At 32.2% G+C, this 144,179-nt stretch overlaps 9 protein-coding genes, 1 long non-coding RNA gene and 1 other non-coding gene across 12 annotated transcripts; 6 read left to right on the plus strand and 5 right to left on the minus strand.

Moving 5' to 3' along the window:
* The first annotated feature begins 26,311 nt into the window (after positions 1 to 26,311).
* LOC124824265 (plasma membrane ATPase 4-like) lies at positions 26,312 to 34,908 on the plus strand. The gene is made up of 16 exons (XM_047296678.2): positions 26,312 to 26,566; positions 29,489 to 29,608; positions 29,702 to 29,938; positions 30,436 to 31,197; positions 31,272 to 31,394; positions 31,471 to 31,575; positions 31,669 to 31,813; positions 31,904 to 32,068; positions 32,290 to 32,528; positions 32,614 to 32,646; positions 32,749 to 32,830; positions 32,919 to 33,079; positions 33,174 to 33,347; positions 33,842 to 34,024; positions 34,142 to 34,323; positions 34,442 to 34,908. Exons 1-16 carry the CDS (start codon positions 26,519 to 26,521, stop codon positions 34,536 to 34,538), a joined length of 2,856 nt encoding a protein of 951 aa, XP_047152634.1. The 5' UTR covers positions 26,312 to 26,518; the 3' UTR covers positions 34,539 to 34,908.
* Positions 34,909 to 45,918: 11,010 nt separating this feature from the next.
* LOC124824266 (protein DELETION OF SUV3 SUPPRESSOR 1(I)-like) lies at positions 45,919 to 49,978 on the plus strand. Its single transcript, XM_047296679.2, has 3 exons — positions 45,919 to 46,031; positions 46,174 to 46,278; positions 49,649 to 49,978. Exons 2-3 carry the CDS (start codon positions 46,188 to 46,190, stop codon positions 49,777 to 49,779), a joined length of 222 nt encoding a protein of 73 aa, XP_047152635.1. The 5' UTR covers positions 45,919 to 46,031; positions 46,174 to 46,187; the 3' UTR covers positions 49,780 to 49,978.
* Positions 49,979 to 50,490: 512 nt separating this feature from the next.
* Positions 50,491 to 52,331, minus strand: LOC124824268 (peroxidase 45-like). The gene is made up of 4 exons (XM_047296680.2): positions 52,081 to 52,331; positions 51,774 to 51,971; positions 51,225 to 51,390; positions 50,491 to 50,954 (listed from the first exon to the last, which is right to left on the minus strand). The coding sequence occupies exons 1-4, from the start codon at positions 52,288 to 52,290 to the stop codon at positions 50,548 to 50,550; spliced, it is 981 nt and encodes a 326-aa protein (XP_047152636.1). The 5' UTR covers positions 52,291 to 52,331; the 3' UTR covers positions 50,491 to 50,547.
* Positions 52,332 to 53,283: 952 nt separating this feature from the next.
* TRNAA-UGC (transfer RNA alanine (anticodon UGC)) lies at positions 53,284 to 53,356 on the minus strand. Its single transcript has one exon. It is a non-coding gene; the product is annotated as a tRNA-Ala (tRNA).
* A 7,704-nt stretch (positions 53,357 to 61,060) lies between these two features.
* LOC124824269 (uncharacterized) lies at positions 61,061 to 63,775 on the plus strand. Its single transcript, XM_047296681.2, has 2 exons — positions 61,061 to 61,274; positions 61,466 to 63,775. The coding sequence occupies exon 2, from the start codon at positions 61,985 to 61,987 to the stop codon at positions 63,236 to 63,238; it is 1,254 nt and encodes a 417-aa protein (XP_047152637.1). The 5' UTR covers positions 61,061 to 61,274; positions 61,466 to 61,984; the 3' UTR covers positions 63,239 to 63,775.
* A 799-nt stretch (positions 63,776 to 64,574) lies between these two features.
* On the plus strand, positions 64,575 to 65,945 carry LOC148204950 (uncharacterized). The gene is made up of 2 exons (XR_015782700.1): positions 64,575 to 64,966; positions 65,630 to 65,945. It is a non-coding gene; the product is annotated as an uncharacterized LOC148204950 (long non-coding RNA).
* Positions 65,946 to 66,897: 952 nt separating this feature from the next.
* LOC124824270 (uncharacterized) lies at positions 66,898 to 72,218 on the minus strand. 2 transcript variants are annotated; one of them, XM_047296683.2, is made up of 8 exons: positions 72,146 to 72,218; positions 71,985 to 72,056; positions 68,950 to 69,881; positions 68,744 to 68,850; positions 68,602 to 68,652; positions 68,426 to 68,524; positions 67,956 to 68,120; positions 66,898 to 67,213 (listed from the first exon to the last, which is right to left on the minus strand). In XM_047296683.2, the coding sequence occupies exons 1-8, from the start codon at positions 72,211 to 72,213 to the stop codon at positions 67,061 to 67,063; spliced, it is 1,647 nt and encodes a 548-aa protein (XP_047152639.1). In that variant the 5' UTR covers positions 72,214 to 72,218; the 3' UTR covers positions 66,898 to 67,060. The 2 variants fall into 2 exon arrangements, with proteins under 2 accessions (XP_047152639.1, XP_047152638.1); XM_047296682.2 differs by having other exon boundaries at positions 68,744 to 69,881.
* A 24,794-nt stretch (positions 72,219 to 97,012) lies between these two features.
* LOC124824256 (calmodulin-binding protein-like protein) lies at positions 97,013 to 99,893 on the plus strand. Its single transcript, XM_047296667.2, has 2 exons — positions 97,013 to 97,122; positions 98,459 to 99,893. The coding sequence occupies exon 2, from the start codon at positions 98,506 to 98,508 to the stop codon at positions 99,673 to 99,675; it is 1,170 nt and encodes a 389-aa protein (XP_047152623.1). The 5' UTR covers positions 97,013 to 97,122; positions 98,459 to 98,505; the 3' UTR covers positions 99,676 to 99,893.
* A 4,263-nt stretch (positions 99,894 to 104,156) lies between these two features.
* On the minus strand, positions 104,157 to 116,854 carry LOC124824271 (pentatricopeptide (PPR) repeat-containing protein / CBS domain-containing protein). The gene is made up of 12 exons (XM_047296685.2): positions 116,543 to 116,854; positions 116,265 to 116,447; positions 114,913 to 115,045; positions 114,545 to 114,642; positions 114,257 to 114,418; positions 114,098 to 114,166; positions 113,651 to 113,786; positions 110,491 to 110,723; positions 108,578 to 108,655; positions 107,803 to 107,871; positions 107,453 to 107,629; positions 104,157 to 104,488 (listed from the first exon to the last, which is right to left on the minus strand). Exons 1-12 carry the CDS (start codon positions 116,738 to 116,740, stop codon positions 104,240 to 104,242), a joined length of 1,785 nt encoding a protein of 594 aa, XP_047152641.1. The 5' UTR covers positions 116,741 to 116,854; the 3' UTR covers positions 104,157 to 104,239.
* A 3,044-nt stretch (positions 116,855 to 119,898) lies between these two features.
* LOC124824272 (uncharacterized) lies at positions 119,899 to 120,285 on the minus strand. Its single transcript, XM_047296686.2, has one exon. It carries the CDS (start codon positions 120,244 to 120,246, stop codon positions 120,046 to 120,048), a length of 201 nt encoding a protein of 66 aa, XP_047152642.1. The 5' UTR covers positions 120,247 to 120,285; the 3' UTR covers positions 119,899 to 120,045.
* A 15,599-nt stretch (positions 120,286 to 135,884) lies between these two features.
* Positions 135,885 to 137,161, plus strand: LOC124824274 (uncharacterized). The gene is made up of 2 exons (XM_047296687.2): positions 135,885 to 136,398; positions 136,593 to 137,161. Exons 1-2 carry the CDS (start codon positions 136,106 to 136,108, stop codon positions 137,029 to 137,031), a joined length of 732 nt encoding a protein of 243 aa, XP_047152643.1. The 5' UTR covers positions 135,885 to 136,105; the 3' UTR covers positions 137,032 to 137,161.
* Positions 137,162 to 144,179: the final 7,018 nt, after the last annotated feature.

A 144,179-nucleotide genomic window follows, 5' to 3' on the forward strand; every position in this document is an offset into this window, starting at 1 on the left:
TTCTAATTAACAAAGCATCTAAAGAGTTGAGAAAGAATTCTATTTACCACTTTGATTTGTCCATTTGTTTGAAGATGACAAGTTATAGAGAATAGAAGTTTTGAAGCTTTGTAGCTAACTTACCCCACAATACTTTCCAAAAGTGGCTAATAATTTCATATCTCTATCTAACACAATGTTCATTGGAATGACATGTAGTCTCACCACTTCCTTGTAAAATAGGTTGGCCACATGGTTGGCATCATCACTCTTGTGGCAAGGAATGAAGTGAGCCATCTTTGAGAACTTGTCAAGCACAACAAAAACAAAAAATTTTCCTCCTTTGAACCTTGGAAGTCCCAAAACAAAATCCATTGAAATTTCAATCCAAGGAGAGTTAGGTGCAGGTAAAGGCATAAACATTCGATGATGCATAGATTCAAATTTATCACACTTACAAGTAATTCATCTATCACAAAAGGAATGCATATCATGTTTCATGTAAGCCAAAAGAAATTACCGTACAATATATCTATGTCTTTTAAAACCCAAAATGCCTCATTAATCCCCCTTTATGAGCTCATTTGACAAATAATTCTCTCGTTGTACTTTTAGGCACACACAATCTAGTTCTCTTAAAAAGAAATTCATCATGGTTATAAAAGTCATTAAAAGATCCCTTTTCACAATCTTTATAAAGTTTTCCAAAATTATGGTCATCATCACACAATTCCTTAAATATTTCAAAACCAAGCATTTTAGTTTCAACCATGGACAATAATTTATGTCTTCTAGATAAGGCATCAACTACAACATCTATCTTGTCTTGTTTATGCTTAACAACATAAGAAAATTGTTCTATAATTTAGCATGTCTCTTATTAAGCTTGTCTAGGATCTTAATGTTTTAAAGAATTCATGACCATCATGAATCACAAATTCCTTGAGAAGCAAATATTGTTGTCAAGTATGCAAAGCTCTTACTAGGCATATAGCTCTTTATCATAAGTGGAATAGTTTCCTACCACCCCTTTCAACTTTTCATTAAAATAGGTTATAGGATGTCCTTCTTGCAAGAGAACATCTCATATGCCCACATACTATCTTTGATGAATTCAAATTCATATAATGACCATAAAAAATGTTTACACTGTCTTTTTATTGAAGTATATATAGACCATAAGTGTTTATTCAACCTAATAAACCCGAAAGAAAACTCAAAGATAATGGGCCGCAAATATAATTCAAAAATGTAGTATGTAGACGTGAACACTCCCTAACAAGGTAGCTCGCCCAACAAGAGTCCTCGACCAACGCCAAGCAACTCAAAACCAAAATCTTGATCAGTGAACCAAGTCGCTCAACGAGCTTAAAAAAATAATTAGAAATTAAGTATCAAATTATCCTTCAAGTGTGCTCCAAGTCATGATTTTCATTTCCTTTGAGTTTGATGCTTCATAAAGCATCACGAGCTTCAAGGAAATGTGTTGTTTTGACCTTATTATACACTAGTGCAATGAAAAGAAATGACACCGGTTATTTTTGCTTATAGACATCGGTTCTGCAACCGAAGCATATACATGTGAGGTAAAAAGGATAAGCTTAATGCCTCGGTTCTGAACCGAGTCAAAACGGGATCGGTTTTCGCCTCGATTCTCTTTTGAACCGAGGCAGTATCTTAGAAAATTCAATAAAAAAGAATTCAGAAAACTGCTGAACCGTTTTCTATATTGCTGGGTCCTTTTCCTGAAACCTTTAATACAGCAACCATGTCCAAGTACTCCAGATAGAATCCCAACTCAAGCATTTTCATGACATTCTTGTAGTTATAATTCCAAAACACAAACCAACTCCAAAAATATGGTTTTTAGGCAGAATTGAGGTGCAATTTTCACTCAGGTAACAAGATAATCAGTATTGGGTTTGGGTATGCAAGTCAGGAACAAGCTATCTAAATATACCTCCATCAAATGTATATCCAAGCAGATTTTCAACATATATTCAAAATTACGTTCAGACAAAAGTTTTCTCAGAGAACATATTGAAGTATGTGTTTAATCTGTCGTTCAGAAGCAACTCCAGTCCACTAGGATGAAAGAATCAAAAGGTTCAGTTCTTCCGCATCAGAAAATCAGAAAATAATTAGGAGTTGAAGGCACAAGGGATTCATAATAGTTTAGAGTAACAGATACATGATAGAGCAAATAAAACCATCATAACAAATGAAAAAAAAATGAAAGAAACCAGGATTCATACTTATGCTAAAACCAATCTGATTTGCATGATAAATCTTTATCTTCTATAGTGTTCTTTCACTCTCGCAATTTCAAGATAGCTCCTTCCTTCTCCCCCATTTCCCAGTACAAAGAAATCACCTTTTCAATTGCTGAAACCCAGCCCTCATCCTCGTCGACGCTGTCATCCTCGGCCTCCGAAGCAGAGCTGGACGGTCCCGCAACAGCTTCATCCATGGGGGTTGAGGGCTCATGAGGGGGCTGGACCGGGTGCTAGGCCAGCGGCTCCACCACTGGCACGGGCCACACCAGGCGGTCCACAAACAGCACCAGATGATCTGAGATTGCATCCGGTAGTGGAGTGAGATCGCGTCCTGTGGCGGTTCCGACTGGTTCTGAGTTTGATGGATCGGATGGGGTGGCGATTGGTGATGGGGTTGGGGTTGTGGGGTGGGAGGCGTGAGGGGTTTGGGGGTAGGACGGGTCAAGATGAGGATGCGGCCATGGACTTTGGGGGTGGAGACGGAGGAATAGGCTTCCGCGGGAGCAGGTTGGATGCAGCCATGGCTTTGGGCGGCGATAATGAAGCGGCAGCGTTGAAGGAGAGGTTGGATGCAGAACCTTCCCTTCGTCTATGTTTTAGGTTGCGTCGACGAAGGCGGAGGCGCGGCGACAGAGGCAGAGGCGCTGCGAGGGAGCGCGGCAACAATGGCGTCGAGGCATCACGCCTGCGACGATGAGGAGGGAGCTTGACGACGAGGCAGCGAAGCGGGGGACGATACAACGGGAGGCAATGTGAGGTTGAATATTGCGCGAGAACAGCGACAGAGTGGTCGCGACGGAGCGGCAGAGTGGTGGCAACGGAGAGGTGGAGCGGCAGAGTGGTGACTATGAGATTTGAGCGAGAGAGAAAAAGAGGAACAATGAGAAGGAGATTTGAGCGAGAGAGAAGAAGAGGAACAATGAGAAGGGTACCGTGAAAGCAAAGAGATCTATGAGTATACTACCTCGGTTACAGATTTATCTGAGGTAATAGAGCCATACTGACTCCGTTTCAAGCATACCCGATGCCTAAAGTTTCAGAAAATAATTAAAATTTGAAAACATATAAGCGTTATATGCCTCAGTTGGCGTGTAACAGATGCTGGAAAGCTTTTCTGCTTCGGTTCTACTAATACCCGAAGTAGCAAACCTTATTCAAAAATTTTGTTAGCTTCTAACACGTGATTCGCGCTGGTGTGAATTTAGACTTCGGTTTCTGACTTAACCGAGGCAGTAGACGTTTTTGCGCTTCAGTTTCCTATAAACCGAGGTATATAAGTTCTCTAAAACTATAAAAATGCCACCGCGCTTTTATACGCTTCGGTTTCAGTAAAATCGAGGCATATATGACGCGTTAAAATGCTTCTTTTTTACTAGTGAACCAAGTAACTCAAAAAGGTAGCTCGCCCAACAAGAATGCTCGACCAACGTCAAGCAAATCAAAACCAAAATCTTGCTCAGTGAACCAAGTCGCTCAACGAGCTTAAAAAAATAATTAGAAATTAAGTGTCAAATTATCCTTCAAGTGCGCTCCAAGTTATAATTTTCATTTCCTTTAAGTTTCAAGCTTCATAAAGCATCACGAGCTTGAAGGAAATGTGTTCTTCCAAGTTTTTGGTCTTTGACCTTATTATAAATCCTTTGAATGGTAATAATTTCTCATCAAGTTTTTCTTATAATGAATTAAGGGATAGTTCTTTGTCCATACTTCTATATACTAGAAAAATATTTGTTATTTAATAAGATACGAGGAATACGTATGTTTTTGTTTGTGAAGATTTTATTATGGACAATATTAATTTTTACATAACTTCAAATAACTATGTATGTCAACATTTTACATCTTTACAATTACTCAAATTTCATAACAAATGCTATGTTATTTTGCTTGATAATAAGAGTTTTATATTATAATAAAATTATAAAAATAAGTAAGTAAAATAATATATGTCTCTAAAATAAATAAAATAAAATCATCAAAAATTTATTTATGAAGATAAATACGTCGGCAAGAAAACAACACGCATACATGATCTTTTTTCATATATAAGGTTATTCAACCTCTTAACAACTATCAATTCAATAATCAATATAACTCATAAATTTTGTACAAAATATATTAATTCCAATATGTTAAAATTAAATTATATATATATATATATATATATATATATATATATATATATATATATATATATATATTTTGTAATATTCTTGTATCCAAAAATTCATTCTTAAGAAAAAAAACTCATCTAGAGACATACTTATTTAAAACAACTACACCGCTGATTGCATTGTTTTTAGTGTATCTTTTCTCTTAGTTGATGAATATTCAACATTGGACTTATGAGCGTTGGATTGCATTTCAACCATTCTTCAAAGTTCATAATGGCGTTTAACAAACTTTAATGGTTTAAGCCTCTTGATTTGGTGGTTTAAAGAATCAACCTATGTTTAAAGTTATCATTAACATTAACTTTAAGGTGAAGACTCGATGCTAAAGTTGACCACTACACAAACCCTATAAATGATGTGTTTCACGTAATTTTTTTCTTTCACATATGTTTATATATGATTAGAAAGTTGTCAGATATAAAATTTTCACTTTTTTATTTTCATGAAATCATTTTCACAAGTTATAGGTTATTATAATAAATTCCCATGATTAAGATATGAAAGTGGTATTCGTAAGAGAATATATAAACTATACAATTTTATTTAAATTACTTTGAATTTAAAAACTATTTCTAGAAATAGAAAATATAACCGAAAACTTTTTTAAATATAATGAAAAAATTAATGATAATCATTTTAGAAATATGGTTCTTAAAAATATAATATGATTTTGTGAAACAAACACTTCGTTACAAGTGAGTTTTCGTGGCTTGATACATGAGTTTCTTACAAGATTTAATTATATGAAAGTGAGAAGAGGTTGTAATAAATTAAATGACAAATCAACAAGTCAAATTAATCTTATTTTTAAGATATAAATATTAATTGAACTGATCGTCAAGTCATAATCAGGTAAAACAGTTTTTGAAACAAGTATTACTTTTGTTAAATTGATCGTATTTTCAAAAGTTAAATATTGAATGAACTGAAATATTAATCCAAGTCATAGTCAATTAATCAATATGTATTTGAAACAGTAAAGCGTATTTTTTTTTAATAAATTAAAATAAACTTGTGTTGTAAGAACCCTTAAATTCACTAGAGAGTGGAAGTCAGGTGTAGGTGTAAGGATTCAGAAATTCAGAAAGTGGAAGCCAGGTGTGCGTAACTGAGTGACCGATCAGTTTTGACGGTATTATATAAGGAAACTTTTCAAAATTTCGTACCACTCTACTCTGCTTGCACTTCTTCTCTCTAAGTTTCTGAGTTCATATTCTCCTCCTTCTCTCTACAATTCTCTTCCTTCTTTCTACAAAGTTTCACTTTCTTCTTCTTCTGATCATCAATCAGGCAACATCTGAGTCTTACTAGTGTCAAGGGCTTCACTTTGCACCGGTCAAGTTGTGATTTTGAGCTGGTAAGTTTATCCTCTTAGAACGTCTTTTTCTGGTACATACAAGCCAAGTTTCTGGTTGCATGAGTTTATTATCTCCTTCTAGTAAATTATGATCACATTTATGGTCTTTGTTTGGTCTAGTTTCATCAATCCGTGAACCTTAGATTTATAAGACTTTTGGTGGTGAGCAAGTGTCTGCACTAAAAGTTCTCTGTCTAAGGGAAGCTAGTAATTTAATTATGTTTTTCTGTGGTTGTGGTTGGAATCTCTGTTTGAATGTGTGCATGTATGAATAATTATATGTTTGATTGAATTGTATGCAATATTATGTGTTTGGACGAAACTTGTGAGGTGGTGGAGAGGTTTTGTAAGTTTTGTAGAAAATCGAGTGATCGGTATAGAACGATCGATCTGATCTTGTAATCGGGTTTAAGCGGTATTCAGTTTCGTAGTGATAATTTGGTTAAGTGTCGCTTGGTTTAATATTGACGTTTAGTTTTAAAGGTATTCGTTTCGACCTCAACAGTCTTAGGGTGAGAATTATCGTTTGTTATTAGTCGTAATAGGTTTAGCGTTCGTTATTAATAATACTATGTGTTAGCACTCGTTTTTGGTAGTATTCGGTTGGTATTGGTGCTCGGTCTTAACTGAGCTCTACTTTTGTAGATCCTTAGTTAATGACCGATCGGTCTTGTATTGGTATTCAGGTGAATATAGCCATCGGTCTAAACATAACAATTGATTTTAAACAGTGTTCGGTCTATCATAGGTTTTAACTGTTATTGACCGCTCGGTCATGTACTATCTTGGAAGTGCTCGGTCTTGGACCAGCGCCCGTTCGATATAGTGCTCAGTTTGGTACTAGCATTTATGATAGTGTTGCGATCGATATTATTGGGTTGTGTGGTCTCTTATGAGCGCTCGTTCTTATACTAGTGTTCAATATCGTATTTGTACTAAGTTAATAGTGTTCGGCCTAAGTCAATAGTGTTCGGTCTAAGCCAATATTGTTCGACTCATGTTTGGGTCGTACTCTTTAAATGACCATTCGGTCATGTTCTCATATGGGGATTGTTTTACCGTCCGGTCTTGTTCATAGGTTACGTTGATCTTTTCCATTCGGTCGTACTCGGAGTTTGTTGTGTTAAAGTTCGATTTCTTCTATGAATGAATATTTGATCTTTAAATGCTATTATTGTTGTTGACTTGGATGGATTGAGATAGTTGTATTGATATAATGAGTATGGGAAATTATATTGATATTTCAAATAAGGCATATGTTTCAAGTAATGTGGAAGAGAATTCCAAGGAGGAATGTCTCAGTTAAAAGTGTATTGAAGTGGTAAATGTCTCAAGTGAAAAGTGTATCAAAGTGGTGTTATAGTATGAATATGGATAGTGAAATTCACGAAGTTCATCTTGATATTATGATGATTACCAATTCTCAAGTAGAGATGGGTAAGGCATTGTGTGAGAATGGCAGGAGGTCCTAGCCCATAGGTTATTGGGTGAGTTATAACGGACTAACCTCGGGTGGCAGCTGATGGTTTTTCAGTTACTACACCACCTGAGTGCATGAACGGCCTCAAGCTACATATTCATACAATCCGGATGGTCAAGTCAGGTGTACAGTTTATGCATGAAGTATAATGTTCATTTGTATATGCATATATGTATTTTTGTTTTGGTATGTTGGAGTATTCGATTATGCATTGGTTGTACTTGTACGAATTTTATGTATGTTTTCATAACTAAATTACATTAGCTTACCCTTATTTTATGTTTTGTCCATGTTCCTGTTCGGTTTTCTCTCTTGCGATGATCACCTTTTGGGTGTGAGCAGAGGATGTGGAGTGTACGCTAGAGCATGAGTTGGAGAGCGAGAATCCTGCAGTTTAAAATATGACCGATCGGTCATATTACTGGTTTTAGTTTTTAGGTTGAATCGTTCGGTTAAGTTTTGTAATCCTGAATTACTGATCGGTAAAGCTTTAAATTTTATGGTTATTTTAGGATAATTGTAATCTTATTATAACATCTTTAACTATCTTACAATATTATTATATGATAACTCCTTTATATGATTTATGCTATATATTTTGGGATGTTACATGTGTAAAACTCAATTTTGTTTAATTAATTAAACCATAAAAGCATTAGTTGTCTTGTTTTGGAGACACACTAAGTATTTGAATGAAAAAAATATTTGATTCGATTTATAAAAAAATCAATTAAATAAATGAGTCGATGTTTAACAAATGAACATATCGAGTGGCAGAGCTTAGATAGGAAACTTTAAACCCTCCATATTATTTTACATAAACAAAATTTAGTATGTAATTAAAATTTTTCTTTTTAATTTTATTAAATTTTATATCTTTGGCCCTTCAAATTTGAATATATTTATGAAAATAAATCTTTACACCCCCAATATATTTGCATTCCTCACTAAACATATCCATCTTGAATATGATTGTTCTTGTTGTAAGTTTGATTGTGTCCAATGTGTTCCTAACATTAAGTGAGTTTGTGTTAGATATTTTTGTATGTAATTCTATAAAACTAGTTGCTACAAAAAAGGTTAGATCTTGGCATACATGCTTTCATGATATTATGCGTAGAAGATTATACATTGCATTATTTGACATGTAACATTTTTTCTTTTTTTTTATATCAAACTCCAAAATAGGTTTATTAACATGATCCATAATATAGATCGTCTTTTGTATGTTTCAAATTTTTAGTAGAATTATATTATCTTATAAGCTTCTGCGTGAGAGAAAAATGAATGTCAAACTTGTTATTATCTACACAGAAATGTTATTAAATGTTCAATATAATATATCATACTATATTGAGAGAATCATAAACAAAAATCTCTTTATGTATAATGAAGATGTTATCTATACACACCATCTTTGTAATCACTTGTTATGTATGTATGACATTTGGAGGAACAAAACATACACCTTATATATGTAAAAATTTTATAACTTTGAGATAAAAGGATACTTATTATACTTGTCATTTACATAACTATTAATTTTATAACTTCAAGTCAAAAGATAACTATCACATAATGATTATTGTACCAGAGGTGCCGGATGCCGTACGGAAGGACGCCCACATAGACGACGCCATATGTACTGATAGAGGACGTCTACCCAAAGTAGAACGTCCGCCCAAGAGCTGGGCGTCCGCCCAAAGAGTGGACGACCGCCCAAGAAGTGGACGTCCGCCTTAGTTGGCCTGTCCGCCCAATAAACCGGACGTCCGCCAAACAGTCTGGACCGAGCGTCCTTAGGAACCGGACGTCCGTCCAAGGACGTCCGTCATCCGCTAGTCCGCCCAATAATCTGATATGCGTTCACGAGCTGGGCGTCCGCCCAAGGAGTGGACGACCGCCCAAGAGCTGGACGTCCGCCCAAAGAGTGAACGTCCGCCCAAGAGTGGACAACCGCCCAAGAGCTGGACGACCGCCCAAGAGTTGGACGTCCGCCCAAGGATTGGACGTCCGCCCGAGAGCAGGACGCCCACCTAGGGTAACATCCCTGACCGACCATCATTCCCAACCGACGCACGTTGCTGATTACACGGTTAAATGCTAATGACACATTAAAGTCCTTAACGAAGATTAAGGTATTATTGGGCCGTCCCAAGGCCCCCAAAAGGTAAAAGCCCATTACAATTCGCTATAAATAAAGGTCTCAGGTATGAACTCTAGACTAACTTGAATAACGATGCGTACACGCATTACAATCGCTCTGTCATAATACTGACTTGAGCGTCGGAGTGCCTTTAGCAGGTACCCGGCCCCTCCCAACTCGGAGTGTGGAGTAGCACTTGGAGTAGGAGGACGTCCGCCCAACTTGGAGTGAGATGCAGCGCCAGAGGACGTCCGCCCAACATGGAGGAGGAGCGGCACCAGAAAGCGTCCGTCCGCCTTTGTGCCGTCCGTCCAATCCACTGGAAGAGCCGCAAGCGTTCGCCTGCCCGTCATCAATCAACCGTCCGCACGCCATCGACCTCCTGCAACGATCGTTCCCGATTCAAGTGTGTTTTTGCGGGGTCCGCCCGGATCCAGTCGAAACATTTGGCGCCCACCGTGGGGCCGTGTGACTTCGGTTACCCAAAGGTGACCACAAGAAATGAGCACGGACAATCCCATCACCAGTACTTCATAGCCGCACGACATATGCCCTCGGCCCGTTCGACCTCCTCATATGTAAGGACGCTCGGTCTCAGCATTGTCTCGACCGTTCAGCCTCAGCATAATCACGGACGTTCGGCCTCAACCTATTCTCGGCCATTTGGACACATATTTTCGACCTTACAAGGTACGAACACACCCTTTAAGCTGGAAATACGATCATGTTTCCCTTATACTGCAGATGACCAAACAAGCCGGACTTAAGCGTTCGTCCAATCTGGACCTAAGCGCTCGTCCGCCCGGATTCAAAGAGCGCCCGTCCACTTGGCTGTAGCCAACGACCGGCCGAAAAGCTTATAGTAGCACTCATCCATCACGCCTCATGAGGCGCTCGGCCATTGAGCATCAACTCTCGACCGTTCGGCCTCAACATCTATTGGCCGCTCGGCCTCAACATATTATCGGCCCGCTCGGCCCCAGCGTATTATTGACCGTTCGGCCTCAACATATCCTTGGCCGGTCGGTCTCAGCGTGATCGCGGTCGTTCGGCCTCCACATTTAAGAACGTTCGGTCTCAGCATAGTCTCGGCCGTTCGTCCTCAACATTTAAGACCGTACGGCCTCAGCATAGTCTCGGCCGTTCGGCCTCAACCTAGTCTCGGACATTTGGCCATAGCATATTTTCGGCCTTACAAGGTACGGACACATCTTTCTTTAAACTTGAAATTCGTTATGTTCCCTTCATGGTGCAGGTAACCGGCAACAATGGCGACGAAGGGAAAGACCGTCCGCCCTACCAAACTCCAAGCTGGTGAAAAAGAGTGTTCCAACGAGAACAACTCTCAGCTTGGTTGGGCGACGAAGCGAAGGACCGTCCGCCCTACCAAACTCCAAGCTGGTAAAAGAGTGTTCCAACGAGAACAACTCTCAGCTTGGTTGGGCGACGAAGCGAAGGACCGTCCGCCCTACCAAACTCCAAGCTGGTGAAAGAGTGTTCCAACGAGAACAACTCTCAGCTTGGTTGGGCGACGAAGCGAAGGACCGTCCGCCCTACCAAACTCCAAGCTGGTGAAAGAGTGTTCCAACGAGAACAACTCTCAGCTTGGTTGGGCGACGAAGCAAAGGACCGGCCGCACGTAACTTAGCCAAATCTGGCATTCAGAAAGAGCCGGCCGTCCATAACTTAGCCAAATCTGGCATTCAGAAAGAGCCGGTCGTCCATAACTTAGCCAAATCTGGCATTCAGAAAGAGCCGGCCGTCCATAACTTAGCCAAATCTGGCATTCAGAAAGAGCCGGCCGTCCATAACTTAGCCAAATCTGGCATTCAGAAAGAGCCGGCCGTCCATAACTTAGCCAAATCTGGCATTCAGAAAGACCCGGCCGTCCATAACTTAGCCACATCTGGCATTCAGAAAGAGCCGGCCGTCCATAACTTAGCCAAATCTGGCATTCAAAAAGACCCGGCCGTCCATAACTTAGCCACATCTGGCATTCAGAAAGAGCCGGCCGTCCATAACTTAGCCAAATCTGGCATTCAGAAAGAGCCGGCCGTCCATAACTTAGCCACATCTGGCATTCAACAAGAGCCGGCCGTCCATAACTTAGCCAAATCTGGCGTTCAGAAAGAGCCGGCCGTCCATAACTTAGCCAAATCTGGCATTCAGAAAGACCCGGCCGTCCATAACTTAGCCAAATCTGGCATTCAGAAAGACCCGGCCGTCCATAACTTAGCCACATCTGGCATTCAGAAAGAGCCGACCGTCCATAACTTAGCCAAATCTGGCATTCAGAAAGAGCCGGCCGTCCATAACTTAGCCACATCTGGCATTCAACAAGAGCCGGCCGTCCATAACTTAGCCAAATCTGGTATTCAGCAGTCAACCGTCCGGCCATTTGTCCTCCAGGGTACGCCGAGTCGACCTCCACGAGGACCCCGCAATTCGGAGGCCATCTAGAAAATCCCTTCGCACAATAAAATTATGCTCGGACTTGGGGGGCTTATGTAATAACAGGACCTCCCGACATAGGACGAGCATCCAGCCATGTGGACGACCGCCCAAGATGGAACGCCCGTCCAATGTGGCGAGCGTCCAAGGACGTCCGCCCAAGGTGGAACGCCCGTCCAATGTGGCGAGTGTCCAAGGACGTCTGCCCAAGGTGGAACACCCGTCCAATGTGGCGAGCGTCCAAGGACGTCCGCCCAAGATGGCATGCCCGTCCAAAATGACGAGCGTCCGCCCAAGATGGCGAGCTTCCAGCCAACCAAGACAGAACGTCATCCCAAAGAGGGGCCGTCCGCCCAAAGATGGAATTCAGGACGAGCCTCCAGCCATTTGGACGTCCGCCCAAGATGGAACGCCCGTCCAATGTGGCGAGTGTCCAAGGACGTCCGCCCAAGGTGGAACGCCCGTCCAATGTGGCGAGCGTCCAAGGACGTCCGCCCAAGATGGCATGCCCGTCCAAAATGACGAGCGTCCGCCCAAGATGGCGAGCTTCCAGCCAACCAAGACAGAACGTCATCCCAAAGAGGGGCCGTCCGCCCAAAGATGGAATTCAGGACGAGCCTCCAGCCATTTGGACGTCCGCCCAAGATGGAACGCCCGTCCAATGTGGCGAGCGTCCAGCCAACCAAGGCAGAACGTATGTACCAGGGAGTGCAGAGCGTCACCTAAATGGCCAAATGCCCATCCGCCAACCGGGTAGAACCCCTGTTTGTAAGAGAAAATTTGAAGAACTCACATGGAATTTTATCACCACAAGATAGCACCGCATTCTCTACACTCACAAAAAGTGTTCTTCAGGAAAATGCCGAAGGACGAAACGTCTGGGAAATATGTATAACCATGGCGTCAAATCTTTTCTTATTTTAGATACTTATTCATAATCCTACGCACACTACGTGCACTAGGACTTGGGGGGCTTATGTACCAGAGGTGCCGGATGTCGTACGGAAGGACGCCCACATAGACGACGCCATATGTACTGATAGAGGACGTCTACCCAAAGTAGAACGTCCGCCCAAGAGCTGGGCGTCCGCCCAAAGAGTGGACGACCGCCCAAGAAGTGGACGTCCGCCTTAGTTGGCCTGTCCGCCCAATAAACCGGACGTCCGCCAAACAGTCTGGACCGAGCGTCCTTAGGAACCGGACGTCCGTCCAAGGACGTCCGTCATCCGCCAGTCCGCCCAATAATCTGATATGCGTTCACGAGCTGGGCGTCCGCCCAAGGAGTGGACGACCGCCCAAGAGCTGGACGTCCGCCCAAAGAGTGAACGTCCGCCCAAGAGTGGACAACCGCCCAAGAGCTGGACGACTGCCCAAGAGCTGGACGTCCGCCCAAGGATTGGACGTCCGCCCGAGAGCAGGACGCCCACCTAGGGTAACATCCCTGACCGACCATCATTCCCAACCGACGCACGTTGCTGATTACACGGTTAAATGCTAATGACACATTAAAGTCCTTAACGAAGATTAAGGTATTATTGGGCCGTCCCAAGGCCCCCAAAAGGTAAAAGCCCATTACAATTCGCTATAAATAAAGGTCTCAGGTATGAACTCTAGACTAACTTGAATAACGATGCGTACACGCATTACAATCGCTCTGTCATAATACTGACTTGAGCGTCGGAGTGCCTTTAGCAGGTACCCGGCCCCTCCCCAACTCGGAGTGTGGAGTAGCACTTGGAGTAGGAGGACGTCCGCCCAACTTGGAGTGAGATGCAGCGCCAGAGGACGTCCGCCCAACATGGAGGAGGAGCGGCACCAGAAAGCGTCCGTCCGCCTTTGTGCCGTCCGTCCAATCCACTGGAAGAGCCGCAAGCGTTCGCCTGCCCGTCATCAATCAACCGTCCGCACGCCATCGACCTCCTGCAACGATCGTTCCCGATTCAAGTGTGTTTTTGCGGGGTCCGCCCGGATCCAGTCGAAACAATTATCATGATAAACACTTATTTCACTCGCATAAGTCTTCTTATAATAGATGAGTTATTGCAAATATTAGTCCTATTAGTAACTTTAATATATTAATTTTATTTATTCTTTATTGAAAGCAAGCCTTAGATGAAAATAGAGTCTCTTAAAATGAGTAAAACAAATACCTTAATTATAGAAATGGAGCAAGTTTTGCCAAGAAACTTCTTCTTGAACTGCTAGTGAACAATTGTTCATCAATTTTGATAATAACACGTTTAACGTTTACTTATCAATCATGCATAAACTTATAAGATAAGATAATTCTACTAGAAATTTGAAACATATGCAAGGTTGTCTATATTATGGCCCATGTTAATAAACCTATTTTGGAGGTAGATACACATAAAAGAAATATGTTATATGTTAAAGAATGCAATGTCCAATCTTCTACACATAGTAGCATGAAAGCATGTACACCAAGGTCTAACCCTTTTATTAAGCAAATAGTTTCTTGATAGAGCTTCTGTAAAGAAACTTTCTCTTGAATTGTAGAAGACTTTTCAACCTTTTTTCTTGTAGGTGGGTTATAAGCAAAGTAAGTAAAGTGTTCATTGGCTTGTAAAAACCTTTGACGGGAAGATTGGAGGGAGCATGATCTTAGATATGTTGTGGATTACATTATCTTGATCACATATAAAGAAAACATTTATGTCATATAAGTTAATCATGCTTAATTTGTCCTTGATGTACAAACCATGTATATAAACTATTAAGGGTTTAGATGTAGAGTTTGAAAGCCTTGCACTAGTATTGGGTAAAGGTTGCGCATGTGTATCTATGGTAGGGGTAATATATTTTACATGGATAGTCAATGGTATAAGAGAGCTCCAACTTTGATTAGGGGTTTCATGAAGCATTTGTCTTGAAATTGTTGCATAAGACATCAATTGTTTCATGGCTAATGCCACATGAATCGAAACATGGTGCTTGGATGAATATTCTCTTAAGTAGAAAGAGTTGCACGTTGACGGTCAATTATAACTTTTGACCTATTGATAAGTGTTATAATAATTGATATTAGAGTTGAGGTCATGAGTTTGATTCCTAGGGAGACCATTATTGATAGAAAGATTCTTATAGATGACAATTGTCCTATGGTGGAAGCTGGGTAAAGCAAATCACAACTGAATCATGGCATCTTGGCTTTCATCCTCTTAACTAAAAAGAGTTGCAATAATTTAACATTACACTAGTATCTCATTGAAAAACAACTAATGAAATGAGATAACCTCCTTCTAAAAACATGGTAAACATTCTTTCAAAATTTCTTGGCAATATTCGTCTTCTAAACCCTTCAATACACATAACTCAACATCTTCAACAAACTCCAAATTTGAAGAAAAGATAAATGGGATAAAAAAACTAAATGTTTAGATTCTAAAGACATTATTTTCACTTGTCCAAACAAAAAGGTTATTTTAATGATTTTGCAACATTCTTCTTTATCTCCATCCCCTTTAGTGAGGTGTATGTTTGAACTAATATTTGATGAAACTAAAAAAGAAAAAATATTTTATATAAATACTAATTATTTATCATATACAATTTTATTAATTATTTTATCATTTTATTAATGTTTGAGAATAATTTAACCATTGTTACAATTTAAACATTAAACAAATGATTGAGTGAACTATGGTTAAATTATCTCTTAAATTTAACAAATTAACAACTATTTTGGCTTTTAAAATTTTGCTGATAGGTTATGGCATTTAAATTTATATTTTGTGGGACAACTTAGAACAACATGTTTGAGTAATAATGTCAATAATTTGACTGTGACTGGAACATGCCGAGGCCAATGTTACTAAATTATTGAATATTCATTGGATAAGAGTTAAAACAATGAAATAACTTATATTTTAAAAAATCTAAACATTCAAATTTTATTTATAACTGTCTTGATAGGTGTCCTGAATCATTAATTCTCTATCCTATTTTTTTAAGAAAAAAAGAAACTGGTAATGTATGAGTATGACATTGGATGGACTTAACAAAACGATTCAGTGAATAATTTCTTTCCATACACTCTTAGAATAATTTTAAATTTTAAAACAATATTTTTTTTATTAATTATTCTATATATTATGAAATAAGTGTGATAGTATTATTTATTTTCAAGATACTAAATGCATCTATGTTTAATTCAATATTTTCTTTATAAAATAGTTGAATTTTTTTTTTAAATGTAACATTATTAATCTATTTAATTGTGCATTTGGGGCATCATAAAGAAAACGGAAAATGGACAAAAATTAAATTTTGAACACGAAGAAAATAGGAAATGTAAACAGTTTAATTTTAGAAGTCAGAGTTTCAGTATTTTTTTTTTCATTTTATAGAATAATGTAAAATAAAATATATAGTTATTTATGTTTTCTTGCTTATTTTATTATCTCTTGACTTACAAAAGTATTGAGTTTACGACTTTAGTCAAAGAAAAAAAACACTAAAATGTCTGAGAAAATTTTCTTATATATGTTTTATCCGAAAATTTGTTTAAAATTTAATGAAATAAAATTAAAATATAATTTCATTATAATTAAGATGTAGAAAATTGTTAAAGTAAAAGTGACATAATTGAGATAAAACATGAATATTTTATTATTTAAGTATAAAACTTATAAATAAATAAAAAATTTAATTATTCAAATCCTATTTAAAAAAGTTATCATCTTTCAAAAAAAACAATTGCTTTTTATCTTTATTGACTTCTGTCTAAATTTATGAAGAATTTATTCATGTTTCTTAAATCAGAACCCGTTCTTGCTAAAGAACAAAACAAGTTTACCTTATCAAAATTTCTTTCGAATTAAGTTTTTGATTTTTTTTTAATTGACTTTTGATTTTTGGCTGTATGCATAGTAGTAGTGCTTGCATGTGGAATTTTGTGAGCAAAGATGAATATTCGATAGTTTAGGATCATAATATAATTGATCATAGTTATTTATATACATGTTTCACTTCCTAAGATAACAGTGAAGTAAAAACTTGTCTTCATAAAAGTAAGGAAAACTCTTATGATTTTTGGTAATATCTTAGGGTTAAAAATCTAAATTTTCTATATGTGACTTGGTCATAATAGTAAATATTTTTATGCAAACATGATAATAGTCAAACTTAAATATATATTTTTAAAAGATATGAGATTTTTATAGTTTGACATCTTAATTAATTTATATATTGTAAAAGTTGTTGAAAAATGTTATGTTATAGATTGTTTGAAGCTTAAATAACTGTGAAGGTTGTTTGAGTTTGAATTTGAGTTTGAAAATTAGAGATGATGTTCACTTATGAATTTAATAAAAATGTAGATTATTTTTTAGTAATTTAGAGTGATGTTTTGAGTTGTTTAAAGTTGAAAAACTTTGACACATTGAGTTGGGTAAAAACTCCAAAGTTGGTTGGGTCTTATAAGTGAGACTGATTTATGATATTTTTGATTAAGAGAAAATAAAAGTCAGAGACCTCTTTGACTTGTGGGTGCTCTGATTTCATGGTGCAGAGCAATGGAATTGGACGCTGAGTATCACTTTTCCCCTACAGATTTGAATCTCTTTTTTCTTTTAATTTATTGGACGAGAGACTCTCTCGTTGGACGCGAAACCTTGATAATTGGGCGCCCGAATTTGGCACTAGGCGCTGATATTCTTTTAGTTTTGTTAATTCATTTGAAAGTTTTCTTATGTATGTATTGTTTGAATTGGTTTAAAGTGCATATATTTTGATATCTATTAATGCTTTTGGAATGGTATACTTACCTTTATGAGAATGAAAGATATGTTTTGCAAGAAGAATCTAAAGGAGAGATTCTATAATTGAGTAAGTTAATGCTTGATAGTGAGATTTCTGAAAAGAGGTATCCTTATATTCTACCAACCATTCAAGTCATGTAGAGATGAATGGGATGGCGGAGAGAATGACAAGAAGTCTTTACCCTAGACTTTTGAGTCTTAGGAGTGGAAGATTAATCTGATGTGTAGTAGTATAAATATTATCATGAGTGCACACATTCATTGATTCTATGTCAAAACATCGTATCCGGATAACTGAGTCTAGAGTCAAATGATTGTATGTTTTTATGAGTAATAAAATGTTTCAATGTTAAATTAATATGTGATTATTAAATTGTTTATGAAACTTTCTTTTAAACACTAGCTCACCTTGTTGTCTCTTTTGTTGTTCTTAGTGTGCTATTTATTCTTTTATGATCATCACCTTATTGGTGAGAATATATAAATGATAGGTGTTGAAGTACCCTTGATGGAGGAGGATGATGTTGTAAAGCTTCTTCCTTAACTATCTAGTGGTTAAATTTAGTTCTTATAAATATAACTATTAGTATTATAATTATTTTATTTTAGATAATTGTATTAATACTATATATGTAGGTGATGACAACTTTGTTTTATTTTATCAATTTTATAATGTTTTATTTTATTTGGTAAGTTACTAAAATTGGATATATATATATATATATATATATATATATATATATATATATATATATATATATATATAATATTATCTAACTCTTATCTAACTTTTTATTTACTTATCTTTTTCGATAATAATGTAATTGTTGGTTTGATGTTACAACTTCGAATATGATTTATTAGTATTAATTCAATTGTATGTTCTAATTTTTATTATTTTTAAATTTAAAAGAAATAAAATCTGACTAGTGACACTAAAATTTGTAATTATGCTAAAGTTATTTTTAAAACCACAGATTTTCTAATTTTTGAAAAAGCAACCTAGACCCTAATTTAGAAAATGAATTAATCCATAAAAAAAAACTATTAGTGACAATATGTCACGTCACCATAAAAGCACTGCTGAGTCACCTGTCAGCTTTCATAAATGCACCCACGCCACACGCTCAGTGCAATTAAAACGCACTCACATTCTCTGAATCACGTCTGCCATGTGTCAAATTGGAATGTTCTAAATTTGATAGTGGAGGCCAGGTGTCAGCATGCGAGAGAGTGTCCGTTTGACTTGGGAAAGGAGTTGATTTTTCTGAAGCACCTCTTCCCACTCTCTCTGCATTGCACCATCTTCTTCCTCAGAAATTCAAAACCTCCATTTTCTCCTCCTTCTCTCTAGAACCCTCTTCTTCTCTCTTCGGTAACTTACCACCCTTTTCTCCGTTCACGTTTCAGCACCGTAGGAACGTTCCCTGCATCGTGAGCGTCATTTTAAACCGAACAACTTCTGATTCTGTAACCGGTAAGTTTTCCAACCTAGACTCTCGTTTCTAGATTTCCTACAAAACCCAAATTCAGCTGCATGCAAGGGTATCAGCTAAATTCTTTTACATTTCTTTTGGTTAGATTTAGTGAAGAACTTAAGAAAATCGTTGAGGGTAGGAAACCGTTGTGGACGAGTCCAATTATTAGACGTTTCAGTCACGAATCCAGGTAAGGGAAGCTTATTAGATTTAATTCATGTGATTGTGTTGTACTGCATGTGCGTTTAAGTGTTGCTTGAATGTATGATTCATGATATTGTATTTTGGTATGCGAATATGATTCTGAAATGATGCGTGTAAATGATGAAATGTGCTATGGTTGGATTAAATTGAAAAATGAGTTGTATGATGAGATGATGTATGAAGAAGTATGAATTTGTGCCATGATATGAGTGATTAAATGCATGAAAGTTTATACTGAAAAATATGGTTACTGTATGTTGAAATTGAATATGAAAATCATATGAAAATGAACGTTCGTTATCGAAACGGTCTTTGACCGTTCGGTAGTCTTGGTAAATTCTTTGAAATAGTCGAACCCTTTCATTTGGAAAGGATTTCCCTTTGAGGACGAACGCCCTCTTATATTAGCCTTACGTTTGCGTGTTCGGCCAAACGTAAATACCCTGAGTGTTTGTGAGAAATTTGAGAAGCCTGAGAATATATTTAAACACTTAGTCATATTGTTCCAAATGTAACTTCAACATTATAACTTATGAAAAATCTTATTTCAAATGTATTGAATTAGCTATGGGTCTCGACCCAAAGCGTACGTCCTAAGTAGCGCTCGGTCTTATACCGAACGCTCGTCCAAATTCGTATGTGGTAAAGAACGCTCGGTCCTATACCGAACGTTCGTTCCTTCCGTAATTATCAACGAGCGGTAATAGCGTTCGTCCTGAATTGAAATAGCGTTCGTCCTAAAATTCAGTAAATTGCGTATCGCGTTCGGTCATTTACTGGCAGGCGGTTATTCCAATCAAATTGTTCTTATTACATTTAGTACTCGTATTTTACCCTCATTCAGTTAAATTGAATCTGAAATCTTATCAAGTGAATTATTCTAAGTTTAATTGTTCTAGAATCAGTTCATTTAACTGATTCAAATTTTAATAATGTTCGTCATGAAAGATGAGTCAGCTTGATTCCTTTGTAAATGAAGTCCCTTTGGTCTTGTTCTTGACGTTCGTCCTCGTTATGAAGAGGATTGAATGTTCGTCTTTTTATACAAGTGGAACAAAGAATGAAAGTGTTAATAAGAGGTTGAATTAAGATGTGCGAATACTATAAGAGTTGAAATTGTGATTGTGGAATTTGAACGAGCGTTCCAAGGAGGAACGACTCTTGGATGGAAATTGAGATTGGTAAAGTATGAATGTGGACAAAGCTTAGCTGGCGATTCATCCTGATGTTCCGTGAGTGCTCGTCCTCACGTAGAGGGGAGTATGTCATGTGTGGGAACGATAGGAGGTCCTAGTCCTTGGGGGTACCTTGGATGGAAGGGACTAACCTCGGGTGGCAGCTGATGATAAATGCCAGTTACTACACCACCTGGGTGCACGAACGTCGTAGCTACACAGAATTCATACAGTCCGGACAGTCAGTCTAGTATCAGGAATTGATTGAGTGAATGAATTGATTGAAGCATATGTTATGACTTATTTAATTTGTTTGATGTATATGTATGTTTTACTTGAATTAAATTCAATAAGCTTACCCTTCGTTTTCCATTGTGTTGTCTGTATCTGTACGTCCATCTTGTACTTGCAATGATCATCCGTGTGGATGTGAGCAGAGGGAGATGCATCTCTGGAAGAAACGCTTGAAGAAGGAATTCTGGCGGAAGAGAATTTAGTGGAGATTGAAGTGAAGGCCGAATCATAGAACGTTCGGTTATATGTTAGTTTATTTATGTTAGTGGGCTGTTTTAGAACGAACGCCCTTTTGTTTATGTTAGTTTTGTAAACCGTTCGTTCTTATTGCTTAGTGAACTCTCGTAAAATTTTATGTATCTATGTAAGGCCGTTCGGCCAAGAGCGTACGTTATTTCCTTACTGTAAGACTGATTTGATATATTAATATATGTGAATATTCTATTATATAGTTGCTGACTGTATAATTTTGGGATGTTACACAATAAATGAAAATAACATTTTAAAATCAATTTTAGAAATTAAAAAAGTAAATCATAATAATAAAAAAATCAATTTCTTAAATAAAAAATAAATTAATAATTTAACCTCTACATTATACTATAATTTAAAAAGTTAATAATCAAGAGTTTTTAAAATGAGTTAGGTCTAATCCACCATGAGTTGATAACTTAATAGATGAATGGATTTGAGGGAGAGGGAGTAGATGGAATTGAGGAGATTTGGGAGTAAATTGAGTGTTATATTTTTGAAGAGATTTGGAGATAAATAAGAGTGAATTTGAAGGTAAAGTTTGTGATAATTAGTATATAATTTAACTAATGTGACAGATAAAGTAAAATGTTTTAATTAATAGAATAAAATTACTGAAATGCCCTTAGTGGTAAAAGTTACATAAAATATATTTATTAGTAAAAAAATATTATTAGGAGAATTTTTTTTAAATATAATAATTAAAATTATTTTTTAAACTAAAATATTGTATTTAAATAAAGTGATTTACGAAATAATTATGATTTAGATAATAATTAAATCATTTACTCCAAAAGCAATTCATAATTATAAATAAAATCTAAAACATAACAAGTCAATCTAACATAATCATCATAAAATCCAATATTTCAATACAATTCATAAGCATGTGCTCTCTCCTCCAAAAAAAAATTTAAAAATGAAAATTTTCTAATATTTTGGACTGAGGAGTAAAATAATTTTTTTATTAATTCCGAGTTAATTGATCACTACAAATTTTATCCTAATAAACCAAGTTCTTAATACACCGAATCCATTTTTATAAAAAAAATTTACTCAATTTAATTTAAACCCGAACATATTAACTAACGAATTTTAACTCTATTCATAATTGACGAACTCCAAATGCACTTTCAAAATAATCCAACAAATAGACAAATTGAGATGCCGTTGTTTCAGAAACACGGAAAGTTAGGGCGCGTGTAGCAGGTCAAAGGTTCTAAAAGTATATATGTAAATATTTTTATAATATATTTATTATTAGTAAAGTATTTTTATATGATTAAAATAATTTTACATAATGCAAACTGCCTATTTTAGTTCCTGTACAAAATAAAAACATTTGTGTTTTTATAGCAAAATGGATTTTCAACCAGACTATAATTTTTTTTCATAGATACCATGGAAGTTAATGATTAAAAAATATTGATATAATGTAATAAATATTTTTATAGTTTCAATGTGATAAAGCATTTGCTACTTCCATCTTCATTTATATCTCTGAAAATTCAGTTGACTCAATTTATTTCTTTTAGATTTTTTATTCATAATTTATTTTCAACATCAAATTGACTTCATATATTACTCAAATTTAATTTTGAGAAAATAAAATAGAAGCTGACTGCCGTTTTATTTACTTGTTTTCATTTTAATTAAATATTTTTAATGCTAAAACCGAAATAGGAAAAAAAAACTAAAATCTTAAATTTATTTGAAATTAATTAACCTACTAAAAATCAATACATTCATAAAATTAAACTAGTATGTAAAATTAATTTAATCGACACAAATAATTTAATGATTGTAAAATATTATATGTTTAAAATTTATTCATTTTGTCAAGTTTTATTTTGTAAAAAAAGATGTTACTTATTTTCGTTATTAAATGACAAATTCTCATGATAGGTTTAATATTTTTTTACAATTCAACTTCATAAATTTTTAAGGTAAAGTTTTTAATTCATTAAAATTAAAATAGGAAAACAATTAAACTTATGAGATTTGAATTCTCAAGAACTTGTATAACGTTAACAAATATTTTTATTTTCATTAAAATTTTAATAGAAATAGCTTTAAGATAAAGAAAAAAATAACAGTGATAAAGTGGAAGGAAAGAGAAAAAAAAATTACATAAACTAAAATTTATAAAGTAAATATTTTTTGTATATTTTTCTTTTTATCTATTTCTATTTATAAAACTTAAAAAAAAAAGAAAAAAAAACAAGATGATTCACCACCATTTATTTATACTGGGAATCGATTTTACAACTTTATAGATTAAATTCTTATTCTAATCCGTATCACAACATTCTCATAAAACATTTTTTTTCGCACTCCCTTTTCAAGCATCTCATATTAAGTATTGATAGAACAATTACTACAAAAATAACATTTCGTTACTCAGAACATATGAATGTAAAAATTATCCGAATGATATATTATGCTAAATATTTATTTAAACAGTACTTTTTTTTCCTAAACTTAAAATTCAATTTTGAATGATTAAATTCTGTGATAAAATTAAACTGATTAAAAAAAATTAGAATTTAACTTCTAGAAAACGAAATTTTGAACTAGAATTAAAAATAACACGATTTAAAATTCGATCTAAAAATTAAAATTTAACCTAAATAAAGTTGTATGTTGTCTATAGAATAAATATTTAGCAAAAAGAAAAAAACGTGTTATATAAACAAATTCTAAATCCAAAATATATCGTTTGATGAGAAAATCAATAACAAAAAAGAAAATTAGGTGACTTAGTATAAAGTTAAAAGGAAAAGTGAAAAAATTGTTAAAAATTAAATAAATATTATATTTTAACATACATAATGTAAGACCCATGAAATTAATTTTATTACTAGTAGAAATAAATTTATTTGTGAATGGAAAATATAATAAGTTTATAAAATGTGGAAAGTTAAATAAGAAATTTTGGTAGCCTAATTGGTAGAAAATTTTGGTGATGGGTTAAAACTCTTTTCTATCTTTTTGTAAAAAAAAATGGAAAAAAAATTTAAAATATTGATAATAGATAAAGCACTGAGATTTGAAGGCATTATTGAGGAATCCATTATGTAAGTGGTAATTAAAATATTAATATAATAAAATAATATTAAAATAATAAATAATATTAAAAAATTGATGAATAGTAAAATTTTTGGACTATAAATAGCCATGAGAGGGGAGACTATTTTACACAAAGAGAGGAAGAGTCAAGTGAGAAACCTTGAGAAATAGAGAAGAAAGAGTTACAAAGAAATTTTTAGTTGCAAGAAGAGTAGAGGTTCTGGAGGATTTTCGGAAAACAAATTCTGAGCAAGAGAAGTCTAGAATAGAGGTAGGGGAGCTAACATTTCTAAGCTTTTATATTATGATTTAGTATTGTTTTATTACTATTCATGTCGTGAAATTCTGTGTCAATACTGTTAATGCTTATATTGAATTTCTGTATTAATATTATATGATGTTGTTTTGAAATTTGTTAAAACTAGTTGAGGAACACTTTGGCTAAGGAAAGACTTGGTACTTAAGTTGTCCATTGTGACGCACCTCTCTTTCTTGGAAGTCTACTCGACAAGTTTTTAACTTAAATCTTGTTGAACAGATTATGTACTGTTAAATTATTTTGCAATATATCTTGTAGGAATGAAAATTTCTGATGAATTCATGTTATTGTGGTAGATGTGGAATTATGAATTATAATTGTGATGGTAGGATAGAGGAAACTTAAAAACCAGAGTTGCTACATCCTTGATCATAGAGCAACCCTGGTCAAATCCAATAAGTTGTGACTAGTCATATGTATTGACGTTTATGGTGAGTTTGATTCGTCAAACATTTGATTCTTCTCCGGTGACCATTTATGGTGATATTTTAGTATTGTTAATTTATTTTGTGATATATTCATTTTGTATAATTTCTGTGATGATTGTAATTTATTATATTGGATTTGAATCTATTCATCTGAACATGATATGAGTATTATGGGGAGATTTCGTAATGGTATAATATGAGTTGAGGAATGTGAGAATGGTATGAGTCTCGCGGAGAGATTCTGTAATGCCATGGCATGTGTGTATATGTTGATGTTGAGGGTCATGAAGTTGGAGGTTATCCTGATACTCTAATAATCATCCAGTCTTTGGTAGAGAAGGATAAATTATGTGGTGAGAGGGGCAGGTGGTCCTGATCTATGTGCCGGTTTTGGACATAGTGTTGAGGACTAAGAAGGCATCACAAGTGCGTAACCTCCCGTTGACCGCTCATCAACATATCGTCGGGATAAGTGTATATTAGGTATTGTGAAATGAGTGTCTATTGGGTATTGTGGAAGGAGTGTCTATTGAGTGTATCAAAGTAATGGATGAGTATCTATGATGCGATTGTTGTATGATGATATGAGTGTGTCTGACATAATTATTATATATGAGGTTTGTTGAGTGCATCAAAGTAAATATGAATGTTTTATAAATGATTGATTGTATGTTAGCTCACCCTACTTGTTTGTGTTTGTGTTTGTGTATGTGTGATGATCGTATAATTTGTTATACGGGAGCAGATGAAGGAATGTCGTCTCACTCACTGCCAATGAATAAATAGAAGAATAAAGTAGAAGAACTCAAGTTATAATTATGATTTTGTAGTTAAAATCTGAGTTTAAAACATGTATATATAAACTATGAATTTTCAAGTGTGAGATTTTGGGATGTTACAATAAACCTTTCCCGTCATTTGATATTATTTTTTTCTCTTAAAAATATAATTCTTTTTACTATCATTCTTTTTTCATAATATATATCATCTTATAATTATTCAAAAGTAAACTATAATTAAAATTAATTTCTTAACGTAATATCATTAATTAATGAGTGTTATTTCATCAGTATGGATTATCTGATTATGATTAATATTTGATCTGACTCACAAAATAAAGAAGAGAGCAATTTACACTATAATCAATCTAGTTGTTATATTTAAGAATTAAGCCTAATATTTATTTTGTTAGAAGATTCCTCAAAAGAAAGAAAGGAAAAATGGTGGAAGGTGGATCCCACCATGAGAAACAGTAGCCACCCATGCCTAACCATTTTTCTAGCTCTGTTTGAGTTTGTTGTTGAATTGCATAATAATAAAAATAATAATAATAATAATAATAATAACAGTGACAGAAAACTTTTGTACTGTGGCTGTAGCCACACATGGTGGTGCTGGTGTTGATGCAGATGATGTATATATAAATGAGAGTTGAGAAAGGGAGCAGGCAGAGAAGTTCACGGCTTCATTTTCACCTTCTTCACCTTCTTCACCTTCAATCTCTTTCTTTCTGCTTCCTTTTTCCCCTCTCTGCATTTATTTTCTTTTGGACTTTTCCACTCAACATCTCTATTTAACCCTCTCTTTCTCCTTCTTCCTTCATCTCTCTCACACCATTTCTTCTTCTTTTTCTTCACTTTCCTTCATCCATCCATCATGGGTGGCATCAGCCTCGAAGAGATCAAGAACGAGAACGTCGATCTGGTACTTCTTCTTCTTCTGTTACATCTTCCTTTTCTTCTTTTTATCAGATTTTTATATACCCTTTTGTTTTTTCTGCCAAATTCTCTCTGCCCTTTTCTTTTCTCTTTCGTCTCCATCTCTATACTCTTTTCTTTCTCATCATTAAAATCGCCATTTTCTTCTTGTTTTGTAAAACTCCAAACAAAAAACAAAACATCCACTTACCAATTCATTTTCATAAAATAATAATATCAATTGAATTTTGATAATAAATATAATTAAAGAATTAGATTGTTGGTTGTGAAATAAATCTTTTTTTTTTCTTTCTGGAAAAATGTTTCTGTCTTTTGATTTTCTCCCTTTTCATTTATCAAGAAAATGGTACGATGTTCAGAAAAGTGCTCTTTATTTTACAAACAATTATTCTTTTATCAATTCATCATGAGTGGAAATCAAATATTTTCATAATTTTAAATGAAACATGATTAAATTTTTAATTTTTTTTTTACTTCAGAGTATTAATTTTTCTAGCTGTGTTAACTATTTTGTATGTTTTTTAAAAATCATTTTTCTTGAAAATTCACGAGTTCCGAATGAAAATTTAATTTGCAGTGTTCCCCTCCAAACTCGATAAAAAAATACATAAATTTATGACAGTTATTTTTGTGAGGTGGGTATATTCTGCCAGTGTACTTGTAGAAGCTATAAATTCTCAAAACAAATAATTATTAATCATTTTTTGCTAGGCAAGAATATCATTATTAACCTATGATATCTAACACCTAGATAATTCATTAGATATGTTTGCATATTATTATTAATCTTTCTTCTCTTCAATGATTCAGAAGATTCATATGTAGTTTGTTGTTTACATATTTAGAATATACGTATTTGGTACGTATTTGAAAGAATACATAAAAGATGTATGATGAAATTTCTTAGGATATACGTAATTGGGTCGCTACCTACTTTTTGGAAATTGCTAATCTCTGACTACCCAAAACGCAATTTAGTAATTAAATGTGTGACCTTTTATGCGAAGTCAATAAAATTCTCCTTTTTTTCCAGGTTCTTATCATATCATTCAATAGCTTTCGTTGTTGTTTGAAATTTCCACAACTTATTAACTATGTAACCACCATTTGCTTAATTTTAATCCTAATTATTCATTACTTATAATATAAATTCATTTTTTACTTTTCGTATATTGGGTCTTTAAAATATATTAAAAAATTAATATATTTTAATACATCAAAACTCACATATATATATATATATATATATATATATATATATATATATATATCAGTGTAATTCCAAAGTATAATAGAAATAAAATACAAAAAAGAGAATTCAGATTTATTTTTTAAGGTGGAATCCATAAATGTTTGATAGAGACGAAAAAACCGATAACCTTTAGTTATATTTTTCGAATTTTATTTCTTTTTCTTAACTTTTGGTATAATATTTTAAAATTTTAGTCTATCAAAATTAATGTATTTTAAAAATACAACAAAAGTATATTAAAAAAATTCAACCATATTTCTTATTTTTAAAATTTTTAATTTAAAAAGGATTAAAAGTGTACGGAATGGAAAATTGAATTAAATGAAATGACAGGGAATAAGGTTGTTGTGATTATGTTTTCGCTGAGGAAAGAAAAGAAAAAACATTTCGCATTTTGTAAATTCCGATAAATCTACACCGTACGATGATGATCATCAGCGGCGGCATATAAGAACTAAAAATAGTTGTTGTTTCTTCTGCCACGGCACCCTTCACTGTTTTCCTTTACACTCTTTCGCATAAGAATTCTGAGATTTTTTTATTTTTTTTTAACTTTTTCAAGTATGTGAAATGCTTTTTTTTCACAAAATTAAGTGTGAATTTCAATTTTATATTAAATAAAAATAAAAAAGCTAACTATTTTATCGAAAAAAACGTATATAAGTTTTACTTAAATTGTATTGTTGTTGATTTTTTTTTTCTGTAAATTTTTGTAGAAAGATAACAAGAAGAATCCGTGACATATTTCATTTTATTTCAAAGTGGATAAAATTAGACGATTTAATTGAAATTAAGGTTAGAAATTGGTTATTCGAATAATTTGATGTTTATTTTTATCGTGTTTTTTTGTCATTATTCACTTTAAGAAATTGGTTATTCTTCATTTTATTATTATTCTCTCAGTTTATTTGAGTTTTAATTTTTATAGCCTTTATTATCGGTTTTTAATAGTTTCCAATTATTAAGGTTTTGGTTGAAAATGAACAAAAACCTTAATAAGCAAAATTATAAAAAGGCAATATTAAAATTGATACATATGTTTTTGTTCTTATTGTTTCATCCATCTATAGAATTTCCATATTGTTTTATTTTACTTTTCAAGATTTCAACACAAAAAGGAAATCGAATATTCTTTGAGTGTGAAACTCTAAAATCTGCATCCTTTTCAATAGATTTTTAAATCTAACTCAATTACAGTTCAATTCGTCGATTGGATTCCATTAAAATGTCTTAACTATTTTTTTCTTTTCAGTTGAATAATTTTGCGATTAAAATTAACCAAGTCATTTTCCCACGAATTTCAATCAATGCATATTAAAAAAATAATTCTAAAAAAATCAGGTTAAATTTTATATCAACTTATATTAATTTTAATTTTCTTTGGTATTATTTTACTCTATTTTTAATTATTTGTTTGTGGGGGTGGACACTACTATTGCTAACAGATTGAAGAACTTTGATGTGAAGTTTTGCGGAATTTTGAGAAACTAAACTTCTGAAGGAATGATCATCTTAACCATTATTTCACTACTATTATTAGTAGCAGTATTTCTGAAAGAGCAAAATTAATGAGCTACATAGAATTTGAACACATTTTTGTGCATGTTGTTGAGTATTTTGAGGAATAACAATGATTGAACATAACCTTGTTCCCAGGAACGGATTCCAATAGAAGAAGTGTTTGAGCAGCTGAAATGTTCAAGAGCAGGTCTAACCTCAGACGAAGGAGCCAACAGGCTCCAAGTCTTTGGACCAAACAAATTGGAAGAGAAGAAGGTATGTTTTTTCCACAAAAAACTCATTGCAGTTTATGTTTTTTCCTTCATTAGATGAATGTGGGTGATGATGTCTTGTTGGGTCATGTAACAGGAGAGCAAGGTTTTGAAGTTCTTGGGCTTTATGTGGAACCCTTTGTCTTGGGTCATGGAAGCTGCTGCTATCATGGCCATTGCTTTGGCAAACGGAGGAGGAAGGCCACCAGATTGGCAAGATTTTGTGGGAATCATTGCTCTGCTAGTGATAAACTCCACAATCAGTTTTATTGAGGAAAACAATGCTGGAAATGCTGCTGCTGCTCTTATGGCTGGTTTAGCTCCCAAGACAAAGGTTTTCATTTTAACTCACTTTTTAACAGAGCTAATGCACAATTGGGTCCTTGAAAGTTGCAACTGGTACTGTTTTTGTCTCCGAAAGTTTTGGCTTGATAATGAGTTTAAGACAAAACTTAAGATACAGTCTCTTAGGTGTTTTTGGTGACTAAAAACTAGTTTCACCTCAGAGATTTGTGTAAGCAAGGCTAGCATTAAATGTCTACATAGAAACTCCAATTCTGATTAAAGAACAGCATCAAAAAGACTTAAATAATTGTAAGAAAGTTTAGTACTTAAGTTTGTCTGACTAAGCTGTGAACTTGTAACGATTTCATTGTTCAAAGGACTAATTTTGTATAGATGAAAACAATCATAATAGAAGAGCAACAGAAGTTGTCAGTTTTAGAGATCAAATTGTATATTAACTCCTTGTTGATTCAAGTGCTTGCACCATTTATGCAACCATTTTTATTTTATCAATGTTTGTTGAAATTTCTGTCGCATTAATTTTAGGTACTGAGGGATGGCCGATGGAGTGAACAAGATGCTGCAATTTTAGTACCAGGAGACATAATCAGCATCAAGTTAGGAGATATCATTCCAGCTGATGCTCGTCTTCTTGAGGGTGATCCTTTGAGTGTTGATCAGTCTGCTTTGACTGGAGAATCTCTTCCAGTGACAAAGAGTTCCTCAGATGAAGTGTTTTCAGGATCAACTGTGAAGAAGGGAGAGATAGAAGCAGTTGTGATAGCCACTGGAGTGCACACCTTTTTTGGCAAAGCAGCACATCTTGTGGACAGCACCAACCAAGTTGGACATTTTCAGAAAGTACTCACAGCAATCGGTAACTTCTGCATTTGCTCAATTGCTGTTGGAATCGCCATCGAGCTCATAGTCATGTACCCAATTCAACGCCGAAAGTACAGGGATGGAATTGACAATCTGTTAGTGCTCTTGATTGGAGGAATCCCCATTGCCATGCCAACTGTGTTGTCTGTCACCATGGCCATTGGTTCTCACAGGCTTTCTCAGCAGGGTGCCATCACAAAAAGAATGACAGCAATTGAGGAAATGGCAGGGATGGATGTCCTGTGCAGTGACAAAACTGGGACTCTCACTTTGAATAAGTTGAGTGTTGATAGAAACTTGATTGAGGTGTTTGCTAAGGGTGTTGAGAAAGAGTATGTTATCCTTCTAGCAGCCAGAGCTTCCAGGACTGAAAATCAGGATGCCATTGATGCTGCAATTGTTGGCATGCTTGCTGACCCAAAGGAGGTAATGTACCAAAATCTAAATCTTTGGAACGTGAATTTTGGATATAAGCATAATTTGATGTTTTGATTGATCAGGCACGTAGTGGTATCAGGGAGGTACATTTCCTTCCATTCAATCCTGTAGACAAGAGGACTGCACTTACCTACATTGATTCTGATGGAAATTGGCATAGAGCTAGCAAAGGGGCTCCTGAGCAGGTAAATATGAGTGTCATTGGTACAATCTTGTGATTTGTTTTTGAAGATGAAAAACAATGTTTTTCTCCCGCTTCAGATAATCACCCTTTGCAACTGCAAAGAGGATGTCAGAAAAAAGGTTCATGCAGTGATTGATAAGTTTGCTGAGCGTGGACTTCGGTCTTTAGGTGTTGCAAGACAGGTAGGCAAAGCTATTAACCCCGTGTCTAATTTTATGTTTGATTAGAAACGAAAACCCTTCCTTTATTGAAGTCTCGTATGATCTGTGCAACAGGAAGTACCTGAAAAATCAAAAGATGCTGCTGGTGGACCATGGCAATTTGTTGGTCTGCTACCATTGTTTGATCCTCCCAGGCATGACAGTGCTGAAACCATTAGAAGAGCTCTTAACCTTGGTGTGAATGTTAAGATGATTACCGGTACGATTTGAAGTCATGATTTGTTGTAGCTTGAACTGTATAATGAAAGCCTATAGCTCTGAACTTGCTTTTGGATCTGCCATACTATAGGGGATCAGCTTGCCATTGGAAAGGAAACGGGTCGAAGGCTCGGAATGGGAACAAACATGTATCCTTCATCTGCATTGCTTGGTCAAGACAAGGATGCCTCTATTTCAGCTCTTCCAGTAGATGAGTTGATTGAGAAGGCTGATGGATTTGCAGGAGTCTTTCCTGGTATGTACTTTAGATTTATATATGTAACGAGTTTACCATATTTTACTCAAAGTGTTATATAATTTACTTCATTGTTCAGACCATATTTCAATTATTTTTCCATGGCTTCAAGTTCTATGCAAGTATGGAAACTGCTAAATATTTATCAGGAATGTAATTATGTTTCAAATTGAGAAACACCTCAAATGTTTTAATCCTTTGCTCTTTGTATGATACCGTAGAGCACAAATATGAAATTGTTAAGCGGCTGCAAGAGAGGAAGCATATATGTGGAATGACTGGAGATGGTGTAAACGATGCCCCTGCATTAAAGAAAGCAGATATTGGAATTGCTGTTGCTGATGCCACAGATGCTGCTAGAAGTGCTTCTGATATTGTCCTTACCGAACCTGGTCTAAGTGTCATTATTAGTGCAGTGCTGACCAGCAGGGCAATTTTCCAGAGGATGAAGAACTATACTGTTAGTTTCCCTGCTTCCCTTAACTATTTGGCTTTATTTTAGCGTTTATGTCTGTCTAATATCTAAAAATTCAATTGTGAAACAGATCTATGCTGTGTCAATCACCATCCGTATTGTGGTAAGTGTTGGAATTGGGTTGATACAAAAATTTGTCAGTTTTTTTCTACATTTTTATGAAGTTGAATCATAAACTAATGCGGTTCATTTTTTATTTTGGTAGTTTGGTTTCTTGTTTATTGCGTTGATCTGGAAATTTGACTTTGCACCCTTCATGGTTTTGATTATTGCCATACTAAATGATGGTAATAACATTTTCTTGATTTCCATGTTTGAGTTTTTCATTTCTGCTAAAATCTTTAAACTGATGTCATTATACTACCTTACTTTTAGGTACCATTATGACTATATCAAAGGATAGAGTTAAACCATCTCCACTTCCTGATAGCTGGAAACTGAGGGAGATATTTGCTACCGGCGTTGTGCTAGGCAGCTACATGGCTCTAATGACAGTGATATTTTTCTGGGCAATGAAAGATACCAACTTCTTCTCGGTACATAATTTGTACTCTTGTTTCTCTTTTACCTCAATATGATCTCCAACTTTTTGAAAACCAAGGTCTATGAGCATAACTTTCACTCTTGCAGAACAAGTTTGGTGTGAGGCCACTGAAAGAGAGCCCTGAAGAAATGATGGCAGCCTTATACCTACAAGTCAGTATAATAAGTCAGGCTCTAATCTTTGTCACAAGGTCCCGCAGTTGGTCTTTTGTTGAAAGACCAGGTCTTCTCCTACTAGGAGCTTTTCTGATTGCTCAGTTGGTAAGATTCAACCTCCTATTCTCCCATCAGAAGTGTTACATGAAATTGTTTCTTAGTTATCTGAGTTCAGTATTTTTGTATTATCTGAGCCAACCTAAGACTTTGTTTTTGTTGTCATTGTTTTCATTGTTGTCTAATCTTATAGATTGTAGAAGCATCACGAGTCACTGAGTTTTTTGAGTTGTTCTTCTACTGAACTTTTAAAATACACTGATGGTGGTATATTAAAAAGATTTTTAATATAATTCAAAACATCAAAATTAGTGTCTATCAATGTATTTTAAAGGTTTGGTTCATCATAAAAAACTCAGCCGAGAATCCAAATTCAACCAGCATTAGTCATGTTTAGACATGTCTTGATCATTAAGTTATGCATTTATTCCTCTCCAAAACAACCAAAAGGAAAAGAAAAAGATCTGCTACTAAATGGAAACGATTGTTTAGTTTTCTTGGCTTCCGTTGGTGGTAACAAAAACTTGTGCTGTAATTGACAGGTAGCAACTTTTATAGCAGTATATGCTAACTGGGGCTTTGCAAGAATACAGGGAATGGGATGGGGATGGGCTGGTGTAATCTGGCTTTACAGTTTGGTAACCTATATCCCTCTTGATTTTCTCAAATTTGCAATCCGCTATATACTAAGTGGGAAGGCCTGGGACAATCTTTTGGAGAACAAGGTATGTTCTTTCCATTTTCTCCTATTTAACACTTGTTGCATTCTTGATCTACTCCAAAGGTACAGAGGTTCATATGATGTTCATGTTCATGTTCATGTTCATGTTCCCTGATCACAGACTGCTTTCACCACAAAGAAAGACTATGGAAAAGAAGAGAGGGAGGCTCAATGGGCCGCTGCACAGAGGACACTTCATGGTCTTCAGCCACCAGAAACTTCCAACCTTTTCAATGACAAGAATAGCTACAGGGAGCTTTCAGAGATTGCAGAACAAGCCAAGAGAAGAGCTGAAGTTGCAAGGTAACTCATGAACTTATACCATTATACTTCCTCTTGAAGATTTTTCAATGTGTGATACTGAGGAACAACGAATGATATGTATGATGTTTTTGTAACAATAGTTGAAATTGTGTAACAGGCTTAGGGAGCTTCATACTCTAAAGGGACACGTTGAGTCAGTGGTGAAGCTGAAGGGGCTTGACATTGACACAATTCAGCAGCATTACACAGTTTAAGGAGCTTGGACAAGCTTCAAGAAGAATTGATTCAGTGCTTTTTTTGAAACAAAAATCACATATAATGACGAAGAAAGACTCAAAGGCCATGCTCAATCCATCTTTTAAGTTACATAAGAAAATGAGTCCTGTGAAAATTTGAATGGTCTCTCTTTCTCACTGTCTCCATCTTTTCTAGGAGATACTATGTTCTTTACGTATCAAATAACATAATTGGTAGGGTTTACTATCATCCTTTTACTTGGTGGTATGCTAGTGTTACTGTTTACTAATATCATACTAAAAGCTCAATACATTGGTGGTCATACCTTTGCTCAATAAGTCAATATTAAACTCAATCTAAATTTATGTTTCCTCTTGTTAACATACATTTATGACACCTTTGTTACCCCTTTTTAGGATGTTATTTTTTAGTAGTCCTTACCTCCTAAAAGTGTTTTAAATTGCATTTGCAACTATCGAGTCAAATGTGGTTTACTTTTTACTTATATATATACTACAATTTAGTTATATCTTTGGTCAATGTGAGATCTTCAAGGATAGTATCTCTCATGAGAATAGATATCTACAGATAATCTATGGTAGCATCTCAATTGCAATTGACAAGATAGATCTAGCAAATATTTATAATTGGTTTGGTAATACTCTAATTGCATATGGGATGATCAATCGAACAAACCTTTGTTAGAATAGACTTTAATATCATCTTAAAAAATTAATTTTAAATCTAACTTAACCTTAAAATATTGACTTGCAAAATAATATTTGTATTCACTCATAATATGAAATTTCAGCACATCTTTAGTTAGTTGATATAAGATTTTCAACAACCTAAAAGTGTTACGAATTGAGAAAATGTTAGATTTTATCATAGGTCTACCCATTTTGGTTTCAAGCCATCCAACATCTTTTATTTCATTTAGAAAACATGTTTCATGGTTGTGATGTTCAATTTATAATTTATAATGTCGTTGACATATGCTAAAAATTGTTTGGTGTTTGAATTTCAAATTTGAGATTTATTGCACAGAGATGAAATATTGATTTATAAGGTGAGTCTTGCTAATTCTAGAACCAAATATGTATTTTCAAGAAATTTTCAAAGAAATGTTGTGGACAATTGCTAGAATTTTCAAGAAATTTAATTAGCTCAAAGAACACCAAATGTAGGAAACTCTAAAAAATATATATTTATTAGAATCTTGATTGATAAAGTATTAGGAATTTAAGGTGAGTTACACCATTTAAAAATCATTAACAAAAGAATACATAAATTAAAGGAGTCGTAAACCTATTTTAGGGAGGTTTTAAATTAGAAGAAATGCTGTGTTAAGTGACTTCAACTAACTTCTTCTACTAATTATGTTACAACTAATTAAATAAATCTAAGAATAACTACTTTAACAAATTTAGTTGGTGCCTAATTGAATTTAACAAATGTTTGGTGTGAGAATGAATGAGTATCTTTGTTAGCTCTGGTGGCTATTTAACAATAGTTGCAATAATCAGTTGTATTTTTCTCTTATTGGTAAGTGCTAACTAACAATCCTAAGAAAATTTTATAGTGTTGGAAAACTAAAGAGAAGAATTCTAAAAGTCTAAAATCCAGTAGTTATTCTTTTACTGCCTGCACCCCATCAATTTTAGAAAAAGACTATTTTACTCCAATAATACTTATAATATTACTGATTTAAAATTAAGAAATAAAGATAAATAAATAGTAGTAAGAATTAGTCAAAATAAAGCTTCTTCTTCAGAAAATAATAAAGATAAAAAATTACAAATTACATGATAAAAAAACTTTTTACATAATTGGTTAATACCAATCTTAAAAAAATGTGAATTGTATAAACAACATAAATTTTAGTCAAGATGAAATTCATATTATCAAATATAGTTATCCAGAAACTAAAAATAATAAAATTATTAACATCTTATAAGAATAACTTTTAGATAAGCACAAAATTTTATTCACTTAGAATTAATTCAAATAGATAGATGCAAAGCCAAACTTTTTAAGATATTAAAAGACATAAGACTTAAAAAGTTTAATAATTCAATAATTTTAATATTAGGAAGTAATTTACATTATGCAATATAATTATATCTACAAATTCTAGATGAAATTATTGATGAATTATCACGTTCAATACAAATAATTTATAACACTTATTATAAAGTTACAAAGATATATTATAGTTATAAAGCTATAAGATCTTCATCAAATAATGAAGTTAGTTATAGTTGTTAGGGTTATTAGATGTTATAGATTTCTTAAGATTACTACTTAGGAAGTAGTAATATGATAGAAATTTAGCATCTTTTACAATTTTTCCCTTTTTCCTTTACCTATTTAAGGTTAGGTGTTTTTCCCTTTGTAGAGAACTTCCAGAATCATTATATACATAGAAATACAAGTTTCGATTCAGTGTTCTCTTACCTCCGATGAAGCTTTCCCTCTTTATCTTCTCTTCTTTCTTCTTCCAGCAGCCATGAGAATATGCTTGGAGTGAGCTTCAAGCTCTCCCTTTCTCTCACGCACAAGCTCTCTCTTTCTTTCTTTTATTTCAACTCAGATTCGAGTCCTCTCTCTTCTATTTCTATTCTAATATGGTATCAGAAGACTAACCCTTTTCTCGACCTGCTCTTGCCATGATGGATAACCCAAATCCAACAACTCGTCCCTCTAGCCCCTTTTACCTATATCCTAGAGAAAATCCAGTCCTTACTCTCATCTCCCAAGTTCTAAATGAGACCAATTATTCCTCTTGGAGCAGGAATATGAAAAGAGTTCCTCTCTCCGAAAACAAAATCAAATTCATTGATGGCAGTATCAAGAAACCTCAAAGAACTGATCTTTTGTTTGATGCTTGGGAGAGATGTGATATGATGGTTTTGTCCTGGATCATCAAGACCCTTTCTCCTCAAATTGTCGAAAGTGTGATATATGTTGACAATGCCAAAGATCTGTGGGAAGAACTCAAAGAAAGATTCTCTATAGGTGATTACTTTAAGATTTCTTATTTACTCCAAGATATTCATTCTATCAAACAAGGAGAGAGGAATGTGAGTCAATATTTCACTAACTTGAAGATTCTTTTGGAAGAATTAGAGTCTCTTAGACCTATACCCTGTTGCACTTGTCAAGTCGCATAATTGTGATTTGTCTAGAGTCTCTCTCAAATACAGAGAGGTGGAACACGTTATTTGCTTCCTAAAGGGTTTAAATGACACCTATCATACTGTGAGAACACATATTCTCTTGATGGAGCCCCTTCCCAACATTAATAGGGTCTTCTCCCTTCTTATGCAGCAAAAAAGACAACATCCTGGAACCATCAATCAGAATGATGCTTCCAAGATTTTGGCCAGCACCACTGACAAACCAAACTAGAAACCTCAAGGGCATGGCACTAACTCACGTGGACAAGGAAGAGGAAGAGGGAGAAATCCCAACTATGGGAAATAATGTTCGCATTGCCACAAGATGAATCATACAATGGTTGTTATCTTAATTGTTTTGCTAAACTGATTCTTAATCTTTAAAATAAAATTCTACAGTAGTTCCATAGTTTGACCTTTATCATATTTCCTATTTCAAATGTTTTGTCATGTGATTCTTTATCGGAAAAACATCTAAAGTACACATTGGCCATATATGCCAATAGTTAGCCTAAGTCCTATAATAAGGCCAAGGAAAATCATGAATGGATAACAACCATGCAGAAGGAGCTCAAAGCTTTACAGGATAATGGCACTTGGTACTTGACTCAACTCCCTCTTGGAAAAAACTTCATTGGCTATAGGTGGGTGTATAAAATTAAGCATAAAGTCAATGACACCATAGAAAGGTACAAGGCTTGCTTGGATATATATCTACTACACATGGTTGCTCTCAAATCTTGTGGATCAGAAATCAGCTAGAAGACTACAACCATGATCAAGTTATGATTCCTATCTACTGTGATAATAATACAACTATGAGTTTATCTAAAAATCCTACATTGCATTCACGCGCTAAGCATATTGAGGTCAAACATCACTTCATGCGTGATCATGTTGACAAGGGTACTGTGAACTTATAATATGTAAGCACAGAAGATCAACTTGTTGACATCTTCACTAAGCCATTAGTCGAAGATAGACTTAATCTTCTAATAACACTTATTGGTATGAAAAACGTTCATTGAATTTGGTTCAACATGTTCAATGAGTTCATATAGTGTTTAGAGAGTCAATCGTCTAGGACACATAGTCCACAGGACGTCATACTATTGCATCGTCTAAGACAAATCGTCTAATAGACAATTGCATCTATACATTAGGTTGTGTCTAAGTACTGAGCTCATCTTTAGAAGTTGTCTAGGATATCCAAAACCTCAACCACTCTTTCTCTTCAATCTGCACAAATCTTACGTGTGTCAATCAAGCCATTATCCCTTTCTATCTTTCCTCGCTCTCTCTCTCTTCTTTGAAATCTTAAATCTCTAACTTTGTCGCCCTTCCCATTCTTATCCGAACTGACTACACTTTTTTTTAAAATCTTCTCGGTATTCAAGAGATGCAAAATCAATCCTTCCATACAAACCACATTAAATTGACAAGACTGGTCAATCACCCATGACTAACTATTTTCTCTATTTAATGTGCTTCCCTTCTCACTTTGCAACAAATTCTCTCAAAACCCGAAATCTCCTCTCATAGTCATGCCCACTCAACTCTATGATTTTCCAACCTTTCAACATTTCAAACTAATGAAGTCATCTTCCAAACCTCCTGACCATCATTGTCATCTCATCCGATCAACGGAACAAGATGCACATGATAATCCAACATCCTTTCCTACTCCTATACTCAGAACTTACCTTTCTTACGCACATAATTCTTTCGTCTTACTAGCACACCTTTTTATCCCACCCAACTATACACATCCTTCCTTCATCCTCCCATCGTTTTCTTTTAAATCCTCTTCCTTTTTCTTTGTTCCACAGACATATCTATTTCTTCTTCCTTCTGTCTGATGGAATGCTTTCTTTCCTCCCATTTCCGCCCATCTTTACTCTTCTTTGTCTTCTACCATTTTCATGTCGAGTTGTGATGTCATTTCTCTTCTTCCCTTTTAATGTTTATCAAATAAGAAGGGGAATAAAGAAAGAGTAAATGTGTCAGTATCTAGGAGCATGTACTCAAGGGGAGTACACTAGAAGTTAGGATAATATAGAATCAAGAGGAGTTTCTCCAAATTCTTAGAGTTCATCTTAGGAGCCTATATTTACATTCATGTAATTTGTTGTGTTAATAAAATCTTGTTGGTTGTTGTTTGTTTTTTTAATTTTGTTAATTGTTGTTTATCTATTCTTACGCTTACATGTTATATATTGTTTAATATATTATTACTTTTTTTATATGCCATATTGTCTTTAATTGTGTTCACTAACCGCATGCAAAAGATAAAAACAATAAAAGATGTAAAACACACAAAACTTAAAGCTAAATGTTAAACTAAGTAAGATCATACATCGTTTAAATATGTATTTGTTAAACATAAAAAAGGGGGAGATTGTTAAGACAAAATCATATATGCGCCTAAACGCTCTCATATTTTGAAGTTTAATCAAATAACATTGAAATAGGAAAATAACTGAAAAACATCTTAGAGTAAAAACACAAGACTTAGAACCTGAATACCCAACAAAGAAAACCTACGCAAAACTTAGAACCTGAATCCTTAACATAAAATTAGGAAAACACTTAGGTTCTTAGGAATTAGGAAAACACTTAAGTTCTTGGTATTTAGGAAAACACCTATGTCAAAACACCCAGACGCATGACTAAACACTATTATGCCTAAAGCATCTAAGAGAGTTCAAGTTATATGCTTGATGCTTATTATACTTGAAGAAGGTATTCAACTTAACTCTCTAAATCAAAACAAGTCAAGACGATGTCTCTGACAAAATAGACTAAAAGACTTAAAAACATAAAAACATAAAAAGCTTGAAACAAGTTAAACGCCATTTGTCTAAAAAGAGACAAAAACAAAGAAGTGTTTACTTGACTAAACGATACCATGGGCTTAAACCATACTTTGTCCAATAATGAAGTTTGTATAGAACAACACTTGATATCTTTAGAAAAGAGCTTAATTGCAAAAAGCTACCTAACGGTAGAAAATCAAAAAGCACTTTGTTGTTATGAGCAAACATTAAATACTCAACGCTTAAAAACACCAAAAATTATAAGAAAAGACGTATCTGCTGCATGCACAATTTACTCTACTCTTTGCAGATAAGTTATTCTACACGCATCCACAGAGCTACAAATCAAATATTAAAAGTAGACGTTATAGACAACGGAGATACTCACAAAATGTTCTTCACTTGAAGCCAAACCTAAAAAGAACGTATAACCTACTTCAAGCAAAGTATTGAAAAAACATGTCTGCTTTGACAAGTTGACTTACCCAACGGTTGTTCTATGAAGAAAGAGAAAGCACGAGTATCAAGGCTAAAAGCTCAAGTCTTACAGACATATATCCATGAATTCTTTAAAGAGAAGAGCTTTCAAAAGAAAGATCAAGAGGATAGCTCAATATGATAGTCAAGTGAAAAAGCTTACAAAAAAACATCCATCCTACAAGGATTCAAGAGAGAAGGAAAGAAAGAGCTCAAGAAAAAGAATACATCTGATCTGAAAAAGAGAAAAAGAGAAGAGCAAAAAGGAAAAGAAATACTTTCGAACTTCATTGTTATATTGCTTACTATTGTAAGAGAGAAGAGATAAATGTTTGCGAGTGTTTAGACTATTTTGTATTGTTTGTATCCTCTCTGTAAGAGTTATAGTCTGAACGACTTGTAAGCAATCGTTGATTGCAATTCTGAAGAGAATCAAAACACTTACAACTAAATTCAGTTTGAATTGAGAAATCTAGGTGCATTAGTCTAGTACCAAGAGTGGTGCGAATACTCAAATTAAGAGTGGTGAGAATACTTAGTTGTAATCTTGTAAAGATTATAGTGGAACCCTCTACAAAGGAGACTCGACGTAGCTCAGTTGGAGTGAACCAGTATAAAAATATTTGTGCAATTATCTCTTCTTTATCTAAACGATCCTCTTGCAAAAGCCTGCAATTGTGTTTTATTTACAAATACAAGAATCTTCCAAGCTAAACAATTACCTTTCATAAGTGAAGTTCTTACAAAACGCTGCAGTATATATATTCTGAATAACATGATAAAAACAACTATCATTTTCCAACATTCATTAAGTCGAGCATATAAGCATTTAAAAGAAGAATTTCAAGCTCGATAACGTGCTATATTAGAAGGGTTGCGAAATTTTTTCCATTAACACTATTCAACCCCCCTTCTAGTGTTTTTCGGGTACTTCACATCTCCCAAGTAGGGATGGCAAAAAAATCCACGAGCACGGGTATCTGCGGGTAAAATCCACGGCGGGTAGTTACTATCGCGGATATTTACTACCCGCGGGTAATGGGTAGTGGATGTTTTAATACCCGCTTCTAAGCGAGTCTAGTACGAGTAGTATACTACCTGACGCGCGGGTACCTGTTACCCACAAAAAGTAATAAAAAAATTAATTTATATATATATTTTTAATTAAATTTAATTAAAAATAAAATAGAATTATATCTAATTAGGTTAAATTTAATTAAAATTAAATTTTAATTTATATTATATTTTATATTTAGTTTTTGTAATTTTATTTAAATTTTATTTTAAAAATGTATAAATATTTTTTATTTTTTGCGGGTATTCGTGGGTACCCACGGGTATTTTAATACCCACAAATATTTTCTAAACGGGTATCCGAGCGGATAGCGGGTATAGTTTTATTCAGTGGGTCGGGTTACGGGTAGGCACTATTCGTGCTCGACCCGGCCCGTTGTCATCCCTACTCCCAAGTAATGACTTTTCCACTCTCTTGCAACAACATCTTAACATTGTTGCACCAATGACTAGCTTCTCTCGTAAGCAAGTACGCAAAAAAGCCATTCGGTTATCTGCAAGACATCTCTTCGCATCCAAAATTCTCTTCATGTCCCTCATCCATTGATCCGCTTCATCTAGCCTTGTCTTCCCATTAAACTTAGCCGAATGGATTTGTAGAAAGCTCTCTAAACTCCACTCTTGAGCTTGAGTAGGTGGAGTATGAGATGGTCCAACTGTAGTCCTTGCTTCTCCCATCTGACCCATGGCTGCAACATGCTACCTTTGCGATGTATCGGCTAACACTCTAGCAGCTTCAACTATTGTAAAGCTATTGTATTATGCTAAACTAATAATGAAGCATTCTGCTACTACATTGCCACCACGAAGGATTACATCATCTGGATTTGTGGGTAGAGGTGGAGGAGACCTAGGTGCCATAATATGCTCACATAAATAAAAGCCATCAGTTTAACCCAAAGAATCTGAAATACTAACTAAACACAACTAATTGTACACAATATAAACTTGGTACACTCATAACCTACAGGTTTTTAAGATAGACATGTTTTGATACAAAAAATGTAACATCACTTTTAAATAGTATAAACACTATTTAAGAACTATCAATGGATAAATAAAGTAAAATAGTTAAAAACTCAAAGAATATATATATATATATATATATATATATATATATATATATAAAATATCCATGCAGTCATCCAAAATAATTATAAGTTTATTTTTTGTATATAATGCCAAAGGAAATAAAAGAAATATTTACATAAGGTCTTTCAAAATAAAACTAGAATACCTAACTACTTACTCAATTACACATCTGCTCCATCATCTCCCAAAGTTTGCTCCATTGAGACGTCGTCACTCTCTACTCACACCAACTAGGTGATTATTGCAAAAAGAAATCAAACATACACAAACAACCAAACAAAGAAACACACAAAGGTAATCTAATATTAAAAGAAACAAACACAGGATATCAAGATTTATCAGACATCACATTTCATACAAAGTTAAATAAATATCCTAAGCATACCATTAACCTAGACCTGACCATCCGGATAAAAGTATGAATGTCGAGCTATGACGGGTCATGCACTTGTGTTGGCCTCACTTCTCTGTAGAGTCATCATCAATGGGTTTCACCCTACCCACACACAAGGTTAGTCAATTCCATGTCTTAGGCCATAATGGAACACTTAGACTAAGATCTCCTACTACTCTCAAATTGAGAATGAATGACAATTAGAGTGTCAAGATAACACCTAAAACTGGACTTCCAACTTAGAAAATCTTTTCAAACCATACTTAGAAACATACGTAACTTCATGCATAAAACCTCAAAAAAATTCCATTGATATTACTAAACAAGCCTTACGTTTTCATCCATAAGAAACATAAAAGAATAAAACAACAAAAACCAACCTGCATAGAAGACGCCCCAAACAAAAATTAAATTTTAAGCTTTTTAAGAGATAATCGATTACTCCAGAGAAAATTCATGCAAAGATGACCTTTAGACTGAAATAAACGATTATCAGGTAAGATAATCGATTATTCTAGAGAGTTTTGAAGAAATGATGCAATTCTGACTGGAATAATCGATTATCAAGTGAAATAATTGATTATTCTTGTCAATTTTTTACAACAACCAAATTTCTTTTTATTTTGGTGCATCTTGGACCTATCCAAATGACCAATTTGAGATCTTTAACACTAAGATTGATATGAAAAACATGTTTATAGATGAAAATAGAGAACCACATTGCTCATTTAGTTAGAAATTAGATGCACCAAAACCAAGTCAAAACCTCAAAAGCACCTAAAATCAATTCTACACATTCTAAACCAAAAATTTGCAAATTAAGGGTCTAAATAAGTAATAATTGACTCAAAAACAGACCCAAAGTCTTCTACTTTAAAATTCACTAGTCAAAACCCCCAAAAATGAATCAAAAACCATACAAAACTCAACCTATCAACTACCAACTAGTTCTACATTAGATTTCAGTTAACTTGAAGGTAAACAAGTTTCAAATGACTATAAAACAGATCCAAAAACACAATTTTCCTTATTTGACCATTACCTCAACTTCTCGCCTATAAAAACCTCTTTTATAGATCAAATTCAACCTATAATTCAGTATACTCTCTTCTTCCCATTACAACTTCAATTTTATACTATTTATACTTCATAACAACAACATTCACAAGCTCATTCAAGTCCAAATCAAAATCATCAATGTTATCATGCATCAAATAACCAAGCACACTTATCAAAACACAATTAACACTAAAACAATCATTTCAATAATAACCCATTCAACATAACATTACATAATAGTAACCACCAAATCACACTTCATAATTCAAAATTGAAGACATTCATTAGCTTCCTTTACCTGATTAGAAAGACATAATGACTCTATTGAGCCCACTATCCCTGCATCAGTTCAGAGAACTTTATGAATGCCTACAAACCACATAATCATGATCAGGATATGTCCTTAGGACCACTGATCAATAAGGAACTAGATAAAGAGATCAAGTCACACATATGAGGAATCCTCTGTGCATGTGTCTTAAACTAAAACTACAGAAAATGAGCAGAAATTGACTTACTCTATCAGAATGATCGATTGATAGAGAATGAAGAATTCATTGTCGTGATCTCCTAGGTATTTCCTAATCACCGAACAAATGTCTCAAAAGTTAGAATTCTTAAAGAGAAGATAGAGAGAACTCAAAGAATGAGTTTTTAAAAAGATAAAGAATGTTTTAGATAATGAGACATATTTAAGAAATTCTATTTATATTATTGAATTATTTTAAAACATCTATAAACTCTAATACTCTATTTTTTAATTCTTAAAGTATATATTTAAGACATTTAATATTTTAACTTTAAATTTTTTTTATCTAATTATATTAATATTTTTTTCTAATCATAAACTCTATATAATATTTTTTTTAAATAATTTACAGAAGTCATATTTAAAAGATAATTCTTTTTATGGAAATCATAATTATACTTAGTCGAACTATGGATTTTAAGCTCAAAATTTTTAAATTTTTAAATTTTCTTTCCTTTTAATATGTGAAAACATATGTTTTGATGGTATATGTTTATACTTTTTTTAGCTAAATAAAAAATAATAAAGATATTATTATCATAAATAAATAAAAATAATTATTTTAATTTTATTATAAATAATTATTTTAATTTTAAAAAATTAGTCAAATAAAAAATAATTAAATTTAAAATACGGTCATTTAAAAATTAAAATGGATAAAAATTATTTTAGTTCAAAAAATTTATTTAAAGAGCCAAAATAAAAAAAAAAATTGTGTACCTAAAATACTCTTATATATAATAGTATAGATTTTAAAAATGCATTTTTTGTTTTAAATTCCCACCCAATTTTCATTACTATATAACAGAGAAACCTTTCCTCAGAACGCACGTTATTGATTCCAGAGCAGAAGGTTTCTTGTTCATAGGGTTTACACTCCAACCTTGTTCGTGAGTATTATGTTTTTCACTGTACCATTGTGTGTTCAAATTCTTGTCTGATTGCTCACGTTGTTACCACTTTTTTTTTTTTTACCAAAATTAGTTTATTTTTCTTATGAATTCATCAAATGGATCTTGGAAATAACTGCAGATTCAGGTATATCCATGGCGACTGAACCAAAAGCAGCCACCGAGGACGTCAAGATCGACCTCTTCGAAGACGATGATGAGTTTGAAGAGTTTGAAATCAACGACGGTAAATTTTCCACGCAAATCTCGTTTACCCTGTTTAGGTTTTTGATTTTTGTTTCTGGAATGTTTTACATTTGGAATTTGTAATGACCTACCTGACGTCGTTTTGATCCATAAGGAATCATCAAAGTTAATGCTTCACAAGCTTATTTGTTAGTTAGTTTACTTCATCGAAAGACAGGCGCTGCAATGGAATGGTACATAGACAGATAATTCTCTGAATTTGGGGCTACTTATTTAATTAATTAATTAATTTTAGGAGATTTTCATTTGAAAGAAAAATCAATAATAAAAAAAAATATCTTTTAGGGATTTCAAATCTTTCTCACAAATTTTATGTTAGCATTGAAGGTACATTTTGTTATTTGTTATATGATTTGTTATTTGTGTAGTCTACTATAGTGTATGATTTTTTATTTGTTTAGTCTACTATTGTGAGCAAAGAATCTATAGCTTGCTTCCGCCACTGTGGTTCATCTCTATAGCTTGCGCTCAACCTTGCTTGTCTTTTCCTTTATTGCAGTTCTCCTTGCTTCTCTGTTCTGTTATTGTGGTGCCTCGTCTACTCTATGCAATATGAAACTCCTCTTTTTTTTCCCTCTACTTTGGATTTGTTGCGATTATGAGTCAGACTCTTTGACTTTGATTTGTTTATTTCTTTTAAAACCTACATTTATTATTTTCTGTCTTTGTTTATTTGGCTGAATAGTCTTTCTAGTCCTTGAAAGTATTTGTCATCTTCTTGTTGATCCTTAAAAGCCTCTAAATTAAAAATTAGTACTCTAAAGTAAGATTTGTCTTTCCCGTTAGTCCTTGGTAACGAAGTTAGTTTGCTATTGTAACATTTTAAGTGAAACATCAGCTCTACTTGTCATGCCAAGTTGAGAACAAGTTGGCAGCTGACATATCACTTAATGTGTCTTGTTAGCAAACCAACTCTAGTATGAAGAATCTTACTCTGACATACTAAGTTTTAATATTTCTGCTTTTAGGGACTGACTAGAGGATAGCATACACTTTTAAGGATCCAAAAATCTATACAGCCTTGTTCATCTCCTATTTTGCAGAATGTTTGATTTAGATTTTTTTTATTTCTTTTCTGAGGAGCTAGGTCAGCTTGTGAGTTAATTATGTTCTGTATGTTGTCTGACTGATTCCTTGTTGTCTTAGATCTATTAGTTATGACGTATAGATATATGAATTTGAACCTTTGGTTTAAACTTGTTCATTGTTATCATTAACAAGATACTTTTCTTACCCTGTCATTTTAATCACATGTATATCTTTGTGTATAATTTTGTGTCTTTTGGGAGGATCTTACAATCCGTATTACGATCTTGATTTCCACATCATTGATGTGTACCATGTGTGTGCTGATACAGTGGTCTCAGTAGAGAGATTATATTTAAAAAAGTTGGCTCGATATCATCAAAACCTAAAACGCATGCAGTTTTCCTCTTACAAGATAACTATGATATATTTTTAAAAAGTTGGCACTATGTCATCAAAATTCTCTAAATTGGGCAGCTTTCCTCTTCTATACAAAAACTATGGGGCTTTTTTGGTTGGTTACTTAAAGAATCATCTGCAATACTTGGTTATTTTACACAGAAAAATTATTTTACGAAAGATCGGTTGATGTTCATTTTATTTTATGTATGATTATGTGGACGTTATGGTGTACATTTTGGGCTCAAGAAAATTTCTTTTGATTGAGATGTATTTATGGACCACTTAAGGCATGCTATTGAACCTTGTGGTATTCTTAAGGGGCTAAAATTTCCTTTCCCTATTAGATGTAATGGTGGTGAGCTTTGTAGTTACAAGCAATGTGGGATACATGGACAGGGTGAAAGGACTTTGTGCAATTTAACAATTACAATTTATTGTAACGTTGCAACCTGTAACTCCCATGCCCTACAATAACACTTAAAATTTCCAGATGTACATGTACAGCACGCACCACATTGAAGCAAAACACACTATCTTCCCCTTTTTTTTTAATAAATTGTGCTTGATATGAACTAGAACTCATGTTGTGCATATTCCATTTGGCTTTTAACATTTTCATATCAAAAATATAACAAATATATATTATGGTAGTCCACAATTCTGATATAGGAGAACAGTTAGGAGTCAAACTTGTAGCTAAAGTCTTAATAATTACAGTCATCCCAAAAATGGATATAATTTAAAACTTTAAACACCCATAAGAGTATTTCAAGATAACACCAACCTAAATTTAGAAATAAAAAAAAAATTATTATACTGCATCATCAACATCCTCCAACTCTTGCTCCAAGGGAACTTCTTCGACTTCTGCTTACATCCAAGTGGATGATCATTGCAACAGAAACACGACACAAACAACAGACAAACACAAAAAGAAGGGTGAGCTAGATATACAAAAATCATGTTATACAGTCACATACAATAAGCAATTAGAGACAGATATACTAGACTACACAAACATAACTTGTTGCACTTGACACTTGACTCGTCCGGACTTAGAATGATTATCGAGGTATGGCGGGTTATGCACTCGTGGTGGCTTATGAAACTTGGGTTCCCCACCCTACCACACTCACGAGGGTAGCCTGTTCCGGGCCTTGAGGCATACTGGAAGCTCCCAAGACTAAGACCTCCTGCTACTCCTCACCACATGGTTCAATCCTCTCTACTTGACAATGAAAGACCATTGGAGCGTTAGGATAACCCCCAAGACTGAGCTTCCCTGTAGATCCTTCTAAACACTAGGGCACCACTATGAATCTTCTCCTTGAAGATCATGGAATTACGTCCAATGACATAGGGCACCACCATGTAACCTCCCTTTGAGGTCCATGGAATTACGTCCATAACATAGGGCACCACCATGTGACCTCCCTTTGAGATCCATGGAATTACGTCCATCAACCATACTGTTACACTTACGCCAATCACAACTTTGTTTCATACATACTTCCAAACTATAATTCACATACAATACAACATACTTTCAATCATGTAGCAAAATCAAGCCACTCAAATCAGTTATATAGACATACATACATCTTGGCAGTCAAACAATATCAAACAGATGAGGAAAAATGTGAAACTCCCTGCACCAGGTCGCACAGCGCACCAAGAGTTTGAGATGAGGCTTTGGTCTATGATGAGTTAGCTGGTCATGCTGCTGAATCTGTTTCTCGTTAGCAATGAACACTTAGTGTGCAGATATTAGGATTCATGTAATTGCTTGAATTATTTTGTTTTCTTTCATTTCTGGTGATGGTATTTGGATTAGAAACTACATATTCAACTTGGTTTGTTGAGGGTGTCATTCTAATGTTTCTTCTTATTTCTGTTGCAATTTATTGTTTTACAATTTTCAGAGTGGTATGACAAGGAGGAAGGAAAGGAAGTGACTCAACAGTGGGAGGATGATTGGGATGATGATGATGTCAGTGATGATTTCTCTCTCCAATTGAGAAGGGAATTGGAGAGCAACACTGAGAAGAACTAAACACTGATATAACTGAAAACTGCATTGTTAGGAAGGAAATGTAAGGCAGCAAGAACACAATATCTGTGTAGAAGTTATTGAGTATTTGTACTTAAATTGAACTCTGCATAATTTGGTGACGATTCGCTTATTTTCATTTTGGGGTTGGGTGTGTTATGAACAATTCTCGCCAAAAGTGCAGTTGACTGCACATTCTTCATTTTCTTGCCTTTCCACTTCTTCCAAACTGGGTTTTCGTACACGAGAATAAATGTTAACAGAAAAGCCTGAAAAAAATTTAACTAAGGCAGCATTTGGTAAATGACTTCATATACGTTATGGTAATTTTTTTTTTGGGTATACTAATTCTTTCAGTAAGCTTAAGTTATTTTCAAACGCTCCCAAGTTTGACACTTCTTTAGGAATAAAAGTTTATCTATTTGATTCAGTTTTAGTTTTCAGTCGTGGACAAAGGAAGAGGAGTGAAAGTAAAATTGAGTTTAAAAAGAAAGTGTTTGATAAAAGTGTACAGGACTGAATCAAACCAGACTGATGTCGATAGAAAATGCAGTTGTAGCAGTAACATGAAAAATAAATCTTTGATTGTTTGAATTAAATTGAATTGAAAGCATCCGAAAACCACTAGTCTCTTCTGAAACTATTGCAGAATCAGAATTCTACCAAGCTGTATTTGACTGTAATTTTAGTATTCATTAACCCAAAACAAACAAATAGAAGAAATTAATAAGATTATTTCAGAATGATCTGAACATGGTCACAATTTGTAGCTCAGTTAACCATCGAGCAATCACGCCGGATTTCACCCTGGTTTCCTGTTTTAATCCCTATTCGTCCTAACTTTGTTATGGCACTTACAAAAGACGTTTCAAAGACTGTGTTGTTGGATGCAAATAAGTTCACTAGCTCTCTTGTTCTTTTATGAGTAAACAAAGCTTGATCAGAAGCAAGAAGCCCTTTTCCTTGCTGAAGATTCTTGTAGTATTGATTATCAAATATCTTTGGTGTTATTGGGTCCATTTGAACGGCTGTTTCGGGGTCTGCATTTTTTGGACAGTCTTGTTGGAGCTGTATTGCATACGCAGGATTAAGTGTATGATCAATGCTTTTATTGCCTTTGAAGTTGTAAATACGTTTGGAGAACTGGTCACAATGAGAGAATCCAACGGTATGTGCTCCTGCAACCCCTCATTTTAATCCACATTATGAAACTGTTATGTTAAAAGTAAGATTGCAATAAAGCTTGGTATAGATTTTCGACCTGATGCAAAAAACACAGTACTTGCTCTGCTCATACTTGATTTTGGGGTTAAAATGCAGTTTGAAAATTGATTAAAACCAAAAAGTTGAACATTGATTAAATTTACCATCTTACTGAAAAACAAATGTTTGAGTCATCCTAATGTATATAAAAAAAACATGTATTTTGTTCATTATGAATGAAATACCTGATAGAGCAACTAGATCAGTTTGGGTTAGTCCATGTGAAGCAAACATTTGGTTCAGTTGTTCTAGCTTTAAATCAGGATCGGGTATATGGTCTGTAACACTTCCTTTTGTTGAGACTCTCCCATCTAGCCTTCCCAGCTCTACTGCATAAGATGGTCCTCCTGCCTGAAACCAAGTGAATGTTCATTTTCTATTCAGCTAATTGTACAAGGAATAAAATCATTTTCCACATATCCAAAAAAAAACTATTAAGACAAATCAAAGGAAATATGATACTCTATGGATTATGCAGGGATCCTAATCTCCCCAAAATACTTGTCTAATTCAATCCCAACAGGAACAATAAATGCCCTCTTGAATCTCCCTCTCTTCCTTTATATAATGTAATAAACTCTTCTTCCTATGCCTCTAGTGACCTTTATATAGTACTGTTAACCATTGTATAGACAAGTGCTATACTAGGATTGAACTTACTTTACAAATGATACAATTTATGAATTTTGATTACAAGTTGTATTGCAAAAGCTATAGCTTATTATAATAATTACCAGAGCTATGACATCCCTAGTTGCCATTGCCAAAATGTCAGAACATGAAACCTTATTCTGGCAGCCAGGTACACTGTCAACTGCTGCCTTGGCTTTGATCACAGTGTCAAATCCATCACCAGCTAGTGAAAGATCTATAGGATTATCCTTCTCAGATGTGTGGTTTGTTGAAGCTAGCATCACAGAAGCATCACACCCCTGTCCAACATGCACAAAAATAGAATCATGTTCTAGTATCAACTGTTATTGCCAAAGTGGTGCATGCAAAGGAAAAAAGAGGAAGATCATGAGTTATAACAGTGCTGACCCTAACAAAACAATCATGGAAGAACAGCCTAAGTGTAGCAGGAACTGTCACATCTGTCTGCTGAAGTTTCATCTCAACTGCTCTCCGAACAATCGATTCAACATTTGGACATGTGTTTCTGTAGTAGTCAACTCGAAGTTGAGCATGACAACCAGGTATAAGCAGAAGAAGAAACACATTAGCATGCAAAATGAGGCTTTGAGAACTCATTTTCACTTTGTTGCAGTTCCAGTGTCTGGAATATTACATTTGGTTTAGTGCTTGCATCCTTAAATAGGCAAAGGAGAAACATCTCTCTCTCTTCTTTGAAGAATCCAATGTGTTAAATTTGAAAGAAACAGAACAAGAGGTAAACACCAAGAAGAAGTACTTTTGGAAAAGTGTTGAGTGATTTTAGAATATATCTGACTGTATTGCTGAGATTATAATGTGTTGAAGAGGTTGCATGTAGGAGTGGTGAAACAAGTTGTTTATTAAAAGTGCACATAGTATATAACAAAAAGTTAAGCGGTCCCTCACATAATGTTTTTGATGCTTTTCTATATTTTAGTTATGAAATTGGATTCCTGGAAGAAGTGAGATGGTGTCTGTATGCACAAAAATCTCAAATGTTGCCATTTGGCCAATGATTTACGTAAGTTCCTTTGTATTGTTCTTTTCTCGTGTATATAGCATATGATATCCACGTCGATTCTTTACTTTATTTGGGTATTTACTGCACCAACTCAGTTCAAAATTAATGGAAGAATATCACGCTCTACTTAGCCATGTGTTCCCCACCATCTTCTGCTTCCTTTTGTTTTTCTACTCTACATACTCACACAGAACAACTCAGGTTTTTCTCCTTGCATCTTTCAATTTTGGATTATCATCTAACTAAATATTTTGTTTCTGTTCCTATCTTACTGATATGTTTTTTTTAAGTAATTAAGGAAGAGATTTAATAATAATGAGTGGAGTCCAACCCCAAAACCAAAGAATATATTTTATTTATATTTAGTATCAATTTTTTTCATTTTTTTAAATGAAGACTTAGACTAAATTATTGATAAAAGATATTTATAACGTTTAAATATTGTTCTTAATGTATTATTTTTTAGAGATAATCAACAATTATTTCATAATTGGATTTTTAAAGATTATTTTCAATAAAAATTAGATCAAACCTGTTTAATCTATTTTTAATAGAATTTCAAAGAAAAATGGAGATGCGGGGGATCGAACCCCGTACCTCTCGCATGCAAAGCGAGCGCTCTACCATTTGAGCTACATCCCCTATTGAAAATGTGACTCAATTTCCTTTTTAAGTTTTTAATAATTTAATTTGAAAATAGATTTAATATACTTGTTATGATGATTTCGGGTTCATGTTTCTTACCGTCCAACCTGTTTTGTTTTTAATATTTTCTAAAAATAATAAGTTTGTTGAACTATTTTGTATTAATAAAAATATTTTATACATCATGGTATTTTATTTTTAATCATTTTTTTTATTTTAAAATATATGTTTGTAAAATATAACTTTATTTAAGTTTGATAATTATTTTTCCTAAGGTTTAATTATATATACAATAGTAAAAGTAATATATTGAATTACGAAGTTAGGTTAATTCGGTTTCATTCAAATTATTTTGAATCTTAATTAGATTCAAACGAAAAATTCAATTATCTAATCAAACTTTGGATGAGATGAAAACAATAACTATTTCAATCCTCGTTTATGTGTAAAAAAAAAGTTAGATTAGTAAAATTAGTAAAATGACAACAGAGATTTTTGTCTCCCAAATTTACAGAAAATCTTATGACAATCATATATATTATAGATACAATCTTTAATACTAACCAACAAAGAAATAGAAAATTATACAATGTATGATTGTGAAAACAGAATACTATTGTAGTGAAAACTGAAGAGACTTGTTGTAGATAACCAAGTGATGAATAAGATTTTTTATCACAATTAAAGTTTTGATGGGTGAGAGGATATATGTTTTATCAACACTTGTTGAAAACATACAATGAAACAAGTGATCAAAATCATTAATAACAAAGATAGAAAAAATTTACAAATCACAAATAGAAGTACACAAGAACTTAAAATTTTAACACAACCTTTAAAGTGTCAAGTTTTGAAAATACTCCAAAAAAATTATGTTAGTACCTCATAAAATCTCAAGTTAAAAATAGTACATGGTGTTTGGTTTGAAAATAGAAATCAAATTGTAGTTGAGTATTGATACTTCATTTTAGTGTGGTTGAAGGTCACATTAGTTGTATATGTACATTGTTCGGTGTCGTTTTTTTGTTTGGGAGCCTGCAAAGTCATAGTTATTTTGATGCTTAAGTCATCAATACAATAATGATTGGATCAAATTACAGACCTTGTAAATAATGTCTATTTATAGTACATGTATGGACTTTTGTCTCGCATGGACCTAATTTTTGTATATGTGTTCTAATAGGTGATTAGTTGCCTTTATCCTCTCATAATGTCATAGATTGGTTTTAATAAAGCACTATTATGTACGTGGAAGCACAAATTAATTTAAGGTTTCCTAATCGGTGATTTGTGTGTTGAGGTCACCTTGCCTTGATGATGTCATGTTACAAGTGACACCATAAACATCTATTTATAACAATCTTTGGTGAACTAAATTCTTAAAAACACAATCTTTGGACTTTGGTTCATTCAATCCAAAATAACTAATTCTCTTATAGATATTATAGGGCGATAAATGATTCAAAATATTATCAATCTATAAATAAAATTTAAAAGTATGAGAAAAGATATACATATAGAAAAAATAAAAACCAAGACCGAACCAAAAAACCATTAAAGAATAAATAAAACAAAATTAGAACGATATAAAAGGGAATGACCAAATTTGACATTTCAGAACCTTAACTAAAAAATAAAATAATTTAGATGATTTTTATGATAAATCCTAAATCTATACTAAATTTGACCACAATTTTAAATAACAATGTAAACATTAATTAAAGTAGTTTGAAATAAATTTAAACTAATATAATAGGTTAGAAACCAAATTTTGTCCTAATAGATTAGAACTAATAACGATGTTATATGTAAAGATCTAGAAATTAACGTTTTAGAAATGATAATGATTTAAAAATAGATAGACTTGATTATTTGAATATTAGAAGGTTTTAATATAAATAGTTTCGTTATGAATGAGTTTCATCATTCAAAACACACACAATCTCTCTAGAAAACCATTTTTTTTAGAGTTTTCTAACTTTCTCTTTAGGAGTTCTTCATCTCTGTTCATTTGGTTAAAAATCGATATATATACACACACACAAACACACACACACACACACAAGAATTGGATAAGGCCGTTGAGACAATCTCTTACTTCAAAGATATGAAGATATAATGTGTTGTAGCTTGATGGGTTAGAAATTTCGAGTTTTGGATTGAGGGAGCTTCAAGAACATGTTATTAGGATCATATATCATAAGTTAGAACAAGGGGACTATCGGTGCACACTGGTGTAGTAAGGTTTGAGAAATCAACTTGGTTTTACATCTCGACAATGTTTGAGGCTCGAAGGTGGGAAATTGTGGAAGGTTTGAGGTTAAATCTAAAAAGGGTAGAGGCCATGGAGTGTAGAAGAAAATAAAATTTCTAATGGGACGCTAAGATAAGGCAGCCCTTTGAAGATCAGTTAGGCAGGGTGGTGTTTTCTAAGTAAGGGGGAAAACAACCTTTGATGGGAGGGATGTATATTAAGAGTTTTATACCTAGATCAATATCAGTAGGAGGTAGTTAGATCTTCTCAACAATAACAATAGTCAAATTCAGGAGTAGAAAGGATGTTATAAGTAAACTGGCTTACACAAGAGAAAGGTTTGATCTTTAACATGAGGTAGAGGGTTTCAAGTGCCTTAGAGAGAAACACATCATTAAGATTATTCTTATAAGCAAGTGCAACTAGTAATGCAAAAACACAATCAACAAAAAAAAGAAGAGGAAAGGTTTGAAGTAGTTGGAAAGGTATTTGTAATATGTAATGTGAAGTTGTTAGTACAAATGATCGTGTTCAACATGTAAGTTACATAAATGGTGGTTATGTTAAGCATTTTGGGTTTGGGTTAAACAACACACTCCTTTGTGTCTCATGCACGTGTAAACAAGGTGGTTTGTCTATAAGGGAGTTAGAGTTTGAAAGGGTGGTTTTGGGACAACTTCGACTAGTGGAAGTATGCTTTGGAGTGTGGTGAGCCTCATGGTGGTTAAAGGATCCATATTCAAAGTCAATTTGATTTGTTTCCTTTCCAAGGTTGGGACATAATCACGTGGATGAATCAATTTCCTTCTAATATCATTCTAGAGGATTGTGGTACCAAAGAAGTGTTGTTCCATGATTTAAAAGGGTGGGTCATTGGATGTGCATTGAGTGTGAATCAAGCTGAAAAGAAAGGGTAGAGCGTTATGTGGGCGAGTGTTGTCTGACAAAGGTTAATGAAAAACAAACACAATGGATTGTAGAAGGTGGAAGAGTTTGATTTAGATGTGTTTCAAATCAGATACTAGGACTGCCACCTATGAGTGGTGAGATTCACTATTGCATTTGTGTTTAGAGTAATAAATAGTGTTAATAGTTCCTTATTGGATGGCTTTTTTATAGCGTGGAGTAAAAGAAGTAGGTAAAAGAGATGTTAGAAAAGTAGTGGTGTAGTCCTTATGTGTCATCATGATAATCTACGAAGTTTGGTAGATCTTGAAGGAGAAGGAAGTCTATGTCAATCCGTTCAAATGTGAATTTTGGATAAGGAAGAATTAATTCTAATGAATGGATACAATATTGAGGAAATGGGATGCTAATGCTATCTATGAGAAAGGGAGTTTTATGGGGTTTGCAAGCTTATATAAGTTTTGAAGGAGATTTCTTAAGGATGGTCGTTCCTTGCCACAACTGACATAAAAGGATAATCCTTTTGAAGTAGACAAAGAAGCGTGAAAAAAGGTTTTCAGGATATTGAAGAAGAGTTTAATTGACACTTTAGTTCGAATAATTCTTGGCACATGAGAGCCTTTAAGATCTTTTGTGACTTAATACACTAGAAGTAGGAATGTATGTGGATTAGAGTGGCGCAATGAAATGATGGTAAGTTATGTTTTTAGATAAGTACAAGGTTCATGAGAAGAGCTATCTTACTAAGGACTCGGTAGTTGGTGTGTTCGTGAGTTCTTTAAAACAATAAAGATGTCGTCTTTGTGAGGATTAGATAAAGATGTCTAGTGATCATCAAGAGCTAGAAATGTGGAGTTGCATAAGGAAAGTTGAACATGATATAAAAGAGATTAAGTGAGCCATAGTTTTGTATTGTGATGTCAACTTTGAAGTGAGGAAGTAATAGTAGAAGGTTAAATAGAAAATGGATTCAAGTCGTTGGTTTGATGATGAAGATGTTAGAGTTGGTGAAAAGTTCAAGGATTTAAAGATTGGCTGTGAAAAGGTAAATAAAAAAATCCTAGGTTGTGAAGTACATTAGAGCAACTAGGTATTGATCAAGCTAGTGATTTCAAGTCCAAATGATATGTTGTTAAGGGGTGGTTACAAGATAACGATTTGGAAAAATGATGTTTAGAGAATGTATGGAAGGAGAGTTTAGTATAGTAGATACACTTGTTTGTTAGACATAAAGGATCATTCAATCTTAGATTGAGGTTGAGAATTACGTTTGGGATGAAGGCGATGTTTTCAGTTAGTTAAGGTGTTAGAGACATAACTTGATCAAGTCTAGGTGGTTATTATAAGAGAAATGAGGGGAGTATACTTTTCTTTCTACTCGATGAGTGAATTTTCGAGGACGATTTTTTTTTTGTTTGGGAGAATGTAAAAACCTAGAAATTGACATTTTAGAAGTGATAATGATTTAAAAATAGTGAGACTCAATTATTTTAATATTAAAAAGTTTTAATATAAATATATGAATGAGTTTCATTATTTTAAAATACATAATCTCTTTAGAAACCATTTTTCTAGAGTTCTCTGACTTCTCTTTAAGAGTTCTTCCTCTCTACTTGTTTGATTGAAGAACTAAGATCGTAGGATTGAATCTTGTGATGAGCTGTTCAATTTGAACAAATCAGTTTCTTCATTTGTGTAAGTTAAGTTTCAATCATTTTCTTGGTTTTTTTGTTCTTTCTCTACATTGAACCTTTTTGGCTCGCATGTAATGTTTGAGTTTTCTATATGAGTCTCTATTGATTAGTAGTTCTAATGGTGTGCCCTAATCGTGTTTGTGTTGTTATTAGGTATAGACATATTGTAAGCTGGAAGGGATTTTGGATTCCTTAGAGAAGGTTTATCAGTGTCTTGGGTAAAGGAAGTTAATTGCACAATTTTCATGTGATTGATACATTGTAATTGCTAATTGTATGTTTGTATGGTGTTTTACCTATATGATTAGGTTGTGTGAATAAGAATTAGTGAATGGAATTGAAATTAGGGTTACAAATTGGTATACTTGAATTGCATGAGTGATGTTGTTTGAATAATTAAATGTGGTGAAATTTGAATTGGACATTTGTGTTGGCTCTTGGACTGAATTTGTAGGGTTGGACTGACATAAATCTACAGAATTATGCAGACTCATTGGGCGAGAATATACTCACTGGGTGAAACCAAAGTTAGAGAGCTTATTGACTTGATAATGGTTAAGTGACTTTTGTGAGAATTTAAGCCTATGAGTTTCAATGATAATCTTGTTGGGAGCTATTTGGTTGTTGGGCAAGTGTGCATTTAGACACTACTCATTGAGCGAATAAATATTCTCGTTGAGTGAGATTAACAAATTATAACTCTATTTTTCTTTTGGTATGTTTCAGTATGTGATTTTGTAAATGTTAATATGATAGTTGGTTTATGATATTTATCTAAGAGTGGTTGAAACCAATATAAGGAGGAATGATTGTGGTTTTATTAGTGTATGCATTAATATATGAGGTCATAAAGGATGTATCTTGAATTCTAATAATTATTTACATCCAAATAGAGTAGAATGAGTTATGTGGTGAGAGTTGAAGAAAATCCTATCCATTAGACTCTTGGTCCAATACATGCTTAGTTTATAATTGATATAATTTAAATATTTTATGAAAACTCTTTTTGCACATTAATTTACCATTTCTTTTGTGTTTTGTCTATATTTCTTTCTTTTGTAATGATCACCTTATGATATGAGCAAATGAGTAGTAAATGTTGATAAACATTTGGTAGAAGACCATCATATGAAATAACTTTCTTTGATTTGAAATAGTTATTTTGCGTAAAAAATATATAAACTTCATGTCATCTTTACCATTATTTATTTTTGGAAATAATTATATTAATTATATATATATATATATAAATATATTTATTTATAGGGGTTTGCTAACGCGCGTACGCCTGTTTTTCAGTTGGTACATTTTAGCAATGTGTACCGGGTTTTAGTAGACAAAAATATCTTTATATATCATGGATTCTAAGTTTTAAGGTTAAGGGTATTTTAATAATTTTCATTCTCAAAACTAAAAAAAAAAAAAAGAAACCCCAAACCCTTACTCACCTCTCTCATTGCTGTAAACCCTTTCTATTTCATCTTTCTCACTCCAATCTTTTCTCTGTCATCCTACTGTAGCCCCAATTGAAAAAATCAGAAACATCCTACTGTAGCCCCAATTGAAAAAATCAGAAACCGTTAAACAATCTTACAAAAAAATGATTTTATAATGAGTTTTGATCTTATAATTTTTGTCTTATCTAATTTTATCCAATTTTCACAAGCATAAAGGAATTGGTAATTGACCTGGAAAAAATCAGAAATACTTGTTGTTAAACAATTTCTTACAAAAATTGACTTTATAATGAGTTTTTATTTTATAATTTTTGTCTTATCTGAAAGAATTGGTAATTGGCCTGGAGGGTTTTTTTTAGAGATGATGATTCAACATATGCAGATGATGAAATTAGAGAAATTAGTAAAGATGATGAAATTGAAGAGATCTTGAATGAACCTTTGCCTCAAGGTGAATATGTCAATGACTCAACTCTTTAGAAAGACAAATTGTTTAAAGGCAAGTGTTTGGAGTGAGAGAGATGAAAGAGAAAGGATTGAGAGGAATGAGAGAGGTGAGTAAGGGTTTGGGGGGTTTCTTTTTTTTTTTTTAAGTTTTGAGAATGAAAATTATTAAAATACCCTTAACCTTAAAACTTAGAATCCATGATATATAAGGGTATTTTTGTCTACTAAAATCCGGTATACATTGCTAAAATGTACCAACTGAAAAACAGGCGTACGCGCGTTAGCAAACCCCTTATTTATATATATATATATATATATATATATATATATATATATATATATATATAAATATTTATTTATATATATTTATGAAATGTAATATATTTAAATAGTATTATAGCACGAATATTTATCAAATTTAGATATATGAACACCATTCCCATTTATTTTTTGGATTCCCATTTGATTTATGTCAGTTAACCGTTAAATTTGCATATAATATACGCACACAAAATATATTGTGAAAAATTAAGAAAAAGATGTAGTCTCCTTGCAATTAATTATATATTTTTTGTTATATAATCGTATATTTTATATCATTAAATAGTTTAATTCTTAAAAAAGTTATCACAATTCTTTAAAAAATGAAAATAGTATTATAATTAAATGACCTCAATTGATCACAAATAAAATCTTATATTTTTCAAATTCTCACTCAAAAGTAATATCTATTTTATTCTCTCTCCAAATCACCAAAAGTAAATCCTATAAATCACCAAATAAAAAAAAATATCTCAATAAAATCTTTAATCTCAAAACAATAAAAAAAAGAAACAAATTTCCTAAGAGCACAAGAAAATTTATTATCATTGGATCCCGAAATAACCAAATCAAAATGAAACAAATAAAAAAAAGAGTGGGAAGAAGAGCTAGAGAGAATAGAAAAGTGAAAAATAAATAAATAAAACAAAAGAAGAGAGAGCCACTGTTACCAGAGATCGAGCTTTAACACACTGAGAGCAAAGTTCAATATATAAATCGTAAAAAAAAAGAATAAAGAAAAAAAAAAAGAGCCATGGCCATAATCAAGTTTCCAAAGATTCAAAAGTAGCAACTAAGGTTGGAGATTTCTATGCAAATTCGCGAACTATGTTGAGGTCAGAGCTTAATCAATGCATAAAACCCTTTTGTGTTTTTCTTCAATAAACCTCAAACCCTTAACTTTTTTCCACTTTTTTTCTTCTTTTTTTCTGTTGTAATTTTAAAATTTTGACCCATTTTTTGTTACGTATTACTTTATTAATATTACTGTTTTTTGTTTGTCTTTCTCTAATTTTTTTTAATTCAGTGATCTCTGCGGGACTCAAAGTTCGTGCAGTGTTGGGAATTTCGGGAAGCAATGAGGGTTTTTTAGATTGGTGCAAATGGTGTGGTAAGGTTCTCTTTGTGGTGGTTCAAACGTAGGGTTTTGATTTAGCATTCAATTTGTTGAATTGAATTTGGTTTTTGAGTGTTTTGTCCCAGTTTGATCTCTAGGGTTCTGGGTGATGGGGGCAGTTGAGATTTGACTGTGCGTGCATTGTGTGAATTTTGTGGTGAGTGAAATTTGGGCTAAAGGTAACGGTGTTTGGGTTGAAAGTTGTTTCTTTCTGTTGGGGGCTTAATGTTGTTGGGATGTTCTGTGGTGAGTCTGGTTGTTGTGATTGGCAGAGGGTGTGATTGTTGATTTGGGGTTGAATGATATGGGGAAGGGGAGGGTTTGGGTTGTTTGGAAGAAGAAGTAGCTGTTGTGATTACTGAGGGTGTTCATGTGTGGGTGGGTTGTATTTTGATTTGTTGGGTAGTGTATGATTCTATTGATTGAGAAATGCAACCCCCACTCAGTTCAAGAATCAATTTGGTCGAATTAAAAGCGCAGATTGTGAAGAGGATTGGAGCGGAGAAGTCAAAGCAGTACTTTTATTACTTGAACAGGTTTCTGAGTCAGAAGCTGAGCAAGACTGAATTTGATAGGTCATGTTATCGGGTACTTGGCAGGGAGAATCTTCCGTTACACAATCACTTCATAAAGTCAATTTTGAAAAATGCTTGCCAAGCCAAGACCCCACCGCCAGTCCAGCAACTGACAGGTCCTCCAAAAACTGGAACACTTGTCAGTCATGCATCTGGTCGAGAGGATGGACATGAACATAGTTTTGTTAACATCCAAAATCAGAATGTTTCCATTTGGTCCAATGGGGTTGTGCCAGTTTCGCCACGCAAGTTAAGGTCTGGCGGCCGTGATCGTAAGCTTAAAGATAGACTGAGCCCTCTTGGACCAAATGGAAAAGTTGATTCTGTTGCTCATCAATCCACAGCTACAGAAGACAGCAGTAGTAAGGTTGATATGGAGAATGATATTCTTACTCCATGTGATTATCAAAGACCTACACAACATCTTCAGGTAGTTGATGAGCTACTTGAGAATGGTATGGTTGATGCTCTTCAGAGACCTGCTGAGAAACGAAGAATACATGGGAAAGGACCAACCGATGTATCAATTATTGAAAATGGGGAAGAGGTGGAGCAATTACGCCGCCTCAATTTTTCTAGAAGTCCCTTGGTAGCACCGCTTGGGATTCCCTACTGCACCACAAGTGTTGGTGGGGCCCGCAAAGCGTTGCCAGTGAATGGCACTAGTGATTTTGTTAGTTGTTGCGACAGTGGTAGGTTATCTAATACAGATACATTGAGAAGGCGCATGGAGCAGATTGCCACAGTACAGGGTGGTCTTGGAGGTGTTTCTATGGAATGTGCAAATACATTGAATAATATGTTAGATGTGTACATGAAAAGGTTGATCAGATCTTGTGTTAATTTAGTGGGAGCTAGGTCTGCAAATGAACATAGGAAGCCCCCTGTCTCGAAACAGCAGATTCAGGGGAAGGTCATTAATGGTGTCTGGCCAAATAATAATTTACATGTGCAGAGTGGGCTGGCAGAACCTGAGGCTGGACACGGACCACCACACTTGGTATCTTTGCATGATTTTAAAGTTGCTATGGAGCTAAATCCACAGCTACTTGGAGAGGATTGGCCGGTACAATTGGAGAAAATTTCTATGCGATCATTTGAGGAATGACATCTTTCGACATTGTTTTAAGCAAAGGTTGGCCCTGCTTCTTCTGGTTCTGATGGCTCAGTCACGGCTGGTGATCATTTCATTGGCACAGTAGTTCTGTTCCTATTGCCAGGATGAACCAGATGATCCCCCCAAATGGAGAAATCTAGTCCTTCGGGATCAAATACTAATTTCGATCTTCAAATCATCCTATCTCTGCTATTGTGCATTGCTAGCTAGGATGGTTCAGAGATTCACTTATCTGCAACCTCGGGTAATATCAAATGAAGCCCAGGATTGGTTGCGGTGTTGGTGTTGGCTGTGTTTGTCATTGGTAGAGATCTCAAGGATTTTGCTTGCTTTGCAGCCAATGACTAAGAAGACTCAGAAAGTTTTGCGGGAACACTTTTGCGTAGCTGGGATCAAGGAACTAAGACCATGTATAAGAACCAAACGGTTGCTCTGTATGTATTTTTAGAATATGAGGATTGATTGAAATTCAATATTAATAACAAGTCAATTAAAATTTCCTTTGATCATTTCAGTTTTACGCTTGAACACCATGACTCCAAATTTCAACATTACCTGCGGTAATTTTTGTTTTGAATTTTAATCATCATGTGGATCTATAGCTGATATACCCTGTAGTTTACTTCTAATTACTTTTGGTAAAAATAAATGAATTTCTAATCATATGTTAGACTTTCAAATTTTGACATCCATTTAATATCTTCATAGTCTTGTGTATGAATTATATTGAGTTATTTTATCTGTTTGAGATTTCAGTAGTTTTATGGCTTACGTATATGTTATCCGGAATTCTTTTACTAGTTTCAGAATTAAAAGCCTAAAGGACATTTAAATTTAAAGGTTAAATATGTTGTTGTCTTTAAATTTGAAAACAAATTTAGAATTAATCTTTGTTTCAAACTTTGATAACTTTAAATTGGATGGATATAATTCTCTTATTCAACTACAATAAATTTAAATTTGTTTAGGTATTAAATGACATTTTAGGCTGACATTTAATATAAATAGTGTCAATAGCTGAAGTGTCAACCAAAAAGTGTCATTTGACACAAAATTTAACATAGTTAGATTTGATTGACTATATTTATTCAATTTTCAAATATGAAGATAAAATTGTATCAAAATTTAAAATAAAAATAAATTTTACTTTTGTATTAAAGTTTAAGGATTAAAAACATATTTAATGATAAAAATAATAAAATGACTGGGGAAGCTTTTATATATATATATATATATATATATATATATATATATATATATATATATTCATTTATATGGAATATTTTGTACTCACGTGTCCCCCATACTATATCATATAACTGAAGATATTTAGACCATGTTCCAGAGATCATTGTGATTGCTTAGTTAGCAAGTTACTTGTTAAAAGTCAGATAGATCGATACAGGTTACCTGCAAATGGCTTGTTGTGTATGCTGCTCATGGATGGACTGGGAGTACAGAATGATTATTAATATTTTGAATGTCTATCATTTTCTTATGTTAATTATGCAAAGAAATGATATGGTAACCAATCATCAGGTTCTTTCAGACAAAATCCCTATGTTTCTTTTTTTTTTTATTTTTAAACCATGATTTTCCTTTTGTCCTTGATTTTCTACAGTGATTGCGGCAAGCAACTGAAAAACGCAGAGATAATTCAGTTGTAATGTGTTCAGATCTACAGGTTGGTGGAAATGAAACTATCAACATGTTTGAGAGGTAGGATGCTAGAGCCATTGGATTTAACGTGTTTTGATATGAATATTGAAGTGGATTCAGCACTGAATGAATTAGATATGTTTATCTGTGATTGCTCACTGAAAAAGTTCTTGACACATATTTGGTTTATTTTCATGCCACTTTGTTTTCATGGTAGTATTTTCACCATAAATACCAACAAAATTTTGAAAGAAGAAAGTAGGATGATCTGAATTGGCTTTCTTTTGTAACTAAATAGAATAAATGAAACTATAAAGTGAACCAAATCCCCTCAACTTTTTTGGATCTTATATCAGGTAATGATCCTTCCTAGTCAACTTTTAACTGATGTTTTGTTTGCATTGTAACCCATCTGATAAATGGGCAACAAATTGCTTATCTGGGTTAAGATTTTACTTGGCTTTTACAATTCTTATTATATACATAAAATTTCTTTTGTATTTAAGAAAAGTCCAAAGGAAATATGAAACTGTTGTATGTTCTTGTATAGCAGTAGGAAAATTACAGAGAGTGACATGAACCAAATGTTTAATATTTATGCCTATTTTATATATACATGTGAATACTGACTCATCTCATATTGCTTGTTGTAACTTTCTGAAGTCTTGTGATTACCTTATGTGCTTTCTATCACCGTGACATTCTTCTGCATGAACATCAAAGTTTTGAAGGTTCTTATAAGTGGCGAGTGGAAGCTTTGAAGGCATATTCATGGTGGCTTTGCGGCAAATGGCATTGCACTCATACAGAGCAAATACCTGGGAAATTTTGCATACAATATGCGCCTGACTGATTTTTCCTAATCTTTTAAGTAGTGATTGAAAAGTGGATATTTGTCGTAAACCAAATTTGGAACTAGGGAATGTATTGAAAATCCATTGATTGCATGAATTGATTGAAATGTGCAAAGTCCTTGAAAAGTGGAAAAGAACACTGCTAAGAAGCAGCTGAATCCTGGTAAAAGTGATTATTGATTTTACTTGCAGATGTATATAACACTATCACCAAATAGATTTTCTCTCAACAACTCTTTTTTTTTTTCTTTTCATTTACTTAAAGAATCTAATTAAAAGTTGCACGGAAACTTTGAAAAAACATTAGAACAAAGTTTAGACAGTGAAAGATTTAGCAATCATTTTATAGTCACATTTTAGGTTATTGTAGGCTTTTTGGGAGATCGATGTTTATTATAATAATTATATTTTATTAAAAAAAAGTACATAATATTATAATGATGCTATAATTTATGTATCGATTTATTATCTCTAAAATTAAAATTAATTCCATTAATGTGCTTTAATTTTTATTCTTTAATTCAAATAAATATACATTTAATTATTTAGCTTTTCTATTTAAAATTATTATATATTTTCATTTTAGACCAAAACAAACATACCGTTTCGATGTAGGATTGAACTTAAGTAATGTTTCATAAATAGATGTTAGGACAATTTTTAATACATGAAATTATTTTATGATTGTTCCATTTCAAGACTAGAATAACGATACTATTTATTCTATGAAAAATGAGATCAAAAGAACATAGTAGAGTCATTCTATTATTTAGATTTTGATGCATAAATACAACAAAGAATTTCATACGCACTTTTATAATAATATATCATGGGAATATCTCGAACTTGTTAGTATATTTTATGTTCTTTAATTACAATTTAAAGTTACAACCCCTTTTAATCTCGTAACTACTTTGAATTAAAGATTTCCTAGCATAATATACTTTTACTTCTAACTGAATTATCAAACCAATTTTGCCGAATAAAAAACATACAAATTATGCTAAAAAAACAATAATGTGAAGTTTTATAAGAACAAAAAAGGGAGAAAACTCCACTCTCTTAACATGAGACCAAAAAGATGTTTAAGTAACTTTAAATAAAGAAGATTAAAAGAGAGAATTTTCATCCGCAACATATAAAGAAGTTTCAAAGTCCATCAACCGCAACATATAAATTATCTGCTTAGCTTATTAGTGTACGGATGAAGATATTGGCTATGTAAATATGATGAATAGGAAAAGGAGAGGAAATCTGAAACTGTATTTTGTACAAAATGAAAAGTAAAGGAACAATGCAATCAATGAGGTGAAGATGAATTATTAGACAGTGCAGCAGATAATTTACAAATAGGGCACCAGTTCTTCAGCCCCATCCATTCCTGTATACAATCCACATGAAACCTATGCTTGCATGGCAGGTCCCCAACTTCATCTCCAATAACATATTCCTCCTGCATATTAAGTAAATGTATCCAAATCAATAAAATGAAGAGTTCAATTTCCGTACATTGTATAATAATTTTTTATACTGTCAACTACTCAAAATTCATATTGCTAGAGTTAAAAATTGCACCAAACATCTATATGTTCATCTTGAGAAAATGAAACATAATTGTTAATGCTTATCCTCTCTCCCAGAAAGGAAGCTCTAAGGCTTTATAGTAGAAGCTATATGTAAAGGAAAATGCTATTGGTATGTCCAAAGTGGATAACTTTTGATTGTCCCCTTTGTTTTTTCATAAATATCTTTGAAAACTATGTATATGAAAAATATAAAAGGTGGGTGTCACCATAGTTGAGATGTCAAAGCTCGAAATGATGCCTAATATGACCTTATTTGGAAAAATATAGAAGGTAAGAGATGTAGATAAGCGTACACAGTTTAGGTCATTTGACATTCAAATAAAGGATTTGGTATGCAGGAATGACACATGTGATAATTTTAAGGTTTATGATGCTGAAAGCATTAGTGGATAGATTTTCCATTTATGGAAATGTTAGAGGAGACATGTCATAAATAATACATGACCAGAGTTAGTTCAAATTATTTAGTATTACTCTAAGTTTGATACTGAACATGACTAGCCCTTCATCAACAGACTGTTTAGTTCTGCTAGTAACAAAGAGATGCATTAAGACCATGATAATGAGTTGTTTTCCCTGTGAGCATCGAGATACATATTATAAAAATACCTGGCAAATGCAGCATTTGATGTCATCCTTATCTTCATTACAATTCTCATGTGTGTCATGTGTAGGTGGAGACTGATATATACTTCTTTTAAGAGATTCTGCAAGTGCTTCCTCTGATAGAGCTGTGCTCACAGTTCCCATCCTCTCTTCCAGGGCTAAGAGTTCCTGTCATCAATCAGAAACTTTTGGAGATAAGAATTGACAATTGACAAACTAAAAAGAATAAAACTTAGATATTTAATCCCAAGGGTGCTACATTTCCAACCTTCCACCTTAACACTCTACCTATAAACATCAATTAGACCAAGGTTTTAAGCACCAATATTACTTTTAGGAACAGGCATTATTCTTGTATAATTTTCATCCAAAACTGTTGTACCGTACAGCCAACAAAGCACAAACCATCGTTCTAAGTTTGATGCAACAAAAGGAAATAAGAAACTGATTTGAACCCCGTGACATTAAAATACCTCATAGGACATGTTATCAATATCCAACCGCATGTCTCTGTGGTGATCATAAAAGTTTAATCCATTCTCGTAGATGTCTGTCCCGAACATAAGAATTTGCTGCAAGGACAGAAGATGAAAGTTGTTAGTTAGGTAACTGGGCAGCTAAGTTGAGTTAACTTTTAGTCAAGAATTACCTCACGGGTTAGCTCTCCACCTTGTTCAATCCTCTCAAGGGCCAATACAACCTACATACAATAAAATACAGTACTTTATTTTTATGTTCTCTTATCATGGAATACTAAAATATGTGCTCACATGTTCAAACCAAAAAATTACCCCTTCAATACTGGACATATTGTAATGCCAAAAGTTGTCCCCATTTAGAGAATCAGTGATGTCATCTTCTGCCGGAGGAGACAGAGGTAAGTCCTCACTGCTATTGCCTGGTGAATGACAAGAGCTTGAGCAAGTTAATGGAGTCTCCACAGAAATCTGACATGAAATGCCATGAGGATTAACATCACCAGAATGTGGGAACTCACTGGTTGCCAAAGGGTTTTCATTTCCTTGGCTAGAAAGCCTTCCCCTGGCATGACCACTAAGTGATCTTTGAGTTCTTACTGGTGTCAAACTGGTATTCCGGTGAGAAAATGTATTTCTTGTTCTTCTTGAATCAGATATAGATATGCCATTTCTGGAGCCAGAATTACGTCCTTCCAGTGAAGATCCAATAATATTCTTCCCTCTGACAGTGGAACTACTTTCCCCTTCACCGTCTCTCTTTTTTATTGTATCCTTCCTTCTATTATGACTTGAATCTGATGATGAACAACCAGATGGGATGACATCAGATATAGTGTTGCATCTGATGTTCCTCAATCCATACCGGCTTGAAACAGCATGTGTCACTGGACCAGTGCTTTTGATTTCTTGTCCACGCAATCCAGATCTTTGATTTAAATTCCTTTGAGATCTAGTATTTGATACTGAACTGGAGCTTCCTACTTCCATCAGTCTCACATTACTAGACTCTGAACTTCCCCCCCTGGATTTAGGCCCTCTCTGAATTTCTTCTGATGGAGGGATGAGCTCTGAAGATTCTGGTTCATCCTGTACACTACTACTTTCAGGGGAATCTGCTTCAAACTGAGAGGATAATATTTTCCGTGGTTCCGTATTTCGTTTTGCCGGGTTACTAGTAGATCTAGAGGAACTTCCAATTTCTTCTTTGCTAGTTGAAGAGGACTGGAATAAAGGCCTCACAGATTTACCCTTTTCAGAAGATCTGACTTGAGCAACTTTGGGAATATTGGCTCTACTACTGCAACCTAATTTGCTGCAAACTTGCCCTGTTCGCTCTCTAGTATTAGCAGTATCTCTAAATACATGGGTCATCCCCTTTCTAGGGACTGCCACCCCATCCACACCTCTTCTACCAGAATACTCATCCATCAATTTCTTACTACTACCAAATCTGCAACAAGTGACATGACATAGTAGTTATCAAATAATTGAACACTAACAGGTCCAACAGACTAAAGAATATCATGAGGATGGACAAAGCAATAATAAAATAGTTTGAAAGAAAAACTTGAACAAAAGGCATTAAATCAGTGAACATAATAAAAGAAATGTCATTGTTAAATGTCCATAGAATGGATAAGGAACAGTTCTTTCGGGTAAATTGTAATAAACCCATCGCAGATAGTGTGTAAAAAATCCTTTGACTATTTCAAGAAAAGGGCCAATTGTTGCCTTATTCTATTTAGTTATAAGTCTATCCAAAATCCATGCCTGTTTCACCCTACTGGCATTCCCTTATAAAATATCTTGACCAAGATAAGCCAGTTAAGTAAGATTTTACATGCTCAATCAGACACTTGCTTTGGGAATTTGAACTATAACAAATCGCACTTAATGAATAATTCTTATAAAAATGATAGAAATCAGTCAAATTATAATATTTTTGGGGTGTTAAAACATGAGAAAAGCAAGTACAAGAGAATACATGCACTTATTCCACATGATTAAAACACTCTACACTCAAATGATCAACATTTAAGAAAATCAGCAACAAGAATTCGCCAAACAGTCAATACTTCTAGCAAGAAGCTATATTGAATTATTGAATCTCCCAAGCAGCCTGTTACAAACCATGAAAACATGTTCTAGAGCTTCAACCACAAACTTACAACGATATGTCTAGTTTGACTACAGGAAGAGTTACTGCAATGGTTTTGTACTAGTATCTACAACCATGATAGTGTGCTTATGTATCAATACAGGTTTTCTAATCACCAAAGAAAAAACACCAATTCTTTGTTTTATATAGAATACAAAAGACAGGGAGCTCCTTGTCTAAGTTCTCTCAGAGAATAGGATACTATTATATCTCAAATTGGTACTGTTAGATAAACACCTAAGAAGGAAACAGATTAAACATAATATAAAGGTTTTATTTCTTGCTTGGGTATTTTAGAAAATTAACAACAGGAAATAAGGTTAAAAGTATGATTAGTTTTGGTTCTACTAAAGAGTAGAACTGAGAACATAAAAGACAAACTTTGCTAGTTTTTTTGGTGTTATTCCTCTGTTGAACCTTCAAAATACACTAAAGTTGGTATATTAAACACTTTTTAATATATTTTAAAAGATCAAAATCAATGTCTGTATTTTGAAGACACAACACTAAAAACTCTGCAGAGAATCCAAATTCTACACAAAGATTGATTAGAAATCAAACCATACCCATATTAACACACGTTATTATCCTTATAGTCTGATAAAGCTATTCAATTAGGGTACTAGTACTCTCAAAGAACCCCAAAATCTGAATCATTAAAAATAATATTCAGCTAAAATATGAACAACTCAAAACAGGGAAAAGAAAAAGAGGAAACAATACATATTAGAAGATGATCAATAGGAAACGACATTAAGAAAATTGCAAAGTCACTTCATTTATCAATTGATCACAGAAGAATCAACTAACAAACTCAGTCTTCAGATGAAAATCCTCAACAACAACAATATTAGTTGTTTTGGGTTTTAATTGTAACTAAATGTAACTAAATCATCCATAATTTCATCCCCAAAAAGAGGGTGTCGCTTCATTCATAAAGAACACAGTTTCACCCAACCGCACAATAATCACCAGGAAATAAAATAAAAATAAAATAATTAAAAACAAAAATACCCACATTTCCCGTTATTTCAGCGCTCAAAATTAGCTCAACACAACAAACCAACAGTAAACCAAAAGAATAAAAAAATTATTTTTTCAAAAAAATAAAATAAAACAAACAAACCCTTTTCAAGAAAATTTCCAATTAATCGTTCAACAACAACAACGAAAAACAAAAGATGTTTTTTTAAAAAAAAAATGAATCAATTTCTGAGTATCTGGATGATCACCCCTACAAAAACGAAATCAAATAGTATATCCAGTTTCAATTCGGGTCCATAATGATTACCCGAATTTTTTCGTCCAAAGAGAAGAAAAGATTAAGGGAAAGGAAAGATGGGGTTGGAAAAAAAAAGGGAGAATTTTCAGGTGAATTCAATAGAAAATATTCACCTTTTTCTGCTGCTGCTGTTGGTTGTGCTGGTGGTGTTGGTGGTGTTGGTGGTGATGTTCTTCCTCTCTGGCCTTAAAAAAAATAGAGAAAAGAGTTTCAGAGTCTGAGAGAGAAAGAAAACATTTAGAGAGAAAGAAAGAGAGAGGGAAAAGTGCAAAACGTGTGTGAATGATCCAATGCTGAGGCAGACAACATTTCTTTAATCACTATCTTTTCCAAAGCTAACATAAAAGGCAGCAACTAAATATTTATATATATTTAAAATTAGATATTTATATTTATTAAATTAAAATTAAATATTTAAGAATAATAACGAGAATATTTAGGGAAGTTTTCAATCAGAGATGGATGAGCTCTTACTAACAACTACCTTAAAACCCAGATAGTTCTTTTATTGATTGATAATTTTAGAATTATCATTAAGTGTGAAAATATCTAATAAATTTTTTAACTCAATATTTAAAACAGACTGAAAAACAGGAAAGTTAGTTGCACCAATAGGAGTGAGTTTTTATTTATTTTTTATGTTGAATTTATTTTATATCTACGCTTCTGTTTTATAAATATTGAAAAACTTTTATAATTTAAAACATAATCAAGTAATTATTTTTTGCAATATATATAGATATATGAATGTGTTAAGATATTGCTAGTTTTTATATTGTTTTAGATATAAAATGACTAATAATTAGTTGATATATTTCAAGTAATTATTAAAATACTCATACTATTATCTAATCATCAACTATTTTTATAATAAATAATTTAAAAATAAATAGATAAAATTAAATAAAAAAGAAATGTTTGTTATAATATAGAAAATGTTTCTGATTTAATGATAAACCGCAACAAAATACGTTTGTTATTTTCATAATAATTACCTTAAAAATCACATCAATGGTTTTCATCAGTTAACAGAATACATCAATATATAGTGAAATAAAAAAATTATATTAAAAATAATTTTTAAAGAACATATGAATTTGAGAATGCTGCTAATTTTAGTAATATAGATTCCGTAAATGACAATTATAATGCACTTCATCATGTATTATCTGTTTTTATTATACGAATATCAGTATAATTTACTTTTACAATTTTAAATATTTTAAAATTAAACATAACATAAACAGATTTATTCACTCACGAAAAGATAAATTTATCTTGAAAGAAGCTCATCCACGAAGAAACGTGATTTTGGATTGGTGTAAAATGAATAACTAACGTGAGGTTCAACTTTAAGTCGTGTTTGTGGTGCGTGAAAACAAAACAAAAAACCATAAACAATTTAGCAAAGAAATTAAGGAATTTGAAAGGATATAAAATTTGCAATAATCAATTTCAAAAGAAAAAATATATTTTTTAATAAAAAAATTCATGCCAAATTCTATAGCTAAAAAATTAAACAAAATTCAATCACTTCATGATCAAGTGTGTTAAAAAAAACTATGTGATGAATTGTTCTAACAAAGAATATAACAAATTCTCACAATAATTAAACGATGAATAATTAATACTATAGTAAATTTTATATTTATATATATATATATATATTATAAATTAATTTTATCTTTAGTTAGTCAATGTAGAATTTTTTATCTGAAAAAATTAATAAAATTTTAAAATTGATGTAATTTGAGTAGAAGAACATCAACAAAAATCTAAAAAGAGTCTACAAATCAATGTAATTTACAAACATATAGTAGAAGAACATCATAAACAAAACCAAGAATTTGAACTCTCAGTATTAAGTTTATGTAATTGCATGACAATTGTGTTTAAAAAATTGATAATACCTTACTGTCGAATTGCGACGACGAAAAGATCGTTCCTTCCTTGATGAATTCATTCTGCTTAAACAATACAATAACAAATTATGTTTTTAATTTGTATATATATAGCAAAACAAAAGTTAGATTCTATCCTTTTTATAACCTTTTTATATAGTATAAACGAATATTTTAAATTTATAATAAGATAAAATTATCTTTTATTTTAATCAATATATAAAGAAAAGATCTTAAATATATTAACTATATTAAATATCTAGGTGATTATCTTAGTTCCTTAATATTTAGTTAAAACAAATAAATTTCTGTTTCGATATAAGAAGAGAAGATATATTGTAATATTAGAAAAGAAAATGTTATGGAACTTTTTTCATTATTCATATTTAACGTTTCAAATATTGGTTTTTAAGTTATTTGGTATTATTAATTTATTTTTTTATTCGGATCTATTATCTTAGAGTTAATTTACTCTTTTACTTATTTATTTTATTATACTTGTTTTTGTTAATATTTTTTTTTATCTTTCACTCTAATCTCTTACCGTTTATGATTTATAATTTACTTAGTTATTTAATAAAATTAAATTTTGAAAAAATATATTTTACTTTTACTTCTTAAAATAATACTATTTAAAAAAATAATATATATTTATTGATAATGTAAATTATTGCTATATATAATTTTTTTTTTCATATAATAACATTTGTCTTATAATATATATATATATATATATATATATATATATTATATAAATATGTTAATAAATAAATTTGACGAGTGTATTAATACACATTAGATGAGTGTGTTTATTCAGTAATTAGATGAATTTCGCAATACACATTAGATAAGTTTCTTCATATACTAATTAAATAAGTATAGCAAAAAGTATTAGACGAATCTATCAATATGTAACACCTGGAAAATTAATACAACTTTTATGTATAAGTCGTTACGGAAATATCTTAATTAATGAAATAAAGTTTATTTTCACTAATATTATGTGGTTAATATGGTAATAACTTGTTGTGATAGGTTAAAGGGCTCGTGTGCAAATCCTATATGTGGCATAAAATATTGATTGTTTATCTTATAAATGTGTAATATGTGTTATGAGCGAAAAAGAAATACCTCAAATGTTATTGGAGGGAGAGTGTAAGACATCGAGAGAGTTATTGTTCTGTGAGCGAGGTAGCGAACGAAGGAGTAAGAGAGTGAAATAGGCAAAAGACCAAATCGGGAGTGTCAAAAAAAGGAAACCAAATCAGGTATGGGGAGCAACATTGGAGTTTTGCTCATAAGCCTTGAAGAGCAAGAGAGATAGGTTCGAAACTACAATAGAGGATGACTCAAATCGCCTTGTTTTGGTGAACATGATTGGTGTAATGGAGTATGGAAGATGACATATGAATGCAAGATTGTTGATATTGGCACAAGTTGTTTTAGTTGACAAACCTATGTAGCAATTGTGGTTATAGGCATGATTCCTTCTTATGAAAAGTATGGCTTGCGATTAGATTGATCATTACAGTTTTAATTAGCTCATCCATATTTGTTTGTGTGGCGATGATAGTATGATGTTTGTGTTGTACGAGAGCATATGTAAATAGTTTATGTGTTGTGTAGACGTGCGAGAGATGGGACAAACTTTCAGCGAGGATTTTATAAAGTCTATTTTATTATTTCTTTAAAGAAGTTTTATTAAGTTATGTATTTGAGAACCTACACTTAGGAATGATTATGAATTCAGTAATTTGAATTGTGTTATTCAATTTCCAGATTTTAATTATGATTGTGAAAAAAATTAAGTTTTAAGGCGTTTTAGTGACTCTTTATAAACGAATTAGACAAGTATAACGAAAAATATTAGATGAGTCATTTCATTCATTCGAATTAGATGAGTCATAAATTAGACAATTTGATATTAAATGAGTTTATCTATACACATATTAGACGAGTCTTGCAACACATACGAATTTGTCCACGGATTAGACAAGTCTATTAATATATATTAGACATGTTTATTCATACACATTAGACGAGTCTATTAATACACATGAGACGACTTTATCCATTATCTGATTACACGAATCTTGCAATACACATTAAATAAGTCTATCCATACACAAGTCTAGTAATATACATTAAAATAAGTGTGTTCATATATTGATTAGACTAATCTAACAACACATATTTGACAAAGTTGTCGATGCACTAATTAAACGAGTATAATAATACACATTAAATCAATTTGTCCATACATTAATTTGTACTTTTAGAAAGTTTATTCTACATTTATGCATAGTCTATCATTTGTATTTTTAGGTAACCTATTCTATATTTTTGCATATGTATTTTCGCCTCGACTATTCTTTACATCTTTACATACATATTAACTTTCTAACCTATAAATCATTTTCCTATTGATTATATTCAAAAATTAATTATAAATTTAAAAATATTTATTATTTCTTTTTTAAACCTTTAAATATTTTTAATACAATATATATTTACGTACATAAAAAAACATATAAATAAACATTTTATGAATAAATATATGTTTAAAACTAGTAATTTTGAAAAGGAAATACGATTATTATATTTTTTGTCACACTATCCTAGAAAAATCAGTACCTAACCCTTAAATAAATTATAAGAATATTCAGTTGTAATCCTGTTGAGAATTATAGTGGAACTCTTTAAGAGGTCTTAGAGGAGACTAGGTCTTAAAGGAGATTGGACGTAGCTCAGTGGAGCAAACCAGTATAAAAATAACTATCTTTATTGCTTTATTCTTATTAAACGCTTCTCTTACAAATCCTGCAATTGCGCATTACGTTAACTGCTCCAAAGCTTTTTCACCAAACGGCTTTTCATTAAGAACTAGTTTTATCAAAACGCTGCAGCAAACTTATTTAAACAATTGAAAAATATTTGGTTGAAGAACTCATAGTTTGAACTGAATTTTTAAGTCGAGTGTTTAACAACTTATAAAAATCCTTTCAATCCTCAACCAAGTTGTTAAACTATCTCCTTTGTAAAAAGCTTTCCTATAACACTATTTAAACCCCACAACCCCCCCCCCCCTCCCCTCCCCCATATTTATAGTTGCGGTGGCTCTTCAATAATGACTTCTTTATCCATTAGATGTCAACAATGCATTCTTTAACGATGATATGCAATAAGAGATTTACATGGAGCAACCTCCTAGATTTGTTGCTCAGGGGGAGTCTTCTGGGTTGGTATTTCGTCTTCTATGTCCTTTTCGCAAATATTAATGATTTGGTACCCTATGCACATATTTCTTCTATTTGTAAAAAGTTTTCCTATAATACTTCAATTGGTTCTTCATCATTCAAGGAATGTGCTTTTATCCTTTGTTGGAATCAAATGAGGTGCTTTCATCCTTTGTCTCTTTTTAGATTAGCAACTGAATATAGGTTCTTTTGATCCGAACTAGTATAAAACAATTAAACAAGATAAAAGAGAATATTTTTTAAAAGCCACAAATTTAGTAAAGAAACCAATTTACCACCTCTTTGTTCAATCACAAACATTTTGTTGTTGCGACTCTAATACTTGTGAGTAAGAGAGAATGAGTATAAAAATGAATGAGTATTCCCTAAGGAATATCATATGTATTTATAGGATTTTTAGGTTTTGGACTTATGTTATAAAAAAGGTAATGTGATATTAATTAATATCAATAAAATAAAACTTATCTTAAATATATAATATTAATGTGATATCTTACTGTAAATAATAACAATAATATTAAACCGGCGAAATTAGTTATAATTACCGTTAATATGTAAATAAGTGAATATTCTTCGATAAATATATTTTGAGATTGTTCCAAAAAAAAAAAGTATTTTATTTGGTTACGTTCTTTAACATATCTATTAAACCGACATCTATTAGACCGAACTGTTAAGTCATTCTTATGAACTCTCATATTTAAGATTATAAATTTCACAAAGTGAAAGTTCTACAAAGAAATATCTAAAACTTAAACAACATCACATGAAGACTTTTGACATAGGATTAATTTCTTTCACTTACATTTTGTTACATTAAACCTTTATCAAAGAAGATTTTATCCTTTATACATCCCTTCGTATTGTTAACAAGACGAAATTGAGCGTACAATCTCATAATAGGTGCTTTCATGTTGACATCCTCTAATATTCATTGTCTAATTTTTGTCTCTATGTAAGGCATCTTAATTTAGATGTCTAATAGCCTTTGTGTGGACTCCTCTTATTCTCTTCAAAATAATTTTTTCTTCTTAATACATATCTAAGATGCTATGATTAGATTATCAAAACTTTATATTATTTATTATCATCAATGCCATGGGTCGTCTTAATCAAATTATTTCAATTGATGAGGATTATACGGTTCCTGATATAACATTCTTATATTTAAATAACTATATTATTCATTTTATTATTATTTCAAATATAAAAAAAATAAAAAAATTTATGCTTTAGGTTCAATAGTTAAATTCATAAAATATTTTGTATTTTATTTTTAAAAAATCTTACCATTGAAAAAAATTGTAAAAATATGTTAAAAATTACTTAAAAATGTTGTGTCATAATTATATCTATTTATAATAAAATAAAATCTCATAAGATATTTTTACTGGGGAATTTGATTTGTAATAGCTTTTGCAACTTTTATATTTTGTCCGGTGATAATTTAATTTCGTCCTAATAGTTTTCTTATTGTTCAATTTCTTTTTTATTTTTTTATTTTTTTATTTTATTTATAGTCTTATTAAAAATGACTAATTCATATGAACAAAATTTTACAAAAAACTAGAAGGAAATTATATATTAAAAGGACTAAACCAAACTAGCATGGATAAAATCAAATATTTTTATAAGATTAAAAGTTAAGAGAAAATTTCGAAAATCTAAAATAAAATACGTTTCTACTTTGTATATAAAAGCATAATAAATAATTATTTATTTTGGAGAGGACAAAGAAATGTAAGCAAGAAAAGAAAGAGACACAATGGTCCGGAAAGGATAAAGGAGAGAGGCTATATTTTTTATTTTATAAATTCTATTTTTATTTGATGTAATATTATAAGTTTTAAAAAAATATTTGGAAGATCATTTATTATTAAAAATTTATTAACTAGATTGATTGAATCATATCTTATCATAAATATAAGTTGAATGGTCTGCAGATGAGATAAACGATGGACATAATGTTGTCAACTTCTAAAACTAGTAGGCGTACTTATCACAAAACACACTTTTTTTAAATTGTATAACATTTATTATTTTTATAAGTATTTTTAGAAGAAAAAAAAGCATAAATTAATTTATAAAGTTAATTTGTCATATATGAGCTTGTTCCACCATCCGGTTCGTTAGCATAATAATGTTACATGTCAATAAACACATTTAAGATTGTAACATCCCAAAATACAGTAATCACCATATAATAGAATTAATTACATTAAACAGTTAAGCAATGCAGTCTTACACTAAAATTGAGGTTCAAAAGCCGAACGGCTTAAAGTACAGAACTAAATACATAATACAGATGTATTGAAAATTCAGAACGAACGGTTTTACAAAAATCAATAACCAAACGTCAAAACTAAAAACAATTAACTATCAACTAAACAGCCGGACGCTCTATGGCTCGGCTTTAACTTCCATGTCGACCAAGTTCTCCTCTTCAATAATGTCCTCCAAAGTAGTCTCGCCTTCTGCTCACATCCACACGGATGATCATTGCAACGACAGGACGAACGTACAAGGACAACAGACAACACAAGGAAAACGAAGGGTAAGCTTATGTAATTTAATTCATACATCAACAGATAAAATAAGCATTCCAATCCACACAAACACATAGTTCAATATATAACATCATACGAAATCGATTACTTGACAGACCGTCCGGACTGTATGAATCTGTGTAGTTACAGGCGTTCTTGCACTCGAGTGATGTAGTAACTGGGATACACTCAACAGCTGCCACTCGAGGTTAGCCCTATCCAAAGTACCCCTAAGGACTAGGACCTCCTGCCGTTCCCACATATGACCTACCCCCTCTACGTGAGGACGAGTACTCACGGAACATCAGGATGAACTGCCAGCATTAGCATAACCACAGTCATACTTTACCAAATCCAATATTTAATATAAGAGTCGTTCCTCCCTGGAACGCTCGTTCAAATTCCATAATCGTATAATCATTCCATATAATGTTCACCCTTCAAAATCTTGTACTTTATTATCATTTTCATCTTTAGTTTCAAAGACATAAAATAACGAACGTTCAGCCCTCTGAAGAACGAGGACGAACGATAAGAAAATGGACTGAATGAACTAAGAAATCTGTAACGGACGTTACTTTCTACGCGGTCAGTTAAATGAACTAACTCGTTTGAATTTACACTGGTACTTAGAGAAAATTTTATTATGAAGACCTTAGACCGAATCCAATGTAATAATAAGAGCCAAGAATAATTAGAACTATCTTTGGAGTAATTCGCATACAGAAGTCCGATGCCAGTAAATGACCGAACATGGAAAAATATATTATTACAGTTGAACGAACGCTATTTTATCAAGGTTTACTATACAATAATACGAGCGCTTGGTATAAGACCGAGCGCTACTTATGACGAACGCTAGGTATAAGACCGAGCGTTACTAATTTTAAAGTATAAGGGTAGAAATGTATTATTACTTTATTTTAGATATACGGGTACCACTAGGCTGAGCCGATCGCTCAAACCTAGTATTTCACAGGACGTTCGTTCTCGATCAGAATTCTTTCCAAATGAAATAATTCCTTTTTAGGCATTTTACTAGAAAACCGAACGGTATAAGACCGTACGATGACGAACGTATATTATCATAGTGAGGATTTCATATTTCAGATTTTCATCTATTTCAAATCTCAAGTTTCAACATATCATCTCATACTTTATAACTTCATCTCAATATCAATTTACAAACTTTATATGATTCACATTAATCATTCATACTTATCAATCATCAGCATACATATCAACCAACGCATACCATATTCATTCATTATAATAGCGATCGTTCATACATAATCAATCAGCATTTATCTCATACATTCAGTCAATATCGGACGTTCATAAAACATACAGTATCAATTAAATCAAATAAGCTTCCCTTACCCGGATTTGAGATTGAATCGTTCTATACGTAAGAAGTATGGCTCGACCAGCTAACGTTTTCCCCCTTAACAGTCACTTAACTCTTCCAATCAAATATATCCACAAGAAAGTTGAGGTACTTAGACTACACACTAGCATGCAGCCAAACTTAGTTTTTCAGGAAACCTAAGAACGAACTACTAAGGGAGAAACTTACCAGTTTCAGCTTCTGAAACTGTTCGTCCAACTTGTAGCTCACAGCTCAGAGAACGCTCCTACGGTTTCTGAAAGTTGATCAGAGAAGAGGGTGGTGAGTTACAGTAGAGAGAAGATGGGATTGTTCTAGAGAGAAGAAGGAGAATTCGAAAGATCAGGGTCTTTGGAGAAGATGAGTGCATGCAGAGAGTGACGCGGACTTCAGAAAAAAAATCAGTTTTGTTTGAAAATCAACGTCCGTTCTCCTGCTGACACCTGCATCCCACTTACTGATTTTCGAACCTTCCATACTCGACACCTAGCGTTAGCGCAGAGGGGTTTGGGTGCGTTTTAATTACTCTGAGCAAGTGACGTGTGGTGTATTAATTATGATTTGACAGATGATTTGCAGTGTTAAATTCCCAAGGTCTTACAGTTTGCAGTGTTAAATTTCCAAGGTCTTACAAAGATATTGTCTATTTTAAACTTTAAAATTTTATTATAATTTTATCTAGAATTAGATGAAGAAGTTATATTTAAATTGTTTTTAATCTTTACATTTTGATGAAATAAAACTATTGTATATTATTAAAGAAAGTTTGAGTTAATTTAAAAATTAAATATGTAATTAGTTCTTAAATTTATAATTTTTCTAAAGGAATGTTTTATCCATAATTATTTTACTAAGAAATATTAGTTATGTGTGTACATCATTAAAGTCGTAAATTAAGTAAATGATAAGTAATGATGGAATGATTTTTTAGTCTTCTCAACTAAAATATTTGTGTAAAAGGATGTCATCGTTTTTCATGACTGAAGTGTAAAATTTCATTGAAATCATGAACAACAATGAATTGTTTACTAATTAATTTTGTTAAGAAAGTTTCCGTAACCTCTAGAAGAAATTGGTTGAAGTAGTTAAAGCCTATGTAGCAATTGTGTTAAGTTAGGGTTTTATTGAAGTCTCTAAAATGTCAATGACGTTTGTGTACCCCACAATGAGTTTTAGTCTAATTAATATGTATTTTGAAGTTTGAAAAAATGTATCAATCAATAATATGATTAAGAACATTATATGGATTTTTAGAAATATAATTTTAAATGGATAAAGAAGGAATATTTTTAAATACTTCGTTTAGAAAGTTTACCTTTTAAGCTAATAAGCCATTAGTTCAACTAACATGGTATGCTTTTGTGATGAAGACTTGGAAATTATTTTTGTTAAATTTAATAAATGAATATGATTTTTAATAAACTAATTTTAAGTTTAACTCAATTTTATAAATTTTATTTTAAATTGAGATTTACATACATTTATATATTAATGATTTTTTTATATTTAATCAGGATTTTCAAAATTTTTTGTTAAAAATTCTTTTTTAAAATTTTTAATTTCTAAATTTTCCTCATTTTTATTTATTTTATAATTTTTTACCACCATTTAAAAGGTACTAAATATTTACATCTAACTTTATGCTGATTTAAATGTTGTGAGAGTGTAGAAAATTATGTCTTATAATTCACAGTGTGTTTAAGAAGATGAAACTCAATTATTTTAATATTAAAAGTTTAAAGTATAAATAAAATTTTATAAACGAGTTTCATTATTCAAAAACACACATTTTCTCTAAAAATCTTTCTCTTAAAGCTAGTTTTCCTTTCTCTAAGATTTCTTACAATTCATTTATCCTCTTGAAGATTGAAGACCGTAGGAATTCTCCTTATAGGAAGCTCATCAAGATCAATCGATAGATTTTTTCGCTTTAGGTAAGTTAGTTTTCTACCCCTTTTCTAAGTTCAAGTTGGTTCATCCTTTGTATGTGAACAAAATCTCGCTTGCATATTTCTATAGAGTCATCTATAAGTTTCTCTATGGATTAGTGGTTCTAATGACATATATGATCATGTTTATGTTATTCTTAGGAGCATGTAGTGTTTATTGTGGGTTTGAGAGTGTTATAAGGACTTTGAGTTGTTTGAACTATTGTCTAAGGTAAGGGAAGCTAGTTACTTTAGTGTATGTGAATTTGGTAAATTTTATGTTTTGCTTGTTGATGAATCAGTCTTATGTGTATAACTAAATTGATTTGCATGGTTTGGATGATTGTTTGTGTTTGATTGTTGCCTGGGTTTGTGTGACTAAGGGAACTTGGAATTTGAGCAATTGAGTAAATTGGTACAATGCTAAGAATTGTTTTGAACCAATTCAATGAAAAACAAGTATCAATTTGAGCAATTAATCAAGTCTAAGTTCACTTGATATCACAAAATGTAATTGTTTTTAATTGATATAACACTAACTATGCTGACGTTGAGAACCAACTTTGTCTAGGAGTAATTTAGCTCCAAGACACTGAGTGCCAGAAAGTATCACTAAACACCTATTTTGTCGAATGGATTTGGCGTTACTAGGGTATCATTGAGTACCATTTTTGTATTGTAGGTCTAGAGCATTTAGTTCTAAGACGTTGGGCGGTAGAATGATGTCGTTGAGTGTGAATTTTACGAGAAGAATGATGTTGAGGACCACCTTTTGTGAGAAGTCTGGAATTGAGCGCCACCTTTGAGCATTAGTCTGTATTTTTGAATTGTTTTCTTCTTTGGCCATCATGAGTAGAATTATAATAGATTGTATGTATGTTTATTAACATTATGGTGTTTTAAGATTTTGATGATAATGTGAAATAATGGGCAAACTCTAAAAGGGGAAAAGGGTTGAATAGAGTTTGAAAACTTTTCGTAATTAATTTTAAACATTGTTTACATGGGTTAGATGGTCTGTAGAGAGTGAGAACACTTAAGGATTTTTGAAAGCGTTTAGAAACACAATAAAAGGATGGTAGAAATTAAAGCTCATTTTTATACTAGTTAACTCAACATGAGCTACGTCTAGTTCTCTTTTAAACACTCTTAAAGGGTTTCATTAAATTGAACAAGTTACAACGAATTTCACCACTCCTAGTTTACAATCAAACCAACTGACTAAAATCAGTTAACTCCCCTTGAGTTAAACAAACCAAGTGTTATAAATCAGTTTCGATTATCCAAAAACAACTAAGGGTTTTTAAAACAATTATAGATGAAAAACTCTCTTAGAAAGGATATGATCAAAACAATATAAATAGAGTAAAATGAGTTATGTGGTGAGAGTCGTAGGAGGTCCTAGCCATAAAAGTGTTGGTTCTAAGCGCGAAGAGAATTAACTTTGTAAGTAGTAGGGTGATAACCCCTTTGTTTATGACTTTGCAAGACATAAATACCATTACAACTGCACGTTTATGTTAAAGCCCTATGTCAAAGACATGTATCCGAATCATTAAGTCTAGTGTCAACTTTTCGTATGCATATATGACTTGTTGGATGTTATACATGTGTAGTTTATAAATTGATGTATTATGATTAAATTAGGCCAAATCTTTTGGACATTAGCTTACCATTTCACTCGTTCGTGTTTTGTTGTGTTTTTGTGATGACCACTTGACGGTGTGAGCAGATGTTGAAGTAGGTAATGATATGCATCTAATGAAAAGCGATGAATTTTATAGTTTTCTTTAGTAATTCTTTCTTTTTTGAAAAACTTGTATATATTATATTACTATATAATTATTATGGTGAATAGTTATATTAATATCTTATATGTTTCTAATTATTTGTTTTGTTTTATAATTTTATAATGTTTTATTTCGTAATTTTATATTGTTAAATGAAATATTACAAATGTAATGAGTTAATAATTTTAAACGACAATTATTATAAATAGTCATCTCTTTCACTTATAACTTTCAACTTTTGAATATATTAAATATTGAGTTTATATGATATTTGCAAGATGGTTCATCTACTTCAAGTCTTATCTCAAAAATGTTAGTAGTCAAAGTGATAATTTTATATGGAGCTTATATTAGAGATTAAGAACTTTCTTCAATAGCAAGTGAGACACCAAAGGTTTTTCCATCTCTTAAGTCTTTTCCACTTTTTTTATTTATTTTATTTTTTATTTTGTTTACTAGTTCTTATTCCATTTTTTCCACTCTGTTCCGTTGTTATTTTTTATTTATTAATTATCATGATTAAATTTTTATGTTCTTATTCATGTCTTGAATTACTACTTTTGAACAGAATATTTTATTCAAACTTTTATGTCATCAAAAGGCACAATAATAAGCAAAAATGAGATTCATTATTACTATTTGTTAAGTGATTTTGATATGTTTAATTCTTATTATTTAAGGAGGGAACTAAGAGTTGGTCAATACAAGTCAATTGAAATCTTGATTGTGGTAAGGTTTTAATTCTCCACAGTTGGTTCAATTCCCCTTTTCTTTGAGATATAGAACATGGAAGGTAAGAATGTTTCAATGAAGTAATAAGAATGTTGATCAAATAGGTTGTGGTCTTGAAAGTTTTGCCAAAGTGTTGGATAGTTTGGATTCATAGTAACTTTTGCAAGTATTATAAATTATTTTAAAAAAAGGAAGTTAATTAACTCCATCAACTTCATTCTTGTTGATTTAGATAGATTGTAATGTATTGATATTGAGTAATTATTTAGGAATGATAGTGATATTTGAGTTAACTTATGGTAGGTTGTATGTGAGATGACTTATTGAGTTAAATTGATTTACTATAATCACTAAATGTAAAATTAATGTTTTGAACAATTTAGACATAATATAAAGAGTGAAATTGTAATTATAACACAACTAAAAATAAGTTTTTTGTGAATTTGTATGTATAGCACTTAAATGTTGAAGTGTCGATGAAATGATACTCAAATGTGATCAAATGACACTCAAATGTCATCATACATGCTCAAACGACATTGTAAGTCAATCAAAATATGACTTCATTCAAACAAGAAATATATTAAGACAAGAAATTGTTCAAAGTTTGAAATGAAAGTTGCATATTGTTTCTAAAAGATTATACAAATTTCTTCATATATATATATATATATATATATATATATATTTATTGGGAGTTATATGTATATATTTATTTATTTATTTATTATACAAGTACAGTTATAGAATGAGGGCGTTATAGTTTATATATTTGTTTAGTAGATTTCAAAAGTAGCAATATCTGCAATTTAAAAATAAAAAAAAATCCATGTTTGATGAGATGGTAGACAACATAATTAATATAAAAGTGACTAGAGCACTTGAAAGACCTCATTGAGACCACGACGTAAAGCTGATCTTTCCATTTGTGATCAAATTGGAAATAATTTCGTCACATTAATGGCAATCTGCTTCATATTATTACCTAATGGAAAAGTTTAAGCCATCAAATCAAATATAAAATGCTAATTGGGCCCACTCCATAATTCATAAATATTTATACTTTCCTTAATTATCATTCCTGAATTACTTTAAACATGTTTTCTAGACCCACAGAGGTGGGTTTGTTTTATATAAATATCTTAATGTGCGTGCAATATGCGTGTGTTTTTTTTTTTCAGTTTGAATGATTGTTTTCGAGAGTCAAGGATCAACCACTAATTGTTTAAAAACTTATTTTATTTGTAGCATTATTGTAATTAAATTGGATTGAATGTAACATTTCATTTTAGTAAAATAAAATACCAAAATAGAATATTATATAAATGATAATTTATCAAAAATTACTGACCACCGACGAAGAAATTTTATATTTGGATAACAACACTCTATTTATATAGTTGCTTCACTCTCAACCTCGCGTTGAAACGACTGAACAAAACGTCATCCAAAAACTCACACCATTTGAGTGATCATTGCAAAAAAAAAAACATACACAAAGGTAAACAACACAGAAGTAAGGGTAAACTAGTGGTAAAACAATTCATCACAAAGCAATAAAACTTTCATTATACATTATATTATACACATAATAAACATACATCATAATCATATCACAACATTAAACTTGACTCATCCGGATATAGTATAAATATTGAGTTATGATAGTTCATGCACTTGTTGTGGTGAAATAGTTGGTCCACCCCAAGCTACCACACAAGGTTAGTTTGTTATCACTCGCCTTAGGCCAAGCTAAAGCCCCTAGACTAGAACCTCCTGTTATTCTCACGACATGTCTCACCCATCTCTACTTGAGAATGTGTAATGTCAGGATGAACTCCAAGACTGAGTTTCCCATATTCATACTTACAATACTTGAAACCACCATTGAGAAGTTCCTTCTTGCAACTCTCTTCCATACCTTTGAAACCATTTAGATCACTTCATATTCACATAGTATACCAATATATGAGACTACTGATCATACATTAAAGAAATAGAAACACACATACAAGTCATCAACAATCATACAATAACACGATTTTCTTCATAACAACTTGATAATCACACTTAGGCAAGGAAAACAGCTTTGAAGCCCTCACCAATAGCTCTAAAAGGGTCCAAAACCTCTAAAATGACCTAAAGAATGTCCAAAACTGATATCTAGAACCCTAAAAATCCCTAAAACGGGGAAAATGGCGCTTAGGGGGCGTCTAGTGGCGCTCGAGCGCCCAGGGGCCGGTGCTTAACGCCTTGGCCACTGGAAACGGGCACTCAACACCCTGTTTAGGCGTTCATGCGTTATCAACACAAACAACACTTATTTTTCTCACTTTTCACACTTTACCCCCAACTTCTAAATACCCCTAAGACCCTCTAAACATTTAAAAAACTTAGAAAATATATCTTTAAGTCAAAATGACTATCCAAAACCCAATTCACCTATTCTAACCCATTCACTAATGCGGAAAAGGCATTTAATGTCACCCCTTTAGACGTCCGACCCTTGAATATCCAACATAAAAAATGATCGGTGGCATTTTCCGTAAATAAAACAACTATTTAGACGTCTGTTGTGGGAGCGCCAACTTCTAAAGCCATTTAGACGTTTGTTATGGGGGTAACCGACTTCTAAATACTCAGCCCATAAATTTTAAAAAGTCACTTTTTGACTCCATTTAGACATCTAATCCCGCCATTCCGACTTCTAAAGCCCTTTAGACGTCTGTTATGGGGAACCGACTTCTAAATACTCAGCCCAGAAATTTAGAAAGTCACTTTTGGATTCCATTTAGACATCTGATCCCGCCACTCCGACTTTTAAAGCCATTTAGACGTCTGTTATGAGGGGAACCGACTTCTAAATACTCAGCCCAGAAATTTAAAAAGTCACTTTTTGACTCCATTTAGACGTCTGATCCCGCCACTCTGACTTCTAAAGTCATCTAGAAGTCTGTTATGGGGGAACCGACTTCTAAATACTCAGCCCATAAATTTAAAAAGTCACTTTTTGACTCTATTTAGATGTCTAATTCTACCACTCCGACTTCTAAAGCCATTTAGACGTCTATTATGGGGGGAACCGACTTCTAAATACTCAGCCCAAAAATTTAAAAATTCACTTTTGGACTTCATTTAGACGTCTGATCCTACTACTCCGACTTCTAAAGCCATTTAGACATATGTTATGGGGGAACCGACTTCTAAATACTCAGCCCAAAAATTTAAAAAGTCACTTTTGGACTCCTTTTAGACGTCTGATCCCACCACTCCAACTTCTAAAGCCATTTAGACGTATGTTATAGGGGAAACCGACTTCTAAATGTCTGCATTAAAACACTACAAACCTGAGACAACCGTTACGCGCACTTGGTGTTCATTATCTTCCTCGCGTTTTCTCTCCATGGGCTACGTTTTTCAGGTTCGTTTTCTCACTTTTGCACCGTTTTAAATTAATTTTACTTTGATTACATTACTCTTTGATGAATTATCTTTCATTTGAACCAATTAAAATGCGTTTTCGTTGGGTTTTGGTGCAGTTTTTCTCGTGTCGTTGGGCAGCGTTCTTGGGCGGCGATTTCTTGCGTTTTGCACTCCTCCAATTCTCTCCACTACGTTTTTAAAATCATCCAATACAAAAAAATCGTACAATCCATTCTCTTGAACTAAAATATAAAGTTGTAAACTCGAATCACGATGAGTCAGGAGCAACCCGAGAGGCCTCAAGCGGAGAAAGATCCAATCAAATACGGTGACGTTTTAGACGTCTGATCTGTTCAGGTCAGACGTGTATATAGACGTTCGATCTGTACAGGTCAAACGTCTATATAGACGTCTGACTGGGGTCCGACGTCCCATCAACGTCACTTGAATAGACGTCAGGTCAGGATCAGACGTAAAAAGCCCAAAATAACAGATGTCTAAAGTATTTTCTGCACTAGTGATTCAAACTTAGTTTTACACCTTTCATATCATATTTATGCAACTTAAGAGCCTAGACAAGTCACAAATGACCCTATGACACCCCAAAATCATCTCACACCCTCCAAACCTACTAAATTGAAAACTCACTAGTCAAGATCCCCTAAAAGTAATTCCAAACCAATCTAAACTCTACCTATCAACCATAAACATTCTTATATCAGAATTTCCACATATTCTCATAGTTCAAAATAGTTCCAAAACACTCAAAAACAATTTCAAACAACCCATGCTATACCAGAATTACTTCCTTTAGATCTTTGCTTATTAAAACCCCTAAAATACCTCTAAAACAATATGGTAACCACACTATAGTAACACCAATTCACTTCTGCACCACATATCATTAAACTCTCATCATAAACAAGTCTCTAAGGACTACATAAACTGCTCTAAACCTCAAGATTCAACTTTAAACCAAAAATTTAGTAAATCATCATTAAATCCTCAAATTATAGACAAAAACCTACTTCTCACTTTTATTTAATACTACACAACATTCTCCAACAATTTATCAACTTATAATACAATCAAATTATCATTTCAACTCATTAAAACCACTTTAAATCTCAACAGAACAATAATCATATCAATTTACACATCATTCCATAACAAGTCCAAGCAACTCAACATACTAAAAGTCATACATCACTTTAATAGTACAATTTCTACACATCATCCTCATACAATTATAGATTATGACCTATCTACCAAACAAACTTAAATTAAACTAGCTTCCCTTACCTTACACCTACGCCACTAAACTCTAAGAATGAACACATTTTGCTTCCCGCACAAGGAACTTTAGAAACACCTACGAAACATCGAATTGATAACGGAATGAGTCCTTAGGACCTCAGAGGGAAAAAAAATTAGGAAAAGATAACTGAAGACACATGCAACATATATCACTATGCATGATCTCAAACTAAGAACGAAAGGGAAAAAAGAGTCAAAACTTACTTGCTTTATTATAGAAATTGACCTCCTAGGAACTTCCTGATTGTTAAACAAATGATCGAGGAGTTATAATTTTTAGATAGAAGGCAAAGAACTCTAGAAAAATAGTTTATAGATAAAATAATGAAACTTCTTTATAACAAAACTATTTATATATTAGAAAGTGGACTTTAAGCCTAACTCAACCCCACAAAACCGGCTTGTAAGGTGAGGTTTGCACCTCACTTATATATTAAGAATTGACCTTATCTCTAGTCGATGTGGGACTTCCAACACACCCCCTTCACGCCGAGGTATAGACATCTCGTGCGTGATAGTAGAAATTGGGTGGTCCGATAACGGCCCGATAGCGGGTGGAATAGAAGAATAGAATGCCCACTTAGAACTCACTAGGATAGGCTCTAACCTGGCTCTGATACCATATTAGAAAGTGGGTTTTAAGCCTAACTCAACCCCACAAAATCGGCTTGTAAGGTGAGGTTTGCACCTCACTTATATATTAAGAATTGACCTTATCTCTAGTCGATGTGGGACTTCCAACATTATAAATAAACTATTTAATATTAAAATAACGGAGTCTCATTATTTTTAAACTATCACTACTTCTAAAATATCATTTTCTGGAGTTAACATTGACTATCTATTATGTGGCGTCATGTTGATATGTGATTTTATTTTCTTAAAAATAAATGAGTTATATTAATTTAGGTTATACAATTATTTATGAAAAATTAAAAGTTTAAATATTGTGTATATTCTTATTATAATTTTTACTATTTAAAATGATCTAACATTCTATATTCATAGTTTTCATTTTCATTTCTAATAATAAAGAGTGTACATATATTTGGAGGGTGGTGAGAGTATACAATAATTTGTATATCACAATTAAAACTTAATATATCATCCATATATATATATATATATATATATATATATATATATATATATATATATATATATATATTTGAGGACATTACGGGAATTTAGTTTCAATAGTTTTAATTATAGTTTACAAGACTTGGTAATATTGTTGCATATAAGGCACCAAAATTAGCATTTTCTTTGTCAATAAGTGTATTGGTTGGATATCACCAAACAATTCTCCTTGCTTTATTCTTGCCCTCACATAAATAAATAAATAAAAAAAAAATCTTCTCTGTTTTCTTTGAAGTCAACGTCTTCTCAGGGTATAATTGTTTATATGTATTTGTATGATTATTTTAAATTAATTGTGTGTATTTATAATAAACACGAGACATGCACTTTACAAATTTAAAGCTTATACAAAATATTTTTTTTAAGACTTTAATATTATTAATTCATATTAGAAAACTTAATTTCCTTAATACTAATGGAAAATAATATTTAAATAAATTTAGACTAAGAAATTAATATATTTTAAGTCTTTTAACCAAATTTATCTATTTAAATTAATTTTACAAAATAAAATATTTTTCCTACTTTTTGGTGTTGGTTTGGCATGATTTCAATTGGCCACCAACATGATTGGACCAATTTGTGGTAAGTTGCAAGTAGGTTGAAACTAAGGAGTTATACGTTAATTTTTATTTTTCAACTTTCACTTTACAGACATTTATAGCAATTTGTATTATTGTTGAGCCTAAAGTTTGAGATTTAATAGGTTTACTTATTGAGATAAGACATTTTGCTTTCTTATGTTTTATACTTTTAAATGTAACTAACTACATTTATATTTCTTTCAATTGATCTTTTTAAGGACAAATGTTACAATGAAATCACTTTCATAAGTGGTTTATGATTAACAATCTTCACTTATCATAAGATTCATCTAATCACCGTGAAAATATTTTTCTTAATTTTCTTTATAATATTATCTATAATAATATATAATCGATAACAAAGAGATGTCCTCCTTTATATACACGTTTGGTTTTCCAGTTTTAACATTAACAATTATTTTAAAAATTAATTATTTTAATATTTACAAAATATTTATATATTCTAAAAGTAACTGTCATTGGTCTTAATTCAAACTTTTACGTTACATTAATTGTTTCTGAAAAACACTGTCAATATTTTTATTTCCAACTCTTGTACTGTCTTCGCTATGATCTTCCAAACTGAATAATTTTATTGCTAACATTCTTAAAAAATAACAATATTATTATACTGTCACATTCTTACTGGAGATCATGAAATCAACAACCCATTCAAGTTTCATCTCCTATATCTGTAATAAAGCTTTCATATATTCATCAGGTTTGTATTTTTCCATACCTTTCAAAAAATAATTATTATTTTATTTACCAAATTCGCCTTTCTGCAACCGAAGCAAGCCCAAATGATGCCCTTTCAATTCATATTGCTCAATAGTTACATTCGTTTGTTTACCATTATCAATTTTGTATTATACCCTTCAACAACAACTGCTTAGTAAAAACTCCAAAAAAATAGACTAAACTTGTCAAGACCTTCACCAACAAATTGTTAAAGGCAAATATATCACAATACTATAATACTACGTTGCCTTTGATCTTATCTCGAAAAAAAACTCAGGTAAATATTTGGTTAAGGCTAAATCATTTTGACTTCCATTTCGAACTGAATCGATTCGACTTTTGATTCGAAACTGATTCAACTTAACTTTCATCTTAAACCTGACTTGGCTCAATCTACTACCCAAGTCATTTTGATTCCCAAGTCATTTTGATTCGGTTTGACCTTTACTCGGAACTAACTAGGCTTGTCTTTGACCCAGATCGACTCAGCTCAAACTTCGGCTCAGGTTGACTTGGTTTAACCTTTAACATGGGTCGACTCAATTCGACCTTCGGCCTAAGTTGACTCAACTTGATCCGACCTAATTCAACTCAACTTGAACTTCAGCCTGATCGACTCAACTCGACCTTCGATTAAGGCTGACTCGACTCAACCATTGGCCCAATCCAATTCTTAAATTTTAAATTTATTATATTTTAAAGAGTATTTAAAATTCTTTTATTTTATTCCTTTGAAATATACCTTAAAAAAATATTCAATTTCAATTTTTCTCTAATTATTTTATGGAAACAAATTATTTTAATATAAAAATATTTAAATCTTTAAAATAAAAACTGAATTACTCTTATACTTCATTCAAACACATCATTAAGTTATTGTCAATTAGTTCACCCACACACTGTATTAAGTTATTGTCAAGCGAGCAAGGGTGACATGATTTTTGGTAGAATAACAACTTTAACTTCTTTCCTTTTATATATATACACTCAAAAGGTAGTAATTGTTTCGTTAACACTTATTTTTTAAAATAACCATTAAAGCTTGAGCGTCTTCTTCTTGCTTAAGTTGTCCGAGGCTTTTTAAGTTGAGTTGTTTTGGTTAGTGGAGCAACTAAGTGCTTCCAACACACATTCAACCCTATATAAATAAATTAAAGAATATAATAATTAATGGACAAAGTGTCTATGCCCACTATGCATAGTGTTCTCCACAACATAGATTCTGGTCGAAGCTTAATTAGCACGTATTTGATTCAAATTAATTTAAAATAATTTCCTATTTCTTTAAAGAAATTCTTTTGAACTGTTAAAAAAATTCGTTTTCAAAAAGTAGACAAATATACACTTAACTAATTAGCTAGTAGTTTAAAACTCCATTTACAGAACAAAATAATTGCTTCACTTGTCTGCTTGTGGTTGGTGTATGAATTGACATGTTTTTGGGCCTCCATCTAAAACTTTGATCTCTTTTTAACCATGATTTTAATTCGAATTATTATCTATAACATAGTAATAATTTACATTATGAGATTTTAAACACACGAATATTTTTTTCTAAAAATAATAAATAGTGTTCCATTAAGATATATGTTTTTTTTTCTTTTTAACTAATTTTAAACTACACGGATTGATGCTTATTTGTGTGTTTGCTAAAAGAGATTTAGAGCATGACAAGAAAACATTTAAATAATAATTAATTTTAGTGATAAAAATATGTTTAAAGACCAATTTTTTAATTAAAGATGAATTTAGAGATCAATTTCTTTGGTAACAAAAACCTTGGTAGCTAATGTTAATAAGGGTGGCACAAATTCCCGAGCTCGATAGACCAGTTCAACAGCTCAACATTGTTAAACAAACTAAATATATAATATATAATGTTCCATTAGGATAAATGTTGTTTTTAACTAGTTTTAAACTTGTGTCTAAGCACGAATTTTGTTTATTTAATGTCTAGACATGATATATTATGAAAAATTCAAATACAAGCAAAGATGTTATTTATGTTATATTCAAATAAGTGATAAATTATTCAAATGCAACCCAACAGCTTGCTTGACAGCTTGACATGAACTTGTTTCAGCCTAACAACTCAGCATGAACTCGTTTCAGCCTGACAGTCCGACTAGCTCGATAACTTGGTGGACTAGGTTGTAAAAGTCAACCCGTTATTAAGTGAGGGTAAGTTCAAACTTAAACCAGTCACTCTTAATAATGACTAATTTAGAAATTAATTCATAATAGAAACTATTTTAATTATCAATTTGGAAACCAATTATAATTTTTTAAAACTATTTTAATTATTAATAATTTTTAATTTATAAATTGGTATATTTAAGAAATTTTTTACTTAAAGAGATTATTTCATTATTCCTCCCATCAACTTTTAATTTGAATATTTATTCAGTCTCAAACATAATCTAATTTAATATGGAAACACCCGTTTTACTTTTGGAAAGTTACTCCCTACAACACCCCACATTCCTCTCTGCACCACCACATTTTTTTAAAATTCAAAAATTATCCTTTATACTTTTAAAATTCCTACATTTCCACTTCTTTTCTTCAACGGATGTCGACATCCGTGGAAGAAAAAATTCTTCAATGGATATGCCACATTGTTAATTGATGTGACCACGTCCGTTCAAGATTTATGTTTTATTTTTTGTTTTTTTAGTTTTTAGTTTATTAATTTATTGTATTTTAAATTAATATATAAATATTATTTATTTTTTTTAATTTTTTTTACATAATTATATATAAATTAATTTTATTTTATTTAATAAAATAATAATTATTAATTTAATTAAATTGTATTATTTTTTATTTAATTATTTAAACGGATATGCTACATTGGATTGGATGTGGCCAAATCCGTTAAGTTTTTTTTTAGTTTTTAGTTTATTAAAATATTATATTTTAAATTAATTTATAAAGTATTTATTTTTGTTTTGTTTTTTATAATATATTAATTAATTATATTTAAATTAATTTTATTTTATTTAATGAATTAATTATTATTAATTTAATTAAATTGATTTTTGTTTTATGTATTATTATTTAATTGATTGTTTAATTAGTTAAACGGATATGACACATGTTTCTTTTTTAGTTTTTAGTTTTTAGTTTATTAAAATATTATATTTTAAATTAATTTATAAAGTATTAATTTTTTTTATTTTTTTATAATATATTACGTAATTATATGTAAATTAATTTTATTTTATTTAATGAATTAATTATTATTAATTTAATTAAATTGATTTTTATTTTATTTTAATTACGTATTATTATTTAATTGATTATTTAAACATTTTTTATTTAATTATTTAAATGTATATACCACATCCATTAAAGGATGTGGCCACATCCGTTCAATGTGTTTTTTTTAAGTTTATTAATTTATTATCTTTTAAATTAATTTATAGAGTATTTAAATTTTTTTGTTTTTTATTATATACAAATAAAAAAACATTATTAAAATAAAATCTAAAATAAAAACAATAAACTAAAATAACAAAAGAAAATTAAAAGATGTAGCCTTTTATGAATGTCAATATCCGTTGAAGGTGAAACTGATGTTGACATCCGTCTCGAAGGACAAATTAGATATGAAGTGGTGCATGAAGCATTTGATGATGGTGGAGGGAGCAACATTCTTACTTTTGTTGAAAAAAATATTGTTTAACTGAAGTAACAATCGTATTTTATTGAATTAGAGAATTCATTTACATGAAACCTACAAAACACAATTCGTCATGTTGAAACAAAAAAAAACCGTAAATATAATAATTTCGTATAAGAAGTAAGTTTCACAAATAACTGAAAAAGAAAAAATAGTATTATATTTTTCAATTTTTTAAACTACCCTTTAATCAATTCTAAGAAATTTTCAATACAAAAAGTCTTATAAAAATTCATTTTGGTTGAAGTATATTATACATCAATCTTAATACTCTATTACAAGTTTTAATCCAATGTTGGAGGTTTTATAAAATCCCATTTTTTATAAATTTTTATAATTTAATAAAGCAATTTAACTACATATTTATTCTTAAAAATCGTATTCTTATACTCAAAACAAAGGCAAAAAGTAATATTAGAATAAGACAAATGATTACAAATATAATCCAATAAAAAAAAACTATATTTTTTTCTCTTATTTTTTTTCAACGTGAAGAACAAAACAAGAAAAGGTCAACGGTGCATCCTAATGTGTAGCACATCCACAACTTATTTGATAAAAATAAAAAGTTAAAAAACAAAAATATTTGTTTTGATTCGATGGCCTGCAATACAGCTTTTTTTAGTTGTGCGTAATTTTCGCTTCTTTTATTATCTCACTGAACCTTTTAATTTTTAATTTTTAATTTTTAATTATTTTTTCTCTTTCAATAAACCCTTTTTCTCTTTTTCTTCTTCTCCGTCTTCTTTCTCCTTCCAATGCAATTTTTCTTTGCTTTTGTGCCACAAATTCACTCTTCCATGAACTTTCTTCTATCAAGGTACGTTATCCAAACGTGATTCCTTACATGCTTTTGCTTTTGCTCATTTACGCCTTCTTTTTTTTCTTATTTTACTTCTTTCAGTTTTTGAGTTTCATTGTATCAAAATTTTGGAATCGCGTTTTGGAAACGCGTTTTCATAAACCTTTGCAAGAATAATGGAAGTACTTATCATTGTGTCTCATGCTTTTTTTTCTTTCTCTTTGCATCACAAAAGGGACATTATTTTTTGGTTTTTAAAAGAGTTTATGAGTGATGATCGTAATCATTTCTCTAGCACTTTAGCTCTTTTAATGCTTCTTTTTTGTTTTATGTTTTCTTTATGTATGTACCTTTTTTTCCTTACAACTCATTCAAACAAAAAAATTCTTATAAATTCCATGTTTTCTTACAATTATTGAGTTTAGATGATAATGTTCATTATATTTGGTGACACTTTTTTTTGTTAGTTAGTTAAATGAATAAATCACAATTTATTTTTTCATTTTTGGTATATTTGTTGTGACAATTTCTTTACAAGAATAACTATTTTGACATTTGGTGTTCTCACATAGGAAAATAAAGTGAAATGAAACTTATGTAATGAGAGTTTGCACTTTCAAAGTAGATTGTCAAGAAAATTTTCATTTATCCATCATTGTTTCTCCTTTTTCATTTATCCATCTCTCTACCTTTCCTTATTTCATTCCAAATTAATTAAATTACATAACTTTCAAAGTAGTTACTCTCTACTGTCCACCTATGGTTTTCACTTTACAAAATAATTAAATATTTAATTTAATTTTTTCTATTTGTTTTCTTTTCTTTTAAAGTTAAATATGCTGTTGCGTCTCCAATATATTTTAAAAAATTATGTTTTATTTTAAACTAAATTATATATTTATTTCGTCTATACACTTAATAAAAATTATGTAAAACATTTTTTTTATCATATAAAATATTTTTCTTGACAAATGAAATTTCAAAATTCACTATAATATATATTGATTTACATTACCTTCATAAAAATGGTATGGAGATGAAATAGAAATATAATTAATTAGTTATGGATGGAACAAAATTTTAAAATATAATTTGAAATTTATCCCTTTCTTTTATTATAAAAAGAATGATAGTGTGATATGCATAATTTGTTTTACATTTATTTGGTATTATCTTTTCTTACTTTTTACTTTCTTTTTTTCAAAAAATATAAAAGCTTACTCTATTAAAATCATTGTATTCTTATTAAGTGTGTGAAATGAATATCAATGTATTTCATGCTACTCTCATTCTTTATAGAGCTAAGAAATTGGTTAGCTTAATCAAGTAACCTTTGTTTTGTAACATTGTGTAGGTTGATTCAAGAATTTGTGTAGCTAAAAGACACCCAAAGATATAAACATGGCAACAAAAGCAAAGGAAAGTTATGTTGTTGGAAAGGAGAAGAAGGCCACAACTTCAAATTCTCACACCACAGCCACCAAAAGGACCACCAAACCCTTAACATCAACATCAACAACAACAACTACCTCCATTAAGAAGCTTAACAGAACCTCTTCAGACAAAAACATCCCCAACTATCTCAAGCCCACTTTAACCTCACGCCATGAATCATCCTCTTCCAAACATCCCAAAACTAACATTCACAACAACAACAATATCAAGAAGACTTCAGAAGTGAGAAGAAGATCTTTGGACAAACCACTTTCCTCTTCAAACATCACAAAACCTTCACTACGTAGGTCCTCCATTGGCCCACTTTCTAAAACCACTATCCCTTCAAAACCCATTTCAGATAGGACCATAAAGGCCACAACTGATGCAAAAACTAAGCCCCTACACACAAGGGTCACAAAGAAAACCACCCCTTCTACTACTATTTCCTCTACAGGCACTAGGAAGGTAGTAGCCAACAAGGATCATGGTTCTGTGAAGTCAGCAAAGAATACTCCTAAGCAAACTAAGAAGGCCTTGAGTGTTGAAACTGAGCAGGTTAAGGAAGTTACAAGTCAAGAAGTTGAAGTGGTAAAGGTGGAGGATGAAGAACACAGTGTGCATGAGGTTGAACATGTGCCTGAAATGTTATTATTACCTGATGTTGAATCTGATGAACATGAGATTGAACATGTAGTGGTGGTTGATGATTCTGAGCCATCTCATTATGAAGTTGATGATGAGAGGGTGATCTCTACAGTGTCAGAAGCAGAAGAAGAGAAGGCAAAAGATGAGGAGCATGAAGTGGAGGAAGATAAAGAAAACAAAGATGGAGTTGTTGAAAATGAGAAAGATGAAGGAGGGGTGGTGAATGGAATGGAAGATAAGAAGAAGAAGAAGAATGAAGAAGAAGAGGCAGTGGAAAATGAAGAAGAGGAGGTGAAAGTTGAGGCAACAACAACAACAGCATCAAAGCAGCAGTTAGAAGAAAGGAAAAATGGGAAGAAGGAGGCTCAGATATCCAATGTTGTGATTGAAGAAACTACAAGCAAGCTTATGGAGGAAAGGAAGAACAAAGTGAGGGCAATGGCTGGGGCATTTCAAACTGTCATTGATCACCAAGCCTCATCAAAATGAATCATGTAATCATTATATATATATATATATATATATATATATATATATATATATATATATATATATGTATGTATGTATTTCATGGGAGAAACTTCTTTGTTCACACACTCTATGAATCGATAGGGAAAGAAGGAAAAAAAAAAGTAGAAAAAGAAAGAAAATATGAGATCAAGAGTGTAAAGAGTTTACTCTGATATGTGTACATGGCTTTGAAAGCAAGTCTTATTGCCTTCAAACTTTGTTAATTTTTATGACTAGTTGATTTTTTAATTGGATTTCATGTTCATTAACATCTGTAATTAAAACTGTTGTTAATTAAAACTGTTGTTAAATGTCTTTGGTCATTTTAATACCTCTGTTTAAGTAGAGATGAAATAGTTAGTTATGAAAATGTTTCTGGAGTACATTTTTAATTAATGTCAAAAAGGGTTTTTTACGATTAATATTGGTCAATAATACTTTTAGTTGATGTTAATCACAATTATTTTTACCAACACTTGTAAGAACCTATATATATATATATATATATATATATATATATATATATATATATTATAAAAGAAGATGGGTGAAAACATTATTAAGAAAAAGGGGAGGGGCTTTTTATTAAAAAGAAAATAGTTTTATAGTTTCTACTAAACTTTTAGAAAAAGAAGCTGAATTCATTTTCTTAAAAGTGTTCCTCTCTCTAGAAAGCTTCTTCTTCTTCCTCTGTCTTCTCTCTAGATTCCCAGCACTTTGAACCATAGGAATTCGATTTTTAGTGCTACCCAAGCGTCCGCGAAGTAGATGGCTTCATTTCTACCGAACGTCTTCTTCTTTCCGATCGGGGCATGTTGAGTTTTGTGCTGTCAAGGGTACTGCTAGGACAGTTTCAGTAGTGCTTGGAGAAACCCAGGTAAGGGGAGCTAAATTCTTTTCTATGGGTTGTATGAACTATACATATGCTGAAATCTGTAATATTCCGTTGTTTGATGAACAATTTTGTGTTTAGAGTGACTTTGTTTTGTATGGATCTGTAAGAGTGATTGTAGAACTGTGCTATTGTAAATGGATCTCGGGGAAATGGCTAGAAATGATACTCTGGAGTCTGTTGCAATTCTGCATAATTATGCAGAACGCGACAGGTACCGTTCGGTCAAATGGTTAGTTGTTACCGTTCGGTCAGGATTGAATTGATATAGTTTGGTTAAGTGTTAATTTGGTACCGTCCGGTCATGTGTTGAGTTGTTACCGTTCGGTCAGGCATTGATTTAGTACCGTTCGGTCAAGCATTGATTTAGTATCGTTCGGTCAAGCATTGATTTAGTACCGTTCGGTTAGGTGTTGAATTGGTACCGTTTAGTTAGGTGTTTATTTGGTACCATTCGGTCAAATGTTTAGTTGGTACCATTCGGTCAGGTGTCGATTAGGTACCGTTCGGTCAGGTGTCGATTAGGTACCGTTCAGTCAGATGATTATTTGGTACCGTTCGGTCAGGTGTTAGAGTTGTTACCGTTCGGTCAAGTGTTAATTGGGTACCGTTCGGTCATGTCTTGAGTTGTTACCGTTCGGTCATGTGTGGATTTAGCACCGTTCGGTCATGTGTTGATTTGGTAGCGTTCGGTCTTGATGGTACTCGGTTTTGATATTGTTCGGTCTTAGTGGTACATGGTCTAAGTAAGCGTTCGACCAAGACTCTAAGCGTTCGTCCGTGGTCTCAACATTCGGCCAGGGTTCTAAGCGTTCGGCCAAGGTTCTAGGCATTCGGCCAGTGCTCTAGGTGTTCGGCCAAGGCTCTAGGTGTTCGACCAAGACTCTAAGCGTTCGTCCGAGGCTTTAAGCGTTCGGCCAGTGTTCGACCAAGACTCTAGCGTTTGGTTTTGGGTGTTCAGCCAAGCTCTAGGTGTTCGGCCATAGCTCTTATCGTTCGGTTCAAGCTCATTTACTCTTGTTTTGGTTTGAATTAAGTATGCGAAATGATTGAAATGCACAAGTATGATTGTGGTAATGTTATTATATTGAAAGTATGTGAATGTATGAGACATGTTTGGTGGTTGAATGTAACAAGTACGTTTAATGGACGTAATTCCATAGATCTCAAGGGAGGTCACATGGTGGTGCCCTATGTGTAATGGACGTAATTCCATGGCCTCAAGGTGAGGATTCATGGTGGTGCCCTCAGTGTTTGGAATGAATGCATGGTAGCTCAGTCTTGGAGGTTTTCCTGATGCTCCAATGGTCTTTCATTCTCAAGTAGAGAGGATTGATCCATGTGGTGAGGAGTAGCAGGAGGTCCAAGTCTTGGGTGCTTCCAGTATGGCCCAAGGTGAGTGATAACAGCTAACCTCGTGAGTGTGGTAGGGTGAAACCCATTGGTAATGGCTTTGCAAAGCAGTAGAGACCACCACGAGTGCATAACCCGCCATAGCTCGGCAATCATTCCAGTCTGGACGAGTCGGTTTATAAAGTAATAAGTCTTGTGATGTCATTTTACCATGTTTGAGTGACTTTTGCATGTCGTGTGAGGTTGAATAACATGCTTTTTATATCTAGCTCACCCTTGTTTGTTTGTGTTGCTTGTGTATGTTTCTTTTGCGATGATCATCCACTTGGGTGGAAGCAGATGGCGAGGAGGATACTTTGGAAACAGCTCTTGATGGGGACGACAGTTCTGCAGCTTAGACTTACTAGCTTTTACTCCATGAACTCATATTATTTTGAAGAACTTTTGTGCATTTAAAGTTTTAAATACTCTGTAATTTCTAGGGAAAAATTCTAATACTCTAGTTTTCAATTCCACACTATTCTAAGAATGACTGTAATCCTTAATTACTCTTGACTGCTTTCCTATATTATGCAATGATGACGTCTTTATTATATATGTTTTTCCATATATTTTGGGACGTCACAATACTGATATAAATATTACTTTTTTACTAATGTCTATTGGGAAATAAAATTAGCTTACAATGGCAAAAATATAACCCTAAAGATGTTGGCAAAAGATTAAGCATGATCAACTAGAAACAAATCTTTGGTCAAATTAGTTGAAGAAAAGATTTAAATGAAACAATGAACTCTAGAAAAATAAAGCTCATAAAATCACTTCGAAAAATATAAATGTTTTTCCAAATTCTATTAAACATTAAAAGGTAGATGTCTAATACTTTTAGAAAAAGTTCACAAATGCTTTATAATATAGTCAAATGTGTGTATAATTTTCTCTAAAATTTTACAATATATAACAACTTAGACAGATATTGATTATATCCAATTTTTAACATTTTTACATTTCAAATTAGTTTAAAAACTTTACCGCAAATATAAAATAAAGATTGGCAACAATGATTGAAAACATAAAGCAAGAAGTTCTCCATGGATGAAGAACAGAAATACAAATAAGAAAAGAAGAGAAAAAGACAATTTAAAAATAAAATAAGTAGAGAAAGAGAATTTTTAAAATTGAAAAACTAAAAACATAATTTTTGTCTATATATTTAGAGATCATTTAAGCTATATGTGTGTATGTTAATTAGCTGCAAACATGAACCTATATGTGAACTTTAGGTTGGTTCATAAGCGTAATCACAAGTTCAAATTAATACAAGAAAAATGTAATCCGTATGTCTTCCACAAAAATTAATCATAGAAAATAGAATAAGATTCCAAATCTAGTGTAAGATATATCAATTTTGAAGTCCTAGAACATTGAATTTCTAAACCGCATAAATAAAAATAGTCATATTTATCTTATGTAAAATCACTTTAATATACAACAATTTGATAATTAATTTTTTACCAGTGTGAAGAAAAATTATTAAAGTATTATTTTTGTTCCTTCAAATCAAGTGTTGAAGTGATTATTCAACTTTTGGAACTTGGAGAAATATAGAATTTTATTCTTCTTCTACAAATGAACCACCATTATTCTTTCATTCATAAGCCTTCTAATCCTTTGTTATATTTCAATCATCCAAAACCAGTTCTATTCTAGTTCAAGTTCAATGTTCTTTTAATCTCGAAACGACAATGCCGAGTTTGCAAGTCTTAAAAATTTTCCACATAGTAATCTAATCTTTTAGATTGAATTCTCCGTTTGTAATTAAATCAAATTGTTAGGAAGCATTTAAATCCTAACAATCTACCGTTAAAACTACAGAGAAATTCGTAAGAGATCAAATTAAGAATAACATTCTCTCATCGACAACTCTATACAATGTGAACTTTACATTGAATGACAACCTTAATGACAATCCTAAAAGTATCATAGTCTAATATTTTAGGAAACTAAAACTAAACTAAATAGCATTATAAATATTACTTCAATATTCTAATATTTTATCCCAATCCAATAAAGTCCTTCACCCTATAAAAACCTTAATGACAATCCTAATATGTACAATAGCCTGAGATTACCTCTTACCTGAATCAGCTTTACCCACTCAAAAAACAGCCTCTCACATAAATCATATGTACGCAGACATGCAGGGAAAAACATCACGAGGCAATTTCAGTTCGTATGTACTTGTACTAAAAAACTTATTTAAATCAGAGATTTTCGTAAAAGCTAAACATGTTATATTTACCTTTCACAAAGGTCAGTCCATTTTACTTGAGATACTGGTGTGATAAACCTACTTAATTGTTGTGGTGTAAAAACTCCAACTGCTCTAGAGTTATATGGAGGAGTAGCAAATGAGTTCGTGTAATTTACAATGACAACCATAGGGTATCGCTTCTCTAAAATTAAATCAACTACATGACCAACAGATGTTGAACTCGTAACACTGGGAGGAGGGCTTCTCATCATAGTTGAAAGTGGGGCATCCAACTGCATCGTAAATTTATCCCAATATCAATATAAGACACAAACTCAAATGTAATGAACGGGTATGATTCAACTTGTATTGAGGTCGAAGTATTGTGTTTATGTTAGGCATGTGCATATATGTACAAACAGTAGCACACAAAAAGGGAACCAAAACGTTAAATGACCCGAGTTGTGTAGCCAAGAGTGAATTTTGGGTAACAATGGATCATAACACTAACAATAATAATTACGGTCATATAAAATGATGAATACACAGTTAACATGAACCAGAACATACACAGTAATGTATAATAAAAGGAATAATAACAAAATATCAAAATTTACATCTTATCTGAAAATAAATGCAGAATTATTATTTGTTAAAGTAATATTATACTGCCCCGTATTTTTTTTTATTTTTGACAATATGTTAAATTTGACATACAGTAACAGTATACATAGACACGTATGTTTTAGTTTAATTTGATTTGTTCATATATCTGTCTGTGTAGCATTTTTTTTGTATGAAATTTACATGGATATCTGTGACAAGTTCAGCACAGTTATTGGACTACTATGTTTAGTATATATTATTTTTGTTTTTATAATATTTAAAATAGTGGTCAACCCGCTTCCAGCTATCCTTCTAGTTTTTAGTGTTGGCTGCTATCACAGCTATCTTACTAGACGCTCTTTGTGGAAGAGGATTGGTAGACAACTGTGAGGTAGTCAGAGGGTAGATAATCTATGTGGTAGATGAGGTAGAGGGACGAGTTAGCGTAGATGAATAGTATGTTGATAAAGTAGAATAGATATTTATCCTCTAACACCACAACTCCTATGATGTCTAAGGATCTTAAACCAGCATAGCAACTACACTAGATTTCTAGAGAGAAGTGAATGAAAGAAGGGAAAAGGGTGTTATAGAGAGATTAGGGTTTATAAAATGAAACTTGATCACCAAGTTAGTTTGGAGATGTGCTTGCATGAAGGTGGGTCATGGTTGCATGTGACTTTTTTTGGATTCAAGACGAGTCTTTGTATATCAGAGATATCTAAGTTATGTTCAGATCACTGATCTAAAGTTTCCTGTGTAGAGTTGGGTAGCTAAGAAAGTGCTAGTAGTAGAACTTGAGAAGAAAGGAGCTTTACGAACAAGGGAAGCTAACTAGTCTTTTTTATTTCGGAGTTGATGGTTGTGTCATGGTATAAGCCACGAGTTGATAATGAAAAGTTATCTTATTGGTTGTTTGTCGGTTTAACTGAGTTTGAGTATTTTTATGTTGTTTGTTGGATATATGATTGATTTAATTAGGATATATGTATAGTAGCTGATGAAAAGTGATGTGGTATGAGTATTTTAATGATTTTGTTTGTTTGGTTGTATGATTGATTCATTGAAATATTGTGTTATGTGGTTGCTAAGAAGTGATGAATTGGAGTTGAATGGTTCCTATCAAAATCAACTGTTGTATCAAGTTTTGAGAGGAATGAAAGAAAATGGATTCTTAAGTTTGTCAGCTAAATCAAGTTGTTGTATTGTAAGTATAATTTTAAAACTTTAAATGATCTTTTTGAACTTAAGAAAACGAGTAAGAATACCTAAATAGATCAAGGGAGTCAGTTGATGTAGTTTAGTGATATGTTGTTTGATAGAGGAGACTCTAGACGATAGAATGAGTGAGTTTGGAATTATTTGGCTAGGATAATTCTTTTAAGACAAAACGAGGATATTTTGCAAAGTTAAGATAAGTAGAAGCCAATAATACCAAACTGATATATTCATCAGTTGATAAGAGTTAAGTAGACGAATACTGATAGGATATAAGGTCAAATACTCTCTAGATGAGTACTCGTTGGACGAAGTGCTAGCTTGATGAAGTACTCGTTAGATGATGTACCAATAAAGAATGTATTCGTCAAACAATGCACTCGCAAGATGAGTCATCCATCCGTTGAGCAAAAGGTAGTGTTTTAAAGTATTTGCAAGAAGTTACAGATGGTATCTTCACTAAATGAATCAACTCGCTCGATGAGCCTAATTTAGGTAATCTAGTGAGTGGTATCACTAATAAGAGGAAAACATTTTCAAAAATATTTAAAGGCTTAAGGGTGGCTCAGTTGTTGACTGAGGAGTGAAATGACCACACGATACTCCGTCACACACTCCGTCAGACACTCCGTCAGACACTCCGTCAGACGATATGTTCTTTCGATGAGTGTATTGGACATGCTAGAACCAACCTTTAGGACAAGGTTCCATTAAACTGTGATCTTACAACCTTGCACGACCAAGGACTATTAAATGCAGAAGTTGTTTGTGTACGAATTAATCTGTCTTTCCCGAATGGGCCTGCTACCAAATCCGCATGTTTGTGGATGAGTGTACTGGACATGCTAGAACCAACCTTGAGGAGAAGGTTCCATTAAACCGTGTGATCTTACAACCTTGCACAACCAAGGACTATTAAATGCAGTAGTTGTTTATGTAGGAATTTTTCAGTGTCTCCCAAATTGGCCAGCTACCAAACCCACATGTTTGTGGATGCCCAACTTATATTGTAGTGTCTCTTAATGAGAAGGTTCCTTTGTAGAGTAACCCTGTACCTAGGAACAGTCACCGGTTTCGTCCTATCATTGTGCCACATAAGTATCCCCTTAAATTTTCACGCATGCAACCTAATCCTTCCAATTTACATTAATTGAAAGAATTCAGTAATATTGTCAAAGTACCCCAAATCATGGGAAAAGGCCAATAAAAACTACATTCTTCGATATATACTGATAGTACTTCAGTTATATGTTATAATTCCAGGGGCATACTCGGCGGCCAAAGACAGTCTTCACAAAATTTATTAACATCTACCCATGCAAAATGACTCGAGTACATCAATTAAAGATTGTAGGATTTTGCTGTATATCTTAGTAGAACGCCATTTAATGAAATAGTAATCTCACAAATCATTCTAAGCAAACTAAAAATACCTGCTTGCAATCTTCACGGTGTAACAGCCCTATACAGCTACCCCACTCATCCACAACAGGAACAACTGCTTCATCAAAGAAACGCATAACCACCTTCCTCAGCTTTATGGTACCTTGTAGTGGCCGTGTCGCATCAAATCGTATCATATAGTTCTCAATCGGTTGAGAAGGTAAAACCTACACCAAGAGGGTCCATAATTAGAAAAAATACAAGCTCTCCATGCATAAACTATCATAAATAAAATGCAGTGTAGATCAAACAGTCAAGCCAAGGACATAACAAACATACATGCAGAGATATAAATGCATAAAAACCTTGAAAGGATGTCAATGCAACATATGATCAGTACCTGAGGAAGTAAGTAGGGACTGAACAAAGACTTTGAGAATCCCAACACGGCCTCAATGCGATAAGCTACCTATATCACAAAAAGCATGGCCATAAGGTTGACAGTTTTAACATTTAATAAAAAAATTCATATAAATGAATACCCTGTTTAAAAATGTCTTTCTTCCTACAACATTTGACTATTGTATAACATGTGATCCACAGTAACATTATATATATAAAAGAAACATGGTGATAGATCATCTGATAGGTATTAGAGTGACAATATGATATTCGAGGTACCAGGCCTCCAAGAAGAAAAGATAGAAATTTAGTGAATAATATTCCCCTTTTCAAAGTTTTTCATTACAATGCTTATATTCCCTGCATATACTAACAGTTATCCATATATCATGATAACCACGTAAACACAATAAGAAAAGGTTCTAACAGAAAAGATTCTCACAAAACAAACATAATACTCTCTCTCTCAATGCACGTAGTCATCCCAATCTGTGGGTCTCCTAATATTTCTTTTGGGCCTAGCACTAACACTTTCAATTGACCCAATATCCTCCTGACTGCATATTGTATCATCATCAGTTTGCAATGATCTACAACTATGCTGAAGGAAAATTATTTGAATTCTGAAAAGGGCGTCTTCGAGTCAGTCAAAGATTTGGTCCAGAAATATACTATGATGAGAAAACACTAGACATTCAAATCAAAGTTAGGAATTTTAATATCTAATGGTGGGATCTATTCAAAAATGCATTGTATACCATTATATTACATACCATGCCTCCACGACTTGTCCAGGATATGCCCTTCCATCGTGAAATTATCTCAGCAAGTGTTTTAATGGCAACATTGATCTGACCAAGAAACACCACAGATACAGATAAATAAAGATGCTAAGAATTAACTTCCCGAAGACAATCAAAATGTTGAAAATTAAAATAAAAGAAGGCAAGTGAAAGAATTTTCTCTCTGTAAAGAAAAGTGAAGCAACAAATGAAGACTATGTTAGAAACCAATTTCAACTGTAAGCAATCAAATGTACAAGCATAATACCTAAAAATTTAACATCACATACAAGAAAAATCAATTTGAGGTATATGTTCGAAACCTGCAAGAATTTAATTTCTTTGAGCACTTTAGACTCTTTTTGTTGTTCATATCAAGCTGAAGGTAGAGGCTTGGGGGTTTCTAGAGATTCCTTAGTAATTATAAAAGGAAAAACTCAAGAATAGACTATAGATCCTGCAAGGCAGAACAGCAGTGCGTGCAGCTTGATGTCTTCCATGTCTGATCTTAACCAAACTCGTTTGTGGTATATGAGATTAGACCACAAGATTGAGCATGAAACAGATGAGCCTAACATTCAGCTTCAAGCTCAACATTCAAGCCTAGCCAATTGTTTGATTTCTAATGTTTTTGTTAACTTTGTTGAGAATACTTGCAATTCTCCTAGCACATACTCTGAGGCACACTAAGCTAGGGCATCCAAACAAACAATAATGTTTCCTAAAACTCATCTTTCGGCATTGGAATATTTCACAAAATAATAAAGATGCCTCTCCTTTTTTATCAGTATTTGGGCTTAGCCCATATTTTCCTTTATTATTCTTCATTATAAATATATTACCCTATGAGATTAATCCTATACCTAATTTTCCCTATTTTCACAATATCCAAAGATTTTGTCTTTATTGAGTGCAGATTCCTTACAAAGATCTTTTTCTCTCACTCTCACTTTAAAATTTTGTTCCTAGCATTCTTGCATTGTCTCTATTCCTATTGTTCATCCTCTTCCTCATGTCACTTTACCTGACTCAAATCACCCTACTCCTGCTTGAGTCACCTAGTTCTCTTTCCAGCAACAGTCAATCCTGTATTGCATCAAGCTGTCTCCAGTAACCAGTCTACTCCCACTCACACTACTTCTTTGTAATCCTCTTCACCACCTATAAGTGCTCATCCCAAGCAAACTAGATCATAATCTAGCGTCTTACCTAGTCGTATCCCAGGTCATTTTATTCTTACTTATTCTGACCCAAGAGCATCACAAAAGCTTCAAAGAATCCAAAATGACTGGCAACTACACAGCAAGAATTTGATGCTTTGATATAAGATAATGATGGACTTTGTTTTCTCTTTTTGCCACTAGGATAGGTTGTAATTAGGTGTTTTGAATCAAAGAAATGTTGAAGGTACTTTGAACAAATAGAAAGCTCATTTAGTAGCTAAAGAATTTCATGAAGTTCCTCGATTTCACTTCAATGGAATGTTCTCCCTGATTATCGCTGCATTCATAAAAATATCACTACACGTCATTTACATGCCTGACATTGAAGAATGGCTTTTAAACAGTATCCATAAGTATTTACTTTAGCAGATTATTTTAGATTTTGCCTTTGTTTTTATACTCAATTTTGAATAGTTTTGGTGTATTTTAGTCCCTGGAAGATTTTTGTATAATTATATTATTCCTGATATAAGTTAAAGGTTTTATTATTTTTATTCATGAGATTACTTTAGTATTTCTTTTATATCTTTTATGTTTTTGAAGTAACCACCATTCAACACAATGCCATCCATTTATCTAGCAAAATAGAGATTGTGTGCGAAAGATGTGAAATTTTTAAAACTAGGTACACTCACTTTAACTTTAAACGTCGAAATGATGTGATTTGAAAGGGGGAAATACCTGGCCAGCATTCAGTGCTGCTTCCATTAGAAGGTGATCAGCTTCTTCTTGAGCTACTAACAATATGGTTCCTGATGAATCTGGCCAAATCCGTTTATGCAAAATTTTAACTAGATCATAATCTCCTAGAAAAGCAAAGGCACGCATCATGGATAGATAGAGGTGAGGCTTTGGCCTCAACTCTGGATTCAAACCAGCCTGCTTCAATATTTCTCCAAAAACACAAAGAGCACCTAAATGCCGAAAGATGATTTAATTAGATAAAGAACAAAATGCAAATTTATCAATTATTTAATAAAACAAAAGGACTGGTGATAGATTCAATTAGTATAGGAGAAAGAAAAAATTAATAAATCGGGAAATATTGGCCCAAAAACTATTATTAAGAGCAAAAGCTATGAAGCCAAGAAATCAAGTACAAGGGGTGATATCCAAGAGAAACCCAAATCCTCCCAATAGAATTGTCTCTTCCCTAACTACTAGTTGAGCCCACCTATTTATAATATCTAAATTACATCTAGGATTAGTTACCCTTATACTAATTACCTCGCCTTAACCAAACCATCTTAACTACTGGACACATTATAAATGGTCACAAGCAGAATATCGTTTTGTTTGAATGAAAGAAAGAAATAAGAGAAATATGGTGAGAATATGTATTATTTGGATGGACAGAAATCAGAAATTTCTCAGTGCTTTGTTTGGATAAGTGGAAGAGTGGACAAAAAGAAACAGAATACACGTACAGTTTTTCCGTCTCTCGAAGGGAAGAATGGGAGAAATGGATGATAAACAGTTATGTATTATTTGACCAAATATATCAAGAAATTGGGCAAAAATGATCCAAAAACTGTTACTAAGAACAAACGCTATGACAGTCAAGAAATCCGATTACATGGGCTGATACCAACCGAACCCCAAACAAACCCTCCCAATAGAACTGTCTCCATTGTTTGGATGAGTGAAAGAGTGAATAGAAAGAAACAGAGGATACATCGTTTTTCCTTTATGTAGAAAAGAATGGGGAAATGGATGATAAAAAAGTAGTATTGCAAGGGGAACCTCGATAGGAAAGAACTGAGAAATCTCTACAGGGAAGAGAATAAAATTTGGCCTGCCCCAGACTAAAACATTTCTCTCTGATAGGTGTCCAAAGTCACCCTGCCCGCGAGGCCCAAAGAAAAACTCGATTGGCTTAAAGGGTTCCAAACCTAGTCGTCTCTTACATTATGTCTCTTCTTTTCTAGTCAGTGTCAGTTTGTAATAACGGAATTCCAGAAGCTTCCTAGCGTATAGGCTTTAGACACCTGTACTGCGGTCATGATATCTTATATGGGCAGAGAATATTTTATCACATAGCCTAATTTAGTAGTAGCCTTAGCATAGCCCAAGGAATACTCTGACCTCCTGATAGGATGACCTTATTCATCATTAGTGCCTTCATCTGTACTCCTATTCCTACCAAAACCACCAAAGAACTTGATGATGGCAAAAATTTTACACAGCACTCAATCAGCACACAGCTTACGTCCCACAACCCCCACACACTTCTCACAGACTCCCCTACCTACACCTTGGTACCACCAGAATTTCAGACCTTACTCAAAAACTTCGCCTCTGTTTTTGACAAGCCTCACAAAATTCCACCCTATGACCACCATATCCTCATACTACCCCACACAGCCCCAGTCAATGTCAACCATATGGGTTCTGTAAGACCTTAGAAAATTTTAATTTAGTAGAATAACGAAAATGATAAGTTAAGTTTAAATTATAATTTTAAGAATGTGTAAAATGACCAACTAGTCATATAACTTATTTGGTTAGAGTACTTGGGTAATGTATGGAAGCTATTAGATTCAACTCCCACTAGCCATGTTTTTGTCTTTTAACACTTTGGAATCATGTGTAGGGTTATAAATATCTAAAAAAATATTATAATTATAATTACAAACAAATGTTGACAACAGAAAATGAATTTGGACTTGTTAGATATTAAGATACCATTAGTCACAATATTTTGTGTATTTGGGCTGTGCCCATTCACTATTAGCTGTACTGATTAGGGTTTTTATTAGTACTGAAGTTTCAGGGTAGCATATATTTTTTGGAGACAGTGAAAAATAGTGAGTTTTTGGAGGATTAAGTGCACTACTGGTTTGCAAAGCAGTAAAGTAAAGCGTTAGAGTTGAATTAAGAATCCAAGGGAAGCTAACATTCTTGTTTTCTTTCTTGATTGTATGTGTGTTGATATGGCTAGTTTAGGTTGTGAGGGGAGCTAACTTATGTCCATCTTTATTTGTTTATGTCATTCGTGTCACAGATTTGAATAAAGATAAAGTGATAAATTATGAGAGGATATATCTCTTATGGAGTAAAAGCATAGGGCAGTTTTGATTAGATTTGTTGAAACCAATTTAAGTGGGTGCAGGTAAATTACCTTAAATGTAAGCTAGGGCAGATGGACAGTTGGGTTATCCTTGGGCTATTAAGTGAATAAATTTGAAGATAGGGGAAGAAATGAATTGGATGGAATATAATTTTCCTTAAGAAATAGGCAATGGGCAGCAGTGTTAACTTCCGATCTGATGCTAGTTCTACACACACACATGAATGACCTGAGGGATATATCAATCTCTTGAGCTTTTTTCTCATTTTTCTTTCTCAAGTAGCACAAACCAGCATTTGAAATTCATTCACGAATCAGAACCAGTACACATTTCAAATATGAAGAAAAACTGCAGATTTTTCTTGTTTTTCTTTCTTACAATTTAATTATTCTTTCTTTGTGCCAAAAAGATACCTATATAACGTGAAAACTATAACTTTCAAGTAGCTTTGTGCTTCAGTTCCCTAAGAGTTTGACTATTCTAATAAAAACATATCACCCCAGTAAACAAGACTACTACAAGTTACATTTTTCCCTAAAAATTTAAACTAGAAGAATGCGGCACTCAAATAATATTTGACACTTCAATTCATGAGACAAGGAAAATCAATTAATTAAATGGGCATAATTTCAATTATTAGGACACTTTAGGATTATGAATATCATACTCCGCTTGTCAACAGTAAAGGAACTATCATAAACATTTATTTGTTTACTCATTCCTGATATCACTATGCCACTAAAGAAACTATAACTGATGAAAGCATATACCTTTAACTGAGCCACATGTTAGAAAAGCATCAACTATAGCAGTGTAAGCCGTTCTATCAATGTATAATTCTGAACGAGATTTCATTTCAAGAACTATTTTTAGAACTGAAGTAAGATCCTTCGCCATCCCAAAACCCTGCAATAAAGAGAGTGAAAGAGAGAAAAAATTAAAGAGAGATGCTGGAGAGCGCTCGGACACCCAGACAAGCATTAGGATTTACAATATGACAGAACTAATACAAATATTGGATGTGCATCGGTTATATGATTACTTTTAACTGAACATTAAAATCAATCAAAATAAGATACCAGGAGGTAACTGAAAACAACTACGGACACTACCCATCAAAAACTTCTTCAAAATAAAGCAAAATTTGAACTGATACACTTACAGTTGTATATTATAAAAATAACAAATAGCAAGTGAACAAAATATTGAAATCTCACCTTAAGCAATGTCGTATAAGTAACAATATCCGGAAACATATCATCATTGACAAATTTCTGTGCTCTCCCCTGTAAATATCAAAGATTGAAATTCAAAACATTTTTGTATTTCCCTACCAAAGGAAGATTGAAATCAAATTTCAAATCCTTACAAATTACCTTCATTTCCTCAAAAAATTGCATTGCAGTGTCCAACTTTCCACTCTCAACGCATGCTAGAATTAGTGTGTTATATGTGAGCCTGTCTGGCATTATACCTTGACGTAAAATTTCATTCAGCATGTTTATTGCAGTGTGCGGATAACCTGAGTTTACGTAGCCCTAAATTTTGGAAAAAAGAAACATTCAAGATCAAATTTCATTACGACAACTACTTGTAATGCCCACCAAACATGTGATTGAGAATGATGTTTTTTTTTCTTTCAAGATTACAGATTAGAACAAAACCTTAATTAGTATGTTGTATACTGATACTGAAAATTTGCCACCTTCTTGAAACACAAAACCATATCGGGCAAGGAGACCATGTGCACGACGCAAGTCTCCTGCACTATAGCTTTGCAAGTAAAACATCAGCAGTCAACATGAAGTTTTGAAAATATCTTCATAGACTCAAACCAAAAGCAAACAAATAGCATTTAATTAAAAATCAACAAAATTTCAATCAAGGGCGTCATCTTATGTAGTTAGCTATTACATACAAGTGGACAAGTATGATGCAATACGCTAGTGCAAACTAAAAGCATCGAAAGCAAAATTTCCATGCACAAAACAATCACAAAAACATACATGTCAAACCAGACTGTCTGACTAACCTGCTTTGATTAAGGCATTTAGCAGACCAAATATCAATGGAGCTGACAAGTTTGGACTTCCCATGGCAGTGCCATTTTCTACAGTTTCAAGCATTTCAAAAGCCTCGTCGACCCTCCGTGCCTCACCTAACCCCTTTATGTGTATTTAAATTAAAATTCCAATAAAGATCAGAAAGAACTAACAATTAAAGTGCATGCAACATTGAATTGTTAAATTGAAAAATAGACTATCAGTGAGACTATAAGGGTACATTTGAAGGGGTTTAAAGGAAAATGAGAGTGGCATCAAATTTTTCATTTTCAAAATGAATTACACAATAATTATAAAATTTAGGTATAACTGAAAGAATCCTTTTGTTAAAAACCTCACAGAGAGAATATTTAATTAAGGGGTTCTACTATGTGTCCATGAACATGTAATGTGAACGCAGTAAATACACTGCATTGCACCAAAATGAACCAAAGCAGATAGAGTCTGTGGTTTCAAAATGCTAAGCCTTTTTGTCAATGTTTCTCCTTCAGAGGGATTGCACCCACTGTCGATTGTGCTCCAGAGGTCAAGGTTCAACCTCATCACACCCACTTAGACACAAACACACATTTTGCTTTTGTCATTTATTTGGCTCTCTTGGAGAAAAATACTTTAGTTGGCTTTATGTACTGATAAAGACTTGTTATGATTTGGACTTCATTTACAAGAAAAAATTTTAAGGATAAACTTAATTTTTCATCTCTGAATTTCTCAACAATTGTAGAGTGACTCATCTCTGGCCTACTTAGCTCTGGATTTGTCTCATTGAAGTATACATACAATTTACCGTAAAAACATATCACATAAACGTGAAGGACTAGGCAGAATCTAATTCTTTAAGATAAATGTCATTCTGTACCTTCGGTCTAAATTGTCTCTGGTCAGTGACGATGTCACTGAAAAAAACATAACTGCAGCAGTTTTTTAATGACAGTTAGGGACAAAGTGGATCAGTTTAAAAAATGAGAGATCAAATTGAACCATTTACTAATAGTGAGACCAAATTGAACCAAACAAAAAAGATAGTAGGACCAAATAAATAATTATTCTTAAAAACTATTTTTATTAGCAAATGAAAAAAAGAAACAAAAAAATAGAAATAGAAAATCTCAACCGAATACTTGAGATACCTTTATTTCATCTTACTTTGAAAACAACATATTTACCCGGCATGTCATTCAAAGGCTAGGATAATTTATAGTTTTCAGCAACCAGAATACTCAAAGTAAAACTATCAGCGTCCTACCCTTAAACAAATGCAGCAATGCAAATTTCGCGAAGAAAGGAGGAAAGGCCTAAAGTATGAACACCAGTATAGTACCTTCAAAAGTGTGGCATAGGTGACAGTATCCACACCACAACCATCGCCCTTTTTCATCTCTACGAATATCCTAATAGCTGAATCGATATCACCGCAACGGACACAAGCCTCCAGCACCGCGTTCATCACAATCGTGTTCAGCTTCCCGAACTGCCTCTTCGCAACCTCGATCTCATCCAAAATCTGAACCAAAACATTGCACAAAAGTAAATTAAATAAAATTAAAAAATAAATAAAACAATCCGAATTATTCTTTTTCGGTTTGATTTTCAATTTACCTGCCGAAGCTGTTTCCGGCGGGTGAGTTGAACAATGCGTGAAGTGAGGCGCCGGAGATTGACCTCGCCAGGAGTTGTGGTGGTTGCAACACGACGGCGTACCGGAGCGGAGGAGGAACAGACACGCGAGGAACGGAGCTGCTTTGAGTGGAGTGCGGCGGTGAAGGGTGAGAAAATGTTAATGTGAGTTTGAAGCATTTTCAGGGATATCGTTATAACTATGGCTAAGGTTTTGCCATGGAATTTGAAAGTAGAAATGGAACAAACTCTGTTGTAAGAATCTGCAATAGTGAACTCAGCGAGTAGCTTTGGGAGGGCGTGTGGTGGACATTAGGTTGGGTCCATTGAGGTTTTGGGCTTTCTAATGCTATTGGCCATACTTTATCTGGCCCAACGAGTAAGGACAATAATGGGTAGGTCCTTTTCTCCACTATAAATATACAACATTATCTAGATTTCCATAACATTCCATGTATCTCATTATATAAAGAAATATTTTTTTAATAATTGGTTTTTTTCATTTTTCCAATATTTATTTTATTTTTAATAAATAGAAATAGTTGTATTATTTTATGAAATATAAATTTTTAGTTTTGATGAATATATGAATTGATAATATATCATAAAATTTATAATAATCTATAATACTATATTATTTATGAAAATATTTATTATTCACAATAATAAATCAAGAGTTATTATAAATCATATATTTTATTTTAATAGAATAATATACATATATTAACATTACTTTTAATACCCGTAAATTCAATGAAACATTTTATATTGCATATTTATTCATTGGAAGCTTATTGGGTGGGTTACGTAATATGAAATGTAAAGAAGGCCCAGTTTCCATGTCTTTTTGGGTTTAAGAGGGCTTAGTTGGCTTTAGAAGGGATTGGTATAGGTTTGACTAAAATGGTCTAGGTCATTATTAACCTACCTTTCTAATAAGGGCATCTAAAATCTCAAATTAAGTTTTCAAAAGTTCAAGCTCTTTGTCATGATTTTTAAATCCTTTTTAAGACTCTTGTAGGAATAAGAAAGTTTGACATCATTATAAATAGCTTGGTAACATGCTTGAGTGATAGAATATATGAGTAAAGTCTTTCTCATAATCAAAGTCATAAAAAAAGTCACCAAACAATGTGTTTACCATGATAAATAGTGAAAATTTTCTAATAATTAATGACCTCCTTTCACTTTGTTTCATGATACATATTGAAAATTTTCTTTGTAATGCAACGAGTGATTCATTCATATATAATGTCTTGATCCAACCATTATTGATGTCGTCTTTCAAATTAGGGAGAAATTAAGGATTAAAAATCCTATGGAATTGAATCGAATTAAACATATGATTACGAGAGAGAATGAAACCCTAGCATTACGTAATCATTTTTCAAATTATATTAATACCAATGTAAAGAAAGTGATTACACTAACTCATTTTAAATAAAATAAAAACTAAATTGAAGACAAAAAATTATGAAATCAAATTGAATAAACTTCTCAAATATTATGACAAAAAAATCAATTAAGTCTACTTTTATATATTTTCGTAATAAAACACGTAGTAGTTGACAAAGAATAACTAAAATAACCTAAATCAGAGTAAGTCAATATAAATAAAAATATTTATTATTATTTATATTACATTATTTCAATAATTTCATCTTACTTAAAAAGTTGAATAAAAACATTTAAATACACTTTCATATTTTAACAAAATTGTGACAAGAATTGTAAATTTTAAAGTAAATAATAGCTCAAATTATTAATGAATAACAATACTTTGACGCGGTGAGTAATTGTTACATTTATATGACACGATATGAAACCCATTTTTTAAAATACTGATAAAGGATAATTTTGAAAACAAAACTATTTTTTAAATTAATTAGGTTATATATTTCGTTAAAATCTCCAATTTTGTGTCTCTCTTATCTTTTCTTGTGTTCTCTCGTCTTCACACACCACTGGATCTTAAGGGCCTACAATGTTGAATAGAGCCATCTATGACCAAACAAGAGGCCCATTTGGAAGAGCTCTAAACTAGATCACACCACTCGCTGCACTATTGCGTGAAGAGGGAACCATCATATGAGTCTGCAATGTTAAATAGAGTCATCCTGTGATGTGACGAAGCAAGAGGTTCATTTGGAAGAGGCTATGGTTGAGGGTGACACTAGTACAAACGTGCATTTGCATAAAAAAGGGGTTAGGTTGTAGGTATTTTTCTTCTTTTTCTTTTATAAGAACAATATATGTAGAGTAGAGAAAACATTTTATTGTGTTATTTTTTTTACTATCGTCTTCAATTATGAGTAGAGTGGTTTTGTTTTTGGATCTAAGTTCTCAAAATAGAGGTTGTTTTTATAAGAGGTCTTCTTAAGTAGAGTTAAAGGTGAATTTAGTAAATGGAACGAGGCTTTAATTTTGAAAGCGTCTGAGTTGTTTTCTTTATTAGTTTGAATTTGTAATTTTTTCCCAAATGAATGTTTTGTTTTACTTATTAACTATGTAATTTTCTTGCACTTTGGATGGTATATCAATATTGAATTTGTTGATTTGAAGTTTGATGCACTGAATTTCAAGTTTTGTACATGCTAGTTTTGGATAAGAGGAAAATAGGAATTTTAGGAATGAAAATAAGCAGAAAGAGTGAAGAGTGGGTATGTATGATGTAGAATCAGTTCAGGTTGATTTTTGTTTGAAGTTTGGAACTAATTGTGTGAATTGCATATAAAGAATTCCAATAAGTTATGTAAAGAAGAAGAAAATTGTTGCCTCCAATATATAGTCAAATTATAATCGTTACATGTCAGATTTGATATGAGTTTCGGTATATTGTTGTATTGGTACAGTAACTAGTTGTTTACATGAAGTTATATGGTTATTTGTTTTGGTCATTCTGCACAACAAAAAAGTTGTGCAGATGATTTACAGTGGTTTGATTTGTTGGTGCAGTAAATGATTATCCAAATCATGCTATGTGATTATTTGTGACTGTCATTTTGTAAAAAAAAAAAAAAACAAAATGGTTGAAATGGACATAAGTGTCAGGTTTTGTGATCTAATCATGCGGTCAGTTGTTATACTCCTTCTATACAATAATAAATTGTTTAACATGATTTGAAGTGTTATGATATGTTGGTTTAATAATGGGATATTGACATTAGATTATGTGATTATTTTTAGTGATTGTGTATTCACGTTGCATGTATATAACGCTTCGACTATGTACAGTATAATATCAATTTGCAGAAGAAAAAAATCTAAATTGTTTCTTAAGTTTTAATGAAGGCACCAATTTTTGGAAGCAACAGTTTATTACATTATCAGAGTTTATTACACAATTGTGATATACCTTTGCATTTGAACCTCATCTAAAAATGAACACATGCTTCAGTAACTATTAGAATGAAAAAAAGAAGTAAGAAAATTGATTTCTTTGTTGTATGTAATTATATTACATTAGTGTTTACAAATAAGAGTTATTAGATGACCTCTAATCTCCTTGTGCAGATGGTACAGTAGTATTTAGTTTTGGTCTTAAAACATAAGGGTAGAAAACAAAACCTCCACTGACTCTCTACATCAATGGCCTGAACCATCCCTCCACAATAAGGGCATACCCCTGGAGCCACATGCTTCCCCAACACCTTTTCCTCCTTGTCACACACAAAAACCAAACACATCACACTTTCGTGAAGTACTAAACAACAATTCTAGGTAGTGTTTGCTTTCAGAATATGTTTTGCGTTTTTATGTTTTCAAGTTGCTTATATAGAATGGGGGCAAAGAACGTTCCGGGACATGAAGAGAATGAGAGAAGGATGTTGCTGTTTCTGGAATAATGGAGATTCTTCTACAAGAACCAAGAATTCGTTAGAAAATAGGGAGTGTTTGAACGAAGCGCGTTCTAGAAAGTTCTTTTTCAGCTTAAACTCAACTTAAGTGTTTGACTAGTTCGTAGAAACGCGTTTACTTTTTTTTCCTATGACGTTAAGGATTTTTTGTCAAAATTAGAGGTGTCTCTTTTTTTTTTCTTGCCAACGGGACTTCGACAACGACGCGTTTAAGAAATAAAATTAAAAAATAAATCTGTTTTTAATTTTTAAATTTAAGTATAAATTTGATATAGTTTTCTAAATTAATTGTATGATTGTTTTTAACTTGTTACAGATTGTTATTTTTTGAGTTCTATAAACTATAATCTTAAAATAATATTTAACATAAAAAAAGAGTTGATTTCATTAAATTAAAATTATTATATCTGTTTATTTTTTAATTTTATAATTAAAATATATAAAATTTAAGATAAACAAATTTCAATTTCGTAATTAAATTTAGAAATAAATATATATTAATAATTAAAATTAATTTATTTATGAATTAATTAATAAAAAAATTCTAAATTTTAGTTCATTGAAAATTTAAATTACTTTTTCTATGTTGATTTTCTTTTTAATAATTTATAAAGAAACTTGTCCAAACAAAATCAACATTTTTAAATATGCAGTTAAATAGTAAGAAAAGTGTGATTAAGAGTTACGGTTAGTGATAATTAGTTAATTTTAATAATTATTAATTTAATTACATTCATTGGAAATTTTAATTAATTAAAAATTAAAAATGTAGTCTCAACACTATATTTCAAACCTGTTTTATTGAGACAAAACATAAGTGAATTATTTGGTTCTTCGTAAATTTATTTTGATAATTGCGTCAGCGAATGAAAAAGGTAAATAGTTTGATTATTTTTTATTAGATATTTGTGATTCTGTAACTTTATTTATTGTGTTTACGTAAATTAGTTCTTCTAGATTTTATAATCATATTATTTTATCTCTATCAATTATCCAAAAATATAATAGTTATTATATGATTTAAGATTAAAATGTTTATTTTTATAAAATCTTTTTATTTTTAATGGATGTGATATTTTTAGTATATTCTTTTATGTTGATAATATTAACAAAAAAAATTTAAATTATTATAATATGACTATAATATTACATTAAAAAATAAAGTTTAAATCTAATTTAACTATACAAAACTCAAAATTTGTATTTATATATATTTTAAATTGACTTTAATATAAAACTTTTAACATTTAATAATTTAATTATAATCAATAATTAATTATCAATCATTTTAAGATTGTGATTTTTATAGATAATTAGATGATATATAAACCATTACAAAAATGGTTTAATTTTGAAAAAAAAAAGTTATGATGTGATTAATGGAATAAAATAGAGAGTTATGATGTAATTAAGGTAAAGTAAATAGAAGGGTTTTGAAATGAGTGGTTATTATTTGTGGAGGGAGAGTTGCAATGTGAAATGAATTAGTGACCCTTTATGTTCAACAAAACCATTTGCTTTGCATACCAAACGAATTTATTAATGTAGAATAAAGTACATGTATTAAAGCATCTCAACCTTTGAGGATAACAATTTAGAGACAAAACAAGATGTGTTTAATAGACCACGTGCAAACCTAGGTTAAGGTACAACAAAAGATTTGTTTAATAGCCCACGTCAAAACCTACTGAATTTTGCTTCGTTGGAGGGAAATTAGGAAGGACCAATTTAATTTTATTTCATTCTTTTTACAAGAAAAACATAAATAAGGAGGTTAAAATTATTATTGAATAGGTTTATGAATATTTTTTTTTTTTACTTTTTTTTCTTTCACCCGACATATTTAACTTTTATTTTTTTTTTCTCTAGGCATGTTTGAACTTACTTTTTCTTTAGAGGTTATGGAAAAATAAATAAAAGAGTTTATTTTTCAAAAGTTATAATTAAAGTAGAAATTCTTTCATTTAAATATTTTTCTCTCCTAATGAATTTTTATTTGGATATAATATTTTTAAAGAGTTTTTTTTTCGTGGTTTTTTTATAAGATGGTTAGTATCAAGCTTTTATGCAGTGGTGGAGCTTTCAGTAGGTTAAGGAGTTTTTGACCCTCAAATTGTTTTTATATATTTATATATTAATATATAAATAAAGATAATTTAGCTTAATTTTAATATATTTTATTTATTTGGTATCGTTAAAAAAATTTAACATTAATTTTGGTCCTTATAAAATATTTTTCTAAAATCTATCACTATTATATGATGAGGAGGACGTCTTTCATATATGTTAACCAAATATTTCATATGTTAACCCAATATTTAAGCCTTGAGTATGATAACATTTATAAGGTTTGAGTTAGAAAGTGTAGTAAAAATTCTAAGATAGAATAAGTGGTAACGTTTCTATGTCAAGAAGATTATTATTGGTAGATTGTCAAGTGAAGTTTTTATATTAGAAAAGATGTTTAATGTGAAGACATGTCTATTTAATTCAAGGCTTACTTAGTAGACAAGGATTATAGTTAGAACGAGGATTTTTACTATAATAAGATTTATCTTAAGTTGTCTATTACACTTCAATTCACTTCAGAATTGTTTTGGTAGTTGTTAAGACCAAACGAAATAAAACTTATTAAATGAAACTCTTTTGATGATAACAAAACTAGATTTTATATAATGTACATATGCTATGTAAAAAATATATTATCAGACGATATATGATAAAATGTTGAAGTACATTGATAAAATGAATGATGGATTACAATTGACAAGTATTACGAAGTATTTAACATTTGTTGTTGCAGTTGAAGCTTAAATATTCTAACCAGATAATTCAAATTCAACTAATAAGATGATACAATTAGGGATGGCAACGGGTCGGGTTGGGCACGGATAGTGTCCACCCGCAACCCGACCCGACAAAAAAAAATTCACCCGCTACTCGACCCGCTACCCGCACGGATATCCGCTTAAAAAATATCCGCGGATATTTTAAAATCCGCGGATATCCGTGGATACCCGCGGATACCCCACAAATATTTAAAAAAATATATTTTTATAAAATATTATAATTAAATTTAAATAAAATTACAAAAAATATATAAAATATAATATATATTAAATTAAATATAAATTAAAATTTAATTTTAATTATATTTAACTTTATAAAATATAAATTAATGTTAATTTTAATTAAATTTAACTTAATAAAATATAAATTAAATTTTTATTTTTATTTTTTGCGGGTAGCAGATATCCGCGGGTACGGATAGTATAATACCCGCACCCGACCCATTTATAAGCGGGTATTAAAAAACCCGCTACCCGCAACCCGCGGGTAGTAAATATCCGCGGGTACCAACTATCCGTCGCGGATTTTATCCGCGGATATCCGTGGGCGCGGATTTTTTTGCCATCCCTAGATACAATGCTATAGGTCATCTTTACATTAACCACACGATTAAAGCATATGATCATATGTTGTATTCATCAAACCAACTCAAGTGTTATATCACCATTGATTGGTCAATTCTCTCATTTCTCTTCCAAGTCTCAAACATTCAAATTATTTTTAAATAATTTAACATTAATTATCCAAGAGGAATGTTAAATTAATCCTTCATAATAAAAATCATCTTAAATGATAAATGGTCATTTTAGTTTTATATATAGAAATGTTTCATATATTCAGGTATGTGATTGACATTAATTTAATATTGATTGAAAGAGAAATTGATTACGCTGTTAACGAAATATTACATAATTTGCTGGATAGGTTTCCTTTAGCATGGAATTGTTGAATGTTGATAAAAAGATATAAAGCAAAGTTCCAAAAGCAAGTTCTCGTTGAGTCAAAGAAGGGAAGAAAAGTTAAATAAATCAAGGAAAGTTTATGAAATTTCAAGTCAAGCTCAAATGATCAATTCGAAGAAAACATTAAGACTTTTAATATAAAGAATTATATGAGAAGAGGAAATTGAAAGATCAAATCCTTCATGTTCGGAAATACTACAACGAATATATTCTCAACAACTATATATAGACGATAAGTTGATCAAGACAACAATATTTACAACAAAAGAAAAGAGAAAATCATTGTCTATTCTACTTAGTGAAAAATTAAGTCTGTAAAAAAGTTAGAGTGTTAAACCATTATAATATTCTTTACCTTGTGAATTTTATCCTTGTGAGCTTAAATTGTATGATTTTCTTGAGAGTTTTTCTCAATTATTTTCTTGAGAATTCTTGATCTTAAGGGGAGATTAAGAAAGATATTTGGAGAGGTTGACACTCATTACTTAGAGAGGTTTGTGTATTCATTTGCAATCAATTTTATTTAGTAAAACCTCTTAAGTAAGGTGCTTAAAGGAGTATTGGATATAGTCCACAAGATTGGAGTGAACCAATATAAATATTTCTTTTTATGCTTAATTTATTTTCTATTAAGTAGTTCAATTTATTAATTGCAAATTGGGTCTAGGATTTATTCAATACTTGCCTTTTTAGAGACCAAAAGTAGCAAGTGAGTACATGAAGCTTGAACTGGATGTGAAGATGACCTTTCTCCATGACCACCAAGAGGAAGATATTTTGATGTGTTAGCGAGGAGGTTTCAAGGTAAAGAGTATGTTTAAGAGCTTGTTGTATGCATGAAAAATCTCATAAACACTAATATAAGAGGGTTGATCAATTTATTATATTTCAAATCTATGACAAAAGTCATTATGATCATTGTGTTTATTATAATATGGTAAAGAATAGTGAATATGTTTGTTTTTTGTTGTATATATATATATATATATATATATATATATATATATGTATGTATATATATATATGATATATTGATGGTATCTCGAGACATAGTTGATGTCAAATTGTTAAAGTTACTACTTGATACTGAATTTCAAGTGAAGGTTGTAGATATAATAAAGATTATTTAAGTATGGAGATAAATAAGGATCGAACCCATTATAAACTCTTTTGTGTTAAAGGAAGTACATAAAACATTCTAAAGTTGTGGCCACACCTTTGACAATGTTTATATGTCTTTTTGAGCTCAATAATGCTCAAATTGATGAGGATAAGATATACAGGATTTGTGTTCCTTAGGTTAGCATATTGTGAAGTCCAATGTATGTCATGTTGTGTACTATACAATACCTTGGACATGTAGTCAATATGGTGAACAAATATGTGAGCAAACACGGGAAAAGGAACTAACAGGAAGTGAAAAAGATCTTAAGATACCTGAAGGTGACTAAGACATTTGAATTAAATAGGGAGATGTAATGTAATTTGGTAGCTTACTTGCACTTAGACTTTATGGAAGACTAAGACATTAGAGTTTATTACTAATTATACTTTCACTTTAGTAGGCCTCTAGTTAGTTAGAAAGATAATCTTCAATCAATAATGGCATTAACATAAAGGAGAATCATGTAGATTTCTTCATGAATTCAATTCCTAAGAATAAGTTCATGTGTTGTGTGGACTTGTAAATATTTATAGTTTGTTGTAATTCTACAAAGAAGTAGTTGTAGTCTAAGGTGGAGTTTCTAGGATCTTGTATACTATACTATATTTTAAGATGAAAGCATCTAGAGTATAATAGCTTAGATCAAGTGATAAAACATGTTACTGGTTGGTAGCATCTATTGAATTAGATTGTAGTAATGTTTATTCTTATCGATTGATGTACTAACAATCTTATATTAATTTTAATATTTCACATAGTTAGTTGTAAGTTCTTCAGAGTTTCTAGCTAACTACTAATGTCTTTTATATGAACTATTATCTCGTTGATAGTAGAAGTAATACTTTTGCGCATGTATGTAGTAATATGAGATAAATTTACTTTCTATCTTACTTCGTATTATTTGATATTATATCTCTAAAAGGTGTATTTCACAACAAGTGTTACACTCATTCCTTCATTGTTTTTGGGTTCATTTTTACACGTTGTGCATAACAACTTGATATTCTAGCACTTGTCCTTTTGGATTTAAATTCTACCACAAGCATAAGATAAATCTTTACTAATTCCTATTTGATGGGGTTCAATGTTTAAATTATTTATCATTTGAGTTTCCATGTTTGCATCCCATGGATATTTATGGCTATGAGTGATCTTATGCTTTTTGATTTGTAGACATCAAAGACCAATTATAGGATGTCATTAAACAATGAATATTTTTCATTCTTATTGTCACAATATGTTTTAAATATGTTAAATAAGACTCATCATTAGCGTATTGGCTAGATTAACTTTATGTTAGTGTTCATATCAACCATTGTTATTATAATATAATAAAAAGAGAGTTAACTAATAATATTGAAACATAAAGTAATAATTAAGTGCATTGGTGAGTCAACCTAGCTCATCATGAGTTCAATCTGAATGAGTCGGGTTCTTAGTAGGTCAGGTTCTAAATTGACCCGTATTGAAATTTTAATTTTTTTTTCAACTCAACCTAATTTGAACCTGTTGTGGGCTGGGTTGATTCACGGGTTCCAACCCGTTTTGATAACACTAAACATAGATGAAAGACATAAATTGTAATGAACTTCCCTTGATATTATATTATTGGGTTCATCGCTTATAAATTCAAATCTTGAATTGAATTAACACATGGTTAATACAAGTCTTTTGAAAGACATTAATTTGTATTTGACATTAATTTGTATTTCCTATATTATATTTTAATTATGAAAGTGAAATATTATGACATATTATCTAGAATATATCTTTCTATATATATTTTCTTAAGATAATTTTTTTTATGAGATTTACTATGATTATTTATACCCGAACATGGATATGTATAACATTGATGGACAATAATAAATTATTTTGAATCACCTTTCATTAATATTTATATTATATTTATGTAAATTTTTATTGATATAGTTTTTGTATAAATCTTTGATAATTATATATATATATATATATATATATATATATATATATATATATATATATATATATATATATATATATATATATATATATATATATATGATAGTTTAATTTTAGTGTTATATAACATAAAAAAATTGGTGACCATGTAAATAGCGTTAAATTTGGTTTGGTTGATGGTGGTTTCAATATCGCACGAAATAAAATGGTCACCAATTTACATAAATATATATATATATATATATATATATATTAAATTCAAAAATGGTTATATGTAAATATAAAAAACTAAAAGAAAAACCCATGATTTTGCTCAAAAAGTCTAGGATTCAATTATTAAAAAATAAATAGCATTTTTATTAATTTTAACTTACATAAATTAAGTAATAATACTTTATATAATAATTTGTAGAATTATACATATCTATAACATTAATAAATGGATTTTTCTTTTTTTACACACAAATTCTTATTAGTTTTACATTTTTAAGTGATATTTTTTAAAATTCGACCGTTTTTAAAATTTAATTATTTTTAATTAATATAATGATTTATAAAAAAATATCTACAAAATAAATAAAAATTATTTACGATAAAATTATAAAATTTATTTATATTATTATTAATAATAAAATTTTATTTTTTATTATATATCATAAAGAAAAAAGTAAATATATAAATATTATGGATGTTATTTATCGTAAAAAATAAATACAACAAAATTTTAATTTAATTTCAATTCATTAAATTTATTATTATATAAAGGAATACACTTTTTATAATTGTTTTAGGGGCTAACTTTTGTATTAGAATGCTTTATTATTACTAAGTAAACATAAATTCTTTATTTCGTACTAATATCAATTGGATATATATATATATATATATATATATATATATATATATATATATATATATATATATATATATATAATGTAGAACGCCATATTCAAAGTAATATGTCAATCTCTTTTCTCAAAAAATACTAAATGCTCAATAATTTCAAACTCTACATTCTATTCATCTTCTCACACTTTCTTTCAAATGCATTCAAGCAATATTCATTTTTCAAGAGCAATAGAAATACGGACACAAAGATACCAAGCTAATACAATAATGTCTATGTTTACTAATAAATCATAAATACTAAATCAATCATTATTAAAGTTGAAATGAATTTAGGGTTATGTATAAAATTTCTATTTTTCATGAGAAATGTATATGGTGTTTGTGAAGAAACATTTATTCTCCATGGCCATTAATGGAAAAGTAAGAGTGTGAGAAGATATTTCCCATGTTTAAGGGGAAAGCATGTGGTGCCTTCTCAGAGATTTTAATAATTTTGTCCTGAGTGAGGAGAGAGTTTTGGCAGTTTTTCATGATTGGAAGTTGTTGGACATTCCATTAATGATGCCATAAATTTTCTTTTTGTGAAGTATTTGATTTCATTGTGGCAAATTTAAGCACAAAGGGTGGCTAAGAGATATATGCATTTTTTTATTATCATTGTCCTTTGTTCTTGCAAAGCAATGAACACAATTAGGGTAATAACAATTATGTTTAGTTTGTGCCTACGTGTTGGAATGAAATTAGTTTGTGTCTTGACGTTTTGGAATTGATAAAAACTCATGGATGGTTTGAATCTCTATTATGAGATATTGAAGCATGTGATGCAAACATGAATTATTATCATTACAAAGGATATGAATTAAACAACACTAATATAAACAAAGGATATGAAAAAAAAAAGGTCATTTTAAGGATTTAAAAAGCAACAATATATCTAGTTATAGACAAAAACTTATTTAATATATTAGGGTTGTTACATATTTATAGTTCCAACTAATTTGTATACCATATATTTGATATTTTTTTCATCTTTTAATAAAATTAATAAAATTAATTATATGTAATGTGATAATTTAGAAAAAAGATATATGTAGTTCAAGGACGATACTATAAGATATGTTTAACTACTAATATATTTTAATTATTTCTAAAATAATATATTTGTTTTTCAAAACTTTTGTTCATTAATTCTTTCTTTTTAAATTTTTTAAGTTTATATATCTTAAATTTTTTCTACCTTTGTCTTGATCACATCACAACCTTTGAAAAGTTTTTATGATCTTTGAATGCATGTTTTTCAAAAATATGTGAATATTAGAATCTTGCTAAGTTATGGTAGTGTTTACATATATGAATATTTTGAGTGCAAACACATGTCTAAACAAAATTTGAGTGATCTCTTTTATACTTGATTTCTTGGTAAATTCAAAAGATTAACTCATGTGTTTAAAATAGAGTTTTCCCATTCACATGATTCATGACAACTTGATTTAGAAAGTTGATTAGTTTCCAGTGAAGTTCTTTTTCTTTGGTTTAATGTTGATATGAATAATGATCTGGAATAAAGTTTTGAAATTACTATGTTTTGCCTAGGAGTGCAAAAGGATAAGTGTAAGGGTGTGATGAGTGCATATTTTTGCCTTTCATTGAGCCTTTAATATTAGATTCTTAATTGGTATTGTACTTTAATAAAATATTTTAATTAGGATTTGTTATAATTGAATTTATTTAGCATGAGATACAAAAACATGTTAACAAAAGCTTTTTAGTTGCATAAATGTTCTTTGGGTATTTTGATATGTGTTACTGCATCTGCAGCTAAGTTGAACTCATTGAGGTGTGAAAATAAATTGGTTAAACTTTCTTGACATCTTAAAGATAAATCCAATAATAGTAAATAATCAAGACCACAAGAAGTCAATCCAAGCATAGCATGAAAAAAAAGTGAAGAAATTTGACTAAGCCAAGAAGAGTGAACATGCAACAAAAATTGGATCTTACGGTTTTCTCTATTTTTTCTACTAAAAGAGATTTGATAATTGATAAAATTTTATGATTAAAGATAATTTAGGGAAAATATATCTTTAGATATTTTATTTGATATTGTTAAATAATTACCTTATTTAACTATATCAATAAATATCAAAAGATAATATTTACCAAATATTTATTAATTTAGCATATGTCTTTTCAAATATTTTTAGATCTCCACAAAAATCAAATATATCTTGAAGATATTGGATTATTTAGAAGATAAATGGAGGATATTACATTATCATAAAGAAGATTATAACAACAGAAAAACCTAAAACAAAGCTCAATCCAATTTCTATACAAAGAGGCTTAGGGAAACACATTAGGGGAGCTTAGTCTCTTCTCTCATGTTTTTCACCCTCTATTCTTCTATTTTGATGTTTCAAGATTCCATGGAATGTTAAGCCTCTGGGGTTGATTTTGCTGTAATTGCTTAACTAGATTATGAGATTAGATGAATAAATTTGTTTATTCTTTTTGATTCTTGTTGTGATTTATTTTTATCTATGTATTTTTCTTCTTAATCAAGTAAAAGTAATGATTTTTTACATTATAGAAAGTTAACATGATGTTAAAATCTACATAACATATCAATCATTTCAGTCTAAGGGTTTTTAATTTTAATTGAGAAATTACTTTGATTAAATTTAGAAACTTTCTTGTGATTGAATGACCTTTTGCCAATACGCTACTTGAAAAGGATACCAAGATAAGTGCCAATGGGTGGGTTGCCACGTGATTTGCTCAAGATAAGATCCTAAAAAAGACTATAAGACAGATTTCTATCTCAAAGAAGAAATGCAAGAATGCAATTCACTCTTAAAATTTATTCATTCAAAGGTGTCCTCCTCCTAATTGAAAGGATTTTTTCCTTGGTTTCCAAGCTAGCCAAGTTGAGGATTTTAGGGTTTTGCTTTTACAAATTTGGAGACACCTTATGGTTATAAATATAGATGTCTTCATCCGTGTAAATTCACTTTGAGATTAGTATTATTATATTGCCAATTTATTGTGACATCTTACTTATCTCTAAAGTCATGGCTAGAACATCCCATGTGGTCTCCTCTAACACCAAACATCACCATTTCCCACCCTTCTAACATCCAAACCAAGATCATTCCCACTATACAACCCTATTGCTTCTACACACTTACCTTCATGGTGTCATCTTCATGCTTTGGATCATCCTAGATTGAGGAGGAGGTTATCAAATACTCTTTAATACTCATTAATGTTGCATTTAATTCCTATTATATGAATCGTTATTTTTTATATTTAATTAAAAGATATAAATTACAAAGAAAACTCAAAGACCCTTCAAGATCATTTCATTCCCTTTTTTTTTCATCCTTAAATGTCATGAGTATACTTCTTCTAAGAGAAAAATAATATAAGGATCAAAGATCATCCTTTTATAAGTTTTCAATTCAGTACTAGAACTCATGGATACACTGTTAATTGATTGAGACCAAATAATAAATTGTTGCAATATCTTAATAAAAGCTCTTCATCAAATTGTTGAAAGAACAAAATAATAATATCTGTTATGAGTGCATATTGATACCCTCATTTATCCTTTAATATTTTATGTTTAATTGATTTTTGTACTTTCAAAGAATATTTTAATTAGGATTTTTTTATAATTGGGTTTATTGAGCATGAGATACAAAAACATGATAAAATACATTTTTAGTTGAACGAATGTTCTTTGGATATTTTGAAGTGTGTTAGTGCAACTGTAGTTAAGTTGAACTCATAGAGATGTGGAAATAAATTGGTTAAAGTTTCATGACACCTTAAAGATAAATTCAAGAATAGAAAATAATAAAAACCACAAAAATCCAAGTCAAGCATTGCATGAAAAAAGGCAAGAAAAACGTGAAAAAAAGTGAAGAAATTTGGCTAAGCCAAAAAGAGGAAATACGTAACAAAAATTGGATCTTGCAGTTTTCTCTATTTTTTCTACTAAAAGTGCTTTGATAATTGATAAACTTTTATGATAAAATACAATTTTGGGAAAATATATCTTAATATATTTTATTTGATATTGTTAAATAAATATCCTATTTAACTATATTAGTAAATATCAAAAATGAAATTTCTCAAGTCTTTTTTAATCTAGCAAATATTTTCTCAAATATTTTTAGATCTCCACAATAGTGAAATATATCTTTAAGATATTAGATTATTTAGAAGATAATTGAAAGGATCAGGGGCGCTTAGGAACACTTTTGGGGCTAATTTCATGCTCTCTCTCTTCTCTCATGTTCTCCATCCTTTCTTCTTTTATTTCTATGTTATTTCTACATTCTATGGAGTGCTAAGCCTCTAGGGTTGATTTTATTGTAATTTCTAAACTAGATTTTGAGGTTATATGAATAAATTTGTTTGTTCTTTTGATTCTTGTTGTGATATATTTTTATTTATGTATTTTTCTTCTTAATCAAGTAAAAGTAATGATTTTTACATTGTTACAACTTAACATGGTATTAAACCTACATAACATATCGATTGTATGAGTCCAATGGTTTTTAATTTTAATTGAAAATTTACTTTGATTAGAGTTAGAAACTTTCATGTGATTAAATGAACTTTTTCCAATAATTAATAATGTACTTTGATTAAAGGTGAAAACTTTAACAAGAATTAATCAAGAATATACTTTGGTTAATTAACTTTTTACTTGTTAAAAGAGGTAACAAAATAGATATGATTAGGCATAGTAATGCTTAATTAAGAATATAGATTAGTTAAATTTACTATGATTAATCTACATAGTTCTTGCTTTTAATTGATAATGTACTTTGATTAAGAGTGTGAATAACAACAAATTAATTGAGAATTTACATTGATCAATTTGAAAATCTAAGACAATGATCAATTGAATAATAATCTTTAGATGACCAATGATGAATCTTATTTTAAAAAGGTAACGAAATCAACCTATTTTCTTTATCATTGATTTTATCTTTTTTAAATCTTTGTATAAATTTATTGTTTTCTTACTTTTGTTATTTTGTTCTTTAATCTTTTATTTATCTTTATCTTCTTTATTATTTTTATTTTACTAATCCTTTTGTATAGTTTTTATAAGAACTAATTTGTTAAAAATCAATTCCATGTTCCTTGGGACTAGGTTGCCAAGAGTGCTGTTGAATAATCAACTAGTCAGATGACTAGGTTGCTAGGAATGATGTTTAATACTAAACTAGATAGTTGTCTAGGAAAACCAGGAGAGGTGCATATACTTATTGTAAACTAGAAGTGGTGAGAATACTTACATAATCTTGGAAAGATTAGTAGAACCTCTTAAGAGTTCTTGAGGGAGAACTAGACATAGCTCAGTTGGAGTGAACCAATATAAAAATACTCTTTGTTCACTGCTTTGTTTTACAAATCTTTTCTTGAAAGGCTTTTCATAAAACCTAGTGTTTGTGTAACTCTTCTGAAAGATTTTGACAAATCATTTTCTAGACGCTGAAGTAAGAAACACATTTCTTAGTGTTCACTACACTGCTTTATTGATTATATCTTTTCATAAGCTTTGCAAAAAAAAAAAACAACGTCTAAATAAATCCTATTGATCAACTTACTTCATAATAATAGTCAGACGCTACATTACGAAAAGAATTTTAAAACATTATTCAACCTCCCTTCTAGTATTTTCCTGTGGTTTCAATAATTGCAAAAGATTAAACAAAACACACATAAAAAAAAACAAGTAGGATAAACTAATATACAAAGAAATTAACATATCACAACTTAACATAACAAATCTTAAATAAACATTTACGACGTTCTATAAAACATATAATCATACAACAATTGACTCTAGACCCAATTATCTGGATAGGATGCTTTGACATAGACATTAATGAAGGCTTGCACCCATAGTAATATTTATACTCTACAAAATTATAAACAAGGGTAATTTGTCCTACTATTCATGAGGTTAATCTTCAACTCCTAGGACTCAAAAGTCTAGTTTAAAGACCTATTTCCATTCTTTCTATAACCTCATTCATCTCTAAATGAGTTGAAATGGTTGGTAGAATATCAGGCTACCTTCTTTTAGAAATTTGTTTGTCAAGCATTCACCATAGCTTACTCAAACATAGAATCTCTCCTTGAGATTCTTCTCACAATACATATCTTTTATTCTCACAAACATAATTATACCATCCAAACAACATTAATAGATATCAACATTGGTGCACTTTAAACCAGTTCAAACAATACATCAATCAGAAAACATTTAAATGAACTAATCAAATTGAAGAACACAAGCGCCCAGTGCCAAATTATGGTGCCTAGTGGTCCAACTTTTGTGTCCAACGAGAGGGTCTCTCGCCCAACGAATTAAAAGGAATTAAAGTCCCAAACTTGTAGTGGAAAGTAGCGCTCAACGCCCTTGACCACCGCTCAACACCCAAAAAATAGTGAGCTTACTGTTTTCGCAGTGCTCATTTGAAAATGAATTGAGTTCATTAAACCAAACTAACTACCCAAAATATCATATAACATTTTTCAATTTATAAAAACTGGACTTTTGCAAAGTAAAAGGCCAATTAAGTCCTAGTTGACCAAAAAAACAGTTCCCAAAGTTTCAAATTTTCCCCAAAACTATTCGTTTAAAATTTGATCTGTAAAACCCCCTATTTTAGACAAAAACACACTATTTTTCTATCTTGTTATCAAATCAAGGTTCTACAATAATTCACCAGCTCAGAATAATAAATCAAACGTTCTCAAATTCATCAAGAATTATTTCAAACATTAGGAGATCAACTACACAAGCATTCATGAATTCAATTCAACATACCACTTCTACAAGCAATTCAACATACCAAATTTCATAATTCAATTAAATTTAACAAATCAACTACCATACCATTATACAAACATCATTTTAGACTTGTCTACTAGTGCAATTTGTGATATTCAGACAAATGAGTAAGAAATTAGAAGTTTTATGAAGAAGGCAAAAGAATCATAAAGAAAAAAAATTCTAAAGAGATACAATTTTTTAGATAATGAAACTTCTTAATAAAAAATTCTATTTGTTGTTTCTTTCTCTAAATGAATTTTTGTCAATTATTATTTATCCTTTTATATTGACACATCATTGTTTAACTTGATAGCTTTTAATAAGATGTTCTCTTACGGCGTTTACTAAAACTTGATTTTTGAGGTTCTTATAGATTAAATTTTAAATTTTAAAAATTAAAATTAAAATTTATTTGTAATAATATATTTGTTGTATAAAAGTTTTTATAGTTTTATCTTCTAAATGATTATTTTATAAATTTTATAATTTGTTAAATTTAACTCTCTTTTCACTTAAAAACAACTATCTATAATAAGAAAAAGTTACCTATAAAACAAATAAAAATGATTGTAAAAATTATTCTAAAATTTATTTACATAATTTAATAATAATTTTATTATTTTTTATAGAAAATAAGATGTGCATAACTAATAAACAATAAATTATTATTATTAACTGTTGAGTAATTTTGAACCAATAACAAAATGACACATAAATAATATTAAAATATTATAAAAAAAAATTGTATATCGTTATCCCAATAATAATAACAAAATAATAATAATAATAATAAATTCCTGATAACTGCCCCCTGTCTTAATGAGTGTGTCAAATACACCAGTTTCTTTTATGCCATTTCTCCGCCCGCCAACATTATCCCCTCTCTCTCTCTCTCTCTCTCCTCTCCCTCTTTCTATCCTTTAAAAACACTCATCTCTCTCTCTCTCTGTTTTCAGTTCTCTTCTTTCACCCTTTCATTCCATCTCTCAAATTCCTCATTCCCAACCTCCAATCCAACACCAAAACAAAACACTCTTTTCTTTTCTTCGCTTCGTCAAAATGGACCTTCTGCTGGGTCCCACTTTCACCATCGACGTCTCCTCCTCTTCGCCGCCGCTCTACGCCTCCCAACCCGCCCAAAGGCAGTACGGCCACTTCTCCGGCGACTCCTCCGAAAGTTCATCCTCGATCGGAACTCCGGACGACACCGACGATGAGAACGACGCCGTTTCTTCGCAAAGAAACCAAAACATCTCAGAAGACGACGACGACGAAGAAGAACAAGAACAAGTGCACAACACGTTGAAGAGTTTGGCCTCTCTCGATTCCCTCGAAGACTCTCTTCCCATTAAGTTTGTCTCTCAATTCAACCTTTTTTTCCTCTCTTTCAATTTCGATTAAAAAAAATGTGAACTTTAATCACAAACGCACTCAAAGTATCACGATTGTTGAATTGCATGTTGCGATTTTCTGAGTACAGTTTCTGTTTTGTTTGGGTTTTTATATTGAATTTGATTCTGACATGGGCCTGTGACGATTCTTCAAGGAGGGGGTTGTCGAATCATTTCATGGGAAAATCGAAGTCATTCACGGATCTATCACAGGTGAACACAGTGAAGGAACTGCAGAAGCAAGAAAACCCTTTCAACAAGCGAAGAAGGGTTCAGATAGCATCAAAGTGGTCCAGAAGATCCTCCTTCTACACTTGGGCTAACCCAAAATCCATGCCCCTTTTACCTCTTCTAGAAGATGAAGATTTCTACCAAGACAACCCCAAAAAACTTTCACCATCTTCTTCTTCTTCATCTTCATCACTGGAAAAAAAACACCAAGATCAACTTACGGAGACAGAGCAACGACAACCTAAGTCCTATGTTGATCGCATGAGGCATAAATTTGGGAGCTTTAAGTCTAGGAGTCTCTCGGATCTGAAAGAACACGATGAAGACGATGAAGATGATGATAATGATGACGATGATTATTGATTTTTGGATTAATAATATGTTTAGGTTGTAAATATATTTATATTTTTAATTTAGCTTAAATGGTTTTGATATTAACAAAATATGTTTTGGCCCTCATATACATAATCTATTTCAACTTGGATTTTTATTATTGTGTGATCCTGTTCTTGATTATAACGTGTGGTCTTTAAATTACAAGAGATAATTACGTGTAAAGATTAAAATATGATTTTTTTGTTTGATGACTAAAATAAAGGAATTTAATCAGAATTGATCACTCGTGTTTAGATTTTTTTATTTATCATATTTTACATCAGCACTTTTTAAGATGTTAAATGTGTTTTTCTTCGTCTGAAATTTAGTAAGAAAAATATATTAGTTTGATCTGTTTATTAATTGTATTTTTGGATGGCTGAATGTCTTGTTGGCGCTCTTTAAACTTAAGCTTATGTAGTTAATGATGTTTCTTTAATACACATAAAGTCCAATGAGTTTTCTTATTCCGATAAATAAAACTTGTATGCTTTATATGTATATATCATTATTGCATTATCTAAAATTAAATTATGAAATTAATAAATTTTTTGGTATGAATAATACATTCAATTTGAGGCTTTTTTTTTAATAATCACTTTTAAATTTAAATGTTTTTAGTTCAAAAAAATTATAGAATTTTAGTTTTTAATTTATTGTTTACAAAATATTCTTATTATTTTTTCACTTCAATAAAATTTCTTACTTTTTTAAATTATTTATACCATTATATAAATATTTTTCTTCTTTTGTCTAAGTTTTGTTTCCTATTTTATCTTTTAAGTAACAATTTTTTAAAAAAATCAATTTTATCTTTCAGTAATAGTTTTTTTAAAATCATTCTATTTTCAAATTTAACCATTTTTTAAAATTAAAATAACTATCAATAATAAAAAACTTATGTACAAAATAAATAAAAAACCTAACTATAATAAAATTTTAAAATTTAATTTATATTTTATTATAAACATAAGTGAATATGTACATGTATTTTCTGTGACATCCCAAAATATATAACAAAGTATATACGTAGAATGCATCAATTATAATAATAGAAACAGTTAGGAGTACGCAATAGATGGAATTAGGAGTACAGTTATCCAAGTCTGACTGGAAAACTTTAAAATATAAGTACAAGCTCATAATTCTCCAAAATACAGATCATGCTAAAATGAAGGCTAGAAGTTTTTCAAAATAAAAAGCTATTGAACATCATAGCTAGAAGAAATCCTAAGCACTAGGAGCTGGGTCTTCCTCATTCTCCAACGCTTGCTCCAAGGGTACATCATCACCTACTGCTCACATCCAAAGGATTGGATGATCATCGCAAGAGGGAAATCAAACACATGCAACACACACAAATGCAAGGGTGAGCTAGATCTCAAACAATCATACAATTCATTTTCAACCAATCTAGCATTTACCAGAATATCCATACACATAAGTCATCATAAACATAAGCATTTATTTAATAACACTCATCAAGACAAGTATCCTATCATGTTAAGACTCTAGACACGTCCGGACATAGAATGTATGTAGAGCTGGGGCGGGTTGTGCACTTGTGATGGCCTCTACTGCTTTGCAAAGCCATTGCCGAGGGGTTCCACCCGACCATACACAAGGCTAATCCGTTACCGCGGAATAGACCTCCAGTGATAGCGTCTACCCTAGGACCTCCCACTACTCCCACCACACGCGTCGATCCTCTCTAAGTGAGAATGAAAGACCGTTGGAGTGTTAGGGATAACCCCCCATATGGAAGCCTCTTACATTCATTCAATACACTAACTGATCTCACCGAGAGATCTAAATTTCCGATTTAATCCGACCATTTTAAATCTCATAATATTCCTTTTGAATCAACAATGTACATCATAAACCACTTATAATCATACACTTTCAACCAATCTGGATCACATGAAGATGCATTCATAAATTGTAACCGAAATATTTAATTAACAAAGCTTACTGGAATGAGAGAAAGCACAAAAGAAAATATCACTGGACGAACACTGTTTGGACGAGCGTCCAAAAGCCCTTGGGCGGACACTGTTTGGACGAACGTCCTAACACCATTGGACGAACTACTTGGACGAGCGCCCAAAAGTCCTTGGACGGACCCTGTTTGGACGAACGTCCTAACCGCTTGGACGAACTGCTTGGACGAGCGCCCAAAAGTCCTTGGACGGACCCTGTTGGACGAACGTCCTAACATCTTGGACGATCCCTATTTGGACGAACGCCAAAAGCACTTGGACGAACCCAATTTGGACGAACGCTGTTATAACTAGGACGAACGCTTCAATATCAAGCCTCATCATGACCGAACGCTAACTGATTACTAACACCGGCTCAAGGACGAACGCTAATCCCCCAACATTTGACCGAACGTCCCCAGACAAGGACGAACGCTAATCACACCAACCTTTGACCGAACGTCCCCAGACAAGGACGAACGCTAATCACACCAACCTTTGACCGAACGTCCCCAGACAAGGACGAACGCTAATCACTCCAACCTTTGACCGAACGTCCCCAGACAAGGACGAACGCTAATCACTAACACATTCCCATGGACGAACGCTATTACTATCATCTCCTAAGACCGAACGTTCATCCAACCAACATTTGACCGAACGTCACTCAGCACATGCATGGCCGAGCGTTCAGCTCCGCCATGGACGAACGCTCAGTTTGCGCGTTCTGCAGAATTTAATTCTGCAGAATTCTCAGAACTCTGCAGAATGGTAACAGAACCTCCCTTAACCATTTCTAACCACTTTTCCCAACTTCTTAGACTCTTAATTCTCATTTTAGACTTAATTAAACTTATCCAAATGATTCTAAACATTTCTACCACCATTTTTAAGTGATTAAAGTTCACTTTCAGCATCCAAAACACTAATTTCAACAACTTAGGGACCCAAATTCGATTCCACTACTTGGAACCTGTTTTCAACTACTGTTATGCTTCTAACAAGTCACAATGGACTTGTCTAGGCTGCCCAAACAGTCCAGGAACACTGCAGCCTTCATTTACTCAAAATCCCTACCTCACTTCCTCTAAAATGACCAAAAAGTGACCCTAAGACACTTGATTTTCCTTCCTATCAACACCATAACAAATTTTACACACCAAAACAGTTCCAACATACATAATTCATCACTCAAAATCATCCCAAACAGTTCACATCCATCAATCACCACATTCACGTAGCACTCACACTTTCATACATGCATTTCAAGTTAGCAAAATTCAAAATTATGCTTCCAACAACATACCAATTTGAAAATCATTATGTAATCACGTCATACAGTAAAATCAAAAAGAGAACTAGCTCCCCTTACCTCTAGTGTAGACAACCAAGCTCAAGTAGAAACCCTAGACCACTTGCTTGCACTTTCAAAAGGTTAGAATCACCTATAAATCATCAATTGATGATAGAAAACGAATCTTAGCACCAAATAGAAGCTAGATTATGGAAGAAAACGAAATGGGTTGCATGCACCAAGTTCAATCACATGCTTACAACCCTAGGGCACATGAGAAAGGGGGTTTTCTTACCGGTTCAGATTTGGGAAAATTGACCGACTAAGAGCAACACCCGCTACTTTGTGATCGTTGGGGCAGCACCTAATCAAGATTTTAATGGTTCAGTGTGAAGGATGGAAAGGGAGAAGATGTAGGAGGAGGAGAGAGCTTGCTGGAAGGGGAATGGTTTCTCAGACAAGAGGAATGAGTTAAAACCCACTGTTTCCAAACTAATGTAATTTTATTTTAAAGTACTCAACCTCTCATCCTTTGCCACTTGTCATCCCCTTTTTGCTGACTCAAATCCAAGTCCTTACATTCTCCCCAACAACAAGAATTTTCGTCCTCGAAAATTAGGACTTACCAGAAAACAAGTGAGGATATGACTTCTTCATCTCTTCCTCTTTCTCCCAGGTAGAATCGCCGGTTCTACTGTCCCAAATGACTTTGATCAGTCTGGTAGCTTTCCCATCTGGTCGTTTGGATAGCCTCTCATCTACTTTGACCGGTTGCATCTCTATAGAGAGATCTTCCTTGACTCGTACAGTGTCAGCTTCCAACACATGAGAAGGGTCGGGGACATACTTCCGAAGCTGAGAAACATGAAAGACTGGATGGAGATTAGCTAGCTGGGGCGGCATAGCTATCTCATATGCGACTGGTCCGATGCGTCTAGTAATCTGATATGGCCCAAGGTATCTGGGAGAAAGCTTCTTAGCACGGATAGCCCTCCCTACTCCAGTAGTAGGTGTCACACGAATAAACACATGGTCATCGGCCTCGAACTCCAAAGGCCTGCGTCTCCTGTCAGCATATGATTTCTGCCTACTCTGTGAGGCTCTCATTCTCTCTTGAATTACTCTCACTTTCTCAGTCGTTTGTTGCACTATTTCTGGCCCAGCCAACACAAACTCCCCATCCTGGAACCAGCATAAAGGTGTCCTGCAGCGCCTCCCATACAGAGCTTCGAACGGTGCCATTCCAATACTGGTTTGAAAGCTGTTATTATATGTGAACTCCACCAATGGTAGCACTTCATCCCAGACTCCCAGATGATCAAGTACACACGTCCTAAGCAAATCCTCCAATGACTGTATAGTCCGTTCTGACTGACCATCAGTCTGAGGATGGTAAGCAGAACTCATCTGGAGTTTACTGCCCATCTCATTCTGTAAAGTCTGCCAGAAACGCGAAGTGAAGCGGGGGTCTCTGTCCGATATGATGCTGGAAGGCACACCATGCAATCTAACTATTTCCTTGATGTACAACTGAGCTAACTTCTGCATAGACATCTTCAAATTAATTGCTAAGAAGTGGGCACTCTTGGTCAATCTATCAACTATTACCCAGATGGCATCATGCTTTCTGACAGTGTGTGGCAAATGGGTTACGAAATCCATGGCAATGCTGTCCCATTTCCACTCAGGAACCTCAGGTTGTTGTAACATACCACCTGGCCTCTGGTGTTCTATCTTAGCCTTCTGACAGGTAAGGCAAGAGGAAACAAATTTAGCTATATCACTTTTCATTCCTGACCACCAAAATGACTCCTTGAGGTCCTGGTACATTTTAGTCATGCCGGGATGCATGCTAAAACGACTGCGATGTCCTTCTTCTAAAATCACTCTTTTCAGCTCTCCATCATTTGGTATACATGTTCTTCCTCTGAATCGTAGAAGACCGTCTGTCCCAGTGTTAAAATCTTTTCCTTGTTCTTTACCAATTAAAGCCCTTGACTTCTGAAGCTCGGGGTCTACTAGTTGTCCCTCCTTAATTCTTTCAAAGATACTACTTGATATAACCAATTTGCAACATCTAATGCCATCAGGTTCAAATTCTACATCCAGCTTTAAATCACTGAAGCTCTCAACTAGCTCCAACTCTTTAACCATCAATGCAGAAACATGTACTGACTTTCTGCTTAAGGCATCAGCAACTACATTTGCCTTCCCGGGATGATAAAGAAGGTCAAAATCGTAATCCTTCAAGAATTCCATCCACCTTCTCTGTCTCATATTAAGCTCCTTCTGATCAAAGAGATACTTCAGGCTCTTGTGATCACTGAACACCTGAAATTGAGCTCCATACAAATAATGTCTCCATATCTTGAGAGCAAACACCACTGCAGCTAATTCCAGGTCATGTGTAGGGTAGTTTCTCTCATGAATCTTTAGTTGTCTTGAGGCATATGCAACAACTCTTCTTTCTTGCATCAAGACACATCCTAATCCCTGATAGGAAGCATCACAGAAAACCTCAAAAGGTTTACCTGTGTCAGGAATGGCCAATACTGGAGCGCTAGTCAATCTCTGCTTCAACTCCTGAAAGCTAGCCTCACAACGGTCTGTCCATGCAAATGGAGTGTCTTTCCTAGTTAGCTGTGTCAAAGGGGCTACAATCTTAGAGAAATCTTCAATGAAGCGACGGTAGTAGCCTGCTAACCCAACAAAGCTTCTGACCTCAGTGACTGACTTTGGTCTTTCCCATTGCAACACGGCTTGAACCTTGGCCGGATCTACAGAAATCCCATCAGCTGATATAATATGACCAAGGAACTGCACTTCTCTCATCCAGAACTCACATTTTGAGAGCTTGGCATACAACTTTCTTTCTCTCAATATCCTCAGCACTGTTCTAAGATGATCGGCGTGTTCTTCTTCACTCTTAGAATATATTAGAATGTCATCTATGAAGACGACAACGAATTTATCTAGGAAAGGTCGAAAAATCCTATTCATGTAATCCATGAATATGGCAGGGGCATTAGTCACACCAAAGGGCATGACCACATACTCGTAATGGCCATATCTGGATCTAAAGGCTGTCTTCTGAACATCATCAGCCTTAACTAATATTTGGTGATAGCCGGACCGTAGATCAATCTTGGAAAACACAACTGCCCCATGTAGCTGGTCCATCAGATCATCAATTCTAGGCAAAGGGTACTTATTCTTGATGGTTAATTTGTTAAGTTGCCTGTAATCCACACACAATCTCGAACTGCCATCCTTCTTCTTTACCAGTAATACCGGCGCACCCCAAGGAGAAACACTAGGCCGGATGAACTGTTTCTCCAACAACTCTTCAATCTGCTTTTTCAATTCGGCCAATTCGGCTGGCGCCATGCGATATGGGGCTATAGAGATAGGCCCTGCTCCAGATACAAGGTCTATAGAAAACTCTACCTCTCTTGGAGGAGGTAAGCCAGGAATCTCCTCAGGAAACACATCAAGAAATTCACTGACTACCGAGAGGTCTACGTCAGCATCTCCTTGCTTTACTTCCATGTGTGATAGTATCAGGAAACAACATGCACCTTCTATTAGGTCTTGCCTCAACACACCAAGAGTCAGAGGTGTGTAATCCTCCTCATTGGGAAATACTAGCTTCTTCTCTCCACAATCAATGAGAATACGATTGACAGACAGCCAATCCATCCCTAGGATGACATCCAAACCCTGCAAAGGCAAACATATCAAGTTTACCTTGTACTGACGCCCCTCAACCACTACTGAACATCTAACACAAACTGTAGATGTCTTCACTATCCCAGAAGTAGGAGTAGATACAGTCAAGTCATACTGTAGCTCTCTCACTGGTA

The sequence above is a fragment of the Vigna umbellata genome, chromosome 1 (assembly GCF_029865625.1).
Source record: "Vigna umbellata cultivar VRB3 chromosome 1, Vumbellata_1.0, whole genome shotgun sequence".
Taxonomy (NCBI): Eukaryota; Viridiplantae; Streptophyta; class Magnoliopsida; order Fabales; family Fabaceae; genus Vigna; species Vigna umbellata.

Coding starts and splice junctions, on each gene's coding strand:
- LOC124824268 (XM_047296680.2), bottom strand. CDS start 52,290: ATGAGTTCTCAAAGCCTCATTTTGCATGCTAATGTGTTTCTTCTTCTG. Junction 51,972..52,080: donor TCCATGATTGTTTTGTTAGG/GTCAGCACTGTT, acceptor CATGTTGGACAG/GGGTGTGATGCTTCTGTGAT. Junction 50,955..51,224: donor TGATCTAGTTGCTCTATCAG/GTATTTCATTCA, acceptor GAGGGGTTGCAG/GAGCACATACCGTTGGATTC.
- LOC124824265 (XM_047296678.2), top strand. CDS start 26,519: ATGGGTGGCATCAGCCTCGAAGAGATCAAGAACGAGAACGTCGATCTG. Junction 29,609..29,701: donor ACAAATTGGAAGAGAAGAAG/GTATGTTTTTTC, acceptor GTCATGTAACAG/GAGAGCAAGGTTTTGAAGTT. Junction 29,939..30,435: donor GTTTAGCTCCCAAGACAAAG/GTTTTCATTTTA, acceptor CATTAATTTTAG/GTACTGAGGGATGGCCGATG.
- LOC124824271 (XM_047296685.2), bottom strand. CDS start 116,740: ATGCTTCAAACTCACATTAACATTTTCTCACCCTTCACCGCCGCACTC. Junction 108,656..110,490: donor CAGCACTGAATGCTGGCCAG/GTATTTCCCCCT, acceptor TTTCTTGGTCAG/ATCAATGTTGCCATTAAAAC. Junction 107,630..107,802: donor GTCCCTACTTACTTCCTCAG/GTACTGATCATA, acceptor CTCTTGGTGTAG/GTTTTACCTTCTCAACCGAT.
- LOC124824270 (XM_047296682.2), bottom strand. CDS start 72,213: ATGTTAGCTTTGGAAAAGATAGTGATTAAAGAAATGTTGTCTGCCTCA. Junction 68,653..68,743: donor ATATGTCCAGTATTGAAGGG/GTAATTTTTTGG, acceptor TATTGTATGTAG/GTTGTATTGGCCCTTGAGAG. Junction 68,121..68,425: donor TTGATAACATGTCCTATGAG/GTATTTTAATGT, acceptor GATTGATGACAG/GAACTCTTAGCCCTGGAAGA.
- LOC124824269 (XM_047296681.2), top strand. CDS start 61,985: ATGCAACCCCCACTCAGTTCAAGAATCAATTTGGTCGAATTAAAAGCG.
- LOC124824274 (XM_047296687.2), top strand. CDS start 136,106: ATGGACCTTCTGCTGGGTCCCACTTTCACCATCGACGTCTCCTCCTCT. Junction 136,399..136,592: donor GAAGACTCTCTTCCCATTAA/GTTTGTCTCTCA, acceptor CGATTCTTCAAG/GAGGGGGTTGTCGAATCATT.
- LOC124824256 (XM_047296667.2), top strand. CDS start 98,506: ATGGCAACAAAAGCAAAGGAAAGTTATGTTGTTGGAAAGGAGAAGAAG.
- LOC124824266 (XM_047296679.2), top strand. CDS start 46,188: ATGGCGACTGAACCAAAAGCAGCCACCGAGGACGTCAAGATCGACCTC. Junction 46,279..49,648: donor AGAGTTTGAAATCAACGACG/GTAAATTTTCCA, acceptor TACAATTTTCAG/AGTGGTATGACAAGGAGGAA.
- LOC124824272 (XM_047296686.2), bottom strand. CDS start 120,246: ATGTGTTTGGTTTTTGTGTGTGACAAGGAGGAAAAGGTGTTGGGGAAG.